Source organism: Halichoerus grypus, chromosome 2 (genome assembly GCF_964656455.1).
Source record: "Halichoerus grypus chromosome 2, mHalGry1.hap1.1, whole genome shotgun sequence".
NCBI lineage: Eukaryota > Metazoa > Chordata > Mammalia > Carnivora > Phocidae > Halichoerus > Halichoerus grypus.
Window position 1 is genome coordinate 124574207 of NC_135713.1, and position 114781 is coordinate 124688987.

Genomic DNA, 114781 nt, shown 5'->3' on the forward strand with positions numbered 1-114781 from the left:
CCTATATTAAAAAAAAAAGGGCGGGGGGATGTGTTCCAATTGAGAGACTTGGGCAGGCCGTGCAGCTTGCTGAGCTGGGCCCTCCCCGTGTTCTCAGTGCAGAAGCCACTGCGGCACAGATGCCAAGCCTGTTTGCCTGTTCTCTTCTGGGAATGCGTAAGGGAGGTTGGGGCATCTTGTCTTGTGAGGTCTTAGAAACAGGGCTAGTTCTTGGCTTGCAGAGAGGTGGGACTGGTGTACTATTTGAAATTGTATTTAGGACCTCACTCTCAAGTCACCTGTGGCCTCAGGAATGTGCCGGTGTGATCTAGGAGGATTTGAGTTTCCTCTTTGAAGTCACTTTTTTCTAAGAGGCTGGTTTGATTTTAACAAAGTTGCCAGAGCCCCCCTCTGTACCCTCCCATACACAAAGGGTGCATTGTTCCTGTACCCAGTGTGCTCTAAATAAGACACCAAATCAGATGCAGCAATCCAGTCTTGCATAAGCCTTAAAATGTAGTTTTTGAAACAACTAGGCCAGAGTGGAATTCTTTAAATGGGACAGATGTCGAGAGAATGGTCTCCTCTCGTACCCTTCCGGAAAAAAAGCAAGTCTGGGATTACAACTTCCAGTGGCCTACTTTAGATAGACACTACTCTGGAAGATGACTTTATTTATAAATATTTTTAAACATAAAATCCCAAAAATAGAACTCTGTGAAAATTACAATGCGTGGTGACTTGGGATCTCCTTGCCCAGCATTTTTATCTGCTTGACCTATTGAAGTGGCTTTGCACCTTCTACATTCATGAGGAGTTTGAGGAGTTAACGGTATTCTTAAACATGATGGAAACTGCTGTTAAAAGGGAGGCTGTAGATTTATCAAACTGGAGAGGTTTTGTATAAAAATAGGAAGATACTTTAAGCACCCAGTTAGCTTTTGTGGGAGGAAAGGGTGCTATTAAAATGCTCTTCCAAGTTTTCTGATACCAGCTTATGAGAGACTCCGGTTTGCTTCAAAATAGGATGTGTGCTTGTGGAGTATTGGGTCTTTTCTCTCTGCGGGAGGAAGATGGAGCCCAGTGGTTCTGTGGGTCTGTGGTGGCAGTTTACAGCCCATTCCCATATGCAGGCTGGCCTGTCCCTGCATCACTTGTGAGGTCCGAGGATTGGGGAGTTTACACTTAGAGGGAGATTAGCTCTTGTGGTTGGAAGGCCGGGCAGGGCCTAAGCCCCAATAGGGGACGTGAGGAAAGTAATCTTTGGCTTCTGTTGATTGAAAGTCTTGAGAACATGTGTCCCATGATAGAGAATAAACCCCAAGTTTTATGGCTGTGGGTAAGAAAAGGAGAGTGTCAAGCTCTATTACTGAAACAGCTTATTCCTTAGGGTCAAGCTTTGAAAAATTTCGAAACCCAGTAAAAAGTATCTTTATTCTCACATTAAAAAAGTTTTTGTTTGATGATGCATTAACAATACAAAAATATTTTGAACACTACAATAGTCCTTTTCTTTCAAGACTTCTTGCAACACTACACTAGAATATATGTTCTTTGGATTCTGAGAAGCCAGTGGCTAAAGTAGGAACTAAAGGCTTTTGTTGAGGGATGTACGGGTATAGGAACAGCCCTTTTTCTTTGGATTCAGGCTATGTACAGTGAGGAAGAGGGCAAAAAAAAAAATTAAATTAAAAGTTTGTTTTTTTTTTAAGGCTCAGGGTTGAAGCTTGGCTCAGAAATGGGTTAAAGTAGGCTGTGGTGAAAACCCACTGACTACCACTAGAGGTTCTCTGGGCTCCTTGCTTTGATGGTGATGGTCCTTCCTGCAGCCCCATCGGGAAACTGAAGCTGGCCTGTTTCGTGCTGAAAGGTAGGCACTGGCTGTCATGAGGTTTGCCCTCAACTGCTCATGAGCCGCCCAGACTGACCTGGGTAAGCAGAAAATGGAGCTGTGACAGAGGCTCTCGGGGTAGGGAGGGATGCACACCGGGTTTGGGGCCATAATTTCTTTTGGCTGTTGAGTTCAGCCATTAGAGACAGGCTTGGGACCTTGGTCATCAGAGCTTCTGGGGAGGTTGAGTTTCTCTTGGAAACATTTCCAAGTAATTTGAACCAGAGCCAGGTACGTCTCACTGCCCATACTTGCCTGATAAGGTAGTGTCCGGTCATTCCTGTTGCCTAGGGTGATAGGCTTAGATTTAACCCGTTCCATTCCCTCCTCGTCTTGCAAGCTCTTGAGAACATGGCAAGAGGCTTCCTTCTGGTCCAGCTTATGAATAATTACTCCTTTTCTGTCAACAGGGCTTCTCCGGGCCTTTCTGAGAGAAGCATTGTCCTCTTGAGCATGTGGTTGTGACCATGCTGAGGTGTTGTTTCATAAACCAGCTCATTCTTGGTCCATGAAGTGTCTGGTATGGGGAGGGTGTGGCAGTGGTGGGACTGGGGAGGTGTAGGGTACGGAAAGTAGCTGGGCTCAATCCCGCCCATCTATGACCTATAGCAGAAAAGCAGAGGAGGCGGCGGGGGGCATCTGGCCAGCAAGACAGGTGGTAAAAGGAATAGATGCAGGCTGCTGTAGGCACAAGGGATGCCCTTAATCAGACGACACAACACCAATCTGATTCCCACCACTTGGAGCAGTTGGAATTGATGGCCCCAGGTTCAGGCAGAAGTTGTGCAGCCTCGGAAGTCTCCTGGGCCTGGTCCCTGAGAGGGAGGTAACAGGGCCCCTGGCCAGTTTCCATGTGATTTGGGGCTCTGTCGCTTCCTCTCAGAGGATGGGTCCCTGGAGGCGGCCAGGTGTCCTGTGCATGCTAGGCTGCCTGTCTCTGAGATTCCTGTCGTTGCACCTGTGTATTCTGCAGGGCGCCGGGGGGGGCCTGGGGGGGTCCAGGGGGCTGGGAGGCTGAGAGCGGCTGAGAGCCCTGGTGATGTAGGCGCCGGCTCCGCAGGACTAGCAAGCAGTTCTGTGGGGAGGTGGGGCAGCAGGAGGTATGAGGGCGAGTCCTGGGGGGCTGGGGACCCGGGGCAGCCTAGAGCACTGTCATCGGAAGGAACGGGGCTGGGGCAGCGGCCTTCTCCGGGTAAGTACCGAATGCATTTCTTTTTCCTCCTAGGAATAGTGAAGAGAGTTATCTGTAAACAGAGGGTGAATTCACAGTCATACACCACAAGCAGAAAATGCTGTCCTTGCACAGGCCTACTGACCTCTTGTCCCCTGTCCCCAGGACTTGGGTGATGTGCCTGTGCCTTCAAACCTAGCATTGCAGTTCTGCTGGGCCTGGCCCAGACCTGGAACAGGTGTAGTTCCCAGCACAGCCACAGGGTGGCACAGGAACCTCTTGCAGGCTGGCTGTGGGGAGCCATCTCCTGGTTTGGGCCGTGGAGCTTCTGCTTCACGTGTTTGTGGATTCTTGGGTGGTGCTCGGGCAGAATAATACAAATGCCCCCAACGTGTGTATATACACACACGCTGACGTACTGCCCAAGTTCCTCTTTGCCCTTGGAGAGGGAGCATGGTGGACACTCTGAGGGACTGGACGGTATTCCTTAGAGTCTGTGAACTTACTGCCTGAGGTAGACTCAGCCTTACCAGACCTAGCCTCAACCTCAACCAGGCAAACTTTAGCCACCTGGTAGGTATACCTTCTTTTCACATACACACTTCTCTGTTGTATAGGGAAACACATGGGTTTAGTGCCACAGAGCCTAAGTACGGCCCTTTTGCTAGGATGGCCCAGGGATACCCCCTCTTCCTCTCTCCCTACCTCTGCAGTCCCTGGTCTCAGGTAGAAGATGAGGTACATGACCACTTGGCGTCCAGGCGGTCCTCTACTACAGTCACTTTGGGTTTTTTTGGTCTTTTTTTTTAGATTTAAGCGTTCAGGATAACACAGGCAGGGATCCTAACTTGAAGTGAGGGAATTGGTGGACCATGGTGAGTTCTAGGCCTGGTAGCCAGGGGCTCAGGCCACTGAATGGGGCACATGAGATTGGCCTGCTGAGGATCTGCTAACCTTAGTCAGCATCAGGTCCTCATTAACAGAGGACCCTAGGCACCAGGGGCCAGAACTACCTTCTTGAGTCTGCCTTTCTTTTCTAGAACATTCTCCATTCTTAGGAGACATGGGTTCCCCAATCTGTGGGTATGCTATGGGACTGGGGGACCAAAGGAGGGCTACAGGCCCAGCAGAACATGTGCAGAGTCAGGGAAGCAGCTTGAAGCAAAGGGAGGATGGTGGTGGGGACAAACCCACCTGCACGGACCACACCAATCCGTCTGCTGGTTGAGGCCAAAGCGAGCACGGCATTTCTTAGGCGAGCCAGGGTCTGCTCACAGCCATGCCAGAGGGGCAGAGCAGGGCAGAGGGCGAGCAGGCAGGCAGCAGGGCAGAGCAGGGCCCAGAAAGAAGAGGTAACATCAGTGTCAGCCAGTCACAGATACCCCATAGGCCCCATAGGCAGCGGGCCTCTCCATGGCACAGCCAGCCCCAGTGGGAGCCCCAGGACCCAGAGCCAAGTTCTTAGGAAAGGTGGGCACCTAGCTAGGCAGGAGACGCAGTGGGAAGAATGGTGGAGGGAGGGAGGGAGGGGATCCTGGCACGTTAGCTCCTCTCTCTGGCTGCAGCGTGGGAGCTGCGGGAGAGGAGCCCAAGGGAGACTCACAGGGATCCAGCCTCTACTGCCTCAGGGCTGCCCACCCCCCACATCTCCCTGCCCACGTTATCCAGTTTTTCTTCCTTTTTGCCAGTGCTCAATCTACCTAACCCATAACCCCCTCATGCTGTAGCTTAAATCAGATGGACAGCAAAGCCCACACTTCAGCCTCAGAAAAGGGCGAGGATTCTACCCCACCTCAGTCCTAGCCTCGAGCTCCCCTGTGTGGGGGCAGCACAGCTGAGATAGTCATGGATGTGGGGTCTGAATTACCAGACTCGGGGCAAGAATTCACCCACAGGAGGGAGACTTGAAGCAGAGCGTGGCTACCTTGGGTCCTCCATACAGAGCACTTTGCACTGCCTAAATAAACAGGGCTTGGGGGTGGGGGGGTGACCGAGAAATGGCCAGGCACCAACCAGCCGGCTGTGTGACTTCAGGGCCTAGGCACAGCTGCACCTCCGTCCCCACAGCCCGCATGCCCATCTCAGCAGAACCACAGGCTCGGTTTCTCTGGCAGAGGCTAGCTGGGAGCAGGGCTGGCAGAGGTGGGAGGGTGCAGTGGGTCAACACACCAGTGTTACACTGTTAAAGGGGCTTCGTGTAGTTGTTCCTCACGTGGGCATTTGACTTGTGAGAAGTGGGCCTTGTTTCCAGAGGGCCCAAGGCCTGAAGGTCTGTGGCTGAGAGTTCTGCCCCTCCCTCGGGGCCAGAGCAGAGTGCTCATGAAATGCAGGCTTGGAGAGCAGTCTCCGCTACTCACCTGTGTTGGATTCCTGGTGCTTTTCCCGTGACCGCCTTTTCTTCTTCCCCTGCAGGGAACAGAGGGAGGGATTCTGCTCAGATCTGGGAAGTGGTCCCTCGATAATTCCAGTGAGTGTGTGGCTGGGAGACCTGCAGCCTAGCCTGGCTGTTGCTGAGATTCTGGGTACACAGTTCCCTCCTCCCCAGGAGGCCTGGCGTTTCTTGATGGCAGTTTTTGCCGGGATACCATGGGGCAGTTAGAGGCTTCTCCTCCCTTTCCCATGCGGGTCTCCCTTCTGAATGGAGGCGATGACTTACAAGGCCCCTTACTCCCCTTCTGCCTATATGGCCAAATACCAGGCAACAGCCCTGTCGGGGGAGTGCATCCCAGGTGGAAAAGAGGACATGGGCCTGTCTTCAAGGGGCAGCTTCCCTTGCTTAGCTCTCTTCAGACTAGCCACGTGAGGCCTTGGGCCCTTGCACTCCACCACCTGCCCTCCTCGTCTCTGCCTTCAGGACAGTGGTCTGGCTTTCCCTGTGGAGACTGTGGCCTGGGGCATGGCATCTTGAAGGTTCCCCTCCCCGTCCCTACTGTGTGTCACTGGCCACTCACATAATTGTCCCGCGCTGACCAGCCTGGATAGAGCTGCATGTGCAGCTGCCTCTCCTTTCGGGCCAGCTCATAATACTTCGCTTGCTCTTCCCGAGACAGCGCGTGCCACTGCAGTGGGGAAGAAGGGGTAGGTGGGGTGCACCAAGGAATCAACAAGGCAGCACCAGGGTGAAGGTGGTCAGGGCCCACTCCCGCCAGCCCACCTGCCCGTGGCCTCACCCTTCGGCCTAGAATCTGGTTGATGGCAGCGCTCTCCTTGAGTGTGCACTCTGCGATGACCTTGGCTCTCATCTCCTTCATGTATAGCATGAAGGCGTTGAGGGGCTTCTTGATGGTTGGCTTCTTGGCCTCCTTCTCCACCTTGGATTCTGCCTGCGTCTTCCTGAGGGGTATATGTCCAGATCACTCAGGAGCCCCCCAGTGTCCACCTAACGCGACTGCCTTTTTCTAGTGTGTGTCCAGTGTGTGTGTAAATGCATGGTAACGAAGGTTTTGTAAATGGTATCTTTCCCAGCTGCTCCAAAATGGATGATCAGAGCTACGTAACTCTTCCTTGCAGGAATACTGCAGCTAAGAGAAGCATGTTTAAGGACTTCTCAGCCCCTCCCCTGTTGGCTCAAACCAAATCTCTGTTCCCCACCCCATCCGTCCCCTCCTCCTTCTAAGGATCAAAAAACACTGGTTGGGGGAGGTGAGGGCGGAGTGCTGGCTGGCTCACTTGGAGGAATCTAGCACTCTTGATGTCGGGGTCGTGAGTTCGAGCCCCACATTGGGTGAAGAGATTGCTTACGTAAAAAACAAAACAAAACAAAACAAAAACTAACAAAAAAACCCCGAACAAAACACGGGTCAGTCAGTGGCGAGAACCACAAGATGGCTCAGCCAGAGGCCGCCCCTGGCAGCCCCTGGAGCTTCTAGGTGGCAGGTGTAGAGCCTGATGGGAGGATTGTGTCCGGCTGATGAACAGATGGGACCCTGAGGTCTGCCCCCTCCACATTGGGTGCCTTCTCACTCACAGGCTGCGGTCATACGGCTGCAGCTCCTGCTTCGCTGAGGGAGGTACGATGGCCGGGTGCGGGATGGCCGCGGGGTGACCAGGCACACCAGAGCCTAGCATCAGGGGCGGGTGGGTGAACCTAAAGGTAGAAGGAGAGTTAACACTGAGCCAGGAATGTATGGGCCAGACCTTGGACACCTGGCGGCCCCTGCACAGTACACGAGGACAGGGGCACACGCCACCCCCACGGGCTTGCACACAAGCACACAGCTACACACAAACACCTGCTCCCAACACATCATACAGACACACTGCACAAACCCGCATACGTGTCATTCAGGTGGCTATGAAGTGAGTCCTAAATAGCTTTGCAACCTGTCCCCTTACCTTATGCTAAACCAGCTCAGCCTCCTGAGCCTGTGGCTGCCCTGTGAGTCTCCTTCCTCTCCTGCTTGAACCCTCCAGGCCCCTCTCCACACAACACCCAGAGTGACCTTTGTAAGCGCCCGAGTGCTCTTGGCCACCCCTGCTGAAATTCCCTCACAGCCCACCGAATAAAACCCAGGATCCTCCATGGGACCTGCCCCGCTGACACCCTCCGCCCCATCCTTTCCCGTTTTCCATCACTTCACACCTCCAGCCATCCCCGACCAGTGCTGTTCCCCTTGGCCGCTTTACTCAGGACATGTGACTCTTCGTGAAGTTCTCCCTGCCCATGGCCCTGTTCGTGCTCTGTCCGTACCCCCCGCCCTGGGCTGTGAACTCCAGCAGGGCTGGACATGTCTGCTGAGTTCTTGTTCCATCCCTGGCTTGGCTCCGTCACTGAGGGGGTGAGTGAAGTGGAGGGACACACATACACACACCTGTCACTTCGCTTTTCTGCTCTTCTGGGGAAACCACCGTAAGGGCCCGAGGTTGGAGACACATGGAAAAGGTGGTGCCTCGGCGCGGGCAGAGCTCACGGAATGCCCAGGAGAGCGTGCCTGACCCGCCCTTCAGCAGGGAGGCACAAAGGGGTGAATGCACGCACACGTGCACTTGGGCGGGCTCACGCACGCACAGAGGCAGGAGCAAGAGCGCACACGTGCGTGCACTGTCCCTGGCTGCCCCAGGGCGCTTGGCTGCACGGTATGGCCCGGCCTCAGGCCTCTTGCTCTCCCACTGGCTTCATTCTCAGGCACAGCGCAGCAGGGGGCTGCAGAAGGACGGACGGACGGCTGGACAGACAACTAGCACAGGGCAAGCACTGGCCTGGGCATGGCCTCGTGTGGGCACTGAAGCCTGGGCAACAGGAAGCAGGAGCCTGGCTGCAGGGTTTGGGACTCACCTGGGGTAGGGGGCGCCAGGGGCTGCAGTGGGGGCAGGGAAGTGCTGTCTATATCCGCAGGAAGGGGACAAGGGGTAGAGAGGAGGGCTGGGCCTGTGGTTGGGAGAGACAGCTGTTAGCAATCTGGCTACCGGCCAGATGTGGGGCAGGACCTCCCCACCAGGTGCAGGGGATCGGCCTCTGTAGGACTCTCCAGCGTGTGTACTTGGCATCTGCCACCAGGGGGCACGCCGTGCTGCTCTTTGCTCCACAGACTGGTCCTGGCGCTTAAGGGGCAGAAATGGCAGCATCCTCCTAGGACCCAGCTTAGGAAGCCCCCCCCACCCCCACCCCAGCTCACCTCCAGCCTTATTTCTTGGTCAATACAGGGTTGACATCTGCCTTAGGGTTTCTGCATCCACTGTTAAAACGCCTGGATTATTTTCCCCCTTTCGATTCCTGGCCTGCCTTCAGGCCCTGCTTGGCTAAATGACCTTTTCTCCTGAAAGCCCTTGAAATCCCAAGCTGGATGAGGCAGCCCTTTGGGCTCTTACAATCCCCACTGAAAGCACTAACACGGCCCTGTCGCTGTCGGGCCTCTGGCGGATCGGGCCCCGAGAGGGCAGGGGCCTGAGGGTCGGCCCGCGTCAGCAGTGCCGCTCTGGTGTCCAGAACCCCGCCTGGCCAGCTCCAATCCTGGGGGTGTTCCTAGGCGGAGTCCTGATTGGTATTCAGAGTGGGGCAGTGTCCGAGGAGAATCAGGAAATGGAGTGAGCTGAACACCGATAAAGAGCACGTGGAAAAGGGCAGGCAGGTCTCAGGGTGGACCTCTGGCCTTCCCTTTCTTCCTGGGAAACCATGCTTTCCTGCTGTTGGGCGACTGCCCCAGCCCAGGGACGCTGCAGACCTGTCCACATCACACTGTGGGTCACGAGCAGAGGGCCAAGCAGCCTGCCGAGGCCCGGCTCCGGCGGAAGACGGGCCCTGTGGCCCCCAGTCGGGCCTGCTGACTTAAGGTTCAGGCTGGCTTGGGCTGGCGCAGTGTTCACAGACTCTAAGGCTCTCTCAGCAGCTGGCCAGGGCCTGGGCTTGGCGCCAGAAGGGGCACAGGAGAACTCTGCTCCTCAGGGAGCTCAGCCAACGGACCAGTCGGCAGGAGGCACTGACGGGACTAGGAAGTAGCCCCTTGCCCACCACGTGGCTCAGAGGCAAAAGCCTGTCTCGTGGCCATTCATGTTGTCCTCTCCCTGTCCAGGCAGGTCTCCCTTTCCTTCCTTACCTACTCTTATAACCTGGGCAGCTCGCCGTGCCCCCCACCCCACGCCACTCGAGGCCCCCAGACATGGAGGCCGAGTTCACGTGCGGCAGGACTGAGACCAGGAGTCAAGGGGAGTGCAGTGGGCCACCTGGGGAACGGACAGAGCTGCTGGACGGCCCCCGGTTCTGACACAGGGCTGGCAGCAGAGTGCTGGCAGAGCAGGGTGGAGGAGGAAGAGGACACGGCAAGTATGGGTCTCACCAGCGCGAGGCGCCCCCTTCCCGCCGGGCCCACACTCACCAGCTCACAGTGTGGGGGAGTTGTCCCATGCTGCCTGAGGTCAGAGAGTAGAAGCCAGAGAGGTCAGGGGTCTGCAGAGGCCTGTGAACTCCTACAGGGGAGAGGGGCCAAGGGAGTGAGCTAGCCGGACCTGGGACTGCACCCTAGAGCCTCCTGTGGGGCCTCTAAGACCCTCCCTCCGTCTGCTGGAGGACCAGACATACCGGTTTGTTCGGGACTATGCCAGTGTGATGACAGGGCCCCATTTCCAGGGCAGAGAGGCTGGGTGACCAGCCTTAAGGACACTGGCTGGCCAGGGGAGAGGTGGAGCCACTGAGGGGTGGGCAGGCCAGGCCTCGCCGTGCCCTGGTCCACTGCTGGTCTTCACCTGGGGCCTCTCGGCTGGGGGCTCTGGCCTGGGCAGCCTGGGTTCCACCCACCCCCTCTGCCTCCCCAGGGTTGAGTCAGCACGTTTCCCACAGCCGACAATGGCTGATTTCAGAATGACTTTCCCTGAGGCTGAGGTGAATCAGCCATCACAACCACCACTTTCCATTTTCTCACTGGGGGGAGGGAAAGGATACAAGTTTTATTGTCCTCAGCTTTACACAGATGCCTGCTCCCACATCCTGGCATTGGGAGGCCCCTCGGGATTAGGCTCCTACCTCAACCTGAAGCCCTCCAAGTCTGACCTGGCACAACCTGCCCTCAGGCTCCCCATCCACCTTTCTGGTGGTTTCTTTGGGCTTTGAGTTTGCCCAGCCCCAGGTTTTCCAGTTGTAAAAAGGGCCTAGCCCCTGGACTCAGAAGCTAGGGACTTGGCCCCCAGACTCTGGGGCTGCCAGGCCCCTCCCCTTCCCAGATCCATACCTTGTTTCTGGCTGATGTCGGCTGGTGCAGGTGTAGGGTGGGGGCTGCTGAAATGTTCATAGAGAGGAGAGAGTTGTGGGACGCTGTGGGCTGGCTGACTGGCCTTGTTGTGCTGAAAAATGAGGGGGGTGGTGTGAATGTGGGGAGACCCAAAGGAGGAAGGCCCAGGGCTGGGGGCATACATATAGACAGAGCCTCTTTTAGCTGTGCGGGTAGCCCAAATGTCAAAGGAAAGTGGGGGTGGTTAAAACCACAGGCCTCAGGGAGGGGGCACCACTCAAGCCATCCTATGTCCAGTGGCCCTGCCCACAGCCCCCCACGCTTTGCTCAGGCAGCCCTACCACCTAGAGAGCCTCTTGGTTTCTATACACTCAATCCCAGAGGCACATCTCCCCTGTCCAGGAAATTCTTTCTGCCTCTGGGTCTGAGACACTCCCCCCCCCGCCCCCCACCCCTCGTCCCCTGGTTTCTCTGAGGCCCTGTGGCTTGTCTGAGGGGCTGCTCACGGCCTTCAGCCCCAGACATCAGGTAATGGTCTCAAGACCTGGCTTACCCCAGGACAGCCTGGAGTTTTCTTTCCTCTTCCTCCAGCCCCCAGACTCAGGGTTTGGAGTCTGACCCACTATTCCACCTCAGGCTTCACAGGATTTGTGGGGACAGGGAAGGCTCCCATCGCCCTTTAACTCAGAGCAGGTGGGCTAGGTGGGGCCAGGCTCCCTCCAGGGCCAGCCCACCCAGCCCCCACACTTCCTGTTTCCTCAGCAACACAGGACTCTTACTTTTCACACTAGTCACATGGATCTGTCATGAGATGACTCATGCTGGGAAGGGGGCTCCCCATGCGACCCAGCCACAGGGAGGTGCTGCTCGGGGCCAAGGCACAGCTCTGCATATCCCCAGCGCACCCCTGCACAAGCCGGGACCCTGGAAACATCATCTACCACTGAGGCTCAGCTTCACTTGGAAAGTTCAGCACAGATAAGTGACTTCTGACTCACGGCACAGAAGAAGCAGGACATCTTTGGAGCAGGACAGTAGTGAGAGGTTTTGGTCTGGGCTCCTTCCCAGGGTGCAATTTCCCACTGGGGGAATTCAGCCAGACTCCCTAACATCTCTGGGCTTCAGTTCCCTCTCTTGTGTAATGGAGTTTGTGATCCCTGCATCACCAGGTCCGGGGAAGCTTAGGGTGGCTCATGGTGAGGAGGCCTGGCACAGGACCCCTTGGGATTGGCTGTTTGGGGTCCAGCGAGGCGAGAGGGAAGGCGCGGTATGTGCTGCAACTCAGCCAAGGTGTGAGGCTTCCAGGTGGACACAGACTCACCCCCCCGGCCCGGCAGCGGCCCTGGCTGCCCTGTCCCCCACACTCCTGCCTCCAGGGGAGCTTGAGGCGGGGCTCCTGGCCGCGGCACCCTTCCCTCGGGGCGCCACCTCTGCAGCCCCCTAGCCGTCCATCGGCCCACCGGGCAGAGCCTCACATCCTCCTGTCCTCAGGCAGACGGGGTGGCGTCCCAGCAGGACCACAGCCCCTCGTGAGCCCCTCTAACTAGAGCCCTGTCTCGGCGTCCTGGGGCAGCCCACGGAGGGCTCTCCCCTGTGAACTTGAGGAGTCGTCGGCTGGCCCCGTGCAGACCCTGGTTCGAACGTGTGTGGCCTTCAAGAACGGACTACAGTCTCTTGTCAAACGGAGAGGGTCACAGGGTTGCTGTAAGGGCAAAGGCACACAGTACCCAAGAGCTCGATTCCTCAGGTGTTGCGCCATGAGGAAGGGACACGCAGGGAGCCCCTCACGTGCACAGTCCTTCCCTGGCCCTGAGGTGCTGGCCTCATGCGGGCCAGTTTTGGTCTGAATTTGCCAGAGGGCATCTGCCTGAGGATGGAAGACCCACGTGGCAGCCCACTGGCAACCTCAGCCCTGCAGGCTGAGGACGGGGCCATGGCGTCTCCAGGCCGTGGGTGCGGTGACTTTCCCGTTGCTGTTCTAAGGCAAGGCTCTCGGAGCCAGCTGGGGGGCCCGTGCCACACTCAGGACCCGGACACGACTGTGACAGAGCCGGAGCGCGTGTGGGCACGGGGGCAGAACGGAGGCTCCTCAGGCTTGCCGGCAAGGGCTGGCGGGACAGGAAGGGGCCGCGGCAGCTACGGGGTGAGGACACCTGTGGAACCCTTCAGGACTGCGCGCCTGCCGCACGCCAGGCTCTGTGCCAAGCAGTCCGCGAGGCCAGCAGCTTTCCCACTAGGGTACCCACAGGCTGCCAGTTCGCCCCGCTGTAAATCCTCCCTCAGCCACCAGCTCGTGCCTCGTTGCGAAACGCAGCTGCGCCATCCCCATCCTGGGCTCCTGTTCTTAGTTCCCGTGCCGTCCCTTGCGCCATCGCTTCACCAGATGGCTCCTGTCAAGGTCCCCAGCGACTGCCACACTGCTGAACTCAATGCTCAGTCTTCCTTTTACCTGACCTCTCGGCGGGACTGGACACAACTCATTTCTCCCTCCTCCTTGAAACAGTTTCTTGGCTTGGCTTCCAGAATGCCACACAAACCTGATTTGCCTCCAAGCTCACAGGCCGCTCTCTGTCGGCCTGCTTCCTGCCTGCCCATCTTCCTGACCTGACCCAAGATGGGCCCTCGGCTTTCCATCTCCCCTCATTCCCAGAGTGCTCTCATCCAGGGTCACAGCTTTCCATGTCTTCATCTGATGACGGACATTCCAATCTCAGCCCCTACTTGCTCGAGGGAACTCCACTCCCCAAACGCCTACTCACCACGTCTACTTGGAAGTCTGAAATGCTCCCCAAACTCAGTACGTCCAAAGCAGAGCCTCTGGTTTTCTGCCCCAAATGCTGTTCTCCGTCTTCCTCAGTTAATGGCCACTCCCTCCTTCCAGTTGCTCAGATACCCTGGAGTAGTCCTTGACCCTCTCACATCCCGCCTCTGGTCTGTCAGTCACCTGTCACCCGGACGACTCCAGTGGCCTCCTGTCCCTCCACCAGTCCTCCATCCAGCAACCATGTAAATCAGATCACAGCTCTCCTGCCCAGAGCTGCCCGCGCCCTGAGAAAACCTCCAAAGCACTGTGTGGTCAGGCCGCACTCCCTCCCGCTCTTCCCTGCTCACGCCCAGCATTTCCACGTGTGCTTCAGCCTCCAGCTTCCTCCTCCAGCTGCTATAGTGATCACTTTCAGGTGTGCCATGAGCTAAAGTGGGCAAGGGTGCTTAGGCTCTCTGACATTTATATTAACCTTTTCAGTACAGGATCCTGGGCCAGTTTGCCCCTTGAATAATGACGATGAGAAAAGTAGCCCTGATTACCTCACTGATCACAGATACAAAAATTCTGCCTTATCTTGGAATTTGGGGGAGCAGCAGCCGAGGGCCTGGGAAGCTTCCTGAAAGCCTCTGGGGCCTTTTTACCCTGATAGGTCCCCAGGAGAGTGGTAGCCAGACATCATCAGCCCTGCCCAGGCCTTGTGACAGGGCCACAGCCTCAGGGCCCATTCCCTCAAGAACCTGGGACCCTGGTGGAAGGCATTCCACCATTCGCCACCTAAGGGCACAAACGCCTGGAGCCCTGGCCCAGAATGAAAACCCTGTGGAATGGAAACCCTCCACAGGTCCCTCCGGCCTGGGGGCTTTTGAATGTAAGCCCCTGCTTCCGAGAAGGCCTTGCCATCTAAGCCCTGACTCCGGCTCTTGGGCCCCCAGACCTGTAAGCCTGGCTGGTGGAGTGGGACCCCTGGAAGGAAGTCTTAGGACCAGAGCCTGGGGTCCAAGGTGCCAGCTTCAGGAAGACAGTCTCAGAGTTCCACTCTGCCCGGGAAGGGGGTAGGGCGGGTCTGTTCCGAGGGAGGGAGAGGGTGGCCCCACGGCACATTTCTCAGCAAACCCCCATGCCTGGGGAGGGCTAGCTTTGGCCAGGAAACCACAGAGGCCTCTCACCTGATGGAGGACCAGAGCTGACTGTGCTAGGCCAGGCTGGCTAAGCCTCACGGTGCGGCACAGCCAGGCCTAGGAAAACCCCGAATCCAGCTCAGCCTACAGCCTGTGGCCTGGGATGCATGTGTGGAACGGGTATTGAGGGGGTGGGAGGTAGGAGGTGTTGCCCGATGGGTCAGAGGGCTCTTCCTGTCCACCAGCCTTCCCTGGGAACTCGGGAAAAGCCTCTAATTAAACAGGAGTCTGCAGCAAAACCACAGGAGAGGTGCCAGGTGGGCAAGGGTGGAGCAAAGAGCCTGCCATTCGCTGGAGGCCTTGGGGTGGCCAGGGCTCCGGGGCAGGGCACTGAGGGCCTGGCCAGTCCTTCCCACGGTGATGCAGGCTGCCCCTCAGCCTCACTCCCCAGCCCCCTCCGTGTCTGCGCTGGTAGCCAGGGGGAACCGTCTGGCATAGGGCCCAGTGCCCCACGCCCCCCTCAGCCAGTGGAACGTCCCGCTCCACGGCCTCAGCACAAGGCTGTCCCAGGGCCAGGCCACCCAGACAACAAGGAGCCCCGTGACCGGAGCTCCCCCCTCTCCTTCTGAAACTGACCGCCCAGCCTCCAGGGGAAGGGGGCAGGCCTGGGCTGGCCATCCCCACCAGGCCGAGTATCTCGACGCACAACCTCACCTGTCTTACCTGAAGGCAGGGTGCCAAGCACAGAGCTGCGCTCCCAGTAAGTGTTCACAACAGGGTGGAATGACTACACAAAAGACTCAACAGCAGTCCATACTCCTTGGTCAGGATGCTCCCCGGCCCATTATCTGCCTCTGCCTGCATGCCCCCATCTCACACTCGCACGCACGCGCACACACACACACACCAGAACGCAGCACTACACGACAGGTCTAGGACTCGGAGACCCTGGGGCTGGCAGGCCAGGTCCGCCACAGTCTCGACAGAAGTCATCCTTCCTGCTGGTGCATGGCTTTTACTGCTCGGCACCCCTCCGACTCAAAATCCACTGTCCCGAAGGTGGCCCCCATTTTTCTGGGACACTTTCACTAGCCCATGGCTGGAAATTCCTCACTGTGCTGCCCTAGCATCGCTCCTCTCGCTGAGGAGCCCGGAGCCAGGAGGGGGATCAAAAGGCAGGGCGGGACGGGAGGAGGTGGAAATCAGGGACTCCGGGGGCAGGTCTCCTCTGCTCGGAGGTTGAGCTGGGGCCTGGCTGGGCTGCCCTCCCGCACCCCTCGCCCCCCTACTTCCTGCAGGCTCAGGTGAAAACTGAACACCGTCGGCATTTTCCCTGCAGACCGCAGCGGTCTGCTCACAGGCCGTGTGCACCCTGAGAGCCCTTGCCACCGCCGGCAGAGAAAACTCCCTCGCCTCTGACGGTTGACTCTGAAAACCCCCACACGCTTGAGCCCCACAACACTTTCCCAGCGAAGAAAGTTGCCGCTTCCTCTGGCCTCACGCGTGGGGGTGGGGAGTGCGTGAGGCCCTCCCAGGCCAGCCTCCCTGTGGCTGGGCGGGGGGGGGGGCTGTGCCAGGAGACGTGCCCCCCCGCTCCCCCCCCAGATCCTCTGTTGATCACCAGCGGCGGACCCTGTCCATCAGCTCGTATCACTGAGCGCCTGGGTGCCAGGCCAAACAAATGTTTCGGGCTGAGAGAAAAGCATTTCCTAACAGTCAGCAGGCGGCTACCATGTGTGAGGCAGGGTTCTGAGTGCCCTCCGGAGGGTAACTCCTATGCTCCCCAACAACATGCATAAATATTCTCTCCCTCCGACAGAAGAGGAAACTGAGGCACGCAGAGGCTGTGCAGTGGGCCCGAGATCCCACAGGAGGTGGCAGGGGCCTGCAGTTGTCGCGCACGGACGCGGAGGCGCAGGGGAGGGGGCCGCAGCCCACCCGGTGTCCTTCTCCAGACGCTGGTTCAGCTATCCGAGCCACTGCTTCCCTGACCCCAACAATGCTTCGGCGGGCTCCAGTGCCGCAGGGATTGGGGTTCAGGCCACACCACCTGCCTGCCGGCCTGCCTGCCAGGGGGCACCGAGAGCCCCCCTGATGGCGGGAGCTGGACCTGCCAAGGCCTCGGCGCACGGGCACCCCACTCATCCTGGCACGGCCACGCAGGCCTGCCCCTCGCCCGCCCAGGTGCCTAGCTCTTCTCTGCCTTGGTGCCTCTGCCCGCCCCCTCCTCCGTCCCCTCATCATTTCCCACGTTTCCTCCTGCTGTCTGCACACCTCGCCCCTTCTCATTCAGACCTCAGTCTAAGGGTCACTTCCTCGGAAAGCACCGTGACCTGGCTGCAGTCCCCCAGCCTCGCAGGCAGAAGTGCCCAGCGGGTGCAGAGGTCGGCCTGGGGCTCCGGAGGGCAGAGCCGGCTTGTTAGTCATCTCCGCCTGTCCGGGTTCTGTCCTTGGCACGTCCACTAAGACTTGCGGAAGGAAAGGCCTCCAGAATCCCTGGTGCCCCAGAACCTCCGCACGCCCCACCCCCTCATCCGCTCCGCCGTGGAGCGGACTTCAGCCCCCCTTCTTCCCTATGCTCCTGGGCCGGAGCTGGAGACACGCCCGTGGGGATGAGCCCACAGGAGTGGCGGATCCACACCTCGAGCCTCGTGTTCCTTCCAGGGCAGGGGGGGCTGCTGGTGCAGTTACCGTTCTCTTCTGGGGGTGCACAGAGGGGCGGTGAGTACTGTGGGGGCCACATGTGACTGCCCATTCAAGAAAGGCATTCTTCCCATTTTACAGATGAGACGTGTGAGGCTCTGAGGTTGAGAAGATTTCCTGTTAGCCATGCAGCCAGGTCCTCTCTCAGGTCCGTGCTGGGGCCCCTTGATGGGCTCTCGGGGTCTTTGGTGATGCCAGACGGCCACACCGTCTCCCCTCCTCTCCTCTCCAGCCACATGGGGCTGCTCGGCCCTGCCTCGAGAACTCTCCTCCGACTTGGCTTGGCCAATGTCCATCCATCTCGCAGGCCTCATCATAAATGAGACTTCCCCCTGGAAGCCCTTCCTCCCCTCCCCGTGTGAGCAGGGGTCCCCTGCTATGGTCCCCTGACCGCAGCACTGACCCTACTGTGCCAAGGTGTCTGTTCACTGGTCTGTCTTCACTGCTTCCCTGAGATCGGAGATTGTACCCTGCACTGTTTGTTACCCCAGTTAAAGCTGGGCCCTCAAGGCTGGGTCTCTAGCGGGGGGTGGGGGGGTGGGGAGGGTCCCAGCACGAGCCAGTGTTTAGGGAGGATGTGGCAGCACTGGACAGAGCACCCAGGCTGGAGCTGGGCACAAGGTCACAGCAGTACTCGGGAGGCCAGAAAGAGTTGGGGCCACTGCTTGGAGTCAGGGACCTCCTGCCTGACATCGGAGACCCCACGCCTCCTCCTACCCACCCCCCCATCTCTTCCTGCCTGCAATACTTCGGCAATCAGGATAACCAGAAAGTTGAAGCCAGGGCTGCTGCTAGTTCATATGGAGCCTTTGTGCTCATTAGAAAAAGTACATCTTCCTGTGGACAGATACCTGGGCCCATGTGAGGGCACATGGCTCGGGGTGCATGAGTATAGGCTGGGCCTCAGCTCCTTGGCCCAGCTCCCCTGCAAAACCCCACACACTGGCCATGCTCAGAAGTCCCCTCCACTTCTAACTTCTCTTCCCCGCCCTGCCAAAAGCCATGCTCCATCCAGGGCCTGGCCCCGAGCATCCACTCTGGCCTTGATCAGTTCCTCCTGGCTCCTCTCTCACCTCTAGGGCCCACCAGGTAGTCCCACAGCTCCCCCAGACCTGTGTCTGGAGCTGGGACCCACTGTCACCAGTGGTTGCTTGAGTGCCAAGGGATCTGGCCAGTTGCCGAGTGGGAAGCTCCCCCAAGGCCTGGGACACTGAGGGTCAGTTTCCGAGAAGAAAGCAAGCCCCCCAGACCTTCCAAATGGGACTTGCCTGCATATCAGCTGGGCCTCGATTTGTGGGTCCCGGCAGACCCTACCTCTGCAGACAGACCCTGGCAGGGCTCGTGCCATTTTATCCCCAGCCCCCACTCGGGGCCCTGCTGCCCAGGACATGGTGCTCTCCGGAGGACAGCCCGAAAGCTCCCCGCCCACAGCATGCCGGACGCCTTGTGCCAGACACCCACCGCAGAGCACAGAGCCGTGGCCGTGTGGCTGGCCGAGCTGGAGGACTGGGGGATGGCTGGGCCACACCCTTGGGGACCGGGAGGCTTCGGTCCCACCTGCCAGCAGAGTACTGTTGCCATGGCTGCACAGAGCCCTGCCAGGTGCGTGTGGCCAGTCTACCAGCTGCCTGGCCTCAACATCAGATAACAGGGCCCTGCCACGGCAGAGGTGAGGACCAGAGTCCCTGCATGAGGCCTTGGCAAACCACAGGCCTGCTCTAGACCCAGCCTGGCCCCGAGGCACCCTCCGAGCTAGCTGAACCTCACTGAGCTGAGTGGCCTGGCCCACAGCCTCCAGTGGTTTCTGTGCATTCGTTTACTTGTGTTTTCCTTCCTCCTCTTTGAGGTGAACGCCCCTCAGGACAGGATGTTTTTAGAGGAAAATAGAAGCTTCCGGGAGCTGCTGCAGCTGAGCTGCTCGTTGATTGATGCTACCGACACACGGTGTGGGGACCGAGCAGCGGCTCCGCCCTCCCCGCCCAGGCAGCCCCTCGGCCCGCTCCTCTCCCGTGCCTGGCCGTTCGGGAGCCCGCCACGGGGCCGAGCAGGCCAGCACGCCCTCGGAGCTCAGCCCACCTTTGGCAGGAGGGAGAGCACGGCTCTGCAGAGGGGGACCTGGGGAAGTTCAGAGATTTTGTTCCCCTGGGAGTAAAGCCAACAGGCTCTGTAGGAAAGGCAGGAAGGACAGAGCAGGGATGCGGAGTCAGAGACGGCAGCCCCCCTAGGAACAGCCAGCGCCCCCAGCCAGCGCCCAGCAGAGCTCCACCCTGCCAGCATCCGACCAGTCTTCCCTCGTCACTTTACGATGCGTGCGGACAGGGAAAGCGAAGCCCAGAGAGGCTCAACAACTTGCCCAAGGTCTCACGGCAAGTAGCGACAGATGCGGATTGGAATCCAGCCCTGTGGGGTTCCTGGCCAGAGATCGTCACCACTCAGGGGCAGACCTCACAGACCAGCTGGGAGCGGGGCCAGCATGGAGACCACACATGGGAAGCCAGGGGTTCCCAGGTTCCCCTTCCCTCACTCGGCGTCTCCCCACCCAGACCTCCCGCCCACCAGGGACCCGGGATCTCGGACGCTGCTGGTAACACCGTGCGGAGAAGCTTTCTGGCACTCACTGACGAGGCCTCTGACCCCCACCTAGCCCTACGTGAAGGGTGCCTTCACCCTGTCCTCATAGGAACTGACTCAGCTTCTCAGTCATCAGTGACTAAAGGAAACCTGGGAGGTCATCCCTCCCACAGGGTCTGGCCTGTGCTCACCCCTCCACATGGGACAAGGACTAAGGGCTGCTGCTGGCAAGAGCAGCGGCTCTCACCGAGGCCCGTCTAGAAGGGCAAGCATGCTGCCTACGAGGGAGAGCCCAGAGAGCCCAGGCAGCGCCTTGAAAGGCGGGGGGCTAATGGCACCTCCAGGGAAGGCGGGGGAGGAGACCCGGAGATCTCAGCACTGCGTTTCTGCCCCGATTAATGTGAGCCAGCTCCTGAGGAGCAAAGTCAGGACGGGGGTTTCTGGTCAGCTGTCTGCACCAGACCCAGGAGGACAGCCCTGCCCGGGGCCGTGGTCAGGAAGCTCCCCTGGGTCTCATCCTTGTAGCTCCTGCCACCCTTGGGGCCCTGCCCGGACGGAGCCCAGCAGTTTATGCCAAGGGAAACAAGGCACGGAGCCGAAAGGAGCTGCTGCGGGCTTCTCGGCTCTCAGCAAGCCCATCAGGCCCAGCGTCCACGACGGAGCAGGGCAGGGCTGCCACGGGGGCCCTCGGAAGACGGAGCCCCCAGTGAGGTGGAGTTAGGGGGTTCCGAAAACCACACCAGACAGCTCTTACAGATACTCACCAAGGTGTAACAGTGTAAAAATACATGGGAGAGGGGGAAATACCAAACTCCTGGGGGGGGGGTGAGGAGTGCAGAGGGAGGGGGTAGAGGGAGCCAAGGGGACCCAGCTAGGGCTATAAAACCCGTTCTTTTTTTCCCCCCTAAGAAGGAGTGGATAGGTATGTTTGTCTAAGAGGCAAGGAAGCATGGTGGTAAGAGCAGGAAACACAGAAGCCTGGGTTCGGATCACTCCTCCAGCACTTGGAAGGTGCAGGTCTCCCCAAGCCTTGGGCTCCTCATCTGTATAACGGTCCTATCTCATGGGGTTGATGTTGGGATTAAATTAATGAAGAACAAAATAAAAGAAAGAAAAAAGACAAAAGCAAGCACATCCCAGGCTTTTCAGGAAAGCCAGACTTTGTGCCAGGCTGGGTCCACTGGCTCTTGATTTCCTTTGGACTCTTGCCTGATTGCTATCAGGCCAGACCGCCGAGCTCCTGACTGGCCTTCAGTGACCAGAGCTGGGGGTACAAGACAAAATTGCTCTTGAAATGCCCCAGCAGGATGTGCCCATGGTGGGGCGGGAGGCCACACTAACAGACAGGACATACCCATGCCCAGGGACACCTCAGCATCCTTAGTCAGGCCATTCTCAGTGACTCAGAGCCTAGGACAACCTCCAGCCCAACCCCACATCACATGGAGGAAGGCACCTACTCCAGAGAGGCCCGACCCGGAGCACCAAGCTAAGCCAGGACCGGAGCCACAAAGAGCAAAGGGTCCAAGAACAAACAGTTTTTAAGTTATATCCTGCACACTTTCATCAGGCATCAGACCTGACTGATCTTAAATGTTATTTGGAAATACTTTCCAGGGCAACATTCATTCTGGAAACCTTGGGCTCCTGCTTCCAATCATGAAACACAACCCTTGTGGCCCTAACAACGCTGACTTGTCAGATGTCCAGGGAGGAAAGTATCCCGCCCTGACCCAGGCCCAGAGCCGTGAGGCCATGCCCAGGAGGGGCACTGAGGGCCAAGTGTGTCCTTGGGGCCAGAGAACCCAGCTGGACCCAGCTCACGAGCCCGAGAGGAGTGGGGGTACCACCCAGCGTTGAGGCTTGCGGTGCCCCTATCTCCCACATTTGAGAGAAAAGCGGCAGAGCACCGAGGAGCCCGGACCTTGGGGTAGAAGAGACCTAAGTCCAAGCCCTGACTCTTCCAGGTCCTGGCGCGTCCTTCACCTCTCTGAGCCTCAGCTTCCCCATCTGTGAAATGAGAGCAGCAACAGTCACCACTTTCTCAGCTTCCTGTAAGGGTCTCGGTACTGGGACTTAGATACCGGGCACGGGCCAGCACTTGGGAAGTTCTCGACACACACACCACTAAAGCTGCTGTCACTCCCTCAGCTACGGTTTGCTGAGCGCCTGCACCGCACCGTGCCCTCTGCAGGGACTGAGAGGCCAGCAGGGAGAGGACGGATGTGGCCCAGGCCCGGAGGTCTTCTCCAGCCCTTTCGGACCCAAACCACCATCCCTGGAACCCCGCCTCCACACGGCCATCAACCCCTGTGGCCTTGGCAATCGCAGCTTCGCCTGTCCCTGCACCCTGAGGACTATGGTCACCCCCAAGCCCCACCCATGGGGCTGCCCACCACAGCTGGGTGGCTCCCGCCTGCACACTGCGTCCAGCCAGCCGGCGCGCTGTGGGGCGGCTGCCGGAGCCCGGCACGCACGGAGCAGCCGCCCCGCCCGGGCCCCGGCTGTACCCAGCAGGGACCTCACTGCTGCCACCACGAAGCTCTCTGCAGGCTGTCTCTCAGCATCCCTGAGGGTCCACCCACCCTCTGCCCGCCTGGCCACTGGGCCAGCCACAGAGCCATCTGATTTGAATGAAACTTCAAACTTAATGACTTTCATGCTGGTTATTTAAAACGCAATGTAATTTTCTTAAACACCCTATTATTTCCTTTGATAGCTACAAAGCTTCCCCCAATCCCATAAGCATGTTTATTTTTAGGGAAAAGAGTGGTTTGCAGTTGGGTCACAGAGACCATAGAGAGAGGGAACCCACAGAAAGCAGGGCAAAGAGTCAACCCCAGCAGCCTGGAGATCTGCAGCTGCCCTGCCTCCCTGCTGGGGCCGGCCCCCACCCTCCTCGAGCCAGCACATCAGCCAGTGGCCCTCCTGTCCAGCACCTGACAGTGGCCAGTGCTCCCCCTCCACAGGGCCCCAGGGTCCTCATCTGTAAGATGGTGCCACCAGCTTCCCAATGAGTGTCCCACAGACATTCCAGGCATGTATGGGGCTGGGAAAGGGGTCCTGGGGCCACCGACACCGCCCCAGCTGCCTCCCTCCTGCTTCCTCCAGACATTCTGCCCTGGGTAAAGCCTTGGGGCCCGAAGCTTTCACCAGCTGGATGAGATCTGTGCCCAGATGGAGTGGCCCAGGCAGGGGCTGCGCACACTGGAGGGTGGGTGGGTGTGGCCCTGCCAGTAGGGGCTCCCTGTCGAGGGAGGGGGCTGCTGGTGGGTGTGCGTGCAGAGGTCAGCTGAGCCCCACCAATGCGGGGCGTCCTCTGGGAGTGGCTATTTTTAGATCCTAGGCTTTCATGTGGCCGAATGATGTGGAGTTTACAAAGCATCGGTAATGCGTTTCAGATGGCGGCCCAGCAGAGCGGGAGGCTAGGCCTCTACCACGAAAGCCAGGTCAGAGTTAGTCAGAATGCCCTCAGCCTGGCCTCCCAGCACCTGTCCCTCCTGCCCCCTCCCATCTTCCTTGCCTGATGATGGGGAGGATGGCCTGGAGCAGTCCTGGCAAGGCCCAGCAAGCGCCCCAAGGCCCACCTGAGTAGCAGGTGCCTCTAGCCCACACTTACCTGAACCTCAGAAATCCTTCCTGGCCAGGGATCCCCACTCCCAATTTAGAGAAGGAAATGGAGACCTAGAGAGGTTAACAGATTTGCTCGAGATCACACAGCCAGGAGAGAAGGTGGCCCTGTCCTCTGGCTTCCTTCCCCATCACAGCTCCCTGCCCTCATGGGCAAACTGGGCTTTCTGGGAGGGGGAGACATGCCACCCTGGCTAGGCCAGCCCACACATGGTGGGGAGGGGCAGCCCTAACTGCCAATCCCCAAAGCCCACTGTTCCTGGGGTGGGCCATGTCCTGCCTATCCGTGCCTTAGCCACACATTCGTCAATTGGAAGCAGACAGTGTGGGGCCCCAACAACTTTCCTGTCCTGGAGAGAGAAACAATTGGTCGTTTTCATGGGAGGGGTAGGGGAAGCTTATTTGGCAGAACGTCTGCTTCCTCTGACCTCCAGGGAGCTCTGGCTGCAGAGTCGGCTGTGCCCGAAAGCTCGGTCACCAGTCTTCCTCTGGGCTCCAAAGCCACGTCTGCTGGCAAAGCCCAGGCAGTCAGTCTCCATGGGACAAGCTACATGGGCAGCCCCCACCCCACGGGAGAGGGCAAGACTCACGCCCATCCTGGCCCTAGCCCAGGCCACAGCCCCTATCCAGCAGGGACCATCCCTCCCCACACGACGGGACCGCACCAAGGGGAGCCCACGGTTCTAGCAGGATCAGAACAGGCCAAACCCTATGACCAGGACAGACCCACCCAGGACCCACCTGAGAGACTGTGCATGCTAAGGCCACATCTTTTTAAGGGAGGGCGGTGGTGCCCAGGACCAAAACCCAAGCATCATGGATCTGTAAGTGGAGGCACCCAACTGCCTGAGGGAAGAAGCTACCAATGTCCTGGGTTCTCAGAGACCTTCCCCAGACTTGAGTCCTGCTAAAGACAATGCTGAGAAAAGGTGCTCTCTATGCCCTGGCTAAATTACCAACGGGCTGAGGGACCTGACCTCTGGGGTTCAGTTCCTCTCAGTCACCAGGAGGACAAGACCCTGGACTCATGACCCGAGAGAGAGACTGAGAGTCAAATGAAATAACATGAAAATGCAAACGTCCACCTCCGAAGCTCTGTTGCCCTGCACGTGCCAGCACACCGGGTCTCCCCTGCCCAAAGCCCACCCCTTTCCTTGGCCCTGCTCGCACTCCTCCTACCAGCTTGGGGCCTCGCAGCGTCCACCCTGCCCCAGCTGCTGGCCCTGTCTGCCTCTCCCTCCATAGCCAACTCAAACCATCTGCGACGGTCACCACTTGGCCCTTCGTGATGCCAACACACCGCGTGTGCCCGCCAGCCACTCCCAGGCTCTGGGACCAGTGCTGCCTGCATATCAAGTTCGCATGCTGGGCCCTCCCTGCTGGCTCTTCTCCAGCCTCACCTCGTGCTCCTCACCGACCCTGGGCTTCGGGCTGCCCTTCCAATGACCAACAACATACTCATTTCTGTTCTTCTCTGCTCAAACTGCCCCGCCCCCAGAGCGTTCTCCCACGTCACCTGTGCAGGGTTCCAGCTGGCCCTCTCAGGAAGCTCTTCTGGCTGCCCCCCCCCCGCAGCCGGCCTCTCCTTCCTCGCTGCCCTTCATCCAACTTGGGCAGAACCTCGAAGTTAACTGTGAGCCCCCAGGAGAGTCTCTTTGCCTCAAGAGGACTGAGCTCCGGAGGGTAGAGGCTACCGCCCCTCTGTGCTGAGCCAAGGCCAAGCATGCAGGGGCTCGGAAATGCCAACAGGGGCCTGGAACCAGGGTTCCAGATACAGCAGCCACTCTGTCACGGGGCAGGCTGGACAGCTGCGCTCCATGGCGCCGTAGGGGAGCCGGCTGCTGAGCGGAGAAGAGCAGGTGTGGGGGCTGTGTCCCAGCTCAGCTTCAGGAGCCCCCCTCCAACCTGGCACAGCACCCTTTGCAGGAGCTCTTCACGCCGGTGTTAGCAACCCACTCCCCAGTGCTTGCACTCACAGCATCGGCCGCGTACCAGGGACCCCACACACGTTGCCTCCTTCCATGCCCCAGGAACCCTCCTTCTCCTTGTTTCTTGATGAGGAAACTCAGGCTTCCAGCGGTTAAAGAACTCACGCAGGGCCTCTCAGCCAAGGAGTGGCAGATACAGTATTTGAGGGTGGGTCTTCCAGACAATGCCCTCCCTTTCCGTGCCTCTAAGGGGCCTTGGATAGGTCCCTTCCCTGACCTGGCCTTCCTGTCCCCACCGGTGGAGGAGGGTGGTTACCCAAAGATCTGTACACTGTACTATTGGGGAAGGGGGGCCCTGAGACCTGATAAAACACCTGTTTCCTCCACCCGAGTCTTGTTTGTACACGCGGCAGGAAGCAGGCAGTCACAAGGCGTGAGGGAGCGTGACTGTATGGCTTCAGGACCACAGGCCCCCGAGGAGCTCATAGGGAGGCCGCGACACCCCCGCCCCTCCCTACGGCTGGACCCACCCTCACCCAGCCTGACCTCAGCAGTCATTTGAATTGAAACCAGGATCCCCCGGAGCCCATGCTCACAGCTCAGCTAAACCCCCTTTGCTGCAGGGGCAAGGGGTGGGCTGTGGTCTCAGGAGACCCAGGAGGCCATGGGCTGCTAGCAGCCTCGGGGAGGTCACCACCAAGCCCACCCCTCTTCAGCTCCACTCACACCTGAGTCTCGGAGCACCTGGGGAGGTGGGCAGAGCTATGGAAGCCGGCTCGGTGAAACCCTAGTATGACTGGGTGAAGACTACCCGGGCCTTGGTGACCAACCAGGGCTCTGTCAGCCCCTCCAGCCCACTGAGCTAGAGGAGCGGGCAAGGACCCTGTAACTACAGCCCCTGCGGACGGGGTGCGGTGGCGGCCTGGAGGAGGCCTTTGTAGTGCTCTCCTGGCCCTGAAAGGCAGCAAGATGGGACCCTGAAAATCAAGTCGCACCTTGGGGGCTGCAGATTTTCCAAATACCACAGCCAATACCACACAGCCTTCCAAGTCAGGAAGGAAGGCAAGTCAAAATAACTTTTAAGTCCCATTTCCCACCATGACCCTATTAAATGAACAACAGAAAAGAAACTCCATGTTGGGAGTTTGCATGCTTCGACACTGCAAGGAACCCCATAGCAAACTGGGGCCAGAGGGAAGCAAAAGGCTGTAATTCTTCCTACCATTTTATTTTTAACATTTTATTTTTTTTTTATGTAATCCCTACCCCCAGTTTGGGGCTCAAATGCATGATCCCAAGATCAAGAGTCACAGGCTCTACCCATTGAGCCAGCCAGGCATGCCTGATTCTTCCTGCCTTTTGACCCCATAATTCTTACACGTATTGCTCCAAGAAAATAATCAAAAAGGAAACTAAAGAGTGATTTGGGGGCACCTGGGTGGCTCAGTCGTTAAGCGTCTGCCTTCGGCTCAGGTCATTGATTCCAGGGTCCTGGGATCGAGCCCCCGCATCGGGCTCCCTGCTCGGCGGGAAGCCTGCTTCTCCCTCTCCCACTCCCCCTGCTTGTGTTTCCTCTCTCGCTGTCTCTCTCTCTCTGTCAAATAAATAAATAAAATCTTAAAAAAAAAAAAAGTGATTCGTACACAGCATCATTCCCACTGGTAAAGAAGGCAAGCTGTGAGCAAACTAGAACCTGCCTGAGGGATAACAAATAAAAATGCTGTATGTGGGCACCATCTGCGGGAGCAAACATGCACCACCACACCAGGGGAAGAACTGGGGCAAGATAGGACGGGGTGCACACATGCATGACCACGTGAGCAAAGGTCTGAAAATGGTTTGGCAGCTGGTGGCCAAATGGGTCTTTTCCTTACAAAAGAGCTTCAGCCCCGAACATCTTCCACAAAGGGCTTCTACGTGGCTGGGGAAGGGGGTCTTCTTTCAGATGAATCTTTGAAGATGAATCTTTGAGCATTGTAGGAGAGGATCTCAGGATAGAGAGAGTAGTGGGGCTTCCATCCTGGCTCCAAGAACTGTACTTCCCCTCCCAAGAATCCCTAGGTGAGGTACGGTAGCAAGAAAGGGGCCTGTACACAAAGTGCCTGGGGGGGACTCAGTCATTTGACTGTCTGACTCCTGATTTCGGCTCAGGTTGGGATCTCGGGGTCTTGGGATCAGGCCCCGTATAGGGCTCCCCGCTCAGCAGGGAGTCTGCTTGAGATTCTTTCCCTCTCCTTCTGCCCCTCCCCGCTCGCTTACTTGTAAGCGCTCTCTCTCTCTCTCTTAGAATAAATAAAGCTTTAAAAAAAAGGGGGAGGGCCTGTATACCTGTGTCCCTGTCCCGGAGCTTAGCCCCCAGGGTTTAGACCCCCAGACCCCTGTGGCCCAAAGTAGAGATACAACCTTCCAGATGGGAGTCTATATGGGGCCTACCACTGAGCCACCACTAGTCCCAGATGAGCCAGGAGAGCAAGGGAGAAGGGATCAATTATGGCCAAACCCCAACGTCCCGAGCCCAGGACACACTGGCACCTTTCTGGGCACCCCCCTGGCACTGCTGCCTCCAGTCCACACTCCAACTCTGGGAGGAGGGCTCACCACTCCGATTGTGCAAATGAGGACACTAAGGTAGAGAGATACTTTTGACAGTTGGGCTGCCTTTGGTCTCAGTACAGCGAGTGCATCGTAAAGCAGGGCCACCCACTGCGGCCTGGAGAACCAAGGTGGGTGAGGCAGCAGAGGCCTGGGGGAATGACAGAGGGTCCCACTTGGATGTTCACAGGAGGTGTCTCTGGGGAAGTGATATTTGAATTCAGCCCTGAATGACGAATGAGAAGGTGGCAGCTCTGGGAGAGCCGGGGAAGAGAATTCCAAACTGAGGGAACAAGTGCAAAGGTCCTGAGGTGGAGAAAAATAGGATGGGTGTAAAACAGACGGAGACACTGCAGTAGCTGCTATTTAGGAAGAGAGGAAGAGTACGGCACAGACAAGGAGGGGCTGTCAGCAGGGCCGGCCACCCAGGCACTACGGCTGTGGTGAGTGGTTTGGACCTTACTCCAAGAGCAATGGGAAGCCACTGCGGGGTTTCATCTGATTGATGCTGGGCTGGTGTGTGGAGCCTAGATTGGGGGTTAGGGCAGGGGTTCAGAGGGGGGCCAAGGTTGAGGCACAGAGAGCCTGGAGGTGGCCGTTACTGTCTTCTGGGTGAGGGATGGTGGTGGCCTGGGCTTTAGGTGGAGACTGAAGTAGAGAAGTGGGAGATCTGGCATGTTTGGAGAGGAGCCCAGGTACTCTTTGTGCTCATCAGCTGGCCGACTCTGCATCTTCAGGAAGCTGCTCGGCAGACCCTCCTCCACAGCCCACAGCCCACGTGGGGGCCAGCTCCACCCAGGACGCCCCAGCAGGGCCTTCTGTGACAGCACTCCTCCTACCAGGGCCTGGTTCCAGTCTGTTCATCTGTCTCCTCCACTCAGCGAGGCACTCCCAGAAGCAGAGGCTGGTTGTGATCTGTCTGGTGCCCAGCCTGGTGCCAGACCCCTCCTAACAAGGTTCACTCCAACCAGGGCTGGTCATCAACCCTCACTAACCGTCCCCAGCAAGACCCGGCCACTCCCTCTCTCTGAGGCTATGGAGGGCTGGGTGGGTGCATCTCTGCAGAGCTTCCCTGGACATGGTGGCCGTGTGTCAGCAGCACTTCCTTCCTCTGCTCAAGTCTTGCTCATACCTGCACCTCCTGCTCCCCACAGGGCTCGTTAGCACAGCCCTCATCTGACCTCAGACCTTGGAACCCGGGAATGTGAGCTCAATGGCCTCCAAGCAAGGGTCCACTGCCTCAACTGGGCTCCCCCACACTGGAACTGATGCCCGAGCCCCTAGCTTGGGGCAGGCACATACACCGGGACGGCTGTGGAGATCAGGCCTGGGGAACAGTCCCAAGTCCCTGCAAGAGCCAAAAGGCTCAGCCTTTTTATTTTTTTTCAATTGAGATGTAATTCACACATCATAAAATTCACTGTTTCAAAGTATACCGTTCAGCGGCTTTAGTATATTCACAAGGTTGTGTACCCATCACCACTGTCCAATTTCAGAACACATTCATCACCCCAAAAAGAAACCCCATACCCATTAGCAATCACTCCCCATTCTCGTCTTCCCTCAGCCCCTGGCAACCACGCACCTATGTTCCATCTCTATAGATTTGCTTGTTCTGGGCATTTCATCTAAATGGCTAAAGGCTCAGCAGCCTTCCAGGCCATAGACTCCGAGTGGAGCCCACAAAAGGGGCCACAAGAGCAACCGGGCCTCATCTCCTTTCTGAGATTTGTGTCAGGCTGGCAGTCTCACCCATCCAAGAGTCTGAGTTTCCCTACGGAGTGATGCCTTACTCATCCCAGAATTTCCTCAAAGTCAGGCCCAGGACGAGCTCACTGGTCCTTCCATCCCCACCCCCACCCCCAATCTCAGAGCAGAACAGAGCAAACAAAACAGAAACAAGGAGGGGCTACTGGTCGAAGCCAGGAACAGTCTACAAGCCTATATCAGATGCCTCACAAACATCAGCCATGAAATAAACTTTGACCTAATTCTCCCTTCCCAAAACAGAGTTCACAAGAAGGCACGTACCAAAAAGAAGCACCCTTTTAGGGAAAAAAATTTCCCTCTGCCCCCTGGCAGCTGGCTGTGAGGTAGTCATTTGGTCCATCGCCCCTGGCAAGGTTTGAGTCTGCCCGCTTTGAGGCATCCAACATGGTAGCCACATGGGCATGCCACCCACACGTGGGTAGAGGACACCCTGGCATGGGCTTTCCCCACTGTCTGGGGAGGTTAAGCGACTGGCCTTAAAAACTTGTCAGCACAACTGCTGACCGCCTGGATTCTCTGAGAAAGGGCAAAGGGGGTCGGGGGGCCTAGATCTAAGGCCCATGGGCAGGGGCTGGGCAGCCTGACATCTGTGCCCTGAAGAGGGGCTCAGGAAAGCAGAGCTGGGAAGAAACCTCCAAAGGCAGTTTTTCCTCAGGGCCCTACAATGGACTCCTGACCCACTGTAAGAGTATCTTTTCTGATACATATGCTCCCAAAACATGGAGTCAATCAAATTTGCTTTTTAAAACCAACCATATTTTAAACGTTCACACAACTTTTTGGGTAACACAAGCAACTACTCCGATTTGCTATTTATTTTGAACTATCAGGTTTGCTTAAAAGAGGCTCCCCTATATTCATGCACATTTTCCTCTCCCGGTGTCACCCCAACTTAGGCCCTTGCCTCTGTCCTTGTCCCCAGCCCCACGGAACAGCTGGTTCCAGCACACAGAACATCAGCTCCAGAGCCTGTCTTCTTCCTCCCATGTTCCCAGACAGGCAGTGGGAAGCTGCAGCTGGGTGGGGAGTAGGGCAGGGGATTTACGTCTACAGGAGAGAGGATGATATACAGAAAAGCCTCTGCTATAGCTTAAGAAAGATGCCCAAGTTGAAAAAACAAATGACGCAGGCCAGGAGAATAATGGTGTGCCTGCCCGCAGCCCCCACCCCCGATCCTGACTGCTGGAGTTGGCTGTCGGTCGCCTACACTCTGACCAGTGTGAGCTTAAGGACACCAAATGGTCCCATCACCACACCCTGAAAGAGAACGAGGCCCTCCCACTCTGGGCACTCTCCCACTGGCCCAGGCCATGAAAGGAACGCAGAAATCCCGCCTCTTCCCTGCACCACTGTGGAATCACAAGAGGCTGGAGGGGAGCCTGCCTTCCTAGGACTGTTCTCGGGCCTAGGCCTTTTGTCTCCTGAAGGCTGTCACAGTGACCCCAGCGCCCTATACAAGCAACTCACCTGCCGGCAGTTTGGCAGCGCTGCATTATGTCAAGTTGGCCCAAAATCTAAGGGTTACACGTTGTAAGGGACCCAAAAGCATCTACGGTAAGCATCTACTTGTGCAGGGCGGAGGTCTCTGGGGAGAGCTGCTGCATCAGGTGGCAAGGTCAGAGGGCAAGCCCCCTGCCCCATAGACTTGAAAGAAGCAAGCACCTCATAGACGGAGCCACCCTAGAGCAGAAAGACCACTCACCCAACATGCTCCTTCTGCCTATGAGGAAATGGGGAGTCCAAGCAGCAAGGAGCTCATTTCTACAGTCAACAGTTTACCAAGTTTTCCATTCTGGGGTTTCTAGAGAGAAGCCTCAATCTGCCTTCTCACCTCCCACCAGCTTCAGCATGAAAACAGCTTTCAGAACCAACCCTCCTCCCTCCTGATCTGAAACAGCCTGGCAGTCACCCTCCTCCCTCGGAGTGACCCTCCAACTAGCCATGTGACCCGCCTACCTGCTGGCCCCTCCTGCACTGGACCTCCATTTGCAGCCACCAGAGTTCCCCAAACACTTCGTGTACTCTAGGAGCTCTCATCTCACCCTTGATTTAGGCCAGCTGAGGACAGTCTGAAACACTAATCTCAATTTTTTTTTAAGTGCAGCTGTACTGCTCCAATGCACTCAGAATAGGCTCTTCACCCTTTAGATCATCCGTACCAATGAGGCAGAAAAGCATGGTTTGTAATGATCATGGAATCTTTTCGAAGCACCTAAACGTATTTAATTAGCAAAATCATTAAAGGGGCCCCTTACCCACACCACTGATTTGAAACCACCTCCCAGAGCTTATGAGAACAAACCAGTCTCATAAAAACCTACTTTCTACACATAGCGTTCAGGGTCTTTCTCTGGCAAGGGGGCATTCATGCCAATAAGGACAGAGTGAGTAGAGCATGTTTCTCCTGCACAGCCAGGAGCTCTGAAACACACTACCCTTTCCGCCCATTCTTCCAAACACCCAGGCTTGGGGTCTTAGGCTTGGGGAGAAGGCTAACTGCAAAACTCACAGCTAAGACCACACTACCAATACCACCCGCAGGAGGGGAGGGGATGGTGTCAGCTCAAAAATTCTGGGAAAAGACTCTACCCTGGCATTACCTAGCACCAGGACAGGGCCTGCACCTGCTTGTGAGCAAGCTAGGAAGACAAAAGCCAACAGCTGGAGGGAAGGGGGGTGCCTAGGGCAGTCTCTCTCCTTCCTTCGGCAAAGTTCTCCCGGTTCAGATCACACTGGGTGTGTGAGGGAAAAGGCACCAGAACACAGAGTTCTCACCTATCTATCTTGTTCTAGGCAAAAGTCACTTGTTGCCCATGCCTCACATACCTGGTCAAGGAGGTAGCAGGCACAAGGCCTGCCGGGGCCACTTACCAGCGGGGGCTGCGGCTGGGGGTGCTGCCCGGCTCCCGAGGGGGGCGGGTAGTGCATGAGCAGATTGAAGGCGGAGTAGACCGTGTCTTTGTACATGCCGCTGGCGCACTCCGGGGCCTTCAGGCCTGGAAAAACCACAGCTGGGTCAGATGCGCCCGACCGGGTGGCTCGGGCTGGAGGCAGTCTGCTCTCCAGAGAAAGAACTGCCGAGGGGTCCGGCTCACGTGTGTGACCGGAGAAGGCACGGGCTGGGGGTGCCTCAGTTCGGATGAAGGACCCCGAGTCCAGGCCTCCCCTCGGCGGCCCCTACTCGACCCCCGGCCCGCCCTCCGGGCCAAGGAACCTGGGCCAACGCTTTCTCCTCAAGACTGGGGATTAGGCAGTCACCTGGGCAGGAGGGGAGGCGGAGATGGCGGGGGTCTGTTTACTCCTATAAAGGTCAGGGCACCGGAAGTGACTCGAGCCCGGCGGCGCCCTGGAAACCCGCCCCCCACTCCCCCCGCCCCGGCTTTGCCGCCTCCTTTAGCTGCCGTGGGGGGAGGCCCCCCCAACCCCGTCCTCGGTGGCCCCCCCGTCCCACCCGGGCCCTTAGCGGGTGGAGGGGAGGCGGGCCGAAACTCACCGTCCTCCAGAGACTCTGGAAGTTTGTCGGGGAAAAGTCTCTGCGAAGTGTGCTCCCTTCCGAGCGCCTGCGGGGAGATCCAGAGGGGCCGTGAGGGGCGCCGGGCTCGCGGCCCGGGGCAGGAGGGGTCTGAGGGATGGGTACCCCAGGGGCCCGGGAGGGCGGGGCGGGGCCGGCCGGGCACGGGGGGCGGCGAGCGCGGGAGAGGCGCGGGGCGCGGGCCGGCGCTCACCTCAGCCCCGACCTCCGCCTCGCCGCGGGCCCCGCCGCCGGCCCCTGGGACCTCCGCGCCTCCCGCCGCGCCCTCGGACTCATTGACCAGCGACGACTTGAGCTCGGCCAGGTCGCGCTCGGGGCCCGCGGCGCTGTCGCGGCTCTTGTCGTCCTGCTCCTCGCCCTCGTCCTGGAAGGCCAGCAGCTCGTCGGGCGCGCAGAGGTCGTCGCCCCCGCCCGCGCCGCCCCCGCCGGAGTCCAGCTGCGGCATGGTGCGCTCCGCCCGCCGGGGCGCGGGGCGCGAGAGTGCGGGGCGCGGAACTGGCCCAGCAGGCGGCGAGCCCGGAGTCCGGACCTCCGAGCCCGAAGCGCGGCGGGCGGAGCGCGGGCTGACTCCGCCTGGGCGGGCTGCGGGCGCGGGGCGCGGGCGCCAGGCTGAGCGGCTCCGGGAGCTGGCGGGTCCGAACATCAAAGGCGCCGCCGGCCGAGTGCGGGGGGCGGGGCGGGGACGCCGGGGGCGGGCCCTGTTGGTGGGCGGGGCCAAGCTGCCCCGCCCCGCGCCTCCTCTCCCCGAGAGGCTGCGACGCGAGCGGCGCGCACAATCTTAAAGGGCTCGCTCTTCCCGGCGTCACTCCGGGAGGCGTCCGGCAAGTTCGAAAAGCATCACCCTTCTTCCGAAATATGGGGACTCTAAAGGAGACTCCTGACCCCGCTTCCTCACCTACAATAAGGGATTCCCGCTCTGCGCCCGGGGTTCTCCCCCAAGTGCCGAGGGAGCGGGTCTCCTAGGCCTTGGGGCGGGAACTGGAACGCAAGCCAAGGTGTAATCGCTTTGGCGCGCCGGACCAGTACGTCCAGGGCTTGAAACTGGGGGCTTCCTAGAGGTTGGAGGCTGTTCGAGGCTGCGCGCGAACCCCGCCTGGCAGGGTTAGGATTCCTCAAATTCCCGGTCTCTGCCCTGTTCTCCAACCTTAAGCCGACCTGGGACCTCCTTCCAGGCTGCCCAGATACAACGCGAACACAAGCATATTCCCCTCACACATTTATTGAGCGCCTGTTGCATGCGGGGCTCACGCATCACACATCTGCCATGTGGCATCTCCGAGGCTCCAACAGAGCCAAGAGGACAAGGAGGAAGGATCCCCCAAACCCCGTGAGGATCCTTCAGCCACCCACCCCCTCCCTCCCTCCCAACTCGGTTCTACGCCTAGAACCTGCGGCCCAGGGATGCGAGCCTTTGGGCAGCCACGTGGGCCGCGGGATTCCGACGAGGGGGTGCGTCGTCAGAAGCAACTCAGCACGGGAAGTCGCATTCCCATGGAGCCAATTGACTCGGAGCCTGACGACCGCGGACTCGCGCAAGATCCAGGCTGCAGGCTCTCTCTATTAGAGCCAGAGGAGCGCGGGAACGTGCGCCAGCTTCCATCACGTCTACAGGGCACCCGGGGTCGTGTCCACGCGGGCCTCCACAGCACGCTTGGCCTCGGCTCCACCACTGTATCTGGGAAAGACACAGGTCCTTTAGGATCGCGGTGCAGTGAACCGCAGCCCCCCAGCAGTTTTCTGAGTTGGATTCAGTGTAGACTTTCCCATCTCTCCGGAGAGCACAGGGAAAGAGGGTATTTGGGAAGGAGGGTGTCTTGGACGCCTCTCTCGCTCGGAGCCCCACGGGACGCCTGGCAGCGGCGCAAAGCCGGGCCGGAAGAGGGCCGCGCCGCGCTCCCGGTCCAGGCCCAGCCTGGTTGGCTGCGGATCAAAGAGCCAGAGCCGTCCTTCTCTGCGTTCAGATCCTATCTGCGCCGGCTCAGCGGGGCGGCTCGGCCTCCTACCGCACCGCTGCAGTGCCCACTTTTCCTCCCTTCCGGGGGCTGGGGGGTGGGGGTTACTAGCGCTCAGTTTGGTGATGGAGATGTGGAGAAGATCCTGCCCATTAGGTTCCCCCAGTCTCCTTTTCTGAGTGTGAGCTTGCTGCTGAGTCTCACTTTATCCCCACTGGACAGTGGTGGTGGTGGGGGGGAAATCCAGCAAATCTTAGCCCAGTAGAGAGGGGAAAGGGTACAGGAGGAGGGGCTCATGCCCTCCCCCACCTCAGCCCCTGAGGTTATAAGATCTGACTTGGGACGAACCTCCTCTGGGAAAGCTGAATGGGAAGATGGATCTGCCTAACTCAAAGGTTTTGGGGGTCCTCTTGCCTTTCAGGGTGACCCCAGCTTAGCAGGCACCTCCTCCAGGATAAAGGTCCCCAGACCCATGAGTGGACACAGGACAGTGGGGGTTGTTTTCTCTAGTCCATGGAGAAAGGAGAGAAGTCAGGGCAACAGTGAGGTGGTTTGTTTTTCTCAATAAGGCTGAATTTTTTCAGCTTAAAGTATTAGCTTTTAATCAGAGATTATGGATTTTCTGCTTTATTGGTGTAAAAACAGCCTTTCTTTACTAAAATAATAGTGGAAATTGATTTTTTAAAACGTCCTTATTTGGCAAGAGAAAAACTTGGCCATTCTATTCACTCTCCCACCCCCAAAACTCTTTGGACATTTTCTAGGGCTGTGAAATCCCAAAGTCTGGGAACCACTACCCTACAGGATCATGCCCTGCTGGGTGGAACCAGGGGAGGAGGCAGGTGAGCAGGGAGAACATGGGTGTGAGGAAGAGAGGTAAGGGAGGGAGAAACAAGCTGAGTACCAGACAGCTACAGCCATACTGAAATCAGCTTGAATGCCTGCTAGGGAGAATCTCCTATTACCTAACCCTGGACTCAGGCTGTGGAGAGGAGAGAGGCAGTGGTGGGGTTCCTGTTCTCCAGAAGGCATTGTCTGCTTGAGAAGCTGAGAAGTTATTAGAGCCAAGTTTGTTGGTTATTAGTCTATGCAGACCATCGGCAGAAGGAGCTCAGATATGGTGAAATCAATGTGGCTGAAGTGATCATGTGGGCTTCCTGGAGGAGGCAGACTCCATCTGGACCTGGGAGGCTCTGTAAGGTTTGGAGAGAGAGAGAAGAAAAAGAGCTCAGGCTTGTCCATCAAAGGCAGGTGTGGCCCTGCAGCAGCCTGTTGTCTGGTCAGCACTGATTCCATCATCATCATCCTCATTATCACCTGCCACATGACTTCATATTCCTGAGTGATTGCTATGTGCCAGGCGTCATGTCAAGAGCTCCACACACATTATCTCATTTAATCATCAAACCAATTCTGTGACATTGGGACTATTATCCCCATTCATGAACGAGGAAACAAAGCTCAGAGAGGTTGAATAAGTCACAGGATCTCACAGCTTAGAAGTGAGAGTATCAGAATTCCAAAAACTTGACAGTCTGACTCCTGGACTTGCACCCTAACTACCACCACACACTCTAGTGTTCCATCATGACCTCTAAAATTCCAGAAGGGGGTTCTTACCTGCTTTGTGGTCTCTGCAGAAAAATGCTGATGAATGAACTGTGACTAATAGAGTCCTTACTTTCCGAGGGGCTCATGTTGCTTGGAGGGACCACCAGGAGGATTGGGGACTCTCTCTTGTTGGCCTGTGTAGGGTGGTTCAAGCTCTTTGCTAGAGAGGAGGGCCCAGAGCATCTCCCTTGAGTCAGACCTGTCTGTACCACCTCTGGGCCACCCTGGACTGCCCGCTCTGGCCACCAACTCAGATCCCATACAGTCACAATGGCTCTGGGGTTCTTCCCCAGGGTGGTGAGTGGGATCTGAATGGGATCTGCTGCGGCTGCCCCTCTGGAGGTGACCGGAAGTTTCAGGATGAAGGCCAGAGTCTTCTGCAGGAAGGCCCCAGAAGGACCCATGAAGTCCAGGTCAGAGCTGAAGATTTATTTATTTATTTTTTAAAGATTTATTTATTTGAGAGAGAGAGAGAGAGTGTGTGTACGTGCATGTGGGCACACGCACATGCAAGTGTGGGGGGGGAGGGGCAGAGGGAGAGAATCTTCAAGCAGACTCCCAGCCTAGTGTGGAGCCCGTTGGGAGCTCCACCTGGGGCTCAACCTCACGACCCACGAGATCACGACCTGAGCTAAAACCAAGACCTGGACCCTTAACCGACTGAGTCACCCAGGTGCCCCCAGAACTGAAGAGTTAATGAGGCTTCATCTTCATGCATGTGAGCCACAGGTGGACATGTGGTGTCCTCGGAGGCTGGACAGAGGACGAATTCAGAGCTCACAAGGGTTGAGGGTCTGACCAAGAGAGCTCCAGCTTTAGATTTAGGCAGATCTATCTGAGTTTGCATCCCTGCCCTACCATTTACTAGCTGGGGGATTCCAGACAAATCATTGACCCTCTCCGAGCCTCAGCTTCCTCCTGGGTAAAATGGGTATCACCACCCAAGGCTGCCTAGCACTGCGGGAGTGATCTTGAGATGATTTCCATATCCTAGGAAAGAGCTTAGCTCAAGGCCTGGCACATTCCAAGAGCTCTAATAAATGGGTGCTCTTGAGCTAGATAGTTTGGGGAAGTTGTTAGGCTAATTGGCTCTTCACGTAAGGTCATGTAAGTCATCTAAGTATTCTCATGGCCTGGGCCCACCTCATCACAGCTAAGGCTGAAAATGTACTTTTCCTTTCCTTTTCTTTCAAGTTCCTTCACATGAAAGGCCCATGTGAACTCTCTGACCTTTTCTAACAGGGAGACCCTTGAAATGTGGCATTTCCAGAAAACAACTCAAAGGACCCCCAGAGGGGTTTGGTAAATTACAACGGGGAGAGGTTGGGAGCGGCATCTCTTCCTGCCCTTCAGCCCGCCTGGCATCCTGTCGGGACATGCCGAGCACAGCCTGGAGGCCTGGCTGCTGGCTCTGGGCAGGAACACTTCCCGTGTGAGCCTTCTCGCTCAGGGCAGAGCCTGGCCACACATCCTAGAGGCAGACTGTGGTTTGTTACTAGAAACACAGTGTGCTCTCTGGAAACTGTGTAGTTTCACTGTATGTTCATGTGTGTGTGTGTGTGTGTGTGTGTGTGCGCATGTAGGTGGCTGTGGCCTGCAGAATGGCAGACACACAATTGTTATGATGTGACTACTCTGGGTCAGGTACCAGTCAGCTGCCTTCAAAATGAAGCAAGGGATAGGGTGGACCTTGCTGGCTCAGTCGGTAGAGCGTGCAACTTTTGATCTTGGGGTCTTGAGTTCAGGTCCCATATTGGGTGTAGAGATTACTTAGATAAATAGGTATTTTAAAAAATAAAATAAAATGAAGCAAGAAAGGTTTGGGGTCATTTTTTCCTTCTTTATAATCTTCCGTGGGTTCTCTTCCCACCCCACTCCCCAGACTTCATGCAATAACCAAGAATTGCTCTTAAAATAAAAATTTAATGAGGGCACCTGAGTGGCTCAGTCGGTTAAGCATCTGCCTTCTGCTCAGGTGGTGATCGCTGGGTCCTGGGATTTAGTCCCACATCGGGCTCCCTGCTCCGAGGGGAGCTTGCTTCTCCCTCTGCCTCTGCCTCTCTCTCCCTCTGTTTCTCATGAATAAAGAAATAAAATCTTTTAAAAAAATAAATAAAAATTTAATGAAAAAAATGCAATGATAAAGCTAGATGTTAGCTATTCCTGCTGAAACCCCAAGGAAGTTTGGCCAAGTTGGCTTGCGGGGTGGTAGTGGGGAGACTACAAAGAGCTGCCTCTCAGCTTCAGAGATCTTGTTAGGACAGTTTCCCACAGGCTGAGTTCCCACATCATGCCAGCCGCGGTTCCCAGTGAATGGGGCTGGGAGTCGCTCACCAGGAAGAGGAAATCACCCCGGGGTTTCCACAGGAAGGGGTCCGGACTCAGAGGCACCAATGTGTCGGCAGCGAAGGTAGGCTGCGAGTGGCCATTGTCTGGCACGCACTGTGTGTCAGAGTGCACGGGTCTCCGAAGAGCGTGGGAGTGGGGGGCCTGTGCCGCGGTCCCTGCACTACCCCCTGACCCGCTGCGTGAACTCAGGTAAGTCCTCTGCCTTCTCTGGGCTCAGGGCCCCTTACCTAGTTCCAGGGAGGTAGTGAGGAGCCCGCAAAATGAAACCAGAGGGGAGACAAGAAGCATCACAAACGCGACAGGAAGCGAGGGACACAGAGCCAGGGTCCCTGTGGGAGTGGCCTGCCGTCTCACAGAGGAATGTGCCCATATTAACTCATGTTTGGATTGTGAGAACAACCCCGGACACGCTGATAGAGGAACGTCTTACCAGGAAAGTGCCGCCAGATGTCTAGTTGACACAGGGTTGTAACGGCTTTGCTGCTTATTCCTACTGCCTGTTATAGAGCTGGCAAAGCGCAGTGATCAGAAATTTTTAAAGATTATTTATTTATTTGTCAGAGAGAGAGAGAGGGCATGAGCAGGGAGAGCGGCAGGCAGAGGGGGAGAAGCAGGCTCCCCGCGGAGCAGGGAGCCTGATGCAGGACTTGATCCCAGGACCCTGGGATCATGACCTGAGCCGAAGGCAGCTGCTTAACCAACTGAGCCACCCGGGCGCCCCAATGCTCAGAAATGTTTAGACTGAATGGGTGGATGGATGGATCATTCACAGCCGTGATCACTTAAAATCTGGGGAGGAAGTACTCTGCCTAGTACCTGCTTTCAAGGAACTCTTGTGGGACACATCAGGACAGATAGAGTTTCCAGGTGCCAAGGGTTCAGGAACATGGCTGTTGTATATATGTCCTAGCACACAACCGGCAGTCAAGGAGGGCTTCCTGGAGGAAGAATGTCAGCCTAGGAGGCAAGTAGGATTAAAGAGAACAGGGCTGGGATGCCTACCTGGCTCAGTCGGTGGAGCATGTGACTCTTGATCTGGGGATTGTGAGTTCAAGCCCCACGATGAGTGTAGAGCCTACTTAAAAAAAAAAAAAAAAGAAGAAGACAGAGCTTTGATCAGGTGGAGCAGTAGACACATCTGGCTTATGGTGGACTTGGACCCCATAGGATCTCTGGGGCTTAGGTGAGCCAGGATCCTGGGGGAAAGTTTGGCCATCTATTGGGCATTGCCCAGAATGGCATATCTTCATGTCCCAGGTCCTACAGTTTCCCTACCCCCATCACCGGGGACAATTCCTCTCCTCCCCAGACACTGGCTCCCCCTGATTATCCCCTCTCCAGAACAGACTCCTGGGTGCATAAGCCACCATCTTCCACTTGGAGAGTGCCCCCTTTTATTCTGAGCACCTGGCATGTTGCAAGAAGGACCAACGGGACGTGGTAGGCACGGAGGCCTTGAGAAGAGCCTGCACCAGACCCTGTAGTCCTGGTCCCAATGTGCACAGCCAATAAAGGCTCTGAGAAGGCCTGCACCAGAGATGTCCTGTCTAGCCTTCTTCAGTCAAGTGTCTCCCAAACTTATTTGACCATAAAACTATTTTTCCATGTGTAATTTTCCAAAGAACAGAATTCCTCTGGAAGTCTTTTGGGGAATGCTGGTATCCCTGCTTTCAGAAGGCAGAGAGGGGCACTTCTTATCCAAAACTTACTCCAGTCTGTGTCCCTGATAGAGAGGAAATTAGCAGTAGCTGAACCCCAAACTGGTCATCACAGCTCTAACCAGGCTTCACTCCTACCCTACTGGGTTGTCACCTTCTTGGGATCATGGACCCTTCATCTGTGCCCTTGCTGAGTGCTAACATGGACCAAGCATACAGTGGTGCTTAATAAATACCTGCTGCCCATGAGGTGAAGCTCTTGTGTATAGGTCCAACCCAACTTGGTTCTTCAAGCTCCCGGCAGGGGGGGGGGGGTCACGGTATTCCCATCGGTTTGTTAGTTGGGAATTCTTATATTCTTATGGGGCCTAGACTTATTTCTGGTCTCTCCCTCATATGGGACGCTTTCCCACCTGCTCCTGTCCACAGGGATCTCGCTCCCTTCCAGATCCCCATGGCCTGTAGAATTGGAGCCATTCAGCTTCTCCTGGGCTGTTCGGTGTGTTTCCTGTGAGTGAGTCTCTTGCGTCTCCACGGCTATCTGCTTTGTCATCTGGCAGTCAGGAGCTGGGCTTGAAGCTCATAGCCTGTGTGGAAACCGGGGCTCCTCCAGCTCCTCATTGTGGGTGGGAATGTGAGCCGGTCACTGCTCTCTTGGAGCCTCATTTGCTCGCCTGTTCGGTGGGGGACAATAATGGCACTTGTCTCAAGGAGCTGGGAAGAGGGGATGTGCTCTTGCTTGTAAAGTACTTAGCACAGCATAGTCTGGTGAAGAGTAGGTACTGGCTGAGTGGTGTCCAGTGTCACTTACTATTATTGGTCCCAGCCAGCAGCACTGTGCTCAGGACCGGGCCCTTAGAAGAGCCCGTCCCTGCAACCCTACAGTCCTGCTAATCATGGGTGGAACGCGGGGACCAGGGTAGGGAAGGCACTAGGAGCCCTGCCTTCTGAGGCCAGCCTGAGGCTGCCAAGCATTCAGCCTGAGTGAAGGCTCCTCCTGCCAAAAGATGGCCATCTCCAGATGTCTACAGGCTGGAGGGAGCCGGCTGGCCTGTGCGGCCTGAGGGCAGAGACAGGACTAATGGGAGGAAATTACATGGAGAGATTTCATCTCAGCTTGAGGAAACACGTCTACCAGTCAGAGCTGGCCAACCATGGCCTGCCCAGGCTGCCAACAGAGGCAGTGAGCTCCCCGTCACCGGAGGTGTGCGAGCAGAGGAGTTCCCAAGGGAGGGAAGCTGCTGAGGAGGGTTTCCACCCTTGAGGCCCCCCTCCGAGGCCGTGGGCAGTCCCTTATACTTTCATGCAGCTCTGCTCCTCACTTGGCTTGGTGGAGTCCACTGCAGGCATCTGAGCTCTGGCAGCCTCTGAGGTGAGCATGAGAGCAGAGCTTGGACATCTCTGGCTCCAAATTGGGGCTGGAGGCTGGAGGGGCGTGCTGCTGTAAGAAGCTGATTTCAAGGGAGATGAATGACCGCATTACCTTTTTGGGGAAGCAGCTTAATGCAGTGGCTGGTAGCATGGAGCCTGAGCCCAGTCTGTGCCCAGGCACCCCTACCCCAGGTCTGCTGGGGCTGGGGACAACAGAGATAGGCGATGGGAGGGGGCTTGTTTTTAAATCAGCTTCCCCTCCCTTGCTTCAACTTCTAAAACCACAGGCTGGAAGGAGAAAGATGGGAAGGAGCAGGAGAGGAGAGAACCTGGGTTTCAATTTTGGCTCAGCCCCTAGCTAGCTCCGTGACTTTGGGCAAGCCACCTAACCTCTCTGTGCTTCAGTCTTCTAATCTGTGAGATGGAATGATAATCATACCTATCTCGCTAGTTCTTGGAAGAATTAAGTGGGTTATTATTGGTAGAGTCCTTGAAATAGTTTGTGGTCCCTATTAAGTACCATAAAAATATTTGTTAAATAGATAAAAATTAATTGAGCAACTCCTATAAGCCTAGCCTAGTAAACATACAAGGGGTTTTACAATAATCATCTTGTTTAGTCTTTACAAAACCCTAATGAAGTTGCAAATCCTATTATTAGGGAAACTAAACCCGAGAAGGTCAAGTTCCTTGCCCAAGGTCACACAGCTGGTGAGAGGCAGAGCTAAGATTTAAAGTCAGGATGTTCTGCCTCCTGGACCTGGGCTCTCAACCACTCAGCTCCGTCACACCAGGAGTTTGCAGCCACTCTAAGGGAGGTAAAGTGCCCACAGGAGCAGGGCAGCAGATCAGCAGGCAGGAAGGGGTCAGAGAAGCGCCCTCCCTGTCCCTTCTCAGGCCGGAAGTTCCCTCTTAGTGGCTGCTGCCCCGGGGGGAGATTTTTTTGGACTAATTTGTGGCAACATTGCTGGGTGACTCCGATTACAAATTGCAGCCTTGCTTCCTCCAGCTGAGTAATCTCCATCGTGGGGTCCTGGAAACACCTAGAACTCCGGGCTACTGGTGTTGGCTTTGGCGGTGACACTGCTGAGGGAGATGGGCCACCTCACGCAGCCTCTAGGAACAGGGACAGGAGCTGGGAGACCTGGGTTCCCTATACAGTCTCTCTGGGTGTGGGTGAGGCTGTGGGTCTGGGGTGTGCTGCTCACTTCCATTCTCTCTGCTGTTTCAGCAGGACCCCTCTGTCTTACTCAAGACCATGTCCCCTGGGCTGAGCCAGGGCCTGGCTGAGAGTAAATGTCTAATAAATATGTGTTAGACCCAAGAATATCTCCAGACACCTGCACTGCACTTTACTGTTTACAAAACCCCAATCCTATCTATTATCTCATCTGATCCTCACAACAGCCTGAGAGGTAGGTCTTTTAACCCTATTTTACAGAGGAGGAAACTGTGGCTCCCAGAGAGGAAATGACTCGCCCAAGGTCACAGAACTCAAACCCCGGTCTCAGTCTCAGGGCTCTAAATTCAGTCTAGCCCTTCCTTGTGTGGGGACTGTGAGGAACAGAAGGGACCTCTAGTTGGTCTTGGCTTCTTCGAAGGCTCCTCAGAAATAGGAGATCGGGTTATTGGCTCCCAGGGGACAGCCTCCAGGGCTTCTGATGGGGGGAAGGGGTGCTCAGGAAGCTAAGGATCATTGATTCATGTACCAAGTCCTTCCCCCGCCTCTCCGGGGTGCCAGGACAAGTGGGTCCATGGCCTCAGGCTTTCTGTCAGAGAGGTGGGTCCAAGTCACTGTCCAAAGGTGTAGCATCAGAGCTTTGCCTCATTGAGGGGGAACAGCGCTCTGTTTCTTGGAGACAGAGCCCCCAGGAAAACTTTTGGGATCCCTCTTGGGGCTGTGCTAGCACCTGGGGGTGCAGAGCCAGCTCTGCGGAACCAGCCTCCCTTTTGCCGAGGTGAAAGTGTGTCCCTTCAGCTTTGGGTCACTGGTGGGCCTCTGCTGACTGCTGTGGTTTTCCTTGTCAGCTTTGCTGGTTTTACTTTTTGTTCAACACTCTATTATTACTGACATCTTAAAGGGTTTCCCCTCTGGTCAAGCTTGGTCTTCGTGTTTATAATTTGAGAACTTCTCTCTTCTCCCTCTTTTCTTTTCTTTCTCTTCTCAGCCCATGGTTTTGGAAGATGCTGAAGCAGGAGGTAGGTGGGGGGCTGGTTTAAAAGCAACCTCTCCCTCCATCCCGCATCTCCCTGCCCCGATCCCAGCAGGCCTAAGGGCACCCCCCACACACACTCGGGTAGACCCTGCTCTTTGAGCTGGGAATTCTTTTTCCTTTTCTGATTGGGGGCCTTCGTGCCGCTAGCCCCCTTTGTGCCCTGACCCATCCATTCTCTTTCTCTCCAATATTCTCCCCTCTCAGGGCTGCCCTCCCTGCTTGGGGAAGTTTCTGGCACAGCTGAGCCCCTTGGCCATAAGCAAGTCACCTTGCTTCTTAGAGTCTATAGTGCCCTGAGAAAGTGGGCACATGGCCGAGCCTGACAAACTGGGGGATAGGAAAAGACTTTCGTGAGGCCCTTCTCATCCTGATTCAGAATGGGACTAGGCCCGTGGTCAAAAACTCCCTTTCTGGAATTCACGGTTCCTCTGGTTTGGGTGGGGGTTTCTTCAGTAGCGGCACATCGGGCCACAGCAGCTGGCCTGATGCAGTAGAATTCCAGCTATAGTTCAGGGGCTGGGACAGACTTTCCATCCTGACTGGGGGGGCCAGAGCTTGACAGTTGGTTTCTGGGAGCCCAGGACTGCAGACCTGAGAACCACCAGTCCATGTCTGCCTTGGAGCCAGAGAAATGTTCCCTGTTTTTTCTGCTAAGCCCTGTCCCCAGGATCCCAAACTGGGGAGGAACAGAAGTCTCAAAGCTTTTTTGTCCCAGCTCCTACACAGTACTCAGGGTGGACCCGGCTGGTCCCTGAACTTCTCCAGCTTGTGTGGCTGAACTTGAACATTTGCGTTCAAAGATGAGATTCAGGTCCACAGGGGAAAAGCACTTACAACCCCTCTGGTTGCTGGGACTTGTACACGAGACCAACCCGCAGTGCGCCTGCACCCCAGCATGGAAAATGCTGTCTTGGCCTTTCCTTTGCACCCACAGAAAGTCCCCAAGGTCCCCTGGGCACCAGGTCTCGGTGCCAGTCAGGGAGCTGCGCTCGGATGCCGGCACAGGCAGGCTAGGCGTCTGGTTCGCTGCTGGTGCCAGAGCTCCCAGAGAACGGGCAAGCATCCGGGGGCAGTTAGAGATCGCCCTGTATGCAGAAAGGCCTGGTGTAATGAAGCACCCCAGACGGCAGAGTTGAGGCTATGCAGGCCCCCAGGGGACAGGAGAGCAGCGCAGACCACAGGGGTCAGGAGGGTCCCCCGAGGAGGGGCCAGAGCTGCAAGGTGAAGAGCCTGTGAAATGGGAGACAGGGAGGTGGGGGCCTTGTGGAGAAAGGTGGGGGGTGAACTTCCTCTGTCCTACCTTCCCTAGGCCAGCCCTGAGCACTGAGGAAAGCCAGCCTGCTAGAGCTCAGAGAGATGTGGGAGATGGCCAGTACCCCCAAACATGCACACAGGGGAAACCGAGGCCCAGAGGGGCAGGGACCTGCCTGGGTCTCACATGTCCCTGGGACTCCCCCTTCCTCTACTTCATAGCTCAAAAATTTAGGAGCCATTTGCCCTAAGCACAGGGAATCTTGAAACATGCAGCAAAACAAAACAAAAGTCCGAAGAAGACAGTTCATGTGTTGAGCATGAGTTGCTTTTGTAATAAAAAACAAACCATTTAATGTTATTTAAAAATGCTGGTGGAGGGGCACCTGGGTGGTTCAGTTGGTTAAGCGACTGCCTTCGGCTCAGGTCATGATCCTGGAGTCCCGGGATCGAGTCCCACATCGGGCTCCCTGCTCGGCGGGGAGTCTGCTTCTTCCTCTGACCCTCCCCCTCTCATGCTCTCTCTCTCTCTCATTCTCTCTCAAATAAATAAATAAATAAAATCTTAAAAAAAAAATGCTGGTGGAAATACAAACGTCAGGGTCGGATGGAGGCTTGGGACTTGCTTGTGGCAAGCAGTTCACTAGCTCAGGGTGACCAGGTGGCTCCTTCCACAGCCTCTTGTGCCCTGGGTCCTGGGGAGGCTGTGATTCCGCTGGACAGCACCCCCTGGTGGCTGGCTCTGGAAGACTCTGTGTCTGAACTGCAGGGATGGGAAGTAAGGAGGGTGACCCTTGGACACGGAGCCCCTGCCTGCCCCACAGCTGCCAGCACTGCGTACCAGGGGATGGACTGGAGTCACTGGCAGAATTCATCTCCCTCCTGAAGGAGCTGTGACAGGTTCTCACCTGGACTCTGGAGTAGGCCTGGTGGCCTGATGTTCTGATTCAACCGAGCCCCAGAAGGGGGTCTTTTAGAACAGAGTCGCTCACACGGGGCATAAGGAGGGGGGGGACACTTCATGACTGTGCCCTGCCTTCAGTGTTGGTGACAGAGCCGTGACACACAGCTGATGAGGCCCCACAGTGAGGGGCAGATTGAGGTGTCCCTACTGGGAGTGACGGGGTGTGGGGGGAGGGGTGGTCAGGAGGGCTGGCTCTTCCCTGGCTCACCTGCTCAGGCTGGCAGGATCGTGACAAGGATAACGGCAGTGACAGCTTTAGCTCACGTTTGCTAAGTGCTCCATGTGACCAGCACCGGGGAGGCCTCACAAGGGCTCTGTGAGGCCGGTGGTCCTTTTCTGGTGTTGTTAACAAAAAATCTCCAGGTAGAGAGAAGAGACCCACATATATGCCCTCATTCCAACTGCACCATTATCAAGACGTTGTCACACTTGTTTTCACTCATTTCATCTTTCTTTCTTTCTTTTTCTTTCTTTCAAATTAAATATATTAAAGCAAATCCCAGACATCATGTCATTTCACCCTCGTGTGCTTTAGCACGTATGTTTGAAAAATAGAGATACTTTCTTACATAACCGCAAAGCCATTACCACATCCAAAAAAAGTGAATGATAATTCCTTGGTGCTATCTAATACTTGGCCCATGACATGGATGCTCTTATTGCCCCCATTTGACAGAGGAGGACACAGAGACTCTGGGGGGACAAGTAACTTGGTCCCAGGTCACACAGCTTCATAGTGACGGGGATAGGATTTGAGCCCAGGGAGTCTGACTTGGGAGCCCACCACTAAATCTTAGTTTCCCTCTCTGTAAAGTGAGGGACAACGAGGACTTCTTTGTTACTTCACGGGATAATGGGTGAGTGGACCATGTCATTCTTGCTTCTCACAATAACAATGAAAATAATAATGAAAGAAAGTAATCAGAAGAATCATTAGAATGTTGGCCTAATTGTAAGGGAATATGACAATTAAAGGAAATTAAGGTTTGCTGAGTCCCCACTCCTCTGTCAGCTCTCCCTCATCTCATTGAATCTTTACCCCAATCCTGTTTCTTTTTTTTTTTTTCCAATCCTGTTTCTTAATTACCAGCTTCATTTTACAGGTGAGGGACCCAGGGACTCAGAGGGGGGAAGTGCCACCCCAAGGTCAGGCCACTGGCAGCGGCCAGGCTGGTCTACTGGGGGTGGCAGAAAAGCCTGAGGTATGTCAGAAGCTGAAGGTGGCCTTTGCTAAAGGCTTTGGAGCGTCCCGTCTCCGTGGGGAATGTGCCAGTTGAGATTACTTCTCACAAGCAACAGAAATCCCCTTTGGTGGTCTTAGGCAGGATAGCAGTTTACTGCAACGATATGCGACGGCTCACAGAATGGATTGTGAGGAGGAAGGCAGGCTGGGAAAAAGATGAGCCTGGAGCAGCCCTGGGACTTGGAAGCCACAGCTGCTCGGAGGGTCCATCTGGGCTCCCCATTGGGATGAATCCGCTTCTGACTCCTTCCCTGCTTTGACGTGCTTTCCAAGACCCAGAACCCTGGGGCAGACTCCAAGGCACCCAGCATGGGTGGCATGGCCCCTGCCCACCATGGCTGGGAGAGTGTGGCATTTTTCTGGAAGGTGTGAATGCTGGGCCATGCCAGCGTTTTTTAAAGGAGTGAAATGGGGAGGGAGCTCGAGGGGATTCCCCAGAGAAGACTCAGCCGGCTCTGGTTTTCACACGTAATTTTGCTTCTGATCCTGGGAGTGTGAGTCACACGTGAAAGTCTCTTGTTTGGTGAGGCCTGTGTCTGCGCTGCCACCACCCTCAGTTAGCTGCCACCTCAAGGCAGGAGGCCCAGGTACGGGCAGGACTCCCCGTCTGCCACCGGCTGCTGCAGCTATGGGAGCAAGGCATTAGGGACTCTAACTTTTGGGCCTGGTGCGCAGGGGGATTTTCCATCCTATGCATTACGTGAAAATAGAATGCAAATGATACGTAAATGAGCCGGTGCCCTAGAAGCCCTTCCGCTGGGTAGAGATGTGAAGGGGCTGGGGCTCGGGCTGGTCTGTGCCTTCCAGAAAATGCTCGATCCTCTCGCCCCCAGGGAGAGCCACAGCCTCGGGCAGATCCACCGCCGCCTACTCCTCCTGCAGGAAACCTGCCTAGCTATCGCCAGGGTCTGTAGCCCTGGGCACTTAGTACTCCCCAGGGGCCTCAAATCCGTAGGAGAAGCCGTGGCACGTAAAGTCTCAATTAACAAATAAAAAGGGTCCTGCTGCTTCTGTTTTCTCTGCCTGTGGCCCATGCACAGGGCTGGGCACACAGGGCCTACTGGATTGACCCGGGGCCAGCCAAGAGGCCAGGCTGTACCAGCAGGGCCTGGGAGAGGAGGGATGGCCCTCTTCCCACTCAGCCTCAACCCCTGGGTCTGGCCCACAGCTTCTGGTGAGACAAGGAAGCTGGCTGGAAAGGCTGACTCCAGGGCGGGGGCGTGGGGGCTGCTTAGCAGTTGGCAGAGACCCAGCAGACTCCCCGGATACAATGTCCTCCTCCCTCAAGGCTGTGCCGGGCTGATCAGATGGGAAAGTAAGCCAATGGGGGAAGTGGAGAAGCAGGTGGTGAGAGGGACCCCAAGGGCCCCAGCCTCTTCACCGTATATCTGAAGGGAGACTCCAGGGCCCTGAGAATCAGGAAAGTTTTAACTTCTGGGAAGTCAAAAGGCAGGTCCCCTCGAAGGTTAATTCTGTGGCAACCAGAGGGCAGGCCAGGAGAGTCCGTCCCCCAAGCCAGGTCCAGCCAGATGCCTTTTTCTAGTGGCCCAAATTACAGTCCTCCCAAAAGCCCTCCTTCCCGGAGTCTGGGCTCAGCCTGAAGGACACCAGGCTCTGACTGGTAAATTTCAATGAATTCTGTCTTTCCTGCCTGTCTCTCTATGTCCCTTCCCCCTCTCCCTTCCCTCCCACCATCTTCTTTTCATGAGGCTCTGTTTATCCTCCGTCTTCGGGTCTCCCCCTTCCCTCCCCGCCCCCCAACCTCGGGCAGCCCTAGCAGCGCCTGACCTCCTTGTTCATCACACTGCAGGATCTGAGCCTAGAGCACAGCGTGCTTGCTCACTGCCCCTGAATAGGCTTAGGCACCACCATCACACGCCTTAAGACACAACTTTAAATCCAGAGCAGGCTGGCTGGGTTATTTTCCTGTCTGTTATAGATTAAAATTTGGCACCTTTGGACTTGGCCCCCTCCCCAGTGCCTCTATCTGAGCCTTCGGGGTGAGGGTAGGCCCTGGGCTGGCCCTGGTTACCACGACCTTAACCCGCTCCTTGTGCAGGCTGCAGACAGCGCCCACGACACTGTCAGGCCAAGCTCACGCAAGAAAGCTTCGGGAGCCTGGAGCCAAGGATCCTCCCGTGACGAAGATGGGGCTGGTGGTCAGGGCCATGCAGGGTATCACCATCTGTCTGGACACAGAGGGCTGCAGGGTGAGAGGGGGTTGGTGCATGAGAAAGGAATCCCTGGTGTTGGCCAGACCTGTCCTGGTAGGGTCCCCATGGGAAAGCCCCCAGCAACCTGGGCCACAGTTGCAGGAAAAATGAGACAGTTGCCTCCTATGGGACCAAGCCCCCCGCAGCCACTAGACTGACCTCTCCAGGGTGAACCCAGGGGGCTGCGGGCTCTAGGAACAGGTGGCTTCCCTATGCGGTGCCTGGCCACGACTGCAAACACGCCCTCACCATTTCATCATCCAAAGATTTTTTTAAAAAAGAGTTTTGTGTTGTGGCTGTTCTGGGTGAAGTCTTGACGATCTGATTTTAAAAGCCTTTCCCCTGCTGCACACTCTGTGAGTTACCATAGAGATACTTTAGAGGCAGAGCAGACTTAATGAGCTCGGTTGGGCCTTTTGTGTTCCTGAATGTTTTCCATTTCTGAGCCCTTAACATATAATTAGAGAGATTATTTAGCATAGACGTTTTCTTTTATTGTAAATTAATTTCAAAACCAAGTTCTGAGGTTAAATAATGATTGTATTTGTTAATCAATCCAACCTGGATTTCCTTCCCAAAGAAAACAGGATGCCATTGTCAAAATGTTGGGAACAGGATGTTTGAGAATTTGGGGGTTTCATTTATGGCAGTGATGTTAAGGCTCCTGGCAGTCAGTACTCATCTGCGCTGATGTCTTTTTATTAGACAGGAATGTGTTCTGGGAGGAGGTGAAACTGGAGATGCTTTTGGGATGGGGTCCTGGGGGTCCCGTGATCCTCCAGCGACGGCCTGGGCCCCAGGAGAGTCACAGCTTCCAGAGAGGGGCCTGCCAGCGCCTTGGCCAGGCCGCAGGTTGGGGAGCCCACAAAGGTCTAACCGAACGTGGTAGGTGGATGAGAAGGGCTTGCCTCAGGGAGGCGGTGGGACAGGCTCCAGCAGCTTGAGGACCTCATGCCTCTCCAGCCCTGTTTCCCTGTCAGAGTAGGTGCCACTGTTTTTCTCAGGGTTTCTCAGTCTTGCTACTACTGACATTTTTTGGCCAGACAACTCTTTGTTGTGGGGACTGTCCTGTGCGTTGTAAGATGGTTAGCAACATGCCTGATGGTGGCCTCACTAGATTCCGGTAACAGACGCGCACCCCTCCCTCACTGTTGTGACACCAAAATTACCTCCGCATGTTATCAGAGGTCCCTTTCTGGACACATTTAGCCCCAGTTGCGAACCACCGAGTTAAAAAGTAATACATATTTATTGTAGAAAATAAGATAGAAATAACCTGGAATTCCAGGATCCAGAGTGAACCCCTGTTAAGCTTTTGGTGTACTTCTTTGCAGACCTTCTCACGCATGCGTGTATGCGTTTTTGCTTTTTCATGAAACCCAGGCCACACAGCGTGCAGCTGTGGAACTTGCCAGGGCACGGGCTGCCAGGGATCGTCGCCCTCGTTGCTTCATCTACCGTGCCGTGCCTTCTTCTCAAGCTCTGTCGGAAGCTCCCCTCTTCAGTCACGGCGGGCTGGAGGGCCTGGAAGTGTGGTGTGACGCTCAGCAGATTCTCATGGTCAGCTTTAGGGGTCCAGGGACCAATGTGGTCATTCGCCCAGGGACCAATGTGATCATTCGCCCAGGGCTGACCTGCGGGGACTGACACACGCTCACGCTAGCGCACCGCTTACAATCAAGTCACCCCAGCCCCGTTTCCGCCTGGCCCAGAGCCCGGGCTCTGCCCCACGGGGCCTTGTGTTTTAGTGGTCAGGCCTGGCAGAGAGCCCACCTCGCAAGGAGGGGGATGCAGGGTGGGCCAAGGCAATCGGGAGCTCTCAAGTGCCAGGCAGCAGCGGGAGGAGGGTTCTGCCCAGGTGACGGATTGTGGCCCCTCTGAGGGTCTGACAGAAGCAAGACACTTTCTCAGGGGAAATACCCACATCTGCCAAGTTCTGCATGCAATTCTGTAGACCCCAGTTAGGAACTTCTGAGGGCAGGGATTTTCCTGGGGACTTGTGGTGACCTAGAATCTTAATCTCTCTCTTCCAGGAATATTTGTCAAGGCCCTGGGAAGGCTCTGACCTCGCACAGGGCAGGGCCTCCCTCCCAGAACAGGCAGCATCAGTCACAGGCAGTGGACGGATGGATGGGTAGAGGATGGGTGCACGGATGCCTGGGCCTTGAGAACCGGGACCAAGAGCTGAGCTTCTCCCGGGAGCACGGTGATCAAAGCCAGCACTGGCTGAGCCTGTATTATGGGCTGGGCCACTCACCTAATGTGCTCTCTGCATCACTCGATCTGACGGAGAGAAAGGTATCATTATCTGAGTGAGTTGCCACTTGACTGAACTGGAAACAGGCTGAGACTTGCCCAAGAACATACAGCTTTGTGAATGGAAAGCCGGAATGTCCACGCTCCCAACCCCGAAGCTATGCTGACTCTAAGGAGGGCGGGAGGGAGTTGCCTGGGCTGAGAAGGACAGGTGCACACTCTGCCAGGACCTACTGGGACCTTTGGCCCCGGGCCTATCTTCCCAGCCAGGACCAAGAATGCTTCTGGCATAGAGGGAGAATGGAGGAAGCTGGTTGCCTAGGGCTGGAGGGATGCGGAGGAGGGTCAGTGTTTTGTGGGCACCGAGTTTCAATGTTGCAAGATGAAAAAGTCCTAGAGATCTGTCGCGCAATAAAATAATGTGAATATACGAACACTACTGACCTGCACACTTAAAATGCTTAATGTGCTCAATTTTATGTTATGTGTTTTTTGTACCACAATAAAAAACAAGTGTGGAAAAAAAGGTTACTTGTGGAACTCTGAATGCTTCTGGCTTCTGACCTGGCCTCTTCTCCCTGAAGTTGGGCAACGGCCTGCATGCTCCTCCACCTGACCCCCCCCAGCCAGCACCCTGCGGCGTGTCTAGGCACTGCGGGAAGGCGCTGAGCTCCCGGGGCTGTCTCCAAGTCACCGGCAAGGGTCTTCTGGAGCCAGAGAGAAACAGGCAATCTGGGGGAGCTCGGACCAGCCTGGGGGCAGGAAAATGGGAAATGTGTGCCTCAGGGAGGTTTTCTTATATTTTATTTAATTTCTCTTTTGAAAAGACTACATAGGTAGTAGGACAAACTTCAAAGGGTACAGGAAAAAAGGTACAAAAAATTATGCAGTGAAAATTGTTTCCTTTCTACCCCTCTCTCCACCCCACCCCTTCCCTGGGGCAGCTGCTCTGCTCTTACTACTTTCCTGTGTATCTTTTCAGAGACAGTTCGTGCATCTGCAAGCATATACATTTGCATTGTGTGCAATCTTCTTTTTTCTGCCACGAATAGCATATTAAGCATACTGTCCTGTACTTTGGTTTTTTCGCTTAACAACACATCTCGGAGATCATGTCCTATCAGTATATAGAGACGCCTGTCCATCTGCTTTAGAAGTGTGAGAGCATCCATTGTGTCCGGGAACCTTCCGTTGATGAATCTGGCCTCTCTGGGTGATCATATAGGTTGTTTCTGATAGGTGTGGTGATAATGCTGTCAAGGATCATCTCATCCATTCACCATTTCACGCACGGTCAAGTGCATCTGTAGGCTAATTCCCCACTGTGGAAATGCCGGGTCACAGAAGTTGTGTGCTTCTAGCTGTGATGGCAATGGTCAGGTTGTCCTCCACAGGGGCGGTTCCCACTCGGGACGATTCCTGGCTCATCGCTGCCTCATCCACACTTAGTTGTTATTGTTGTTGTTTTTAAAGATTCTATTTATTTATTTGAGAGAAAGAAAGAGAGAGGGAGAGAGAACTCGAGTAGGGGGAGGGGCAGAGAGAGAGGGAGAAGCAGGCTCCCCTGCTGAGCAGGGACCCCAATGCAGGACTCTATCCCAGGACCCCGGAGTCATGACCTGAGCTGAAGGCAGACGCTTAGCTGACTGAGCCACCCAAGTGCCCCTCAATACTTAGTTTTATAACATGTCTTAGTCTTTTCGGTTCCGATAGGAGACAGATGGCATTGTGTTGTTTTTACATTTCTCTCATTGTACTGAAGGTAAGAATCTTCTCGTGTGTTTAAGAGCTGATTTTTCAATTCCTTATCTGTGCCGCCTCTGTGTCCTCTGCCCATTTTGCCGGGGGTCGGTAGACTTCTCACGAGTCTGTAAGAGTGCTTATCGAACTACAGGAATATGCCGATGACTGGAATGGATTTTTAGAGAAAGGGCCACAGAGCGCTGAGGTTCCAGGCCTGCGCCCCGCCCCGATCCTCTGCTATGGGCTCATTGAGGAACTGGGTGAGGCCCTGAGCCGGGTTCACCTGGAGGGGAGTGCCTGGGATCGCTTTTCCTGGGGCAGGGCAGAAGCTTTAGGGGAGCCTTGATATCTGAGAACAGGCAGAAAGGGCCTGGGTAGACTGAGTAGATCTGACCGCTGCTCTGGGCATTGTGTGTGGCCCAAGTCTGCAGAGAGCTGACGAGTAGGGGCAGCTTGTCCAATCCTTGGGTCCAGAGTATTCCTCAGCAGAAGCCCAGTGGTGCCTGGGCCCATTCCCAGCTGTGCGGAGGAAGTAGCGGACGGGGTCTTTGGCACAGCCTTGCTAGAGGCCACCCCCAAACCAGCTCACCAGCCACCTGGCCTGCCAGTCTCAGAGCAGGACTGGCCTGGGCAGCAAGGAGTCTGGGATTCCATACGGAAGCCAGACCCCTTTTCTGTGTTTCCCAAATAGCCAGCACGGAGGGAGGCCTGTGGCATCTGCTCGGAGGAAGGCAGGGGCATGGAAACAGAGGATCCTTGGTTGCTGGGATGAAGGAGAGACAAACGGCCCAAAACCACCACCACCCTACCTCCCCGCCTTCTTGCTCAGCCCCCAGACTAGGGATTTCATAATGCTGAGAACCCTGGCAGAAGCAGCTTCCAGAACCTGCCTCAAATCCTGAAGCTAGGGTTGCTCAGTTGAGCCATAGACCTGAGGCCTGGGCTCAGGGCTCCAGGCAGAGGCAACATTTTAGGCGCCTTGTCACCTGGCTGGAGAGTGAGGGCAGCTTGGTACTGGTACTCTTCTGGGGAGCACGGGCATGGAGGGGGACAGGGAGTACAGTGGCTCCTTCCCCAGTCAGCCACTGAGGCCTGGGAGGGCCTGGGAAGGAACCAGAGTGTGGGAGTCAGGCCCTGGAGACAGGAAGCATGCTCCTGGCTGAAGTCCTGGGGAAAAGCCTCTGTTCCACCTGCGGAGAGTCTGACTCCATAGCTGGTGCCCTGTGGCTGTGTATGGCTCAGGAAGGCTGGTGGTCAGACTCCCTGGCCGGGCCAGAAGGCCGGAGTTACTCTGCGTCTTTCTTAGAATTCCCGTGTAGCTCTGGGCTTGTCTCTTGGGCTCTCTGCGACTCTCATCCGCACTGTCAGAAAGAACTTTCTGCAGTGATGGAAATGTTCTCTGGTGTTCTCTTACCAGCCACGTGTGCCTTCTGAGCACTTAAAATGGGGCTGGCGTGACTGAGGAGGTGCATTTTCAATTACGTTTAATTTTAATCAATTTCAGTGTGAACAGCTGCGTGTGGTAAGTGGGCCCTGGGAGAGCGGGGAGGGGATGGCAACATCGGGTATAGAAGCACGTCCCCCAATGATTTCAATAAACCCCAGTCCTGTGATAAAGTCCATGAGAAAAAGGTCAGAAGCAGTCCACGGAAACAGCTTACTCCGTCCTTAGATTTTTGAGATGCATATTCGCATGTTAAATAAAAGCTCTGAGATGTTCTGCTCAGAAGAAACCCATTTGGTTTTATTTAAGCTCAAATTTTCCAATTGTATTTGACTACAGTACAGTTTTTTTGTGTTTTTTTGGACTACGGTACATTTTTACGTGGCACATCTATCGCTGTTCTGTGAACACCTTTGAAATGTTGGACAAGGGGGCGAGACTCCTGGAAGAACTAATGCCCCCAAATGGGGCTCCTCCTGGTTGCTGCAGCCTGGGTAAAGGAAACCCCAGAGCTCTTGGTTAAAACTGAAGGCATTGCCTTGGGTTGCCACAGCCCTTGCCGGCCTGCGCAGGAACCCAGCAGTGGCCTTGGGAGGCCCCATCACTACGTGCTCGGCCCTGGACAAGGCAGCAGTGGGGCCTGGAGCCGCTCCCTCCCACTGTGTCCACTGGCCTTAGAGCGTGGGGACAGGGGCCTCTCTGTGGGGAACGCAGGGGCAGCGGCCTCCCTTTCATGTCTTTCAGTCCTACTGCTTTGACTGCGGCACTTGGACTAGGAGAAGCTCTATCACTCTTCCAGGATCTGAGCCTGTGGGACCCTGTTAAGAAAAGAGGAGAGGTGGGCTAGCTATATGTTAGGTGCTCCCTCCCTTTGCCCAGGTAGGCAGTTTGGAGGTCGAGGCCCAGAGCAGGCTGGGACTTGCACCCTTGCATCTCTGCAGGGAGACTCCAAGAGCTCCTACTGGAAATGCTTCATGCTTGCTGGGATGAGGCGGTGCCCAGCCCCGGGCACTTCGTTTTTAAACCAAGTAGCTCGGGGGTGCCTGGGTGGCTCAGTCGTTGGGCGTCTGCCTTTGGCTCAGGTCAAACCAAGCAGCTTGGCAGCTGCAGCCCCACCCACAAGCCCAGCTGGCCCCCGTGGTCTGGGATCACACAGCCCCGGTCTATGGGGCACCTCAGTGGGCTTGGAGAAAAGTAACAGTTACTCTCAGATGAGGCAAGGGATTCCAGCTGGGGGAACGTTGAAAGGTTTCCCAGTGTTTCCCAGAATAGGGAATGGCCGGCAGAAGAGAGGGGCTGCTGTGGCCACTTTCGATCCATCTCTGGAGGGTTGTGGCCTGGCAGCCACCTCTCCCTCAGGGGAAGACTGGGCAGAGGGAAGAGTGCCCTTGCTCCGACTCTACCTAGAACTCTGTGGGCGCAGGTCTCTGCCCTGCACAGAGGTCTATGCTCCCCTGCCCACCCCAGGGCTCTGAGCCTGATATGAGGGGCATTGGTGGGAATTCTGGAATGAAGTCCCATCTGGGAGACCTGGTCAGGCCCTCTGGGCAATTACAGGCCTGTAGGGCTTGGGCTTGTATGGGATTCTCAGCTCTGCCTTGTATAAGGCCAGCCTGGCCCAGCCCAGAGCCCCTTGGCCTGGCCCGTCTCCCCATGGACGCACCGTGCTCACACGCAGAGCTACCACGGCACGGTTCTGTGGGTACTGCTCACAAGGGACCCTCGTGGCCGTGCTGGGGACAGACACACATGCGTATGGGTCAGTCTTGTCCCGGTGTACATCTTCCTCGCCCTACCTCAGTGCTCTCAATACATGGAAGCCGCCGCCTGATTAAGAATAGGCAGTGGTCTTACCCACGCAGAGGGGAATGGCTTCCCCTAGGGCATTGGAAGCAGGTGGCACTCACATCTAACTTTGCAGGACCATATCCAGCTCTATTGAGTGAGGTGCACCTGTACTCTGATGACTCACACACGCCTTCAGATCGCTAGCAGATCTATGACTCAGGGTTGGGAATCCATAAATCACCATTATTCCCTGGAAGGATGATTGCGCGTGAGCTTGAAAGAGGCCTTGGCTGCAGGTGGCTTTGGCAAGCCCGGGCCAAATCTGTGAACTAGGCAACTGGGAAATTCCACCAGTTCTGCTGGGCCCTGAGAAGACGCAGAGGCCGCAACCAGGAAAGATTTGAATGGACATCTCTGATAACCTAAGGCCCAGAGTGAATTGACTGAACTGTAGGTCTGTGCTTTGGTAGAGCACCTCTGTTCCTTCCACCGGGGGTGGGGATTGGTGACGGGAACAGACACGCTTTATGAGCTCTAGAGTCAGTGCTGGAGATCACCCCCGAAAGACCTGTATGTCTTCTAGATGAGGACACACATCCGGAAAGGTTAAGGCATGACCCCAGGTTTGAAAAGCATGTGAGAGACAAAGCCAGAACCCCAACCTTGGTTTTCTAAGCCTGGCCCCTGTGCGGGAGGCTTCTACACACAACTCCCTCTCCAAAACAGAGAGAAGCCCAAGACAGTGACTCAGAGGCCCCCTTGGTAGTTTTGCTGATAAATTCTTTGTTTGGAAGTGAGATGTTCTGCCTCCATTAAAGTCTTTAGGAAATTATAGTGATTTTGACTTTTTCAGACATGTTTGAATTACTCACAGTCTGGAATTCCCAGGCAGGAGGTGAAACCCAGAGAGGCTGCAGAGAAGTTAGGGGCACGGAATTTGGGGTCAGATGGATCTGCGTTCAAATCCCCACTCTGTCACTTGCTAACTGTGTGAGTTAGCCTCTCTGCACCTCGGCTTCCCTGCCTGATTTTATAATTAAATGCTGCACTTACTTCAAAGGTTGGTGGGCGACTAAATGAAGTCACAAGCAGAGAGCGTTTGGCCTCTAGGAGGCATGAGTAAATGGGCGCTGGGGTCGTTCCCTGGGCACCCGACTGAGCAGGAAGGCCAGGTCTTGGTCAGCAAGCACAGAATCAGCCAGAAGCACTGAGGCCTCAGGCAGAGTCTGCTGGGCTTTATCAACCAGGAGCCGGGCTGCCTGGCTTCAAATCCTGCTCTGCCGCTGACCTGGGGCCAAAGGACATTTCCTCTCTGAGGCTGTTCCCCTCAAGGAAAAATAAATGTGATCAATGACAGCTGAGGTCTGTTGCAGAGACCTGTGTGTTCAGGGCTCAGAATGGTGCCTGGCATACAGTTGGTGCTCATAGATGATCGTTTTTATCACGGTTCTTTCATTTCATCCTGTGCTTTCGCCGGTACCTGTGCTTTCTTCGGAGTAGCAAGCGCTCGTGTGTCTATAGAGTTCGTGGAAGAGTTTTCATAGCTCTCTTTCAGCCAAATATGGTGTGAATTTGCACTTTGCCTGTTCAGTATGTGGCTGAGCCGTTGCCCATGCTGTTCCCGTGCCAGGAAACCCTTACTTCTCCATGACCCCCTATCAGCGTCCTTCCCAGCCCCTGCCTGCAAGACTGTGGGAAGAACGTTCCCCAGGAATATTCCCTGAAAGTCTAACAAATATTTATGGAGTGTCTACTTCTGTTCGAACACTGTGCTAGCGTCAACCTCCCCATTCTATTTTTCTAGCCCATTTCTGTACTTGAGCCCTTATTTATTCCAACCTATCCTATCATGAATGTTCTCTCTAGATTTTAGACAGTAAAGGGCCTTATAAACTTGCATAAGTTTCCATGGCCAGTTTGTGCCCCGCAGCCTCTCTGTCCTGGAGTTTGCTCCCTGAGCACAGACCCACCCAGGGGACAGATGTGTTTGTCTCTCATCCCCGAGCCAAGGGCAGATGGATCTGAGCATGCTCAGAAGGACCACGGGGTACCACCATCCAGTTGGGGGTTCAAAGCCCTTGAGAGGTAGCCCCCAAAGGGAGATGAAAGCTGTAAACTGTTATTGTAAGTGTGTCTTCTCCTCTGTGGGTTGCATGGGGATCAAAGTCTGAAGGAAGTGGAAGGTTGCTCTCTGACAAAAACACCGTATTTTTAGAAGTACTTGGTGGTTTAGGATGTTTGCCCCAGTGCTGCCTTTCAGTGGCAGGGGGTGGGGCTGGGGGTGGAGGCCCAGGGCTCCCACCTCGAGCTGAGGCTTGGTGGGAGTGGGTTTCCTGGCAGAGGGCCCGAGGGTGGAGGCTGAGGGTGGGAGGATAGTCCATCATCGATCACATAGCTTTCCTGAAGACCAGAGCCCTGAGGCCACACACTGGGTGGGGAGCCGTGGGGGGCTCTTTCCTTCAGAGATGGGAACACTGGGGCGCAGAGGGGAGCAGAGGCTTGGCCAATGTCCGCCCCCACCCCCACTCCCATCTGGGGATTTGAGACTTGCACACATGAAACTGTTAGAGAACAATGCATGTATTCTGCAATCAGGGCTAATTGGGGTGGTTCAGAGGAGGAGGAGGAGGGGTGCCAGGAGTTTGGGAGCAGGACATCAGCGGGTCTCTGAACCAAATGTCCAGGAATAGTCCGTGGAGAATTAGAATAGCTCCCGGGGTGTGGAAGGGTTACACTTGGGTAGGTGGGAGGACTGTGTGGGCGAAGGCGGGGAGGAAGGAATTAGCTGGGCCTGAACATGGGGTGTGAGGGGAGGCATGGCGGGGCAGGAGACAGGAGGTGACCTGTCCATGCTCCCAGCGCCTCAGAGCCTGCCTCGCTAACTCCTAAGGAGCCTCATTTTCAAAGAACCCTGGGCGAGGTGAACTGGCTAAGCCCCGCACCAAGAGGGGAATGGAGAAATGCATGTTGGGGGGCTGCCCGGCCCTCCCCACCCTCCCCAGCGTCTCTACCTTATAATCAGGGTGGCCCTTCCTTAATGTTTATGCCAAACTCCCAAACAGCCAGGCTGGGATGGTGAGCTATAATTTATATCATTTTTCATATGGGTTCTGGGCTCCAAAGGCTCAGACTCCTTCAAATGGGAACCACATTGGAGAAGGGGTAAACCAAGAGGATGGAATGTTAAGAAATCTGGTCCCAGGAAGCCACCTGCTTCTCATTTGGGACGTGCTTGGGTTTATTGTTTGTTTCCAGTGCCCAGCTGGTTTTCAGAGGTGGCAGGGCAGCCGTGGATCACTGTCCTTGCCAGGCGCCTGTGCCGACGCTGGGCGAACCTCCGTTGGGAGTCCTCGCGGCCTCCAGGGTGCCCCCAGGGGAAGCTCTGCGGAGGAAGCTGGGAGCCCACTGCTCTTGGTCCTCGCCTGTCCCCACCGAGCGAGGCCAGCTGGAGACAACCGAGCCTGGGCAGACGCCCACAGCCTGCGGGAGGCTGGCGCCGCGGGCTAGCTCGAGGGAGTGAGGACTCTGGGCTCCCCCACGTGCTGCTTGTTGCAAATCGAGAAGCAGTGCAGCCAAGGAGGCCAGGAGGCAGGCTGCCGTGACGAGACATGAACCGGAGCGACACACAACAGCGCGGATGGATCTGAAACACGTGGTGTCGAACGAAGGAAGCTGAAAGAATAGGTACTGTTGATTCCATTCACATGGAGTTCAAAACCAGGCAGCACTTTCTACGGTGTTAGAGGAGGTAAGCTCAGGGGGCAAAACGCAAGTTGGAAGGGATTGCCCTGAAAGTTGGGATAGAGTGGTGAGCTGCGGTGAGGAGAGAGGGGAAGGGGCGGGGCGGGGCGGGGCGGGGCGGGGCAAGGGGTGCGCAGGCCACCTTCTAGTTCTTGATCCCAGAGCTGCTCCAGGAGCGTTCGCTCAAATTCCTCATGCTTTATGTCCTTTTTTGATTATTTATGTTACTTCTTGCAATACAAAAGGGTAAGAAAGCAAAAGCAGAAGCAAATGAAATGACCGAGCGTGAACCTCACTGCCCTCCCCAGGCTACCTCTTCTCTCCAATGCACTTTCCCCCAAAGGTCCCCGTGCCCGTGGTCAGCCCCCTCCCAGGTGTCCCACCCAGACTTGCCTTGGCGCTGATGGGGTCATAGGCCAGGGGGCCCCCCTGACCCCCAGAGAGCCCGGAAGCTCAGGAGTTGTGGGGCCCCTTTCTGTGTGGCCCCCGGGCCCGCTCTGGAACTGCCTGTGGGCTGAGTAAACGGGCCAGAGGACCTCTGTGGACAGCCATGGAGTGGCCTCTGGCAGCAGGCCTGCCCTGCGGGTATCCACGCTCGAGCGACGCCCTGGAGTACCTCTACTGTGAACGAAGGGCTATCTATAGAGCGTGCATGCTTGTCGAAAAACAAATCTCTGATCTTCAAAGTTCTGTTCGCTCTGTGCATTTTCTTCAAGGAGAACCATTGATAGATGAAGGCAGGTATTACCTTTCAAAGGTAGAAGGAATCCCTCAGTGTTGATGTTGAAGAAACCATGCAAGAAAATGAAGAGTGTGTGTTGGGGGTGGGGTGGGGGGGGTGGTTCCTGGGAGCGAGGGGGCTGGGCTCTGGGGGCTGGCTCCCCTCCTTGGTCCCTGTTTCTGGGGGCAGATGACTCTCCCTGAGGCGCCCAGGCCTCCCGGCTCTTCCTCAGGCTTTCAGGTGAGAAACTTTCCATTGTTGCCTTATCGTGCGGCAGTCCGCCTCGCCGCCTTGCAGCGACCACAGGTGCGCACAGATCTGAGGCCCTGATCTGTTCCACTCTCTTTGTGCCAAGCAGAGCCGGGGACGCGAACCCCAGCATGAAACGGCGCCCACAACCGCAAGGCCGGGTGTGCGCCCTCTGAAACTGTAGGTAAAGACAATTACCGGCAATTTCCATAGCATGGTTTGTGTTTTGTTCAAAGGCCATGGAGGTATTCTCAGCAGCAGGCCCAAAATATATAGTATTCCCACCGCACGCCGCCCTCATAAATGTGCGATAAAAGTTGTGGTCGCTTTGTCCTGGCTCTTCCTTTTAACAGTCAAACCTTCGAGTTTGATGGTGAAACTGCTTTTTTTTTCTTAAAGTGTACTTTGATGGCTCAGATAACGCTCCATGATAAAGAGCTGGCTTCAAAACCACTCACTGTACCTCATGCTCACCATTAGGATGCGCGTCACAAGGGAAAATCAGGTGCCTGAACTTATGAGAAGTGGGATAGGAATGTGCTGAGTCTATGATTTCTCCTCTCTGCTCCCTGTACTGTAATGATACAGAAAGAAAGAAAGAAAGAAAGAAAGAAAGAAAGAAAGAAAGAAAGAAAAGAAAGAAGAAAAGCATCAGGCGCTGATCAGAAGGGGATTTTATGAGAGGAGAAACGGGGGGGCAAGTCCTAGAAAGAGCTGTTTCCCCTCCACAAAAGTTGCCAAGAATCTGTGCATTCGTGCCCATCAATTTTCTTAAATTGCAAAGATTCTGTGAGGCTGATGTTAAGTGGCCCAGAGGGTTTGGGAACGTCTGCACTCTCTTGCGGAGGTCCTGGGGTTCTGGATTCATCAGCCACGGCATCTCCTGCCATTTGATTTGACCTCTTCTGTTAGTTCATCAATATTTGGAATCTACTAAGGGCTGCCCACACTGGGGAGTCATTATGTCACAATAAAAACAGACCGGTGTGTTGTGTAAATGTTGGTTGGTTTTTCAAAGCAACTTCATGTCCCTTATCTCCTCTCCTATCCTATGGAGACGGTTGATATCAGTATGATGGACAGCACAGACCCCAATAAGTGTAGTACTATGTATGCCCATTTTACAGATGAAGTAAGTGTAACCAGGGCAACGACTGCAGAAAATACCCCAAGGCCAAGGGAAGGGATTTTCAGGGGAGGTCCCATAATTGTATCTGCAGAGACCGGGCGTTTTCAAAGACCTCTAAACTTTGCATGGAATCAGTGGCTCCCCAAGTCTGTTAGGAGAGACCATCTTGGCTCCCAACTTCATTTTTAGTTTTGCCTTGTGCCCAGGGACCCCCCAGAGACCACAGAGACCCTTGGCCCGTGAGGCAGAGGGATTCAACCTGGCTTGAATCAAACTGAGGCTTGAATCTGGCTTACCAGCTGTGTGACTTTAGGTGAGTTACTTTCCCTCTCTGGGTCTTGCTTTCTTGGTCAGGAGAGCACAGGTGTCCCAGGAAAAGCTGTCCAGTGTCCTTGCCTGGCATGGCAGTTGGTGATGTGATTCTGCGAACTGCCCTGGATTTGCATAAGCAGAGCATCTTATTGGCTTCAAGGCGCTTTCGCATATCTTTCAGCAGCTCATTTGATCTCAGCCACAGCTCTGTGTGGTGGGCAGGCGGGCATGCCATATTTTCATATCACCATTTGAGAGATGGGGAAATTGAGGTGCAGAAAGATTAAGTGGCTAGCCATAGGAAGTCTGGCAAGCTGGTGGCTGGCCAGGACCTGAGCAGACGTGTGGGGGTTTCTGGACCGTCTCTGGGGCAGCACTTTGGGAAGATCCCTGGAGGGACTGAGATGCGGGCCAGGGCTTCTGGATTCGGCTTAGAGTGCCTGGCCTTCTGAGCCTCCTTGCAATGTGTGGCTTTACTGTGGGGCCCTCGGCCACATGCACAGTACCTGGCTGCATTTCAGGAGATGCTCTCTGAGGCGGCTGTGAAGGTCTTTCCAAGGCAGAGGCAGAGAAATCACTGCTCCTGGAGACTCTTCCCACCTCAGTCCCTGTCCAGTGTGTCCATGCGCTCTTCCTTGGATCACACAGGTTTCCCTTCTAGGCATTCCCTCATTCCTCTTCCCAGGTGAATTCCTAGCTATCCTTAAAGCCCACACCAAAGAGCCCTCCTTTGAGCCAAGTACTCTACCTACATTTTCTTATTTAATCCTGTTTATTCGTTTGTAAAAGGAATAGAAGTATCCACTGTCACATTGTTTATCCCTCATTTTGCAAGGGGGGAAACTGAGGTTCAGAAGGTTAAGCCACATGCATGCCTGAGGTCACAGAGCTGATAAGGGCTGGAATCAGGAATTGAAACTTATGACATAAAAGACCCACTCAGGACCCTTAGGTACCATACAGCTGTGACTTTATCCTGTTCACAAACCACTTGGGGACCACCCCTCCTTCTTCTGAGCACTTCCAGCCTCTGCAGAGTGCGTATTCCATGGGTCTCTCTTGACTCCCTCTCTGGGCCCAGAGTCCTACAGGTCAGAGGCTCCATCCTGTTCAGCACTATCCACTCTACACGCCTGCCTGGCACGTGGTCTTGGTAACTCCTTGCCAGTTGAAGGCTCAGATAGTGAAGAATTGCTGTGCAGCAAGATGCCAACACCGGCTGGGGCCTATACCCCTGGGGGCTGCTTCTCTTTCCAGTGGGTCCCATAGGACCAGGCCACTGAATGTTCCAGGGCTCTGGGGCCTAGCACTTAGAGCATAGTAGTGCAGTGGATGCCCCATTTTGTTTTTCTCACACTGACCAACACTTGGTCCCGACTCTTCTAACTGGAGAGAATAATGTGCTGTTTAAAAGCACGGGGTCAGGGTTAGACACTCTGTTTCCCATCCACTGTGTGACCCAGGGCAAGTGCCTTCATGTATTTCATAAATCTAAGACTCCATCCATCATAAGGTGTATCATATTTTATGTCCCACCAAGAAAGAAAAAATGCTCCCTGCTAGTTAAACTATAGTAAGCCACCAACCGTAAGATGCGTCTCAGTTTCCGAGATGTTAAGATTTGTAAAGGCACTTCACAAAAGAAAATATATAAATGGCTGATAAGCACATGAACAGATACTCAGCATCATTAGTCACCAGGGAAATGCAAATTATAACCACAGTGAGATACCACTACCATATCCATCAGAACTGAAAAAAAGCACACCCCAAAACTGACCATACTGGGTATTGTTGAGGATGTGAATCTACTGTACTGTTGATGGGACTGTAAAACCACTTTTTGAAGAGAAATGAAAACATATGCACATAATAACTTATACTCAAATGCTTAGAGCAATTTATTTTGTAATAGCTAGAAACTGGAAACAACCCAAATGTCTACCAGTAAGTAACTGGATAAATACATTGTGGTACATCCATATCATGGAATGCTACTCAGCAATAAAAAGAGGAGTGAACTATTGATATAGGCAACAACGTGGGTAAATTTCACAATTCTGTTGAATGAGAAAACCCAAAGAGAGTACATACTATATGACTAGATTTATATAAAACTGTAGGAGTGGTGCCTGGGTGGCTCAGTCAGTTAAGCGTCTGACTTTGGCTCAGGTCATGATCTCAGGGTCCTGGGATTGAGTACCGCATCAGGCTTCCCACTTAGCGGGGAGTCTGCTTCTCTCTCTCTCTCTGCCCACCCGCCCCCCCCACCCGGCTTGTGCTCTCTCTCTCTCTCTGTGTCTCTCTCAAGTAAGTAAGTAAAATCTCTAAAAATTAAAAAAAAAAACAACTGTAGGAAATGTAAAGGAATCTATATTGTCAGCAAGCAGGTCGGGTGGCCTGGGATAGAGGTGGAAGGAGGGAGGAGTGTATTACAAAGAGGTGTGGGAAACTTGAGGGAGATGGGAACGTTCATTATGTTGATTGTGGTAATGATTGCATGAGTGTAAACATGTCAGAATTTAATTGTATACTTTAAATATGTATAGTTTAGTGTACTTCAGTTATACCTCAGTAACATTAAAAAATACGCACGTTTTAGAATAGAAAGATTTTCCTCGTCTGTGATGCAGGAATGTTGTCGTGAGGTTCCGATGAGGTAAGGCATTCGCCCAGTGTCTGGTCCTTTACTTCTGTAGATGGCTTGCGGTTTTTACTCCCATATGAGGTCCCTTTCCAGACAGGGGCCCGGGGATGGGAGAGGCCAAGGACCCCGCTCCAGGTCCCGCAGGGAGCCGGTGTTGTGCAGGCCGGTGTTCCCGGTCTGGAGTGGTCCCCGAGCCCCCGTGGCCTCTTGTACTGGTCCGACCTCGAGTGGGGCAAAGGGGGACAATCCTAGCCTCCAAGGGCCTGGGAATGGTCTGGCCCACGGGAGCCAAGGGCACTGGGGACCCCCATGTGAGAAGCCCTTAGCATTTGACGCCGGGTCCTTCCGGAGGACACGAGACTGCCGGAGGTAGTTGCCTCCCTTGTGGCCCGCCCGCTTGGATGCCACACTCCTTATACAAGCCTGCGGCGGGCCCCAGGTCTCCTGCAAGTGGGTGATTCAAAGCCACTCTTCACAGCGAGTGTGAGAAGCCCCCACCGCAGACCGCCTTCAGAGCAGGCCAAGATTCGACATTACTCACAACTTCCAGTACCTGCCCGAGTTCAAACAGGAAGCCTGGTTTTTCCTCTCGTGTCAACAACAGCCTTTATTTCTCTCTTTCTATTCTGGCCTCTGGGCTCTCTTGTGGAGTGGGTTTCTTGGGGTGAAAGTCTTGGGTATCAGGGGCCCAGAAGGCCCCAGCAGCGGATGCCTTGACCAGAGCCTCCTCACCTGGGAAAGCCTGGGATAAAAATGACATAGCTCATCTGTGGCTTTGTCAACAAAGGGAACATCTGGCCAGGCACACGGTGGGCCTTTGGCATATGTTTGTTCAGCTGATCTAGATTGAGGTGGAATAGGTTCCCAAGCCAAAGCAGCTCCTCCCAGGTTCCCGGCTCAGCAGATACGACCTCAACCTGCTCACCTGGGCCCGACATGCTGGAGGCACGTCTCTGGCTTCCTACTTACCCATTCCCTGCCCTGGGTGGACCCCAAGTCCGTCTGCCCTTCTTCCTTGGTGTTTCCCAAGTCCGTCACCTCCTCCCCACCCTTTCCGTGACGGTTTCAATGCAGACCGCTGGCCCCCTTCGTGGGATGCTGTCACGCTCTTCTCTGTCTTACCTGGCCCCATTCCAGCCACAGACCACACAGTGGCCAGAGCCGTCCTTCCTAGATGCCACATCACAAATGGACCTTCTTTGCTGACTATCCTTGCACACCCTGTGTGGTAAATCTAAAGTCCCTACTGTGGCCTGTAGGGCCCAGGGTGGCCTCCCATCTCTCCGAGCTCATCTCTGCTCCCAGAACGATCTCTATGTGCTGAGGATACGCTGCCACTTCACGTGTCCTCAGGCTCCCTGGCCCCCTGGGCTTTGCGTGATGCTCTGAGTAGGCCCCTGCCTGCCTGGGACATTCCACTGCAAAAGCTCTCAGCCCTCAGCCAAGTGCCCTGCTCCACTTCCCTACTCCTTGTCATCTTTCCCGAGGGATAGCCAGTTGATTTCCCTCCTGTGCTTGTGTGTACAGCTCGGTTTTGCATGAGCCACCCATGTCGCTCTCCAGCCTCTGAGGCCAGGGCTCCGACTGGGTTCTGTGTCTGGAGGCCAGCCCAGCCCTGTTTCATCAAGGAGGGGGGAGCCCAGACCAGGGCCTTGGCAGCTGTGTGTCGGACAGCCTTCTCTGGGCCCTTCACATCCTCAGGGGATCGAAGGTCTGGAACTAGCTGGCATGGGACAGCAACTCCCCACCTCCCCCCTGCTCCCCAGGCTCCCTGATGCAGCTTGCTTTGTAAGGAACACATCCTGTGGCACCGATACTTAGGGACCAGAGCCAAAGGGGAAGGGTCTCTTTCCAGGGGTATTTCTGTAGACACGGAATGCCTTTTATGTCCTTCTCCAGCTTTAGCTGGACATCTGACCTGTGGCCAAGACTGGAACACTCAGACAATCCACATTCCATTTTTGCCAAACTCCTAAGAAAGTATTTCTGGAGCAGCCTGGAGAAACAGTGCCCCCCCACCCCAACCCCTACGCCGGGTTGGATGGGTGTTGGGAAGGCAAAAGGGAGGTCTTGCTCTTCTCTGTACCTCAGTTTTCTCATCTGTAGAATGGGGAGTACCTCCCTCATAGGGTTTTGTGAGCATTAAATGAGTGAATATGTGTAAAGTTCTTAACCAGAGTTGGATGCACAGTAAGTACGTTTTGTTAGTGCTAGTTAGTGTTAGTAAGTGCTATTTGTTAGTGCTTTGTGTTAGTCTTGATGATGATGATGATGATGATAACAATGATGAGGAAGGTCCATGGGCCCTCCAGCATGATGGGGATGTACAGTCACAGTGTGGGGAGGACGGGACAGGGGGCTGAGTCATAGATCCCTCTCTCATGAGGAATAAGCTCTGTGAGCACAGAGGCTGCATCTGGCACATGGTAGATGCTCAGTAAGAGTTTATTGAAAGGACTTAGAGTTTTTGATTTTTCGGACCAGGCTGAGGTTTTCCTCCTATGCCAGGGAAGGAAGGCTTTGTCAGGCAAATGGGAAAGTAAGGAGGTTTAAGGGTGAATGTTCGATCTCTTAAAAGAAGAAACCCTTTAGTGTACCTGCGTGGCTCAGTCGGTTAAGCATCCAACTCTTGATTTTGGCTCAGGTCATGATCTCGGGGTCTTGGGATTGAGCTCCATGTTGGGCTCTGTGCTCAGCAGGGAGTCTGCTGGAGATTCTCTCTCTCCCTTTCCCTCTGCCCCTTCCTCTGCTCATGCTTTCATATGTACTCTCTGACAAATAAATAGATAAGTCTTAAAAAAAAAAAGAAACATTTTAAGTGCTTACTTACAAGGGTAGTGCTAATTAGTAATAATTATTATCTGGCCATTAAGTCAGACCTTCCCCCAGAACTGTTGGGTACCCATATAAGCCCCAATTGGGCTCTGAGTGGGCAAACTGCCATTTCTTTAAGACAACCTGATTCTCTTATTGTCTTTCCTGCCTCTCACCTCTTCAGCCTTCTGTACGTAATGGCCTTGCATCCTTGGATGATATGACACCCTTAGAGGCTATTTGATCCGGTCCTCTGCCTCACACCTAGATGTGCGTGGCCATGATGGAAGGAAGGGCATGTCATGAGTCCTTTGAAGGCTGCCACAGGGCAAGAATTCTCTGGGCGTGGAGTCTCTCCCATACACCATGGATCTTCCATGGAGCTGAATCCACCAGGTATCAGTCTGTGTGGGGTGCTGGGGAGAGAGCAGTGAGTAAATCTGACTCAGCCTTACCTGCCCAAGGCTCAGGGTCCAGTAGGGGAGATGGGGAGATGGACATAGCACAAACATTAGACACACATAAACATATCATTGCAACATGTGCAACATACAAAGGAGATATCCAAGACTAAAATGAGAGCTGGGGCGCCTGGCTGGCTCAATAGGTAGAGCATGTGACTCTTGTTCTCAGGGTCATGAGTTCGAGCCCCACACTGGGGCATAGAGCTCACAAAAAAAAAAAAAAAAAAAAGAGAGAGAGAGACTAAAATGAGGGCTGCTCCTCAGCAGGAAATGACCTGGTCTGGGGGACTCAGGAAGGACTTCCCAAGAAGTAACAGTTCAACAGAGATCTGAAGCCGGCATAGGACTACCTTGGTGAATGGGGGTCTGGGGAGAGAGCATGCAGGCCAAGTGCGCAATATGTGAAAGGTCCTGAGGTCTGTTGAAAGGACAGAAGGATGGAGGAGTTGCACCACTGAGCAAGGTTACAGATGGTCAGGAGAAGAGGGCAAGGACCTGGGTCCAGACTCTGGGGACAGTCACCATGACACCCATGACTGTTCTGTTTGCTCTATCTAGGTTTGCATGGAAAACAAGCCTTCCTGGTGGATGTTTTCACAGCTTACGTGAGGATTACCAAATACCAGATCTCCGCTTACCTGCTTGGAGCTCCCTCCATCAGCACATGATTCCTTGGAGGGTGGGGTAAGCATCCTTCTTCCCTAGTTTCTTTAAAAAAAATTTTTTTTAAGATTTATTTATTTGAGAGAGCGAGAATGAGAGAGAGAGAGAGTACATGAGAGGGGGGAGGGTTAGAAGGAGAAGCAGGCTCCCCGCCAAGCAGGGAGCCCGATGCGGGACTCGATCCAGGGACTCCAGGATCATGACCTGAGCCGAAGGCAGTCGCCCAACCAACTGAGCCACCCAGGTGCCCCTTAGTTTCTTTTTTAAACTCCAAATGCTCTTCAGAAAGGGGAACCAACGGTCCTCCCCCTGCTGAGTGATTGGGACAGGTTTGAGAGAACCAAGAGAGGAAGGGGTAAGGCTGCTACAAACGCTTTATAGGTGAGATTGACTTAGCCTGACCAGCAGCCCCTCAGGCAACAAAACCTCCTGCCTTCCACTCCTACTACTCAGCACTTCTCTCTTCTCGGGATGAATTGGCATTCATGAGCTGGGGCCAGAACTCTGGCACCTGACTCCCACCCAGGCTCTGTGCGTGACACCAAGTTGCAGGACACCCCCACCCCAGCATGCTTGCTGCTTGGCTTGACATCCTTTTTCAAATTAGATTTAATTTCAAGTTTAAAAAAAAATTTTTTTTTTTTTTTTTAAGTAAGCTCCCTGCTCATCATGGGGCTTGAACTCAGGGCCCTGAGATCAAGAGTCACATGTTCTACTGACTGAGCCAGCCAGTCACCTCTCAAAGTTTTTATTCATTCTTTAAAATTGACTTCTAATGATGTAAATAATGCAGACATTGGGGGAAAAACATGGTTAAAGCTAAAGCTCTCCTATCCCAGGACCCTACCTGAGGGGTATATTTTGGGTGGTTCTTCTTCCGGTCTGTTCAATGCATTTTCATTTGTATGTGTACAGATACAAGGATAGATAGGTGTACTTTAAAAAAAACAAACAAACACATAAATCTGAGTTCTGTGTATTATTTAGCAACTTCCTTTCCCACTTAACAGTACATCTTGAAGATCTCTATATTTGTATCATTGCACATCAATGTATGTAAACCCACCTCATTCTTTCATAACCACAGTTTAGTATTCCCAAGTGTGTATTCCTGTAGGTTAATTATTTTGTCACTGATGAATATTCATTCACACTGTTTCCAGATTATTACTATCACAAGCAATACTGTAGCAAACATCCTTGTATGTGCCTCTAAGCCTAGCTCAACTCACGAATAGTGATGAGATATCTGTCAGAGGAGGCATTCAAGTAAAAGGTGAAATAATATGCCTTCTTCACCCCAGAACAGGGATGCTTATAATTTATTGTACACGAGAATCACCTGGAAAGCTTTCTAAGATTCCACTTGCTGGGCCAGACCCCTGGTGTTTCTGGTTTAGGAGCTCTGGGCTGGGCCTGAGAATATGCATTTCGAACTAGTTTCCAGGGGAGGCTGCTGGGTCAGGGACCTTATTTTGAGAATTACCATCTTCAGGGTGTTGGCTGCTCTGCTTTCACTTGCTTAGAGTCAGATCACCCTTGGGAGACAATGTTCAAGGAGAATTCACCCTAGGCTTCTCACTCTACTGAGAAGTGAGTGTTCTAACTGGCATCCCTCTGGGAGGCAGGGCCCTTCAGGGTACTGGTAGTGGGTCCAGAGGTCTGGCTAGCAAGGCTGTCCCCACAGGTGTTCTGGCTGGGTCTGGAAGCCCAGAGCCTCTTATCCCTAGACACAGCCTGCAAGACCAGCCCTTTCTGGGCACAACCCCCCACCCCTGTAGCTCACCCCATTCTTCCCTCTGGACCCTAGTGAAAGGCTGAGGCTGGTAGGGAAGTGCTCTGGGGTTTTCATAACAGAAAGGACAGGAGACCACATCTCCAGAGAGGGTCTTCTAAAGGTCTTGAGGTTTGGGGACGCTTCGGCACTCTTTGTTCCCTATTTTACTACAGGAGGTCACACTGGGGTTGGGGGGGCGGGGAGCATCACTGGGTGCGGGTGGGGGAACCTGGAGCCTGGACCCTTGGAACTAACAACGTCCCTCTTTCCTGGTGGCTTGGAGAGGGACACTCCTGCCCCTGATGATGGTCAATTTGCAGGCTGAGGGTCAGACCCCAATGGTCATTTGGCCAGTGCCTCTGCCCAGAGCTGAGTTTGGACACCCTGCGGCTCCCGGGCTCCTTGTCCTTTGACCACTGGGGTGTTGTTCATGAACATCAGCAACCTTGATCATCAGAAAGAAGCTTCCTCTGGACTGCCGGCTTTTTTGTTTGTTGCAGTTACCAGAAGGGAGGATGGAAGAAGCCTCAGCCACCATGCCACAAATCTGGTGGGAGGGATGGAAGCTCCTTTGGGGCTCGGGAGAGCTGCTCCAGGCCCCTCTCTGGTGGAGGCAAAGTTTGGATCCAATTCTAATCCAGTGCAGAAATGTTGTCTGAGGTAGGCTGTGTGCCTGGGCGCCTCTCTCTCGGGTTATGTCTAAATGTTGAATGTCTTCTCTGATTTGTTGATAGTTGCCATCCCAGTGCTTAGCACAGATAGGTGCCTATCAGATGTAGTTCACTACATGAATAATGAACTTGAATACCCAGAAGGTGTCTGCAAGATGGGCTCAGGCTGCTTACTCCCTGCAGATGGGGTCTAGACCCTAGGGTCAGCTATTTAGCTATTTTAGGCCCTTTTCTGCACCGCTGCAGCTGTGGGGTCTGGGTCCACCACCATCAACAACCTTTTTACAGCCTCAGATGTACAAGAGGCCCTGGCGAAGGCTCTGCCGCTTACGCAGGGGTTACCCTGGGACAGGCCTTACCGTAGGGGGGGAGTGTGGAGAGGGGGCACTGGCTTCCCCCTTCTCAAGGCGGGGCGGGGAGGGGCGGGGGTGTGGGATCTGGAGCGGGAGCCCAAGGTCTGGCGGCCAGGCAAGGCTAAGCCCTGTCCAGTATCCCATCACCCACCGGCCTTAACTTGCTAACTCTGCAGTAATACTGGAACTCGGGGGTAGGGAGGGAGAGAATTTTAATCCTTTCAGACTCAAATCTTAACTTCTCATTTCTTTCATGATACCCACTCCTAACCCAAAAAGCGAAAGCCGAGGTTGGGGGAATTCTGCACGGTGGAAAAGCTCAGGGTGTTACTTTTGTTCTGGGTCGGGCTGGTCTTTTGCAGCTCGCGTCTCAGATCCAAGGTACCCCAGGCCGAGGGCGCCGAGAGTCTGCAGGTCGGGTTCCTGAGTGGGGCTGAGTCGGGGCCTCGGAGGGTGTCCCCAGAAGCCGGGCGAGGAGGATGCCCCAACCCGCGCGCCCCTGCACAACTCGGCCATGCGCGCCCCTGGCCTGCTCGGTGGGGAACGGGCAGCCCTAGGAGGCTTCCCTTTGTGGGCCTCCGAGCCCGGCCCCTTCCTCTGCCCGCCCCAAACCGTGCGCTTTGAAGTGGCCGCGCTCTCAGGCCCCCTCCCCAGCGCGGCGCCGCCCCCGCTGCGCCCGCACCTTGGCAGGGGCCGCGCTTCTCAGGGAAATGGGCCCCTGGCACCCGCTGGGCACTCTTTGTAAATTCATCCCCGGGGAGGCCCAGCCGTGGGGCCGCTCCAGGGGGATCCGCCTGTGGGGTCCGAGGGCCGAGGTGTATATAGGGTTAGCCCCTCAAGCCTCTTTCATGATTGAATACCTCCTCCCGACTTAGGGCGGGACTGTCAGAGCCCCCCACCGGTTCCTCTGGAGGAAATGGGGCGGGCTGGGGGGGTGGGGGGGAGGATGCGGGAACTAGTTTTCAACGGAAAATCCAACAGGCCCTTTTGGCAACATATTTGTACCAGTACTTAAAAACGGTGCAGACTGAAAAAAAACCAAAAACAACAACAACAAAACCCAAAAAACCTGGGCAGACCTTTGATCTAGCAAGTCCATTGCTATGAAAATAACCATAGGTGTGTGCAAAGATGTCGTACATTACAACACACCGGAGCTTTGTTTAGAGCTGGGAAACCGTAGAAGTACCTAGCAGTAGGGATCGGTTATATTCTCTAATTAACCAGTTTACCACGGGTCACAAACCGTTGGAAAAACCCACGACTTCAAATCATTCGCAGTGACGATGTAGTCTATTTACTACCCCCCAAATGCTCTTGATATTAAATGAAAGCAACAACTATATATACCGGTATGGAAAAAAGACTGGAGAATATAGGAGACCACATTCTTAGTAGTCTTCTCTGGAGGAAGAAAACTACTGTCTCTTTGCTGAGATAAAGGATGCCTATTATTGGCATAGGCTTTTCTGAAATTCTTTATACTTTATACCATAATCATGTATTGATTTTTTTAAATAAAACTTCAGTTATAAGATTATAAAACAAAATTTTACTAGGTTTCTCAGTAATTTCTCATTTGAGTAGCACCCCACAAGACTCACAACATTTTGAACATATTTTTCTCTTTTCAAAATAGGCCTTCAGCCCGTGGGATGGGTGGGCAAAATTATTGTTATTCCCATTTCACAGAAGGGAAGGCTGGTGCCTTGGGAGGCGAGGGATGGCTTGCAGGTGGGAGGCAGTGCAGGGCAGACACCATGCTCTTCCACAGCACAAAGCTCCTTGCAGGTGGCAGAGCACGCATGGAGTAATGGAGTGGGAAGAGCTGCAGGCCAGATGTCCCCTTTGGGGTGTGGCCAGAACCCAGGCATTCTTGGCTTCCCTGCCACCTTCAGCATGCAATCCACCCCACTCACTGCAGCCCAGATCTGCAACAGTGGTGAAATGAGAAGTCTTAGAAAATGTTAGAGCACAGGGACAGGGGCCCCAGACCACAGTGCAGGCTCTTAGGTGTCCTGGGTCTGATCTGATGCTGCTCATGGGAACTGCGGGTGGTGGAGGGACCTTCTACCAGCCTGGGACTTGTCAAACGTTCAGCTTTCTTCCTAAAAAATTAGCTAGTTATTGGGGTGGGTGCCTGGCTGGCTCAGTCAATAGAGCATATGACTCTTGATCTCTGGGTTTTGAGTTCAAGCTCTACACTGGGTATGGAGCCTCCTTTAAAAAAAAAAAATTAGCTAGATGTGGAAGAGGGAGAGTCCCTCCACCTCTGTAAAGCCGTCATCCCCCCACCACCACCCCCCATCCGTTACTGCTGGTCTCTCCCATGCACGTTAAGAACAGTACTGAATTAGTAGGGGATGGCTGGTGGGAGAGAAGGGTGGAGGAGAAGTCTCTTGTCTTGGGGTGTATTCACAGGGTTTGAGCCCAACTGAAATGGCTACAGGCATTGAAATGGGCCCCTCAGTCTTCATCATAAGGGTTAGAGAACACTAAAAAAATTTCCCTTTTCTCTAGTTAGCTTTGGTGATCTTTTGATGTTCTTGTTTCTAGCTTGGCAGTTTATAAGTCATTCTATGCTTCTGAGTTCTTTAACATTCATCTTTGTGTTTTTCTGAAAGCACAGTAAAACCTGGGGGGGGGGTGTCTGTGTGGGCGGGAGTTTTGCTGGGGGCCCCAGAGGGTACTGCTACTAAGTATAATTCACTTTTACTAAAACACACAAAAATCACCTCCCAGAGAACTTCTCTCTATTCTAAGTTCACTTTAGATGAATATACCAATTCAATGTAGAGATTTTCAAAAGATTAGAAATAATGAAGAACAGAAACCAAGACGCATGGGATAGCAGAACCAGCTCAAACTCAGCCATCAATTTTCGAGAACGGATGGATACCTGAATACTTAAATGGAAGAGTCACAGTGATTTCTGAGCAGAGAAAATAGAATCACTATATAGCTAGCCACACTGTAGTGAAACTTCACGACACCAGAGACAATGAGAAAATCCTTGAAGAAAACCACAGAAAAAAGAAACTTTCCCTACAAAGAAATGATCTTAAACAGCCTTCTCATCAGCAATGAGAGGCAAGGATGCTATCTTCAAAGTGCTGAGGGAAATCATTGTCCCTAAAATTTTATGCCAAACTACATGTTATTCAAGAATGAAAGCCAAATAAAGACATTTCAGACAAAGAAAGAAAAAAGAAAAAGATGTTCTCTTCCATGCCCTCGTGGAAAGAACTGCTAAAGGATGTTCCTCAGAAAGAAAGAAATTAATCCCGGAAGACGCAATTGAAGGAAAGAAGCAGCCCTGAGAAAAAGTATGCATGTGGGTAAATCGAAGTAAACCTGTAATCTAAAAAGCGACAATAATAATATTGGTAACTAATTTTGGAGAGTTTAAAAACAAGAAAGGATATAGTACTAGGCAATGATAATAGTTAAGAAGGAACAGGGTAGGCGCCTGGCTGGCTTGAAGGTGGATCCTGGGACTCTCGTTTGTGAGATTGAGGCCCACGTTGGGTGTAGAGATTACTTAAAAATAAAATATTTTAAAAAGCAACAATGAGAGATGGAACAGGATCATTGGTGTAAAGCATTCTAAGATTCTTTTGTTTTGGAAGAAGGTAAAGTAGAAAGCGAATTTATCAGGATGCTAAGAAAGCATAAGCTACAGGAGGGTTCTTTCTACTCTTTTTTTTTTTTTTTTTAAGATTTTATTCATTTATTTGACACAGAGAGAGAGAGAGAGAGTGAGCATGAGCAGTGGGGAGGAGCAAGGGGAGAGGGAGAAACAGGTTCCCCATTGATTAGGGAGCCTGAAGTGGGACTCCATCCCAGGACCCCAGGATCATGACCTGAGCTGAAGGCAGGCACTTAACCGATTTGAGCCACCCAGGTGCCCTCTACCCCTTTTGCTTAAAAAGACTCCCAATGAGCGCCTGGGTGGCTCAGCTGGTTAAGCGACTGCCTTTGGCTCAGGTCATGATCCTGGAGTCCCGGGATCGAGTCCCACATCGGGCTCCCTGCTTAGCGGGGGGTCTGCTTCTCCCTCTGACCCTCTTCCCTCTTGTGCTCTCTGTCTCTCATTCTCTCTCTCAAATAAATAAATAAAATCTTTAAAAAAAAAAAAAAGACTCCCAAGTTGAATAAGCTTCAGGTCTCATAAAGCCTGAATCTGCCTCTAGGTTAGGGTTAATGTTTTATATTCAGATTTTATAAGAATAGTTGTGTATGTTTAAAAAAAATGGAAAGATGACCTGCTGAAGGTATAGGAAACAAAATGCATGACTTCTAACCTGGTAGAAAAAATAAAGATAAGAAAACTGGATCCTGGGGCGCCTGGGTGGCTCAGTTGGTTAAGCGTCTGCCTTCGGCTCATGTCATGATCCCAGGGTCCTGGGATCCAGTTCTGCATCAGGCTCCCTGCTGGGCAGGGAGCCTGCTTCTCCCTCTCCCTCTACTGCTCCCCCCGCTTGTTCTCTCCCTCTCCCTCTCTCTCTCTGTCAAATAAATAAATAAAATCTTTAAAAATAAAATACACAAAATAAAAGTAAGTAAAAAGGAAAAGAGAGGGGAAAAGCAAAGAAAACACAAATTAGAGTGACAAATGTGGCCAAAATTCTTACTTGACCCTTGGTATCTGTTCTCCATCTGTCACATGGTAATAAAAGTTTTTATTGAAATATAATTGATATATTAGTTTCAGGTGTACAACATACTGATTAAATATGTGTATATTTTGCAAAATGATTATCATAATTAGTCTAGTTAACATTATCACGTATAGTTAAAGAAAATTTTTTTGGTAATAGAATTTTTAGCTACACCAATTTAAAATCTACGTCTCTCATCCTGCTTTACTTACAGATGTGGCCGATGATAAGTGACCAGAAGTGATGTTGCAACTTCTAGGTTGCCATTTGAAAGGAAGGGAAATTACCTTCTTTTTCTCTTCTAGTTGGCTGGAACTTTTTTTTTTTTAAGAGAGTATGAGAGTGAGTGGGAGGGGCAGAGAGAGAGAGAGAGAGAGAATCTTAAGCAGGCTCCACACCCAACACAGAGCCCGACGTGACCCTGAGATCATGACCTGAGCAGGAATCAAGAGTCCGATGCCCAACTGACTGAGCCACCCAGGCGCGCCATCGTTGGTTGTAATTTAGACTTACCAGCAGGAGCTAGATCATCTATCTTGTACCAAAAGAGAATAGGATGTGTACTGAGGATGATAGAGCCGTAAGAAAGAAGGAGACTGGCCTCTGATAACTTTGTGGATAGTTCTCATACTGGCTTGGACTTTTATGTGAGAGATAAAAATTTCCCATCTGGTTTAAGCCATTTTAAATTTGATATCTTGGCAAAAGCAGCGGAACCAATATCCTAATTTACTAGGTATCAATACAGATATGTTAGAAATTACAGTAAACTAAATGGATTAGACTCACCCGTTAAAGGACAATGATTTTCAGGTCAGACTAAAACAAAACCAAAATAAACACTGCTGCATTTGTTTGTTATAATGGTTATGTCTCCAGCTGCAGTGGATTCACACTCGATTGCCAGGGTCGGAGAGTTGCAATAGAGACTGTAATGGCCTGTAGAGTAAAAAATAGTCACTATGTGGCCCTTTACAGAAAAAGTCTGACGACCCCTGAACTAGGTCGCGGAGAGGCTGCCTTTTAGGCAACAGGCTCAAGCATTGGAAACCTGACTCAAGCAAAAGGGCCCACAGCGACCACTGGCAGCTGAATGCAAACAGGCTCAGCATCTGTGGCCATAGGTCCTAACTAACCAATGGGCTACTTACAACCAACCACAGCTACCAACAAAAGGGAAAATTCCATATGTTCCTACACCTCCTCACTCTGCCCTCTAACTGTAGCTCCTCCCCGCTGTCTCCTCACCGACAGTTTCTCCTTTGCTGCTCTGGGCCACTCCCTTGCTGTGCATACAGTAACCTTCTCTTTTGTTCTGCCTTGGGTGAATTCTTTGACCAACTGCACCTCGGGCCTCTACCAGATCAAGTGCCCCACATTTGGTGGCCCCCCACCCCAGACGAACCCCTACAAGTCATAAAGCAAATTTTAACACCTATCAACAAATAATTATCATACTGACCATATTCTCTGATCTTTTTTGTTTTTTTAAGATTTTATTGATCTATTTTATTTTAGAGAGAGACAGAGACAGAGCAGGGGGAGGGACTGAGAGAGAGGGAGAGAATCTCAAGCAGACTCCATGGTGAGCGTGGAGCCCCACATGGGGCTTGATCCCACGACCCTGAGATCATGACCTGAGCCAAAACCAAGAGTCAGATGCCCAACCAGTTGAGCCACCCAGGTGCTCCATATTCTCTGATCTTAATGAGATAAGATTAGAAGTTAAAATCAAAGAGGTAGCCCAAATAACCCCATTACATTTGGAAGCGAGTCTAAAGGATTCACATGGAAACAAAAAAATCATAAAGGAAATTACAAAATATTTGGAAGCAGAGGAAATGGAAACATCACATAAGAAAACTTGTGAGCATCAGTTAGAACAATGATTAGAGAGAAGTTTGTATCCTTTAAAAATATATTCCAGGGGCACCTGGGTGGCTCAGTCCGTTAAATGTCTGACTCTCGATTTCAGCTGGGGTCGTGGTCTCAGGGTCGTGAGATCAAGCCTCGCCTTGGGCTCTATGCTGGCTGGGGAGCCTGCTTGAGATTCTTGCTCTCCCTCTGGCCCACCCCCACCCCGCCCTGCAAACAAGCTTTCCCTCTTGCTCAAAAAAAAAAAAAAAAAAAAAAAATATATATATATATATATATATATATTCAAAAATGATGAAAAATTAATAAGCTCAGTACTCAACACAAGAATTAGAAAAAGAATAGCAGAATAATCTAAAGAAAGTAGTGAAAAGGAAGAATGGAAACAAAATAAAAACAAAGAAGCAATAGAGAGATAAACAAAAGCAAAAGTTAGTTCTTTGAAAAGACCAAAACAAACCTCCAACAAGATGGACCAACGAAAAAAAAAAAGAGAAAAGGAACAAGTAATACTACACTGATTAATTTACTAAATTAATTTACTAATTGAATTAATTTAAAATAATTAGAAAGTGAATGTAATAAAAGATCCTGTAGAGATTTTTTTTTTAAGTTATGAGAGAATACCACCAGCAGCTTTATGCTGACAAACTGGAAATTTCAAAAAGATATGGATAATTTTCTAGGAACTTGTAAACAATCCAAAACGGATTCAACAAGTTATAGAAAAATGGAAGTATCAGGTATTTATTGCTGTAACAAGACACCCTGAAACAGAATGTCTCAAAACAACCATTTTCCTGGCTTGTGATTCTGTGGGTTGGCAGGTGAGCCAGGCGTGAGCCTAAGAACAGGCCTTCTGCTGGTCTCACCTGGAGCCTCTCGGGCTGTGGCATCACCCGGCAACTCTCCTGGGTCTGGATGGTCCCAGTCGGCCTTCCTCACCTGCCCTGCAGTTGATGTTGGCTGTCAGCTGAGTCATGTGTCTCCATCCGGTGATTCCAGGCTTCTCCTGCTAGCAGGATTCCCAGTAAGCTGCAGAATAAAGCAAACCTCAGCACACAAGTGTTTTCAAGCCCCTGCTTGTGTCACATTGGCTGATATTTCATTGGCCAAATAATATCACATCTTGGCCAAAGCAAATCACTGAATCAACGTGGCAGGGCCTTTATTATTACCATCAGCTAAAACTAAGTAAACATGAAAATCAGCCCTCTCTATAATGTGGTATTCCACACTGGATGCTGGAACAGAAAAAAAAAAAAAGATGTTAGTGGAAAAATTGGTGAAATCCAAATAAAGTCTAGAGTTTAATTAATAGTAATATACCGATGTTAGTTTCTTGTTTTGACAAATGTATCACAGTTGTGTATTTTTGTTTTTTAAGATCTAATTGGCTTTATTAAATGTTGTATGAGGGGCGCCTGCGTGGCTCAGTCAGTTAAGTGTCTGAGTCTTGATTTCAGCTCAGGTCATGATTTCAGGGTCGTGGGATGGATCCCCGAGTTGGGCTACGAGCTGGGCGTGGGGCTTGCTTGATTCTCTCTCTGCCCCTACCCCCCCCCACTCACTCACTTGCTCTCTCTCTCACACACACACAAATACACACTGTGAATAGGATCAGAGTGATTTATGAGAGAATGCGTAATTTATAAAAAAGATAAAATAAATGATTCAACGAATCAGGCAGCATCCCATCCAGCAAGTAGAGGAAAGCTCCTATGTACTCTTTTTTTTTTTTAAAGATTTTATTTATTTATTTGACAGAGAGAGAGAGAGAGAGACAGCGAGAGAGGGAACACAAGCAGGGGGAGTGGGAGAGGGAGAAGCAGGCTTCCCGCCGAGCAAGGGAGCCCGATGTGGGGCTCAATCCCAGGACCCCGGGATCATGACCTGAGCCGAAGGCAGACGACGAACGACTGAGCCACCCAGGTGCCCTACTCCTATGTACTCTTAATATTAGGGGAAGCTAGGTGGTAGATACACTCTTTACAATCTTTGCACAACTTTTCTGTAAACTAGAATTATTTCAAAATTAAAAGTTTATTTTAAAAAGCCAGCAGCATATTGAAAAACTCCTGGCCTAGATAGTTTATTCCAAATAACTCAAGTAATAGATATTCCTCTTTTATTTAAATTGTTCTAGGGATGCCTGGCTGGCTCAGTTGGTGGAGCATGCAGCTCTTGATCTTGAGGTTGTAAGTTCAAATCCCACTCTGGGTGTAGAGATTACTTAAAAGTAAAAAAAAACAACAACTTTTTTTTTTAAAGATTTTTTATTTATTTATTTGACAGAGAGAGAGACAGCGAGAGAAGGAACACAAGCAGGGGGAGCGGCAGGCAGAGGGAGAAGCAAGCTCCCTGCTGAGCAGGGAGCCTGATGTGGGACTCCATCCCAGGACCCTGGGATCATGACCTGAGCCAAAGGCAGACGCTTAATGACTGAGCCATCCAGGCGCCCCCAAAAAAATCTTCAAAAATTTAAAAAATTGTTCTAGAAAATTGAGAAAGAAGGAATGATTCCTAATTGACTTTATGAAATTAATATAATCATAATACGCAAGGTGGTTAAGGACAACATGAGAAAAGAAATTCTATACCAATCTTGCTTATTTCATCCTAAATAAAATATTAGCAAACTGAATATATATATAATTGAGCCAGCAAGGATACAAAAATAGTTTAAAATAAGAAAACCCCAAGTCGGGGTCCCTGGGTGGCATATTTAGTTAAGTAGCTGACTCTTGGTTTTGGCTCAGGTCATGATCTCAGGGTCGTGAGATCAAGCCCCACGTCAACCTCTGTGCTTAGCATGGAGTCTGCTAGTTTCTCTCTCCCTCTCCCTCTGCCCCTCCTTGTGCTCACGCTCTCTCTCTCTCTCAAATATATTTGAGAGAGAGAGAGAGAGCACAAGCAGGGGGAGCACAGGCAGAGGGAGAAGCAGGCTTCCCACTGAGCAAGGAGCCCCACACAGGACTTGATCCCAGGACCCTGGGATCGTGACCTGAGCCAAAGGCAGACGCTTAACTGACTGAGCCACCCAGGCATCCCTAAAAAATATTTAAAAATAAAAATAAAATAAAATTAGAAAACCCCAAGTAACTTATTAAATTAACATAGTAAAGAAGAAAACCCATATAATCTTCTCAATAGATACAAACAAATAGCATTTTTATTTATTTATTTATTTTTATTTTTATTTTTTTTAAAGATTTTATTTATTTATTTGACAGACAGCACAAGTAGGCAGAGTGGTAGACAGAGGGAGAGGGAGAAGCAGGCTCCCTGCTGAGCAGGGAGCCCGATGTGGGGCTCGATCCCAGGACCCTGGGATCATGACCTGAGCCGAAGGCAGATGCTTAACGACTGAGCCACCCAGGCGCCCCACAAATAGCATTTTTAAAAAAGATTTATCTATTTTAGAAAGAGGGAGAGAGTGTGTGTGCACGTATACGTGTGGGGGGAGGGGCAGAGGGAGAGAGAGAGAATCTAGAGCAGACTCCCCACTGAGCATGGAGTCCAAAGTAGGGCTCGATCTCCCGACCCTGAGATCACATCACCTGAGCCAAAATCCTAAGTCAGACGCTTAACCAACAAAGCCACCCAGGTGCCACACAAACAAACAGCGTTTGATAAAAATTTAACATCACTCATTGTAAAAACTCTTAACCATTTCAGAGTTAAAAGAAACTTCCTGAACCTGAGACGAGATATCTGTCAAATATCTACAGCAAAGGATATTCTTAATGGTGAGATTTTAGAGGTATTTCCTTTGAAATCAGATATGAAAGAAATTTACGTTGTTAGTGCTCATAGCATTCAACATTGTACTAGATGTTTTAGCCAGCATAGTAAAACAAGAAATGAAAAGAATAAAAATTGCAATGGAAAGAAAAACTAATTTTATGTGCAGATGACTTGATTGTCTACATAAAATATTCAAGGAGATTTACAGGTAAACTGAACTAAGGAGTGTTCAGTAAGATGGCTGGATATAAGGTTAATACAAAAAATGTGATATAAAAAAATTGTTTCCCAGAGGGAACATGGAACAGGGTGTATAAAGTTTGTTTCTTAAAAGAAAGATGGGGTGCCTGGGTGGCTCAGTTGGTTAAGTGTCCTACTTTTTTTTTTTTTTTTTAAAGATTTTGTTTATTTATTTGACAGAGAGAGAGAGAGCGAGAGCAGGAACACAAGCAGGGGGAGTGGGAGAGGGAGAAACAGGCTTCCCACCCCGCAGGGAGCCCGATGTGGGGTTCGATCCGAGGACCCTGGGATCATGACCTGAGCCGAAGGCAGATGCTTAACTGACTGAGCCACCCAGGTGCCCCTAAGTGTCCTACTCTTGATTTCGACTCAGGTCATGATCTCAGGGTCCTGGGATAGAGTTCTGTGTTGGGCTCTGCTCTCAGCAGGGAGTCTGCTTGTCCCTCTCCCTCTGCTGCTCCCCCTGCTCATGCACACTTTCTCTCTCTCAAATAAATAAATAAATAAATAAATAAATAAATAAATATTAAGAAAGAAAGGAAGGAAGGAAAGAAAGAAAGGAAGAGAGAAAGAAAGGAAAAAAGAGAAAGAAAGAAAGGAAAGAAAGAAAGAAAAAGAGAAAGAGAAAGATGGAGGAGATCTGAAACAAAGTCTCATTTGTCAAATCTGGATGATGGGTACAAGTATGTTACATTGCTTTCTTTTTTAAAATGTTTTTATGTAGGGGCATTTGGATGGCTCAGTTGGTTAAGCACCTTACTTCGGCTCAGGCCATGGTCTCAGGGTTGTGGGATCGAGTCCTGAGTTAGGCTCTGTGCTCAGCGGGGAGTCTGCTTGAGATTCTCTCTCCCTCTCCCCTGTTCTCTCTCTCTCAAATAAATAAATAAATCTTAAAAAAAAAAGAAAGAAAAGTGACTTTCAAAAATGATCTTTGCAGCGGCCCTTGGCTGGCTTAGTCAGAATAGCATGTGACTCTTAATCTGGGGGTTGTGAGTTCAAACCCCATGTTGGGTGTAGAGATTACTAAAAAAAATAAATAAACTTAGAAAAAATTGGTTCTTCAGAAGGGGTACTGGGAGGAGTTTTCATTTCCTTTCTGTACCTTTCATTTCATTTCTGTACCACTTCAGTATTCATTGAACAGTACTTCCTGAGCAAGCCGTTCCCTGGTGCTAGGCTTTGTGCCCGGCCGTGGGGACCAGACTCCTAGTGTCGGGTGGGTAGTGGAGCATGGGCTGGGATAACGTGTGTGTGGTGCATCGGCTTGGCGGCTGGAGCACAGCTGCGCTCAATACACGCCGACCACGATTATTACGGGCTCCTAAGCAATGGCACAGAGCTTTCAGCTGCCAAGATAGTCAGTCTCTCATTAGTCCTGCCCTTGGCTTTCTGGTGCCCAACACATGTTCGTTGAAGTCTGCATTCAGCCTGTTTCACACGGCCCGGCGTGTAAACAAGTCAGCACCAGAGCGTGAGTCGGGTCCCGGGAGGCCCGTAGATTTCACAGATCCAGAGAGGAAGGAGGGAGGCCTGGCGGGGCTGTGAGTGCTCCTCAAGGAGACACAGAGTCTCCTGGGCCCCTGCCCAGGCCTGGCTGTGGCCCTCCTTTCTTGCTGTTTGTGCCTCTCTGTGTCACCTTCAGCCACATCATCAAACACAGATAACAAAAGAAAAGAAGCATCACACTTGGGTGGCACTTAGGTTTGCTGCTGCTGAGAATCTGTTTTTGTTTTGTTTTTATTTTATTTTATTTATTTTATTTTTTCTTTTTTTAAGATTTTATTTATTTGACAGAGAGAGACAGCAAGAGAGAGAACACAAGCAGGGGGAGTGGGAGAGGGAGAATCAGGCTTCCTGCTGAGCAGGGAGCCTGATTCGGGGCTCGATCCCAGGACTCTGGGATCATGACCTGAGCCGAAGGCAGGCGCTTAACGACTGAGCCACCCAGGCGCCCATTGTTTTTTGTTTTTTTTAGAGATTTTATTTATTTATTTGACAGAGAGAGACACAGCGAGAGAGGGAACACAAGCAGGGGGAGTGGGAGAGGGAGAAGCAGGCTTCCCGCTGAGCAGGGAGCCCGATGTGGGGCTCGATCCCAAGACCCTGGGATCATGACCCGAGCCGAGCCGAAGGCAGAGGCTTAACGACTGAGCCACCCAGGCACCCCGAAAATCTGTTTTTGAATGAAAGGAATTTTGTAGGGGGCCGAATAGGCTGGGGGGCGCAGGGCGTGTCTGACTTCATTGTTCCAGCACAAAAGAATCTCCCCGTTCTTTGAAAATCCTGGAAGCCCTTCCATGCTAAAAAGGCTCAAGGATGTGCCAAGGCTCAGGAGGCCTGAGGTGGCAGCTCCCATTGGTGGGGAGCTTTTGAAACTGGCCTCCTGCACCGTGAGCAAAGCTGCTTAAGGCCCTGGGTGTGGGGCATGTCTTGGAGGACCGGATCCAACACCCACTGCATGGGGCAGGCACTCTGGCACACTCCACTTTCCCGGAGTTTCGGTTGGAAGAGGCCGTCTTTGAAACTCCACGGCTCCGATGCCAGCCAGTTTCCTCCTGGGCTGCAGCCGAGGAAGACGTGGGTCCAAGCATGCCCAAGCCTTCCGCCGGGCCTTGCCCCCCTGAAACTGGGCCCTGGCCCTGTGGCCCGGGAGCCCAAGATCCTCACGTTGGCTGGCAGGGATGGAAGGGGTAAGAGTACTCAGTCTGCTGCTCCTGTCAGGGCTTTTCTTTTTTAGGACCTTTCTTTCCTCGTTGCCCCAAGCCTAGAGCTCTATGGCTCCCTGCCAGTGTCGTGGCCTCGCTGGCTGGCAACGCCGGCTCGGACAGAAGGCTGGTAATTTGTGACTCATGGCCTGTCTCTGACATGGGCAGTGTTGAGTCACTGGGCTCGCCTGTTCTGCCGAGAAGTGCCAGGGGTGGGGCAGCCCCCTGAGAAGGTCCTGGCAGGGGTGGGGGGAAGCCCACTCTAACGGCTGGGGGGAGCTGGCCTCAGCTCACGGCAGGGGCGGGGGGCGGGCAAAGCCTATCTGCTGGGGCCACAGTCCCTTGAAAAGGCCTGCGGAGTCAAGTCAGGGCTGCTGTGTCAGGGGCATCTGCCTCAGCAAGGCCTCCCTGCCTGGGTCCCCCCAGTCCCTGGGACTCTGCTCCCCAGCAGCCCTGACCGGCACATACCTCCCATAATCAAGGCTGGTGGAGTGGGTGGCCTCTCCACGGTCTCTCTGGAGGTCTGAAGATTCTGGGTCCTGGGGGCACCTGGGTGGCTCAGTCCGTTAAGCATCTGCCTTTGGCTCAGGTTGTGATTTTGGGGTCCTAGGATCGAGCCCCGCGTCGGGCCCCCTGCTCAGCAGGGAGCCTGCTTCTCCCTCTCCCTCTGCCGCTCTCCCCTGCTCGTGTGCTCTCTCTCTGAAATAAATAAATAAATAATCTTTTTTTTTTTTTAAAGATTTTATTTATTTATTTGACAGAGAGAGACAGCGAGAGAGGGAACACAAGCAGGGGGAGTGGGAGAGGGAGAAGCAGGCTTCCCGCTGAGCAGGGAGCCCGATGTGGGGCTCGATCCCAGGACCCTGGGATCATGACCTGAGCCTAAGGCAGACGCTTAACAACTGAGCCACCCAGGCACCCCAATAAAGAAATAATCTTAAAAAAAATTAAATGTTTAAAAAAAAAGAAGATTCTGGGTCCTGGGTGAGCTAGGGACAGCGAGGCTGCTGACCTGGGTCCTCCAGCCACTCACTTGACCTTCCTTTGCTTTTCACTTAGAAAAGGACAGAAGTGAAAACAGTGAGGATGGCCTTTTTACATTTTCTGCTCATCAGATTGGCAGAACATTTAAAAGGACTAATAATGCCCAGTGTTGAAGAGAATGTCGGGAAATGGGTGCTGTCATGTGATCGTGGCTGGGAGCAAGGAGGCCCCGCCAGATTTCGGAAGGGCCACTTGGTAGTACTTGCTAACATACATACATACATACACACATTTATTTATGTATTTATTATTTTATTTAGATTCAAACTAGTTAACATATAGTATAGTACTGGTTTCAGGAGTAGAATTTTTTTTTAGTACCTGTTAGCATTTAAAAGACACATATCCTTTTTTTTTTTTAAGATTTATTTTATTTGAGAGAGAGCAAGACAGCGCGCATGAGCGGGTGGAGGGGCGGAGGGAGAAGGAGAGAAATAGACTCTCTGTTGCGTGTGGAGCCAGAACACAGGGCTTGATCCCAAGACCTTGAGATCCTGACCTGAGCCGGAATCAAGAGTACGATGCTCAACTGACTGAGCCACCCGGACATGCCAAGACACATACACTTTGACCCTGCAGTACGCTTAGGAGAACATTTCCTATAGAAAACCTTATACAATGATACAGAAATATTTTGCAATTCCAAGTATCTCTATAGGTGTATATAACAAAAACTTATGTTCAAGAATGTTCACTGTAGGGGCGCCTGGGTGGCTCAGTCAGTTAAGTGTCTGCCTTTGGCTCAGGTTATGACCGCAGGGTCCTGGGTTCAAGTGCCGCATCAGATTCCCTGCTTGGCAGGGAGCCTGCTTCTCCCTCTCCCTCTGCTTGCTGCTCCCCCTGCTTGTGCATGCTCTCTCTCTCAAATAAATAAACAAAATCTTAAAAAAAAATGTTCACTGTAGGTTTGCTTGCAATATGAAAAAAAAAAGCGAGAGTTAATGACCATTAGTTGGGTGGTAAATAAATAAAGTAGGCTCCACTTTTGAATACCCACAGCTGTGAAAAAGAACAAGGTAGATGTGTATGTACTGAGTGATATGAAAGGATGTTGTGCCGTCAAGTGAAAACAAGTCACAGAAGCGCGTGTTTCATATGGTCCCGTCTAACAAGCAGAGCCCTGTGTGCGCGTGTGTGTGTGCTGCTCTGCAGGCACGTCCCGCCCAAATCCACGTAGGGAAGGATGCTAATAGTGGTTTCCTCTGGGAACGCTCTGAGAATTGAGATAATGGGAGACTTTTACTTTGGAATCTTTCTATTCCCATATCCTGTGACATTTTTACAAGTGGGTATTTACTTTTAAATAAAAAGAATAAAAAACAGAAACAAAATACAGATGTCCTCATGCATGATGAAGACTCAAATGTGTGTGTGTGTATAAACGTGTCCACGCATGAGAGATGGGGGAAAGGCTGGAGATTTCTCCTGTCTCCCCCAGGGCTGAAAACTCTTCCCAGAGCCCATCCTCCCCCAGGTCAGATCACCCACTGGGTGCCACAACACCTGGTCGAACTCCCATTCCCAAGCGGCTTCTCCTGTCCACCCTGCACCTCTCCTTGTTACTTCTTTGGGGGGCCCCCCGCCCCCCCCACTGTGTTCCCAGAGCACCCTGCCTGTCTCCTTTGTGGTCACCCCCTACTTCACTCCCATGCAGCACCAACTAAGGCGGGCTCCTGCCCCTCATAGGCACCCACTGCCCAAATGCCCTCCTCTGCACCTCTAGTGATGGGGCCGATTCCAAAGTCTGTAATCAGTTCAGCAGGCCCACTGGAAGCCCGACAGCCTCAAATGCAATGCCTCCCTTCCTCCCGCCCCGGAGAGCCCAGCGCGCCTGCAAGACCTTGGCCGGTTCTAGCAGCTCAGCCCCACCCTAACCACCACGTTGGCAGGGCAAATGAAGCATTAGAAACAAACTAATTAGTACTTTGGGGTAGCTTCATTCACAAAATTACCTCACTGAGGACGTGTCTCATTTATAACCAACTTAATTAAAAGAAACTTGGTAAATTCCTGTAACAGATGAGGACAGCACTTTCTAGAAACGCCGTAATTGAAATGTTTTACTGCATATATCAAATGGTTATTAAATCTTTAATATCATAATTCCTTAAGAATGCTATTGTTAGGGGCAAACGGCAACCCTCGCAACAAAGGAGCTAATTGTTCCTTCCTCTTGGCTCCGTAGCCCACAGGAAGTCATAACTTCTCTGTTGTACTTCTTTCTCTGCGTTGTTAATGTGTATGAGCGCATGCCAGGTCTGGGAGGAATCCACCATAAAGATTAAGAATGGGAAGAAGCCCTGTTTCTGACTGGTTGTCTTGGGGTGTAGAAAAAACGCATCTTTCCCAGGTGAGGCTGTGGCAGGCATTGGTTGAATATCTGCCACTGTGGGTGGGCTGTGGCCCCGGGGTAGCACAGAGACGCTGAGTGACTCCCCCAAGTTGCCCAGCAAAGTGGAGTTTGGAGAAAGCTCCACTGTGCAGTGTTGGGAGGCCTGGCTGAGCCTCTCTGGGAATGCACCCCGAGGCAGGCGGGATAGTGTGCATAACCTGATCTGTCTGCCCCCCCTCCATCCCCCCATACCGGCTTCCTCCCCACCCAGCTCCTGGGGACTGACTCCATGCAGGGGCCCCAGGCACATCTTTGTGCAGGATGGGTGCCCGGCCTTCTCCCCTGAGCACCTGGCCCTGGAATGGCGGATGGGAGGGATCTAGAGAGTGGTGGAGGGCTGGCCGGTGGGTCCATTGGTCCAGAGGAAACGGACAAGATGTGGACCCTCCGGAACTCTGGAGGGGGCATTGAAGGGGCTTACGAATAGAGTGGAGGCCTTCTCAGAAGGAGATGTTTTTGCCGGCTTGGTGGGTGACTGGGCCAGGGCACGGCCACTCCTTGCTTCGGTTTCCTTTTCTATGAAAGAGGTGGCGAAGTTATGAGGGCCTGTGCTTGGAGTCAGAGGGATTGAGTTTGAATCCTGCTTGGTTGTGTGTTGTGGGATTTGGGGCCTCTGTCCCTTAACCTTGCAGAACCAGAACGGGGAGCACGGCCTCAGGGCATGGAGGGCAGGGTTTCAGTGAGCCAGCTTCTAAAGCGGCAAGCACAGTGCCTGGCGCACGGGCCCTGCTCAGTAGAGTGATGGGTATTAATTGTTCATGCTATTTGATCTGGGCTGACTGCACCAAGTTCTTAGGAATAATCACGCCCACGAAGAGGAGCTGAGTGGGAAAGGCCATGTGAGGAGCTCTGACCCCAAACCAAAATGCAACAGTCTCTCCGGGAAAGTGGTGTCGTCCTGGTCTCCCTAACCTGTGCTAGCATGCCGGGCTGTCCTCCTCCTAGCCTCAGCTGAACACACACAAGAGCTGCTCACGGTCCCCTAGAATCAGGGCTGGCGGGACCAGCGGATTTGGCTGGATAGATGGGGAAACTGAGGCACAGATGGGTGATTCGGGGTCCCATCTGGAGAGCTAGAGCAGAGTTGGAGTCAGCGCCCAGCCTCCTGGTTCCTTGTCCAGTGCTCCGTCTACAGTTCATTGCTATAGTCCAGAGAGCCACTGGCCCCCTTGGCACCTTTGAGAGAACCGGAAGAAGGTGCTCCATCCTCCTAACTGGAGGGTCCTGGCTGGATTTTAGCCTCACTGACTCCCTCGACCACATGCCCTCGTGCAGGGCACAACCCAGAAACCTTATGTGGTGTGATGTACGGCCCACTCTCCCTTCAGCCAGGATTAGACACACCTTTACAGGCCTCTTCCATGAAGGGGTGTGTGGGGGGTGTGAGTTGGCTTCCCTGATCCTCCAGATGCTTCCATGGATTTTTTGCTTGGGGGTGTGAGCTGGCTTCCCTGATCCTCCAGATGCTCCCATGGATTTTTTGCTTGGGATGGGAGAAGGTCTTTATCCATCTGGGTCACAGACTCCTTCCCTACCCTGACTCTACCACCCACATGCCCAAAGCCGGGTCATCAAAACCAATATACCCAGCAACATCCCCACCCCCAATTTGACTTATTTCTAATATTCTATTGGAAGAATTTTTGCATCCTTTGAGTTTTTCGAAAGGATTCTTTTTTTTTTCCCCAAAGATTTTATTTATTTATTTGATAGAGACAAAGCGAGAGAGGGAACACAAGCAGGGGGAGTGGGAGAGGGAGAAGCAGGCTTTCCCGCTGAGCAGGGAGCCCGATGTGGGGCTCGATCCCAGGACCCTGGGATCATGACCTGAGCCAAAGGCAAAGGCCTAACGACTGAGCCACCCAGGCACCCCTTTCAAAAGGATTCTTTTTTTTTTTTTTTTTTTTAAAGATTTTATTTATTTATTTGACAGAGAGAGACACAGCGAGAGAGGGAACACAAGCAGGGGGAGTGGGAGAGGGAGAAGCGGGCCTCCCGCTGAGCAGGGAGCCCGATGCGGGGCTCGATCCCAGGACCTGGAATCATGACCTGAGCCGAAGGCAGACGCTTAATGACTGAGCCACCCAGGCGCCCCTCAAAAGGATTCTTAAGCCAGTTTGCATTAGGACGGTTCTGCCTTAACTCCAGGTCAGCCAAAGCACTTTAGAAGCTTCTAAGGAATGGAAGACCTTGAGACAAAGTCATTCATGTGTAGAAGAAGGGGCAATCATTCCCCCGCAATTAGGGAAAGAGCGGCTTCTGTATTTCACACTCTCCTTATTGCACATTCTCTTTTATCTCTGACCCTGCCCAGAGGAGGGGGTGGGGCTTGGAAGTGTAAATGGGGGTTTCTCCTCAGCGCATCCCCCAAAGGATTCACTGAAGAACTGAAAGGTTGAATAATTTAAAAGCAAACTGTACGATCACTAGAAAATAGAATTATTAACTTGTCTGGAAAGCGAAGGTGTATCAAAGCTGGAAACAGTGGATGACATTATAAAAGAGAAGGTGGCAGACTTAATTCATCTGCATTTCCACATGTAAGAAAAAACAAAACCAAAGGGAACATAATCGACTGAGAAACATGCCTCAAAAGCTTTAAATATGCTTGCACCATTTGAACCAGTAATTCAACTTATGCTGAGTCTTTGGTAATGAATAGCCCTATAAATATGGAGTTTGGTCATACTGAGAATTGTTTATTGTAGAATTATTTATGATGGGGGTGGGGGAAGAAAAACAGAAAATAGCTACATACGCAGTGATTGAGGAATGGCTAAGTCCACTTAAAAGAATATTATGAAGTCATTTTATTTTTTTATTTTTTAAACATTTTTTTTTAAGATTTTATTTATTTATTCATGAGAGACAGAGAGAGAGAGAGAGAGAGGCAGAGGGAGAAGCAGGCTCCCCGCAGAGCAGGGAGCCTGATGTGGGGCCCGATCCCAGGACCCTGGGATCATGACCTGAGCCGAAGGCAGACGCTTAACCATCTGAGCCACCCAGGCGCCCCAAACATTTTATTTTTAGTAATCTCTACACCCAATATGGGGCTCGAACTCACAACCCCAAGATCGAGAGTCCCACGCTCTTCCGACTGAGCCAATCATGTGTCCTGAACATTTTTAGAAGTAGCATTTAAAATGACTTCAGGGACACCTGGCTGCTCAGTCGGGAGAGCGTGTGATTCTTGATCTTGGGGTCGTGGGTTTGAGCTGCACTTTGGGTGTAGAGATTACTAAAAATAAATCAACTTAAAAAAAAAAAATAAAACTGTTCACGGAGAGGCAGTGATACATAGTATCAGCAATATAGGTTTGGCATCAGCCAGCCCTGGGTGAGAAATAAGCTGCTACGTGTATAAACTTGGGAATCTCTCTCTAAAACTCAGTTTCTACATCTGTAAAAATGACGGACATTAAGAGTACCTACTTCATAGGGTTATTGTATGACATGAGATAATGTATATAAAGTACTCAGCACAAAGGAAGCCCTCAATTGTCACGTTATGATTATTATTCTTTTGCAGAACTTAGACAATTATCCATGTTTGTTCATTCATTCATTTAGCAAATATTTGTTGAGGTCATATTTGTGCTAAGTACTGCTCTAAATCCTGGAGCTACAACAGTAAATATGTTAATGCTGAAATGAAAAAAACAGAAGATCTGCATGCAGCTGGAGCACAGATGTGTTAAAAGTAAAAACATGAGGGGCGCCTGGGTGGCTCAGTCGTTCAGCGTCTGCCTTTGGCTCAGGTCATGATCCTGGGGTCCTGGGATTGAGCCCCGCATCAGGCTCCCTGCTTGGCGGGAAGCCTGCTTCTCCCTCTCCCACTCCCCCTGCTTGTGTTCCCTCTCTCGCTGTGTCTCTCTCTGTCAAATAAATAAACACAATCTTTAAAAAAAAAAAAAAAGTAAAAACATGCCTGGGGAAAAAAGACTAGAAGGAAATAGACCAAGATATTAGCTGTAATTGACTTTGGTTAGTGAGGCCATTGGGTGATTTGTCCTTACTAGCCAATTTTCTTTAATGAGTATGAATTTCTTTTATGAGTAGTCATGAAGTTTCTACGTATTGAAAAAGTCAGAGAAAAATGCTGGTGCGCGTTGATTAGCCTTTTATGACCCGGTGTCAAGCTGTGATGTGGATGTTGAGAAAAGCAGGGCACTGTGGTGAAATGGACCTCTGAGACACCACGCCCCCATGTCCTCCTGCACCGTCAGGCCAGCCCTACCATCCCACGCGGGAACAACACTGGCTTGTGCCGATTTGCTTTGTATATATCCACATTGCACAAAAAGTGTACAAAATCAAAACAGAGAACAGCAAAGCAAAAAGCAAACACCCCAAAGGATTGCAGCTGATGGCAGGATCTGCAGTACCACGAGATGATTCAATACTTCTTGGCCATAGGACAGCGAGGAGGCGGCATCCATGGAGTGATCGGGAGGCCCTGCAGCCCCTGTGGGCCGTGAGTTTCCCCCTGTCGGGCCCGCATGGAGACTCTGTGGGAACAGACAGGAGCGCATCTTTTCTCTCTTCTGTGGGAATGATGCTTTGGAGGCCCCAGCCCTGGAAGCCTTCCCCGTCCCCAGGCAACTGCTCCTCACCCCATCTCGACCTCCTGTTTGGAGAGACCTTGGCAGCACCCCTGGGGCTGCCCCTCCCTGCAAGCTGTGGGGACACTTACAAATCTCTGTTGCCTCTCAGTGGGTCTCGTCCCTGGGGCACCGCAGGGACCTCCCGCCTGTGTGTCTGCAGTCACGCAACACTCAGCTCCTTATTAACCAGGCCTCTACCCTGCCCCAGCAGGCGGCTTTGCAGGCAAAAAAGCATCCCTTTGTTCCCTTTCTATGACCTACTTAGGTATCAAAAGCTTCATTCCCTGGGGAGTTTCCAGGAAAGCAGCTGCCCCACCGCTCTGGGGAGGGGCAGGAGAAGCGTTCTAAGGGTCAAGGGCACTATCTCGGCTCCCAGCCCTGCTGGGTGCGAGTATGTGTCTCTTCCTTCTCAGGGCACTTCCCTCATTTCCACAAGGGTTGTGTTAGGGGGGGCAGGCGGGGCGGAGGGGAGGTGGCTAAGATCACTGACACAGCCCTAACAGCGCAGCCGTAACACGGGCTCGGTGCACCCTCAAATTAGGCTATGTGGCTCCTTATCATCACCCCCATTTCGCAGATCAGAAAACTGAGGTCCAGAGACATTACCCTACATGCCCAAGGTCACCCAATAGGCAGGCGGTGGAGTTGAGATGAAAAGCAGAACAGGTGCTCCTGACCACTCTGCAGAGCGTATTTAAGACGGGCTTACATTTGTGGGGAGGCCTCCTTTCCTCTTTTTCGAAGTGCTGCTCAAAAGGACACAGAACTGGGGCTTGAGTTCTGGCCTTCACTTAACCCTCCCAGACCTTAGGTAGGTCCTTTGATTTCTGGCTGTGGAAGGCAGACTAGTGTTCCCCACCATCCTAAAATATCCCTGTCCTATTCCTAGAATCTGTGAATATGTTCCCTTACAGGAAAAGAGACTCCACGGGTGTGATGAGTTAAGGACCTGCAGATGGGGAGAGCACCTTGGACGATCCAGGTGAGGCCAAGGCAATCACAAGGCTCCTTCAAAGGGGAGGTAGGAGAGTCCGTCTAAGAGATAGGACGAGACAAAGCAGAGGACAAGAAAAGAGAGAGATTCGAAGATGCTGCGTTCATGGATGAGGTCACCAGCCAAGGACTGCAAGCAGCTTCTAGAAGCTGGAAAAGGCGAGGAAATTATTCTCTCCTAGAGCCCCCAGAAGAAATGCAGCCCTGCTGACACCTGGATTTTAGGACTTCTGACCTCCAGATCTGTAAGATAATAAATTTGTGTTGTTTTGAATCACTAAGTTTGTGGTGATGAGTTGCGGCTGCCAGAGGAAATGAATAGACTGGGCTTTAGCTGTCCCGTCCGTGAACAAGCGGGGTGGCTGGTTGGATGGGCCGTACACACTGTGCTTTTCCATAGGCAGCGCAAGTCCCAGCCACAGGGCCTGGCGTTGTTTTGACTGATTTTGTGGACTTTGTTTGGGAGTCTTGATCCCTAGCTGTTCTTTATCCTCTGTGGAAGGAGCTGTTGCTTTGTCTCTTGGGGTCCTGGGGAGTTTGGCCTGTAACTGGGGAGGCCAAACCCCACAAGGGAGGTAAATAGTACAGTTTTGCAGAGCAGGCCTTGTTGGGGTTGCTGGGTCCTTGCATTGGGCCTTGTCTTACGACGAGCCCCCCAGAAGGCCCACACTGCCCTCTGGCCCCCCTGCAGAATTCGAGCCTCCCTTCCACGGAACAGCTGGGGTTGAGTGCACCTCTAGGCGAGCTCTGAGTTCCATGGGGTCCTGTTCTCTTCTGTGTTCCCAGGACTGGTACAGCGACTCACACGGAGCAGGTGCTCGAGAAATGTGTGTTGAATGAGTGAATAATTCAGCGACACACACAGCTCGGCACATCGCACAGTCATTTCTATACCTACACACACAGCTAGACGTGCAGCTGCTCACCTGCTCACACAAACACACACCCAGATAGGAACGGGCACACAGACGCGTAGGGATGTGCACACACGTGTTGCTGAGCCCCATTCCGAAGGAAAACAGGACACTGTCCTGTGGAGAGAGTTGAAATGCCAGCTAGCATAGCAGGGCCTTGGAAATTTTAATAAATCCATGGTCACTGGAGGCTTCCCTCTGGGGCCCAGCAGCCGAGCAGGACCCAGGCAGGAAGGATGGGGCAGATCCCCCACTGATAGAAGGTGGGTAGCCAGATGGCGGCTGCCGTTGGTGGGTACACACACCTGCATACAGTGGGAGCTAGGGACAGAGAGGGGATGGGGGGCCCTGCACAGATGTCTGAGTGCCTCCCTGCATGGGGAGATGAACCTCTGACATTTAGGTCCTGAATCACAGTGCACCCGGATTCTGGAGGAGGCCCAACTTTGGGGCAGTTATCATAGACAGGAGGAAATGCAGGCTAAAAATCCTGCTGGTAAAGGGATGGGGGAGGGAGGCAGGTAGTGAGCAGAAAAGATCCCTGCTCTAGAATGGGACGGCTTGGTCTGAGTCTCAGTCTGTTGCTTACCAACTGTATGACCTCGGGCTGGTGGTTCGTGTCAGCTTCATCATCTCTGAAGTGGACTCACGAAGGTACTTACTTGTCAGGGCTAGAGAGGTCAGGTGAGGGAATGAGAGTCAAGTGCTCAGCTCACTGCCAAGGAACTAAAAAATGGTAGCCTGAGAAAACAGAGGCACTCAACCCGTCCTAGATCAGAACAAGCAGGGAGGAGGTGAGGAGTCCTCTTCAGCTACCTCCCACCAGTCAGTCCCACGGGCTAGAATCCTGCTCTGAATGGGCTGGTTCTGGGAGAAGTATGGCCCATGCTGACCTGGAGAGGCTCGCTGTGTGACCTTGAGTAGATAGCTTTGCCTCTCTGAACCCCCGCTGCCTGGAGAGTTGTGAAACTCAAATGAGACTGTGCATCTGAAACTCTCAGGAGAAGTGAGGAATCCTTCCTCAGCTGGGAGCATCTCTGGCCATCCTGGGACATGAGAAATGATGATACCACTCTGCCAGGTCAGCTGACCCACCGCTCACCCCTGAGTCCCTGACCACTGTTCCCCTGCCACCTCACATGGGCTCAGAGGTGTTCACCGAGGCTCTTGACTAGATCTGACCGCACCAGCGGGAACTCTGTGGGTCTGCCTTCTGATGCTCCCATTCCCTCATCCACACTCAGAAAAAGGCCCCAGCAGAGTCCCTCCCCAGGCATGTCTCTCAGGGCCTACGCACCCTGGGTGCAGAAACAGGGGAGCCCCAGATGCCTGGAGCATCCTGGTTTCTGCCTTATGGTGTGCCCCCTCCCGGAGATGGAGGCCTGGGGGAGGCCAGCTTCATCAGGTAGCACAAGTCCCAGGCAGTGAGGCAGGGCCTGGCCATTGCCCCTTCGTAGCCCCAGTGCTGAATGGGCCCCCACTGTCTCACCTGCTGGCCAGGAGTTCCTACAGGGCAGGGCAGGTATACTTTAGCTGGTCCTGGGTACTCAGCATGGGCTTGTGGGCTAAAGGGGTGCTAGGATGGGGGTTGGCAGGGGCTGTGAGGTCCAGAGTCACTGTGGTTGGTTTTCATTGGCATGTGTCATCTCCTCACCTCTGTGCTAACAGGGCCTGGTCCCCGGCTAAGTCCACGTCACCCAGGCTGAGCACGGGGTGGCTGAGGACTTCAGCCCACTTGGGTGGCTCCACCTCCACGGGGTGGCTGAGGACTTCAGCCCACTTGGGTGGCTATCTGACCCCAGGTCATTAGCGCTGGGTCATCGGGCGGCCTTCTTTCCGAGCCTGCTACACCCTCTTTGACTCATTCTGAGACAGCATTGACATGAGGGTTTCTGGCCTCTGAATTCACCTTTGGTTTGGTTTCTTCTTGGGCAGCTCAGAGCAGTTTTGTTTTTAAGTACAAACCCACAGAGCTGCTTTCCCCTTTCTCTGATCCCCCAAAACAAACAAAGGATGTTGGTCTGCATTTTGGTTTGTTTTGAAGCTGAGAGGAAAGTGAGGGAAATGGGTCACATCAGGAGCTCCGAGGGTGGCCAGGTCGGTCAGGGAATGTGAGGGTGAATGGGGAGGGCTGGGCCGTGGCAGGGGTGGAGTCTCACTCCCCCAAAGGGCAGGCTGGCCAGCCCGCCCCGGGTGGGCTCTGCTCCCGTGGAGTTCCCCCATCACCAGGAATGCTGGGAGCTGGGGACTTCTCAGAGGGCCAGGAGAAGGACCCCACATTGAAGGGAGGAGGCCTGGGTCAGAGTCCTGACTCTGAGGTCCCTCACTGTGTGACAGTAAGCAAGGCCTGCCCCTCTCTGAACTTCAGCTTCCTCCCTGGTAAAATGAGGCATCAGGCTCTGTCCCACAGTGTCCCACTCTGTGTCTGCCACTTTTGCTGGTGGGGAGCAGGGGAGGCACCACTGACTGGGAGACGCGCATGACCCTGACTTCCAGGGTCCACTCTGAGTAGCTAGTCCTAGACCCACTGGAAAACGCTTGACATCTGCTGGGACCTTGGCCATCAGACCTGGTCTCCCCCAGCCCAAGCTCCCCTCCTCCATCTTCCCTCTGGACTGGTAGAGGTCCCCGTCCTATCTGGGGTCTATGATCCATGGATGTGTCCCCCACCCCAGGCCTGTGACCCCTCCAATAGGGCTTGCAGTTTCCTGAAACAGAAAAGATTAGTCCAAGGAATTTTCAGCCCACAGGCAGAGAGGTCTCTTTTCTGACACCTCCGAGGGAAAGAAGTCACCTGCACAAGATGAGTCCCATCACGCCTGGGTGAACAGAGATGTTCAGAAGGAGGTCCTGGGCTGGCCAAGTCCTTGAACCACCAAGGAAAGGTGCTGGCAGTGTTTCTCCTTCAGCGGGGTCTGGGGCAGTGAGTTGAAAAAGTGAGCACATTTGTTCCAGAATAAATGAACTGGATCCAAAATGTTTTAAATTTCTTTATTAAAATCCATCTGTTTTGACAGTTCTTAATCTTTTGTGTTTTTAATCTTTCTAGGGAAAGCTATAGACTGTCTTGTTGGAGAAAAAACACGTACAAAGAATTCTGTACCAGATTTAAAGGGTTTAACACCCCTCCATGCTGAGCTTTAAGGAAGCTGAGGTAATTCAGGGAGAAATGACTTGCTCAGGTGCCCCATTTCTCATTTGGGGTAATTGGGTTTTTCTTCAAAGGGCATTTTGGAGAGATGTGGAACCAGTTGCTGCTTTTAAGGTGTGTGGTACCGGCTTAGAAGTCTCTCTTGGTCAAAAGGGGAGGTAACTTTCTTGTGGACCCAGGGGAAGGAGGCCCTGGACTCTTCGACCCTGAGAGGGGCCTATTTTGGTGTTCCTGGCGCTCTTTCAAATAAAAGGAAGGTACCAACACCCCTCCCTTTTTAAAATCTCTACAGCCAATGTGGGACTCGAGCTCACAACCCCGAGGTCAAGAGTCCGGTGCTCTACCGACTAAACCAGCCAGGCACTCCACCCCTTTTGTTTTTTTAGTTGACCTGATCAGAGGTGTGTGGGAATTTGCTCTATGGGTGTTGGGGCACAGCTTCTGGGACTCCTTGCAGCTCCACCGAAGCTCTCCCAGCAACAGCTTAGAAATCTAGGTGAAACGCCTCTGGGTCGACATCCCACACTCTTAGCGTGAATAAGACTTCAAGTGGCCAGAGGCTAGTGTGGACCCCTCTCGTTCTGATGACTTAGCCTCCTCCCAGACACTCAGATTCGGGGGGCGGGGCCCTAGCCCGGCACACGTCTTTGGCCAGCTTCTAGCGCCACCTGGTGGCTAGTTCTCTTATAGCAACCAGGTCTCCCGCCGACCACAGAGGGTTCTCAGCCTCTGCAGGCTGCACCGGGGAATCACCAGAAGGAGGTTTTCACAGTACTCCTGTCGAGGGCAGAGGGAGGAGAGGCACCGCAGACCAATTAAATCATCATCTCTTGGGGCGCCTGGGTGGCTCAGTTGGTTGAGCGACTGCCTTCGGCTCAGGTCATGATCCTGGAGTCCCGGGATCGAGTCCCGCATCGGACTCCCTGCTGAGCAGGGAGTCTGCTTCTCCCTCTGATCCTTCCCCCTCTCATGCTCTCCCTCTCTGTCTCATTCTCTCTCTCAAATAAATAAATAAAATCTTAAAAAAAAAAAAATCATCATCTCTTGGGGTGGGGACGGCATCCACGTTTTTTAGAGCGCTCCAGACGATACCAAAGTCCAGCCAGGGTTAGGGATCCCTGTAGTGCCAGTAGGTTGGTTCCCGGGTCCTGTGCTAACCCACCAGCAAGGGTGGGTAGGGTGGGGAAAAATTCCAGAGGCTTCCTTAAGAACATGCTTCACTCCCCTTGTGTAGACCGGCTCCAGGGCTCTGAAAATTCAGAGGCACGCAGACCAGTGAGTTATGATCACCGCAGTGGAGAATGTTGTGAATAAAGAACCGGGTCTGTGATCTGGCCTTGACATTAGTGTGTGTGGACATTTCATTGGAGTCCCCAGGTTTTCTATGAACGTTTGCTCATTTTGTCTTATCTCAGGGAAAATATTCAAAAATCAACATAGACACACTTTGCGTTACCTGGAGGTCTATTAACTGACTCTGTCTCCCAAGGTTTTGGTATCCAAGGTCAATTTGGAACTTACTATCAAGATACAAACAGAACTACTTTAGTTGTTCTGGGGTAATTGGCAATGGGTGAAAGGACTTAATTGGTGCAGAATGTGTTTGAACTGGGTGAAAGCTCAGAGAATATTCCGGAACATTCTACAAATGAAGGTTTTAAAGCAGTGCGAACCAAGAAAAGGCTTGGGAGAATCGAAATATCTTTTCAAAAGTCCTTTCATGTTTTCAGAACTATGCCGTAGTTATTCTGAACTCCTGAGTGGCTGCCCTGTGCTGTCCCATGCATAGTCACATTGTGAGCGTTGTTTGGGATGGAGGGGAGGAGTCATTGGCATTTGGACAAGAAGTAAAGTCTCTACTCCTGACCATGACAGGCAAAAACCCTGTAGACTCTGCCCCTGCCTTCCTTCAAACCTCCTTTCTTAGCACTCCACCCTCCGTGGCTTCACTCTAGCCATACTCAACTTTTTGCTGCTTCTCAAGCCTGTCAGACTCGTTCCCACCTCAGGGCTTTTGCACTTGCTGTTTGCTTTGCTCGGACCACTCTTGTCCCACATATTTACATGGTTCTGAGTTTTTTCAGGCCTTTGCTCTGGACTTTCCTGACCATCCTAAGTAAATGAGGACCCTCACCTAATTATCCCCATTTTGTGTCCTCCACTGCAATCTTCACTATTTGAAATGTATCATTCATGTGTTTGCTTCCTTTTTATTCTTGTGAACCCCATGCATTGTAACTCCTTTAGGGTAGAGGCCATATCTAGCATTTACTACGATGCCTCCAAGCTCTGGCACAGCCCCTGGCACACAGATGTGATTTAATATATACTTTTTTTTTTTTTTAAAGTAAGCTCTATGCCCGTCAATGGAGCTTGAACTCATGACCGCAAGATCCAGAGTCCCATGCTCTACCGACTGGGCCAGCCAGGCTTCCCTGGCAAGTGGTGATTTTCTGTTTCCATTATTAATTTATTTTTGGGGATTCTAATGTAAGAAAGAATTGTCCTTTCTCCCCTATGTATTTATTTAGTATTTATGTCTGTATGGATTCATGGACATTTATTTTATTCTGTGGGTTATAATCCATTAATATCATTATTTGTCTTGTTAGTCAAATTGTCCCAGGTTTGCTGGGTGGCTCAGTCAGTCTAAGCACCTGCCTTTGGCTCAGGTCATGATCCCAGAGTCCTGGGACTGAACCCCGCATCGGACACCTTGCTCAGTAGGGAGTCTGCTTCTCCCTCTTCTTCTGCTGCTCCCCCTGCTTGTGCTCTCTCTCTCAAATAAATAAATAAAATCTTTAAAAAAATTGTCCCAGGTTTGGCAGTTAGGAGCTGTTTCAGGTGGGCTCCAGTGCATACCTATCCCCCCTCTTTTTTTTTCCTTAGCGAAGTTGTGATTTCTGGAACTGTAAGATATACCAGGTTCCTCTTGTACTTTCTCTGCCTCAGCTCTGGGCCCAGCCATTTTTCAAGGAGTCCTGATTGATCTATTGGAGCATGGTGCGTAGAAACCAAGATCTGGGTTCTCGGTGGACTCACTGTTCCTGGAGCATCACTACTTCTAGGTCCTCTCCATGGACAAAGGTAGGAAATATACATCCATGTAGACTCATACATACATCTCAAGCCCTTTTTTCTTTCTTTCTTTTTTGTTTTTTAAGATTTTATTTATTTATCTGAGACAGAGAGGGAGAGAGAAGTAGCATGAGCAGGGGGGAGGAGCAGGGGGAGAGGGCAAAGCAGGCTCCCTGCTGATGCAGGGCTCTATCCCAGGACCCTGAGATTGTGACCTGAGCCAAAGACAGATGCGTAACTGACTGAGCCACCCAGGCGCCCCTGAACGTAATTACTAATCAGCATTCACTACGTGCTGAAATTTAAGTGACTGGCTAAGTCATTCTTTTGCTACAATATACATTTTAAATTTAGGCATGGCATTGCTGAAACTTCTTCATATCAATATGATTTTTGCTTCCCTTTTTCATGAAGGGAAAATTCTTTTTTTTAAAGATTTTATTTATTTATTTATTTGAGAGAAAGAGAGTGAGTGAGAGAGAGAGACCAGCAGGGGCAGAGGAGAGGGAGAAGCAGACTTCCCGCTGAGCATGGAGCCTGACCTGGGGCTCCATCTCATGACCCATGAAATCAAGTGACCTGAGCTGAAACCAAGAGTCTGACGCTTCCCCACCTGAGCCACCCAGCCCCCCATAGATACTCTTTTGCATTTTTCCTGCTTTCACTAATCTCTTGGGAATTGATTTGTATTGGGTTCCTTATTTTTCTTTCCAGCTGCAAGCTACTCCATTATGTGGTCATATACCACAGTTTATTCAACCACTCTCCTGTGCATGGACACTTAGGTGGTTTCCAGTATTATGCAACTACATACAATTCTGCAGTGAATAGCCTTGTGAAGGCGTGTTTTGTATTGTTGGAGGTGTGTCTTCAGAGTAAATTCCTAGAAGTGGTTGCTGGCTCAAAAGGTAAGCGCAGATGTAGTTTTGGGAGGTCACACGCCAGTCTGCTAATGCTGCCGTATAGCAAATGGCCACAAATCCGGTGGCTTAAAGCAGCACAAGTTGATTGTCTTCCAGTTCTGGAGGCCAGAACTCTGACACCAAGGTTATCAGGGCCATGCTCCCTCCAAGACACTAGGACAGAATCTGTTTCCTTGCCTTTTCCAGGGTCTGGAGCTGCATCCCTTCAGACGTCTTCTATCAACAAAGCTGCAGCGCAGCATTGTACTTCCGTAAAGAACCCCTCTCCGGCTCTCTTATAAGAATACCTGCAATGGCATTCAGGATCCATGTGGGTAATCCAGGATAATCTCTATCTCAAGATCCTTAATTGAATCCCTTTGGCTGTATAAAAGGAATCTGTAAAATGCACAGATGGCAGGGATTTGGGACCTCGATTTCTTTGGGGACACTCTTTAGTTCACCACAGGTAATGCAGGCTTTTTTGAACTAAGTGATTTTTTTAAAAAAGATTTTTATTTATTTATTTGACAGAGAGAAAGAGATAGCGAGAGCAGGAACACAAGCAGAGGGAGTGGGAGAGGGAGAAGCAGGCTTCCTGCCGAGCAGGGAGCCCGATGTGGGACTAGATCCCAGGACTCTGGGATCATAACCTGAGCCGAAGGCAGATGCTTAACGACTGAGCCACCCAGGCGCCCTTGAACTAAATGCTTTTAATCCCTATAGATTTACAGCAAGCCTTCATTTTTATTATAAAATCTGTACAAGGCAGAGATAAGACCCGGAGGTCTTTCAGGTTCCTCGCCATTGAAAATCCTATGTCTGGCTTTAGTTCTCTCTTGATGAGCTGAACAGTCAGCAAACGGTGGCTCCTAAAGCTGAGTTGATCCCACACAAAGTGGGCTCTGCGGGGTGAGGTGCTTGTAGTCTGTCTCATGAGTGACAAGTGATAATGGAAGTGGTGGCTGGAACATTTTCTTTTCTTTCTTCTCTTTCTTCTTTAAAAGTTTTATGTATGTATGTATGTATGTATGTATGTAATCTCTATACACAATGTGGGACTCGAACTCAGAACCCTGGGATCAAGAGTCGCATGCTCCTCCCACTGAGCCAGCCAGGCACCCCTAGAGCATTTTCTGTTGGGCCCCTTGGGCTCCCTGGGGAAGAGGCTTTGTTCCAGCAAATCTGGGCCTCATTCATGATTCCAGCACAGACAAAGAGCTGAGGGGAAAACTCTTTTACCCTGAGGCCCTCTGGTCTGAGCTTTCTTATGACGAGAGCTACCAAACAGAACCTTGTGGGGCAGTGAGTTTCCTGTCAATAGTTCTGAACAGATGCTAAAGGACCAGAAGATAGTGCTGGGGGATCTGTACATTATTTAGGACCTTACTGTCCAGCGTGGTAGGCACTAGCCACATGTGCTATTTGATGCTTTATGCTTATTTCATATGTAAATTAAAAAAACTTTTTATTTTAGAATAACTATAGATTTCCAGGAAGCTACAAAAACAGTAGAGAGGTCTCCTATACCCTTGCCCCAGCGTCCCTCAATGGTTACATTTTATATGACTGTAGCACAACATCAAAACCAGGAAATTCACATTGGTACAATGTGTGTATTGTCCTCTGTCATTTTCTCACACGTGTGGATTTGTGTAACCACTGCCATAATCAAGATACAGAACTATTTCATCATCACAAAGCTCTCCCACGTGCCACCCCTGCAGAGTCGCCTACCGCCCTTCCCCCCACCACCCTTAGCCCCCGGTAACCACTTCTGTTTTCCATCTCCATAACGTTAGCATTTTGAGAATGTTACATTCATGGAAGCATACACGTGTGCTATTTCAAGTTTAATTCATTAAAATTAAATCAAATTTAAAATTCAGTTCCTCAGTCATACCAATCACATTTCTAATGCTTAGTGGCCACACGTGCCTAGTGACCATCAGTGGACAAGCACGGATACAGGACTGTTCTATCGCTGCAGAAAGATCTATTGGAAAGTGCTGCTTTCGGGAGTAAGACCAGATCCATGGTTCACGAATGCTGATTCACAGACCAAATCTGTGGTCATCTGAAGGCTGGGCTGGGCTGGAAGACCTGCCCCCAAGGTGGCTCCCTCAAGAGGCTGGCAAAGTAGTGCTGCCTGTTAGGGGGTCCACTTGTCTCCACTTGCACGGGACTAGCCTAAGAGGTTTCCTGATTGTGGGACTTTGAGTGTATAAACTGGGACTGTCCTGGACACACAGGAACAGTTGTTGATGGGAGGACACCATTGCTCCCAATGCGGGCCTCTCCCAGGGCTGCTCTCGTGTCCTTATGACATGGCGCTCGGCTTCTCCCAGAGCGAGTAATCCTACAGAGAGCAAGGCAGAAGCTCCCATGTCCTTCAGACCTGCCTTGGAAGTCACACAGCATTGCTTCTGCTGCATTTTGTCATTAGAAGCAAGTCACTGAAAACTCTGGTCCCCATGCAAGGAGGGGGGAATTAGGATCCACCTTTGTGAAAGGAGGATTGGGAAAGGATTAGTGGACTTACTATAAACCCTCCACACTGGCCTATGGGATCCTGAGGGGGCAAATAGGAATCCAAACTCTATTCCCTGACTGCCCCTGATGTGCCCGTCACAGGCTTGCCTGGCCTCAAGGACCCTTCCCACCCTGAGATGGTGGTCATCTCCCCTACTTCAGCAGACATTGACAGGAAGCAAGAGGGGGAAGGGTGACTCCAAGTCAATGGAATTGGTGAGCTGAGCGTGATACCTGAAGCTTTATTCAATTGTATGGATGTCCCTTACTGTGGTGTACATGAACAACTGGGGAACCATTTAGAAAATCCTACCTGTAACATTGAACCTGTTACAGATGATCATCACCAAACCATGTATCAAAACCTGGGAAAGATAGGATACTATATATATATATCAAGTGTATGTCATACACACTTGAGGGATGGTTGAGATGCCCTAGCAAGACATGGACAAGGTCTGGGAATGAATTTATTATACAAAAAAGAACATAGTTCCAGTTATGGTAGGTGGGTGGTGAATACTCTAAAGAAATGCATATTACTGTTGGTTTTATTGTCTCTTCAATAAAAGAGGGTCATTCCTTCTTCAGACCTTAGCTCACCTGTCACCTTTTCGGAGACCTTTCCAAACTTCTTGGTTAAAGTTGGTCTTCTCTGTATTATTTGGTATTTTAGTGCCTTGTTAGTGCCCACATAGCACTGGTCACATTTGCAAATGCTCTCTCCCTGCAGCCTGTGAGCTCCCTCAAGAAAGGCAGGGACTGTGTCTGCTTTTGTCCCCCAAGGTCTCTCTAGGGCCAGCACAGTGCCTTGGACATGCTTGCTGCCCAGGAATTGTTAATTGAGGTATGAATGAGGTGAGGTCTGAAGGAAGGAGGAGGGAGAGCTCATGGCTGGTTGGGGGAGGGGAGGCTGGGATCAGCCTAGTGCAGTGGGCCCTGATCCAGGGATGTCAAAGACTGCATGGGCCAGCGCTTGAAAATCTGATTAAATCAGTGTTTCTGAACCTTGGCACTGTTTACATTTTGGGTTAGATAATTCTTTGTTGTGGGGGGCTGTCCTGTTTAATATGTTTAGCGGCATCCCAGGCCCCTGTTCCCTCGAGGCCAATACCACATCCTCCCTTGTGACATTTAAAAACATCTCCAAATGTTGCCAAATGCCCCCTGGCGACTGCCCATGGAGTTGGGTCAGAAAACCAGTCCAGCACCCTAGTGAGCCTGAAATCTTTGCATGAAGATGAACTGAGGATGTAAGAGAGGGACACTGAAGCCTGTCTCACACAGAAACCGCTCTCTTGAGAACGTGTTATTCAGAACCGTCTGGGCGACAGGCACGGTGTGTGCTGCCACCTATTGGTGGATTCTTGGGAGTGCACCCATGGCAACACAGACCGAGGGACAGCGAAGCAACTTACTTGCCTGGCAGGTGGGTGGCAGCAGGGCTGGCCATGAAGGGCTTCTCCTTAAGGATGGGCCAGGGAAGCCCCAAATAAGGCCAGCCAGGGTGTGCAGCAACCAGGAGAGCCAGTGGGAACAGGACATTTTCCTGTCATTTTGGTCAAATGTTTAATGATGTGTTTGTTAAAAAAAAAAAATCAGGCCAACTTACTTATTTCTCTCTTCCTTTTTCCTGCAGACACTATGATCCCTCCTCCTTAGAAATCCTCTGATTTGGGCTTGGCCCTCAAGGGTTTGTATCAGGACAGGGACCCTTTGAGATGGGGTCATGCCCAGCTTCCTGTTCCTCAACCACTCCCCTTGGCCAGACTGCCGGTGATCCCAGAGGCAGCCCCCTCCCACAGGCTACCCTTGGGGGGGGGTAGGCAGGGGTGGGGGAGTGAGGATTGATGGGGGAGAGGGCAGGAGGTTGGCACCTCCCATGGCCAAACCCAAACTTACCATCTTCTGCTCCACCTGCCCCTTCTCTGCGCCCCCAGCTCTATAGGGACAGCACCAGCCCTATTTACACAGCCAGAAACATCACCTCCATCACTGAGTCCTACAGGTTGTGCTTTCTCTGAGTCTACTTCATCTACCTTCCCACCTCCACTGCTGTTTTCACCACTGTCTGAGCCCCCCTCATCCCAAGCCTAGGTCAATGCAGTGGCTCCATTGGACTCTTCTATTCCATGCAGTGTTGCCTGAGGTCAAACACTTGTGGCTGCATTGAGCTGGAAGCTTGGCCAGGGCTGGAATGTTCTAGATGGCTACACTCACGTATCTGGTACCTGGGGCTGAGGATGGGGGTGGGGAAGTAGCCCAGCGTCTCTCTCTCCTGCAGGGTAGTTGAACGTATCTGGGGGACTGGGGCTACAAAAGACAAAGAAGGGAAGTTCCTTGGCCTCTAAAGTCTAGGCTTAGAACTGACACACTGTTCCTTCTAGCACATTCTGTTGGTCAGAGCAGGACCCAAGGCCAGCCAAGTTTTAATAGGAGGGGAAGTAGACTCCACCTCTTGGTGAGAGACTCTTGATGGTTGGGAGGAACTGGCCGCCATCTTTGCAGACAACCCACCATACCCACCACCCTCGGGTCAGGTCAGCCTCTCCATTAAAGATTCACTTACTCACTTTATTTCTGCTTAAAAGTCTCCTGTCAGGCTGTCCTGAGTAGACCCTCCCCCCATTGCTTTCTACCCCTACACTGCCTTAATTTTCTACTGGACATTTACCAGCACTTGACATTATAGTTCACATTTACTGGCTAACTTTTAGTCTTGCCCACTGTACAGTAAGCCCCCAGAGGGGAGGGACTATGTCTGTTTAGTTCAGTGCTAAGTCCTCAATATCTATAAGAGCGCCTGGCCCGTTGTAGGAACTTAGTACATGTTTGTTGAATGAATGAATGTTCCTAAGAAACTTTCTTCCATAGCACTTACCGAAGTTCATCATTACATGTAGATTTGTACGGTGATTTGAGCAAAGTCTGTGTTTTCCTCAAAGAAATACCCACCATTATATTATATTGCTACTTCTTAGGGCAGTGTCTGGAAAATAGGAACCCGCAATGAATTTTGGCTGAATGAATGGATTCTGAGTGGAGGGACAGGCTGCAGGGCAAAAAGTGAAGCATCTTCCTAGGGAGTCCTCCCACTTTACAACACACAGACACGGGATCTTGAAGAGGGCTGTAAATAAAAATGTTTTGAGGGGCACCTGGATGGCTCATTTGGTTAAGCAACCGACTCTTGATTTTGGTTCGGGTCATGTTCTCAGGGTCCTGGGATGGAGCCCCTGTCGGGCTCTGTGCTCAGTAGGGAGTCTGCTTGTCCCTCTCCCTCTGCTCTCTCTCTCTCTCTCTTTCCCCCTCTCTCCCTCTCTCGCCGATAAATAAATAAAACCTTTAAAAAAATTAAAGAAAATGCTCTGAATTGATATTCTTTACCCACCCTGTTTGGAGTAGCCACACCCTGAATTTCTCACTGTGAGGCTATGTAAGGTCACAGAGCATTTCTCTGAGGATCACTGGGGCTGCTTCTGAAAAACATGGGTGGTGGCCCCACCCCCAAAATATTAATGGAGCAACTTGACTAGGGAGACCCTACCACCTGCGTATACCAGCCGCCCTCCAGGTAATTCTCATATGCACCACAGCTTCAGAAACATTGCTTTCCATTTCTGTGTTCTAAGTTTGTGTTTCTGGGGGCTGGGTTTTCCTGTAAACCACCTGTGTCTCTTAAGTTCTTGATAGCTGTATTTCCCTCAGAAGGCTTTGTAAACAAGCAGTCTGTTCCATAATCTCTGAAAAATAAAGCATGTTTCCTTACATTTTGAGGAACCTGATGCTCAGGATCATGGAGAGATGATCATGGCCCAATCCCCTATGGCTGGGCAGGATAATGCTTAAACCACAGCAGGCAGAAAGGAAGCAAAACTGGGTTTCTCCTTCTGCAGATTTGCTAGGTTTGTATCTGGACCTTAGAGAGAGAAGAGGTGGGGTCCTTGATATGGGGAGGCCCTTGGTACAGTTAGTGGGAAGCCAATATTCCCCCAGGGTTGAGGAGGAACTGGGGAGGGAAAGGAAGGGAGAAAGGGCTTACTCTTCTTACGTAAGAGTCAGGGAAGAACTTGTTTTGTAAGGCCAGGGCAGCCCGGCTGCTAAGTTTAGATTTGAACCTGAAACTTCTGAACTTCAAGAGGCATCTGAGGCTGCCGCTCCCTTGGGCTGTGCTAGTGCTGTCAGGAAGGGGCTGTGTCTCTGGCTCCATGGTCTCCACCCGGGCAGCTGGGGGAGATGGTGGGCCTTAGAGGAAGGAGAGACCTAACCAGTTTTAGGAAAGCTACGGCAGGGGCACCTGGGTGGCTCAGTCCATTAAGTGTCTGACTTAAGGTCCTGGGATCGAGCCCCGCGTCGGGCTCCCTGCTCAGTGGAGAGCCTGCTTCTCCCTCTCTCTTGTGCTCTCTCTCTCAGGTAAATAAATAAAATAAAGAAAAAAAGGAAAGAGAAAACCCTGATGGTCAGCCCAACCCCCACAATGTCTCCTCCAGCAAAGAGGACAGTAGGTCATGGAGGGGGCGGGGCATGAGAGACTGGGATGGGGGCAATGGCAGGAACACTTTGGGTCAGTAGCCAACCTGGCTGCTGATTTGTTGCCTGCCAACCTGTCACTGCCCCCATCAGCCAGAACGTCCCTCCCACCCGCCAGGACAGAGGGGAGGCGCTGGTGGTGGGGCCAGTGGGGAAGCCCCAACTGTCTTGGAGCCCCTTGCGGGGTCTCCGGGAATAAGAACCAACAGGCAATGTGGTCTCAGCTAGGGCAGATGCTGGGTCTGAGAGCAGACCTTGGTCAGCCAGGAGAAACCAGGAGAAGCCAGTCAGTCCTCTTCCTAGGGAGTGTCTGTGTGTCCGGGTGTCTGTGAGTGGGGGTGGGGGTGGCTTAGGGGGAGTGCTACGTGAGAGGGAGCACAGCCCACAGAACCATCCCCTCTGACACCAATTGCAAGTCTCAGGGTTTCCAAGATCGCTTTTACATGTAATAATGTACGGAGACTTGTAGAACTCTCCGAGGGCCATTATACTCACAGTTATGGTCATGGAATATTGCCAACTAGGGAAGTTCACTCTAGCCTGGGTGACCAGAGATTTACTGGGGCTCCGTAGTCAATTGTCCACATAGCTGACATCAGCTTCCAGTCTCTCCCGAGGTCCAGCAGCTACTGTGACTCAAAGCCCCCACCCTAAATCACATTGTTAGTTTATCTAGTAGCCGGTCCCCACCCTAAATCACGTTGTTAGTTTATCCTGTGTGGCCAGCCCTCACCCTAAATGAAGATACTCCTATCTGGCGTGACCTTGCAAGGGCTCAGAGATTATTTTCCAGAAGCTAAGGGCAAGTCCCAGACCACTCTTAGAATGAGGTGAGGTTAAATTCTTTATCATACAGGCAGATTAAACAGCCCCCAGCCCACACCAAGGCTTTGAGGCCATTCTTCCTGGATGATTGACAACCCATGGGCACGAGGCCTAGCTGTCTGGCCAGGAGGACAGAGGACAGCTGTCCCCAAAGTGTGCCACCTGCCTAGAGGGAGGAGTAAGCCCCTCCAGGTCAGTCACCTCTCTTTGTGCTGTGTGCCACTCACCATCTATTTGGACGTTTGTTTACTCACCATTTACTGAACATCTGCAACGTGAAGAGCATTCTAAGGAGGAGATGGAGAATAAAGAGCAAACCAACAGTGAAATAATTTTAAAGTGAGCTACGCGCTATTAAGGAAACAAAGGACTGATCTCAGAGTAAGGAAAGAGGGGAGAAAAGAACCTGCTTTAGATTGCATGGCAGGAAAAGGCAGCTTTAAGTAGGTTCCATGTTAGCTGAGAATGAGAAAGGAACCAGCTGTGGGAAAGACAGGGGAAGAGCATGCCTGGCGTAGGGGCACGTGGGCCTCAGCTGCCACGTGATGCCTCCGTACAGATTGTGAAAAGGCACCCGGAGGCAGAAACATAATTGCTTCCTTGTGGCTGACACAACCCTGTCAGGACCCAAGGCTTCATGAGCCATGTCTGGACAGGATCTCAGCTCCGCACATCCCCTTGGCCTGTGCTTGTGCAGTGTGTAAGCCACAAGACCTGACATGGTAACCTTGGACGGGCACTGCCTGGAAGCAAGCACCCCTGGGGCAGCCCTACTGGTTGGTGCCAGAAACCAGGCCGTTTTAGCTCCATCTGACCTCGCCTGCTTTTCAAATAATGTTTTGCCTGTTAGCAGAGGCCATGTGCAGAAATTGGGAAATTCTTCCTCAAGTCCCAGACCTTTTTTCAGTGCATGAAAGTCAAGGGCAAGAGGCATTTCTGTGTCTGTCTTCAGGGCACACTGCATGTGTCCACTTACTGTTGGGGTCTGGAAAAGGGGTTCCCTGTCTCTTGCAGTAAAAGAGGATCCTAACTGAATTTTTTCCTGGTTTTCTTCATCTTTTGCAGGACCCAGTACAGGCTGAGCAAAGGATAAACTCTTGCTGCCTTTTAGCTCAGAGGTCTCTGGTAGGCTACCAACCCAAGTCAGCTCTACTTAGTACCCTCAGCCCCACCCAAACACACCCACGCCCATGTGAGCATGCGCACACACTGGGGTCCCTGTCAGGGGAGCTGGACCGGGATTGAGGCACCAGGTTTGCCATACAGGTTTGCCATGTAATAGTAGATCTGCATTCCAAATCACAGGTAGTTTTCTACAGCAGAAATCCTGCCTCTTTTCATGATTGTTTGATTTTAATTTGTTTACCACAGTGTTTAAAAGTTGGAACTTAGAGGGGCACTGGGTGGCTCATTCAGTTAAGCGTCTGCCTTTGGCTCAGATAATGATCCCAGGGTCCTGGGATCGAGCCCTGAGTAGGGCTCCCTGCTCAGTGGGGAGTCTGCTTTTCCCTCTCCCTTCCTGCTTATGTTCTCTCTCACATAAATAAATAAAATCTTAAAAAAAAAAAAAGTTGGAACTTAAGAGAAAATAAAAACAAAAACACTTAGAATCTTGCCAATTATAGTGGACTGCATGTTTGTGTCCTCCCCCAAATTCAAATGTTGAAACTGTAACCCGCAACAGGATGGTATTAGGAGGTGGGGTCTTTGGGAGGTAATTAAGGTTAGATGAGGTCATAAGGGTGGGGCCCCCTGATGTGATTAATGCCCTTATAAAAAGAAGAGGAAACACGTGATCACCCCCTCTCCCTCTCTCTCTGCTCATACCAAGGAAGGCCGTGTGAGGACATAAGCAGGAAGGGGGCTTTCACCAAGAACCCGACCACACTGGCACCCTGATCTCAGACTTCTAGCCTCTAGAACTGTGAGAAACTAATGTCTGTTGTTGAAGCCCCCCAGTCTGTGGTTTTCTGTTCTAGCACTCTGAGCTAAGACAGATCATTTATAGTATTGTCTTCTGAGGTTCCTGTATTAGTTTCCTATGCTATTGTAAAAAAGTACCTTAGACTTAGGGGCTTAAAACAATTTAGATTTATTATTTTACAGTTCAGGAGGTCAGAAGTCCAAAATTAGTCTCACCGGGCTAACGTTAAGGTGTCAGCAAGGACTGGTTCCTTCTAGAGGTTTTGAGGGGAGAATCTGTTTCCTTATCTCTCCTGACTTCCGGAGGCGGTCTGCATCACAGGGCTCACAGGCGTAGTGCCATCATCAAGGCCAACCGAAAGGCATCTTCCAATCTTTCTCTCCAACCTCTGCTTCTGTTGCTCTATCAGCTTCTCTCGCTCCGAGTCTCTTGTCTTCCTTCATAACACCACTGTGGTTACATTGGGCCCACCTGGACAGTCTAGGTTAATCTCCCCATTTCAAGATCCTTCACATAATTGTATCGGTTAAGTTCCTTCTGACGTGTAGGGTTACACACACACACACACACACACAGACACACACGCACACACACACACATATAGGTCGGGATGATTAGGACGTGGACATCTTTGAGAGGTCATTATTCTGTCCACCATGGTTCATCTCTACAGTTTTTAATGTCGTGGTTGCAGTAATACTAATACATGATTGCCTTCAATTAGCATTGTAATAGAAATATTTCCTCACAGGAAGGCTTTGTGACCCTCTTTCCTCAAGGATATGAATGCTCTGTAGAAGGTGTAAGCTTCAATTTGCTCAAGCTGGAAACCAGGCTGTATTCCATTCTGGGCTGCTACACATCTTTCTGAAGCTAGTATTCCCCATTCTTGGGATTGCTTTAGCATGGGTTCCCAGGAAGAGGTCAAAGGACTAGGTTTATGATTCTTGTTATATATTGCCTAATTGCTTTCCAGGACTTTATCAGTTTACACTACCTCTCCTGATCAACCTCATCTGGCTTTCTTAAAAAAAAGTTCTCTCATTTAATACTAAAGGTATTATATCTCATTAAAGAATATTTGGGACATATAGAAAGAGCTAAAGGAAAAAAAACCCACTCAGTTCCATAAATTGCTTTTCTTAAGTTATTTATTTATTTATTTTTTAGTAATCTCTATACCAATGTGGGTTTTGGACTCATGACTCACAGTCAAGAATCACAAAGTCCCATAAATTGAAACACAACTTTCATTAATACTTAATAAATTTCCTTCCAATATTTCTCTCTGTGTGTATGTATATATAATTTTTTAAAAATCATGGATATTATGGGGGCGCCTGGGTGGCTCAGGCGGTTAGGCGTCTGCCTTCAGCTCAGGTCATGATCCCAGCGTCCTGGGATCGAGCCCCACATCGGGCTCCCTGCTCAGCTGGAAGCCTGCTTCTCCCTCTCCCACTCCCCCTGCTTGTGTTCCCTCTCTCTCTGTCTCTATGTCAAATAAATAAAATTAAAAAAAAAAATCTTTAAAAAAAAATCATGGATATTATGTTGGAACTTCTTGGAACTGTTTTAAATCCTAGGAACCTCATGGTTTTGGATATGCAGGAGAAAATTTTTTTATTGTGTTTATCTTGGGATGTCCCCAGGATCTGGTCTCTCTCTTTTGTGGGCTGGCTTCATTCTTAGGGCAAGTCTTTATTTCAAAAGCCCTGGGAAGTCTGGCCGGGGTCACTGGTCCATCCCTGTAG

At 52.5% G+C, this 114781-nt stretch overlaps 1 protein-coding gene and 3 long non-coding RNA genes across 16 annotated transcripts; 2 read left to right on the forward strand and 2 right to left on the reverse strand.

The window, feature by feature from the left end:
- Positions 1-1394: 1394 nt before the first annotated feature.
- TCF7 (transcription factor 7) lies at positions 1395-33841 on the reverse strand. Of its 7 annotated transcripts, none has more exons than XM_078067512.1 (12): positions 33507-33841; positions 33275-33341; positions 32653-32777; positions 10703-10814; positions 9854-9944; positions 8317-8409; positions 7009-7128; positions 6212-6374; positions 5993-6100; positions 5399-5447; positions 4236-4308; positions 1395-3091 (listed from the first exon to the last, which is right to left on the reverse strand). In XM_078067512.1, the coding sequence occupies exons 1-12, from the start codon at positions 33756-33758 to the stop codon at positions 2641-2643; spliced, it is 1704 nt and encodes a 567-aa protein (XP_077923638.1). In that variant the 5' UTR covers positions 33759-33841; the 3' UTR covers positions 1395-2640. The 7 variants fall into 7 exon arrangements, with proteins under 7 accessions (XP_077923638.1, XP_077923639.1, XP_077923644.1 ...); XM_078067515.1 differs by having other exon boundaries at positions 2977-3114; positions 33507-33838; XM_078067513.1 differs by lacking the exons at positions 33275-33341; positions 33507-33841 and adding an exon at positions 32996-33052.
- An 839-nt stretch (positions 33842-34680) lies between these two features.
- On the reverse strand, positions 34681-39550 carry LOC118533681 (uncharacterized). 3 transcript variants are annotated; one of them, XR_004916339.2, is made up of 3 exons: positions 39453-39550; positions 36231-36458; positions 34681-34988 (listed from the first exon to the last, which is right to left on the reverse strand). It is a non-coding gene; the product is annotated as an uncharacterized LOC118533681 (long non-coding RNA). The 3 variants fall into 3 exon arrangements; XR_004916340.2 differs by lacking the exon at positions 39453-39550 and adding an exon at positions 39211-39306; XR_013445839.1 differs by lacking the exon at positions 39453-39550 and adding an exon at positions 36886-37787.
- On the forward strand, positions 39159-52891 carry LOC118533609 (uncharacterized). 5 transcript variants are annotated; one of them, XR_004916328.2, is made up of 5 exons: positions 39309-39414; positions 41332-41393; positions 50847-51026; positions 51525-51701; positions 52175-52891. It is a non-coding gene; the product is annotated as an uncharacterized LOC118533609 (long non-coding RNA). The 5 variants fall into 5 exon arrangements; XR_004916330.2 differs by lacking the exons at positions 39309-39414; positions 41332-41393 and adding an exon at positions 39175-39286; XR_013445838.1 differs by lacking the exon at positions 41332-41393 and having other exon boundaries at positions 39297-39414.
- An 8061-nt stretch (positions 52892-60952) lies between these two features.
- LOC118533692 (uncharacterized) lies at positions 60953-95455 on the forward strand. Its single transcript, XR_013445840.1, has 5 exons — positions 60953-61120; positions 69170-69381; positions 70008-70133; positions 72390-72556; positions 95102-95455. It is a non-coding gene; the product is annotated as an uncharacterized LOC118533692 (long non-coding RNA).
- Positions 95456-114781: the final 19326 nt, after the last annotated feature.

Coding starts and splice junctions, on each gene's coding strand:
- TCF7 (XM_078067512.1), bottom strand. CDS start 33,758: ATGCCGCAGCTGGACTCCGGCGGGGGCGGCGCGGGCGGGGGCGACGAC. Junction 33,342..33,506: donor AGGCGGAGGTCGGGGCTGAG/GTGAGCGCCGGC, acceptor ATCTCCCCGCAG/GCGCTCGGAAGGGAGCACAC. Junction 6,375..7,008: donor CAGCCGTATGACCGCAGCCT/GTGAGTGAGAAG, acceptor TATACCCCTCAG/GAAGACGCAGGCAGAATCCA.